Source organism: Dermacentor albipictus, chromosome 2 (assembly GCF_038994185.2).
Source record: "Dermacentor albipictus isolate Rhodes 1998 colony chromosome 2, USDA_Dalb.pri_finalv2, whole genome shotgun sequence".
NCBI classification, from domain to species: domain Eukaryota; kingdom Metazoa; phylum Arthropoda; class Arachnida; order Ixodida; family Ixodidae; genus Dermacentor; species Dermacentor albipictus.
This window is the reverse complement of record NC_091822.1, coordinates 103,307,182-103,451,360: the sequence shown is the minus strand read 5'-3', so window position 1 is coordinate 103,451,360 and position 144,179 is coordinate 103,307,182. Positions and strand designations below refer to the sequence as shown.

At 45.7% G+C, this 144,179-nt stretch overlaps 2 protein-coding genes and 2 pseudogenes across 4 annotated transcripts; 2 read left to right on the top strand and 2 right to left on the bottom strand.

The window, feature by feature from the left end:
* Positions 1-1,073: 1,073 nt before the first annotated feature.
* LOC135921069 (solute carrier family 2, facilitated glucose transporter member 8-like) lies at positions 1,074-16,105 on the bottom strand. The gene is made up of 6 exons (XM_065455386.1): positions 15,660-16,105; positions 12,165-12,426; positions 10,541-10,780; positions 9,311-9,493; positions 5,155-5,337; positions 1,074-2,101 (listed from the first exon to the last, which is right to left on the bottom strand). The coding sequence occupies exons 1-6, from the start codon at positions 16,100-16,102 to the stop codon at positions 1,406-1,408; spliced, it is 2,007 nt and encodes a 668-aa protein (XP_065311458.1). The 5' UTR covers positions 16,103-16,105; the 3' UTR covers positions 1,074-1,405.
* Positions 16,106-33,838: 17,733 nt separating this feature from the next.
* LOC135921074 (salivary anticoagulant protein P23-like) lies at positions 33,839-114,268 on the bottom strand. 3 transcript variants are annotated; one of them, XM_065455394.2, is made up of 4 exons: positions 114,200-114,253; positions 106,401-106,471; positions 88,898-89,299; positions 33,839-34,264 (listed from the first exon to the last, which is right to left on the bottom strand). In XM_065455394.2, the coding sequence occupies exons 2-4, from the start codon at positions 106,441-106,443 to the stop codon at positions 34,053-34,055; spliced, it is 657 nt and encodes a 218-aa protein (XP_065311466.1). In that variant the 5' UTR covers positions 106,444-106,471; positions 114,200-114,253; the 3' UTR covers positions 33,839-34,052. The 3 variants fall into 3 exon arrangements, 2 of the variants coding, with proteins under 2 accessions (XP_065311466.1, XP_065311465.1); XM_065455393.2 differs by lacking the exon at positions 33,839-34,264 and adding an exon at positions 66,296-66,631 and having other exon boundaries at positions 114,200-114,268; XR_010570434.2 differs by lacking the exons at positions 88,898-89,299; positions 106,401-106,471; positions 114,200-114,253 and adding exons at positions 40,604-40,674; positions 42,618-42,738 and having other exon boundaries at positions 34,126-34,264.
* LOC139055754 (uncharacterized) lies at positions 107,735-108,957 on the top strand (annotated as a pseudogene).
* LOC139055753 (uncharacterized) lies at positions 108,964-110,226 on the top strand (annotated as a pseudogene).
* Positions 114,269-144,179: the final 29,911 nt, after the last annotated feature.

Sequence of the window (144,179 nt, the reverse complement as noted above, 5' to 3'; positions counted from 1 at the left end):
CCCCCCAGAACCTGAATGAGTCTGCTCACGAGGCTGCGCGTGACCTCACCGACCGCGCTTCCTCTGCAAGAAGCACCGACTCCCCTCCTCCCTACGGCCACAGGGATGCTCCCGCTACTCATAACGAGATTATTAAATTCTTCTACATGTCTAGAAGGGTCTTTCCACCCCCTCACCCCAGGTTGAATAGGGCGCAAGCCGTTTCTCTTAGGCTTCTGCAGACTAGTACGTATCCGTGTCTGTCCGTTCTCCACGAGGCTTACCCGGACGTGTATCGCGACGACGCCTGCCCCTCCTGCGGGCAGACCTCTACTTTAGCGCACATGCTGTGGGAGTGCGGGTCAAGATACCCTAAGTTCATCAAGGAGGAGTGGGACTCGCTTCTGCGTAGCCCCGCTCTGGAACAGCAAATCCTGGCTGTCCGGCGTGCCCGCGACCGGGCCGGTGGGCTAGACCTGCCGGTCCCGACGTGGGACTAGCCGGGTGCGCGACGAGTTCGCGTCCTCGCCGGACCTACAATAAATGTTTCTTCACTCACTCACTCATGTCACGGAAGTATCGTGAAAAGCGATAGATGGACAAAACACACCAATGTATTTTGACACAGGCTGCTACACTGTCACAATGTAGATGGCACAATGTAGATGGCATAATGCCACAATGCGCGCGTGTACGCGTGCATTGCACAATTACTTACGTGTCACCGTGTCATTCCGCGTACCTTATGACAACATGCAATTATGTTTCATTCATTTATTTTCCAGCTTTTTCTAAATTTGTTTTAGGTAAAAGGCTCCTTATCAAATTTGCAAGTGCTCTATATGTCCCTCCCCGCTGCAGTGCTGTAAAGCCTTGAAGGTACAATAAATAAATAAATTAATAAGTAAATAAATACATAAATAAATAAATATGTGGCCAGGTAGAATGAACAAATCTATTAGGCAATATATATGTATATATATATATATATATATATATATATATATATATATATATATATATATATATATATATATATATATAAACACGGTGCCTTAGAGGCTCAAATCACTTGTAAGGAAGAAGACCAAAGATTCAGCACCTAAACACAATATATATTCCTAAATCAAGATTCACCAGAGGGAAGCGCGACCACAAACAGTAACGCCGTGCATTCGTGACGCTTAAGATTTGGCGTTACGCCATGAAATAAAGTTCAATAAAAATTGAAAACTAGCCAAACAGAGTCATTCAAAGCGGACGAATGAAATGTTGCACGGGAGTAGAAGGCATTAAGCAATATTGCGCCCCAATATGCGCCGCATCTCACTCGGTCCACCGTCCAGCGCGCAATTGTCTCGCGCCACTGGCCAACCGAGCCTGACACTTCGAGTGTCCGGCTCCACGCTGTGCGAGCGAGAGGCGCCTATGGTTGCTCTTCCTCGTCGGCGCCTGACATTTCCTCCTTATCCTGAGCAGCAGCTTCGTCCGGCGAAACGGCGGGCGTTTCAGCGCTCAGCATGCCGGACTTGCCCTCAGCTTCGCCCGATACAACCGCTTCCACAGCGCCACGTTTAGCCCTGGCCTCGGGCTCAGCACTAGGCTCTGCCCTTGCTTGTGGCTTGGCCGGAGGCTTAGCGTGAGCTTTGCCCTGTGGCTTGGCGGTGCTCGTAGCGGACGATCGGTGCTCGTCTTTCTGCTGGTGCCCTTTGTGTTCGCCTCGCAGTGCCTTGGGATCTTCGTGCTCTGCCCTGGTCATCTGCTGCAGCGCGCTGGGGGGCTTGAGCGCGTGCATAATGTCGGACGCCCTGCGGGTGGTCACGTCCGCCTGGCCTCGCAGCAGGATTACCTCGAGGCTGACGCATCGCGTGTCCGGCAGTAGCTTGAAGGCGGTCATGCCGCCCGCGAACGTGACGGCGCCGGACAAGATGACCAGCAGCGCGAGCGACGCGGTCGTGGTGCCGACGATGCTGAACATGCTCAGGATGGCAAGCGCCGAGGCCCAATGGAAAGCGCACACGCTTCCGAACTCGAACCCGCTGTTGCGTAGCGGTGCCAGTTCGATGGCGAGAGCCCAGGACGCCGGACCGAGACCGAGAGAGAAACCGATGGTGAAGATGACCTGCGATTGGTACGGTCGCACGCTTGCTTGAATTCAAGTAACGAACATCTTTTGAGCTATGCACACATTTTAACTGGCCACACCGAAGCCATCAAGAAACGTAGGAACGAGTAATACGAAGGGACATGCATGTGGGGCCACCTGGAGCGAAAGAAGCAATGTGTGCAGCTGTGAAAGCCATACAGAGAGCAAAATATTTCAGTTTTTCTCTTGGCGAGCCTGGAACTTTTGTTCGTGACAGTCACAACGGCATAAAAATAATAAGTTACGAAAAGCAACACGCACCAGTTCCTCATAGATACTTCCTTGCAAAACTTGACAGTCACTTCTCGGCCTTTTGGCTAAGATCAAAGTGTAGTGTTGACAGTCACTTTAACATGCGCTAAAGCGGGTGAAGGCGACAGCCTGCGTGTTCATGAGATATTAATTTAATTGACATCATCATTCGAACGCGTTATTAGTTCCTATTGTTTCTCGCACCAAAGGTCGTGGGTTCGAGTGGCTTAAATACGTTAATCTTAAGTAACTGTGCCATAACTATATTCGCCTTAATTAACACCGAAGGTCGTGGGTTCAACTCTCACGAAATAAACTATTTTAATTAAACCTGCCTTATGTTCCATAACGAACATGATACGGTTATCAACGACTGTTTAGGGTTGATAATGGATCATACTGGTCGGGATCAACTTCCACAACATCGATAATGACAACGGGCTTCGTGGAGATGAGTAAGTGGCACAATGCTTGCGTATTCTTAGACAACTACCAGATGAATTTCTGCGTGAATACTTTCCATTCGGTGCTGAGTAATTCCGATGGTTTCTTGTCTCTTCCGATGGTTCGGTCTCTTCTTAGGCAGTGTCGAGGTGCGGCCCCTGCAACTTCACAGGCGGCGCTTATGATTCCAGTGGTGGCGCGTGCGTATCTTCGCTATCGGTCCACTTTCCTATATATGGCACAGGCCTTCCAATCTCGCCGATGAGCATGGCAGCCTGCACGACGATTGTATGACGACGACTCACTAACGATGGAAGAATGGCGTCAATGGAACAAACAAGGCATGGCCAGTGCGAGAGGAAGATTCTGATATGATTACGATGGCATATGACGACAGCCTGACCACCACGTCATGGCAATACGACCGAGTGTTTGACGACGATTGCGTGGTGACGACGATATGATGACAACCGGATGACGAAGCTGCAACGACGATGATGGCAGGACCACGACGGCATGACGACAACCATGCTGTGACAGCGGATGCATGGCAGCGACTGTATGACGACACTGCGATAGGAGAATGGCATGACAACTGTGGCATATACATGATTGAATGACACCAGCACAAGAACAATAGAATGACGAAAAAGAAATCACTTTAAAGAAACAACGGTGACATGCAGACAATGGGTTGACGTTTCCGAAGGAATGGCGATGCAAAAAAAAAAAACAGCGTGGCGATGACAGCCTGATGAAAATGGCGTGCTAGTGATGTACCAAGATGGTAAAACGACGACGTGACGGCGATTGTATGGCGACCGTGGTATCACGAAGTTAAAGTGAAGATAATTGAACGACCATGACGGCATCCTGATGTCTGCATGACAATGAGTGGATGACGGCAAATGTATGACGACGACACAGTGACAATACTGGATTGATAAGTGTGTGAAGACAATGGGATGAAGACGAGGGCATGTCGTCGACTCTATCACGAAGACTGTGTGACGACGACGTCGTGAACAAAACAGCATGACGTTGCTCGGATGACGAAGCTAGAGTGCCGATGCCAGAGCGACCACGACAGCATCACAGCAATGATACAATGAATGCATGACGACTGTATGATGTCGAATCATGAAACTCGAACAACTACGATGCGACGAGGACGGCTGCTTCACGTCTACTGTCGCGTACCTATTCTTCCATGTAAAGCACATGTTGAGTCACTCGATCAGTCGGCGAATAGGGGACGTGACGACAATGCCATGATGGTAGTCGGATCAAGAAGCTCGAATGGCGATGATGGAGCGAGTACGACGGCATCACGGGCAACAGCACACACCTATGTTGGTCCGAGGTAGTAGACAACTTGGACACACACACACACACACACACACACACACACACACACACACACACACACACACACACACACACACACGCACACACACACGCACACGCACACGCACACAAACACACACACACACACACACACACACACACACACGCACACAGACACACGCACACGCACACACACACACGCCCGCGCACAGACAGACAGACAGACAGACAGACAGATAGATAGATAGATAGATAGATAGATAGATAGATAGATAGATAGATAGATAGATAGATAGATAGAAAGATAGATAGCTAGATAGATAGATAGATAGATAGGTTGAAAGTGTCTGAAGTAGCAAAGAATGCTAATCGGAATAAAACGACTTCTTTCAAATCTAACTGGACACTCGAAGGTGGCACAGCGCAGGTGTGAATCAATATGGTGCCTACGGATACCATGTTCCCATCCCGAAAGCTGTGCTTGGTATCTAGGTACTCTGATGATGAGCGTAGGAGAACACCGTCTTGTGGCATTAGAGGGAACCACGACCAAAATGTGCTCATTGGAAGCGCCCTCGTGGGCGCGCCCTTGGAGCACCTTTACGGACGTCAAAACCGACGACCATTGAAAAACGAGCTGAGCAAAGCTTATGCTTTAAAACAAAGCCTTACTTATCACCGCCGTCACCAGCATGGGGTCTCAAACCGTGCTTTTTTTTTCAGTGTATATTTGGAAACTCAACGTCACGAACAATGAGTCATAAGTCAACATCTGCTCTTGCTTATTTGTGCGCAGGCTGGTGCATCACGCCGAATTTCGTAGTGATGACCTCTTCGCGTGCACACTTTTGGATGCTATAGCGGACAGCGTTTTGCACATGGCAAAGAAGCTCCATATTTGAGAAGTTGGTGGTATCACCTATGAAAGCGCCTGCTGCTATGCGGAACTATGCTCTTTTTTTTTTTGCTTCGGTCGTATAGCTTACCTTGCAGACTACGGTGATGCGAGCGGCGAGGTAGTAGTCAAGCGACCGTTCATCATGCGAGACGCTGAAGTAAACGCCGCCCAAGGCCATCACGCTCCCGGTGCTTACGACCACGGACACCACCAGGGGCTTCACTCGGCCCACGGCGTCGAGCAGATGAGCAGCTACTGCGGTCGTCACGAACTGCAATCGAGGCCAAAGGCAAGTGTCAAGAACAATCTTGAGCACCGCTACATTACGAAGGGCACTATAACGTAAAACTATTCCAAACTTTTCTATTCCAATTCTGCTATCAGCCCCCACGATTGGTCAAAAACTTTTTTCGACCACGCCCACTTCACCTGTCTGTCACGCGACGTCACGAAAACCGCGATACCTCTCCATCTGATATGATGTGTACACACTAATTATGCAACAGTTGACAGAAAAAAGAAAAACAGTTATTTCTGATTCGACCCCTTTTCGCCATTAGCCCTTGGCTATTGGTAAAAAGATTTCGGGCTGCACCCACTTCACCTCCCTTTCGCGCGACGTCACAAAACCGCACAAACTCACCGCGTCAGAGTAACATGTACGCGATAAAGATGCATTAATATGCCGAACAAAACAGAATTTTTTTCAGAATAGCCGCAGGCTGCCCTTTTCGAAAGGAATAAAAGATGGCTGCCGCCGATCGCTGAGACGCTGGCTACTCGCACCTGCCGTAGAGCATAGGTGTATTTGCGTATAATAAAACTTCTTGCGTGGCCGTGTAACGTTTTCGAGCCCTTTCGGCACGCGCACCACCTCATTCTGCCAACTCTTCTATGCTGAGGGTCACTTTTAGCGTAATTCTTCAGCTTCCGTTGCATGCCGCCGTGGTTTTCGACTAGCCACCACAAGCCAAGTAAGGGAAAGCCGACCAATCGCACACATCGGCACCACCCTCTTCTTCCGGTTATCGATTTTCAGTGCACTGGCTCTGCCCCAGTGAATCCCTCTCCACTTGAGCGTTCTCCTCGCCTCTTGTAAGTCAATTAGATACGACAAGCCGCTCAGTTTAGGCAACGTTATTTGTTTTTCAAGCAAACAAAAATGACCTCCTATGAGCGAGGAGAGCGTTTGATTTGTCTGTTCAGACAACCCTGCGGGTGACCGCCCGGTGCTTGCGTCGGTGGTTACGCAACTTTGACATCAGGAGATTGGAATAGAAACATATTGGAATAGCTTTACGTTATAGGGCCCCAAGTTATTGTCTTGCTCTTTTCCCCGCTTCTGTCAAAATCACTAAAATGGCTCTCGATCCTACTGAAATAATGTAGATATTTAAGGACATTTTTACAATGGAAAAACAAAAACCAAAGCCGAAAGTTAATAGAAAAATTAAAGCCTATCGGAAACGCGTGTGTGAAATTACACCTTGCTATTAGTTCTTGCTGTGCGCTTTGTGTGTTGCTTACACGAAATATGCAAATACTTATATGCTTGCATACACGCTTACAATTCGCGTTCGGAGCAGTTCCGCAGCATGTTCTCTTTTCCTGGCTTTATAAATGCCCGCAAGCTTCGCGGAAACAATTTCACTACGCTTGCTGGAGCCTTGATTCAGGCTCTCTGAGATGTGCTCTCAACGAAAGATTTCGGCATGTTGACTGCATGAGAATGAGATATGACCTTTTGTTTCGGGTTTCACCACTGAAGTACAGTTTTAATTTATCGCATTTGACAATTTTAAGCTTCATGAGTAAGTGCTGACGCTGCTTTATAATTCAATCAGACTGATGTTAAGGAATACTACGGGGAAATTTGTTGTCAGTGTTCAAGCTTGCCTTCAATGGAGTGCTTTATCCAGCATGGGAATGATGGGAATTACAGGGATTTATCTCAGCTGCGTCCCTATTTCAAACACTCATATGGACCACGATTTTGTTGTAGCGATGCCATTGCCAATGCTATTTCTTTTCGCGTTCCTTTTTTTCCGTTTCGTCATTAGTAAAGGACGGTGCTCCGCTAGCGTTATCAATTGATCAGCCGGCCGTGAACGGTAGATGATAGTGGCATAGAATCGTGAAGGAAGGCATCGCTACAAAATCTCGGCCCTGTTTACTTCGTCTCTGATATTAAATTACTATAGGCATTTAAAGTTTGCCCTGTGATTTCTAAATTTCTGTTGACAAGTACAAATACACTTTCAGGCATCTAAAGTTTTACAAACGCATAAACGCATGTCGCGTGTCACCGTGCAGCAGCCATTCAAATCTAGCGACGCGCATAGTCAGAAGGCTCGACTTATTTACACCGCAACTTCATAGGCATGCGCGACCAGCACTTAGTGTAGCTGAAACACAAAAAAACGTTGAAAGAAGCTGCACTTTCCTTTCTCAATGAGGCAACGTTAAAGGATAAAAGTTTATGTCCTACCCCATACTTCCGATGTTGGCTAATCAAATCAAGACTTCAGCATCAGATTTTCTATAGCAGTGCCTAACAAACCTTTGTGTCCTGGCTTTATCGTTAAGGCCAAAGCCGTTAACATCATTGTGATCCGCATGCACGTTTCGTTCTTTGAGGAGGCGCCCGAGAGCGAGGGCTGCTGTCTCGTCGAGAATTTAGTTTCGCAAAGGCGTAGTGACGTCATTTTCTTGCCTACACCGTGACCTTTCCAATGTTCTGCGAAAGTACCAAGCATTGCGTCACCAGCATGCAACAACTAAATTTGTCGCTTGGGAACATGCTTTACGACTCTGTGAAATAAAACCAATGCCCTAATCTCAGATTTTGAATAGTTCACCCTAAATAACGAGCCAACTGACCGTACTAGAAGTTTTATGAATCACGAAAGGTGACTGCAAACCATTTCACCGTGGTCAGATCTGCATTGTTAATTTGAACACAGTCGTGTGGAAAACACATGGATTAGGGGGCGAAATAACATTTCAACCCCCCTCCCCCCCCCTCCCTCACCGCTCCACATCCGCTCGATTGCGCGGTTTCTAACCTGGGATATTTCGCGGACGTTCAATGACAAATGAAAGCCACCATAAAGCATATTCATTATTTATTAATATAATCGCTCAGCACACTTCTCAATTGTAATGCGCTCGGCTGTTTTGGAATGTGGATTTTCTTCGTAGCTCATTAAAGCTACCTGATACTGTAATATGAAAAAATAACGATATTATAGGCTTCGTTTTTTTATGAAACAAAATTTCCAAGGTAGTTATTGTTGCGCAGTCCTAAATGTGTCGGTTCCTCAGCACAAAGGCACTTAAAAAGGTTAAAGGTAAATAGAAGCAACCTTAGCAAAAAACTTGGTTAGGCGGTAGGCATGAACAACTCAGGATGCTGACAAACATGAATAATCTGTCTAAAGACAGCGCTTACACATCCTGTCTTCACCTAGTTAAAACAAAAGTTACACGCGTTCTTTTGACAAACGCCGAATGATCGGAGCATAGTAAGTAGATGCGCACTGCCCTTCTCGACAAGTGGCAAAAGCAAGCACTGAAGTAGCTCACAGGACGAAGAACTGAAAACTATGCACCCGATTTACAAACTGTGCGCCTATATGCTAGTACTAGGATCGGTCAGTCATTAGCGGTAGAATAAAAAAAAAAGAAGTATCCGGTAGATTAAAAGAATTCGTAACATTATACTGGTCGAACCTCCTTTACTGCAGTTAAGAAAAACGTAGAACTTATGCCACATAAGTAATCTGACTTGACATGTCAAGCTAAATAACTCTAAGCATAGATACGGGATTCAGCGAATGAGCTTCAGCGGTTAGAATGCACATTTGATGACGCACGTGGTGGATGTAACGCGCCGGCATAGGCACGTTTACTAAAGCAAGGGGAAACGCAAAATTTTACGACTTTCGGAAGAATTTCGTCGACAGTATCTATATATAACTGCGCCAATAATTTTCACTCTCAGTGGACAACATACTGGACGCAGACGTGCCAGGTTTAGGAATGCTGAAAGGTGCCCTCCTACAATTAAAAGGAAAGTCCGAGATTTCTCGCGTCGGGGTTTCATTCGTTTCGTATAATATTCTCCACTTCATACACAGCCGACAACGCTGCGGAAGCTAACGCATGTTGTGCGGTCGTATCTCGCATTGAAGTTGACATTAATTTGCGCTTTTGTCTGCGGAGCAGCTATTGTAGGCCAGTACCTGCAAGGATGACAGCACGATGAATGTGTCGTGCGAGGCGTATCCAAAGCCCGCGTGAAGGGGGCCGCAGGCAAAGAGCAGGATTGCGTTGACGCCGGAGAACTGCTGCACCAACATCACCAGCACGGCCAGCATGTAGTGCATGAGGGGCGTTGGCGTTTTCACGTAGATCGCCTCGATCTCCTGGGAACGCGGGGTTGCCGCATTATAATAGAACAGCGGGGTGCAGGAAAATAAGGTTAAAATAATGCAGAAACAAAAATTTTAGCAATGTGTGGAAAAAATGTATTTTTAGGTCTTTTAGATTTCAGAACCAAAGTGTTATGCTTCGTGTTCACCGCAGAAACTGAAGCGTGGTGCGTGCCAGAGGAAGGTCCAAAATAGCCACAGCCAGGCAACGTCCCGAATTGTCCAGAAACAACGTACATGCGATATTTTCCCCCAGGATTGAATCCGTTGTTTCCACAGCATTTATCACGGCAAAGTCGGTGAAACTTCGTCTTTTAGAGATTCGTAGGAACCGATGGCATACATTTGAGTTTCATGCGTGATTCAGAGTTATATTACACAGAAATTAAAATTTTGGGATTTTCTTGAGCCATAATCACGACCTGATTATGAGGCACACCGTATTGTGGTATTCTTGATTGATTTTGACTACCAGGGGTTCTTTAACGTGCACCTAGTTTCCGGTACAAGAGCGTTCTTGCAGTCCCCCTCCCCCTCCCCCAAAACTAAACGCGGTTGCCACGGCCTGGAGTCGACTCCGCGATCTCGTGTTTAGTCACGCGACGCCATAGCCAGTGACACACCGCGGTGGGTGACGCCGAAAATATGTGTGCTCACTGGCACGATTTCGTTGAAGTCAGTGGTGTAGATGCCGTTTTGCTGTGTCATGACTCGGTGATACGCCACGAACGGACGGCAAACCCAGGATAGTGAGTACCTGCATTTGTACCTGCAGTACATTTGTACCTGCATTTGTACTGCATTTGTACCTGCAGTACCTACAGTACATTTGTACCTGCAGTACCTACAGTACATTTGTACCTGCAGTACCTACAGTATCATTTACCTGCATGTACCTTTCACTGCAAAACTTTCCGCCTCCTTTCGTTAAACGATTTTCCGTTTCCTGACTCTGGCAATCTTTCGTTGAGCTCTGAATGGGACTCTGTTCTATCAGAACAATGACGCGTCATTGTTCGAGGGTGGTGTGCAAGCACTTGCCTCGTACTCGGCGTCCGCCTCGAGGGTGTTGTCTCGAAGGATCCGCAGCGCCTTATGCACGTCCTCGTGCTGCGCGTTCTCGTACAGCCAGCGAGGTGACTCGACGGCCTTCCAGAGCAGCAGGAGCGCCATCGCCGGCGGCATCGCGCACCACAGGGCCAGCTGCGACCAGTTGGCGAACTTGCCCAAGGCGCACATGATGAGCACTCCCGCAGCCACGCCCGTTTGGTAGGCGCCGCACTGCGGGGTTATTATGAAGAAGGCAGGCAGGGCCTTGCGGTTTCGCAGCCTTCACAATGTGCGTTCATATACAGAAAGTCACGCGTTTGCGAGTGTACAGGGCAAAGTTGAACAGAATAGCGAGCACACACAAAAACAAAAGAAAAAATGGCCAGGCTTAGCTTGGTTAAGCCAAGAATGCATTGCATATTGTGCGGTCTTTTTTTTTTTGAGGGCGAGGTATTGCTTGGCGGCACTCGATTTTCTCGGCAATACTTGGTTATACTTGGATTTACTCGGTACTACTTGGTTTAGCTATTTTAATTCTTGGTCATTCTGTGTGCAAGTACCAGTAGTGAGGCGAGAAGTGCTGTAACGGCAATATACGTGGTTGCCAGTGAAGCTAATGCAGAATGTACAAACCCAGCTCCAGCACCGGCTACAACGGCGTTCTTGGCACCCATGGAAAGTACATTGGAAACAGCGGGAGGTGCGGGAGTCAGGTGGTGGCTGCGGCCGCGCGCGACCGCGCCAATTGGGGCCCAGCTTTTCCTCCGTGACGTCACGCGCCGGCGCAGCGCCCCTAGCGGGAGGAGCGGGAGTCAGGTGGTGGCTGCGGCCGCGCGCGACCGCGCGAGTTGGGGCCCAGCTTTTCCTCTGTGACGTCACGCGCCGGCACAGCGCCCCTAGCGGGAGGAGCGGGAGTCAGGTGGTGGCTGCGGCCGCGCGCGACCGCGCGAGTTGGGGCCCAGCTTTCCCTCCGGTTGTCGTGACGTCACGTCACGTGGTAATGGTGGCTGCCCGGCCGCGCCCAAGGGCTGAACTGAGTGATTGCAATATGCAACGCATAAAATATATGCGGATCCCACGCATTGTGGGCACCGGGTGTACGCGAAGCGTTCGTGAGCCAGCTAGAGAAAATGGCGCAGTACGATCAGAGACGCGCTGTAGAATTTAGTGATGAGGTTTTTCTTGAACTTCAGGGATGAGTTCGTGGCGATTTCTGTTCAGTTGCAAAGAAGATTTTCGCGCTCGATGTCCGTCGCATATGTTCTAGGCATTAGAAAGTCAGTTCTTTGACTGAGCATGCGGATAGGATAGACAAAATATTAGCTCAATGGACGAGAACAATCACGAGAACCGAAGGGGATCAATTTCTTTAGTCCCTTAACAACAGGAAGTATATGCATTCACTGAAGCCAAGAAAATGATAGGCGAGGTCAGTGAGGGGTCTTTACTTGAAGTGTAGAGTTATTACCGAACAGGGAAATGAAATTGGGCTAATATACTACCTGCGCGGTTGGAAGCCGAACCCGTGAACAGATGGCACTTGCGCAAATGCTTTCGGAAGCCTATATAAGTGGCCCAATCAACAACTGCAGCGTCAAGTGTCCCAGCTGCTCACCGTCTTTCCGCGGTCTTTGGCGGGGGACGCCTCGGCGGTGTAGGCGGGAACGACGAGCGACACGACGCCGGTGCACAGTCCTCCGAGCACCCTGGCCGTGAGCAGGTGGAAGGATTCGGCAGAGACGGCGGCCATGACCAACCATGAGGCCAGCGAGCCGAGGCAGCCCACCGCCAGCATCCTGCGCCGGCCGAGCGAGCGTACCACGAAGCAGGCGCATAGCGATCCGAACACGGCGCCCAGCAGGAGAAGCGAGTCGAACCTGAGTGAGGGGTGAAGTTTAGCGACGCGCACAGTTAATAGGGGGGCTGTCCGCAGGAGCTCGTAGCCGACCCGCTACTCTACCGTCGGGGCAAAATGACTGTAGAGTTGCAGCAAAGAGACGAGATGAATGTGGCATGACGACATGACGACGCAGTACTGAGTGGCAGTGTATGCTAGTGATCAGTCCGATGTATAAAGGAACAAGCCATGCGCTTTTCTTGCAGACGCATGGCACGCGTTGCCGTCACTTTACGGCAGACCATTTGCCAACTTATGTGGCGTCAATGTGCGCGTACGTGAAGTGGCCCTACACAGTACTCGGGCAGATGAGTCCTTTACACATACTTTACTACGGCAACCGCGATCAGCAACACGAGCATATCACATAAAGGCGGGTGGTACACAGATTATCCAATACGAATTTGCTCGTTTTTACCCTTGTGAGACCTGACGTCCACCTCTCTAGGCATCTGCTAAATATTTTTTTTAGAAAACGAACGACGTTTCACGAACGCTCGTTCATATTGCTGTTTGGTGATTTGCACTGTCACCTGGCTGTGTTTGGACAAAACAGGGCGTAACTGAGAAGTCTCACATCATTCTGAAATGAAAGCGTGCAGCAGATACTCTACGTGATTATGCCCATTACTTTCGGCACGTGAGTCGCAGACTAACTAATCGCATTGCAAGGTGTTCTTGATGAAACTGTGGTAAATGGTAACAGTTTTTTTGGTAGACGGCGATTCTCTATCAACTCTTTTTGCTGAAGAGTAAACATCTGCGCGCACAACGGTAGTCGCTAGGACGCTGCAGTAGTGCTTCTGAACAGGATTTTGGTGCAGATGGCTTCAATTATGGCGCGTATTGCAGAGTGGCTGCTCAATTTGCCGAATGAGGTGCCCAAGGACAGCGATGAAGATGACGGTGGAAACGTCGTAAGAAACAAGAAAAATCCATACACAAGGACGCAAGCCCGAAAGTTGAAAGCAGTAAATTTTTGTTCTTCTAAAAGACGATATCTAGAACGCTGCGCGATGCCGTAACGTTCGCTGCTCCAAGAACATTCGACACCGGTATACATCTTGTGAAGTGCATCGCTCCATTCAGGCTGATCGCAGTTGTTTTCCCGAAATTTCACTCCACGTAAGCCCCATAATCTATTAGCTAAAAATCTTTTGATATAAAGCAACAACCGAGGATGCGAAGTGCATGAAACTACAAGGAAGGTAATGGGTGCACATTACTAACATCCATTTTGTTTCCTGTGCAGCTACTTCAGAGTACCAGTATCCATGTGTATGGACATTCAGTTCTGTTAAATTACAAAGAAGAAATATTGCTCCATAATTGGGCTACCTAAAGCCCTCTCATGAATTTAGAAACTTGAAATGCTTACTACTACTTCAGGGTTTTCTCGGGAAGCCGGAGGTTGTGTAACAGTAACCACCGGCTCAGGAACTTCAAATATTTCTACGACTGTCTCTGCGACAGCTAAGAATTGCGTGGGGCGAGGGTTGCTCTATACAGAGACGCCTTTGATTGTTGGTAATCTTCCGCTGAACACTCCGAACATACTCCAACTAATCTATGGTCGGGCAAGTTGGAAGACCATAAGGTGCTTATCCTTGTTCGCTCATTGTACCAGATGCTGCGTAAACATTAAGCGTCTAGTGCACGTGAACGTTATGGCTAAACCGCTGGCTCATTCATGCGCAAATTTCTAACAAATGCTGTTTCGCGATAGATGCAGTTTGATTCCACGCTTTCGGACATTGCTTTCCTGGATCGTTCATTGTAAGTCAGAAACATAAGCGCAGGCTGCGGCGATGCCAAAAAAAAAGAAAGATTTGCAGTTTGTGGGGACAGAAGAGAAAATGCGGAGTGCCTTATTTTGTTGTTTTATCACCAATAATACAGCTACCGCAGTAAAGCATGAAATTTCAGAACGAAAGTAATTTAGCATATTTTAGTTATTGATTACTACCCTATTGCAAAAAAATCATGTGCCGATTTGGTACAACGAAAGAATGCTACATGTCATATAGGCGGCATTGCGTTTCTCAGTGCCAAAGTGATCTGGGAAGACATTTATAAGCATAGGTTATTGCAATCGCTTTATGTGTCTTCGCCATTTGCTAAAAATTTATTTCCCTTTACTGGGTACCTTGAGCATCAATACCGAATGCACGCGAAGTCCGCAAATATGAAAAGTAGTGAACGTTGACACTTATTACAAACTACAGCCACCTGAGGCATAACATACCTACAATAATTAAATTAAAAAACAAAAACAGTACGTTTAAAGAGAAAACAGTAACATGACCAGTCGATGGCGCTGTTTTACACACTATTCTATTACGTGTACTTATTTGCAAGCATTGTTGTTTAGTGCAGTTGCTGTTTTTAGTTGATGTCTGATAATCTTGTTGCACAAGGGCAATGGATGTTGTAATTTGCTTAATGAACTCATTTGGCGATATTCATTTCTTATGTATGACATGTATTCATGTCTATAACCGAGTGATATGTAGCGTATTAGTTCCTGCTGTAGTGTTGCGAGCAATTATGTATCCTCTTCTTTTGTTTTCTTTTTTCCCCTCAACATGTGTTGCTGTTGTCTCCGTGAAGGCGAAAATTGTTATCCACCCTGCATGCTGTAGCTCGAAACTACAAAAGAAAGCCATACCGAATTCTCAGAACAAAACTTTCCAGTTGAAGAAAATTTGTCTTGATGCTTTATTTTTACGTTTAGCACATACCCCCAGCGAAAAAGACGGCATTACAGTTGAAGGAGAGGGGGGCGGGTGGTAGTTGAAACGCTGAGGTTACATCTCAAGATGGCAGCGACAAAAACGCATATACTTAATGCATTTTGGAACTGTATGTCCCGTAAACTAAGGTGCTTTTAAGTAACAAACTTCTTCGCTGCTTTATGCGTTCGCAAAGTGGTAGTGATACTTCTATTCAGCACCCGCTATTCTCCTGCAGCAGCGTAATTCGGAAGAGTACCCATTTGTGTCAGTCTCTCCCCCAATGATCCGACATATTCGAACAGAAACGAATATTGGACCACATCTAACAGTTAATTCTAGATTCAAACACAAGTCTAATATCATGAGAGGGCTATTCAATTCGCACTTGGACTATCGAACATTCGCACGGTCTTTAATTAAGATTTTCCTCACGTTCTCATGTTTATTTTGAGCGGCGCATACATAAGTCGCGCCTTACCAGAAGATTTCCTTGTTGCTGATGTGGAAGTACTCCGTCGCATTGTCCGTGGCGCGCAAGAGACTGCGGGCAGCCGGCATCGAGTAGCCCACGGAAGCGCCCACGCTCAGCGAACCGGCCCACGGGGCAGCGAACGAGGCGAGCCGCTTGGCGTCCGAGGACCCACGGCTCTGCTGCACCGTCGGCAACTGTCCGGCCCGCGTGCGCGACTGGAACCAACGCCACGTTGTCTCCGGGATGCGGTTCGTCGCGAGAGCTGGCGCCGAAGCTGCGGCCCATCTGCCGGAACCGGTGGTGAAAGCCGCCGACGCGGCACGCGTGTCGGTCGCCGCCCCGACCGTCGTCCACGGGCTCGTGGTCAGATAGGCTGCCGCACTTGTGGACTGCTGCGACGAGGGAGCGGTACTCGCGGAGGGCTGCGATGCGAAAGCCGTCCGCGTCATCTCTCTCGGCGTCTTCTTCTTCTTCTTCTTTGCGTGAAGCTCTTCGCGCGAGCCAGTGAAGCACGTTCGCCGTGGCACGAATTGATTGTTTGATTGAAAACTTTAATATTCCACCGAGCTGGGGTTCCTGCCTCTTAACCTACACGTAGGTAGGGGGGCGGGGGGTGGGGGAGGACGCAGCAGTCCCCGCGCGTTGAGGACGGTGTGTCTTCACGGCCTCCACGGCCAGGCGGATTGCTCGACGCTGGTCGTCTTCACCCTCTCTCTGGAGCAACGCCTCCCAGGCTTTCCTACTGTCAATGTTTTCCTTGGCCCCTGGGGAGCCAGCACACTCCCATATTATATGGTCATGCGTACCTTTTTGCTTACAAATTTTGCAGAGGGCGTCGTTATAGTCCCTCGTCTGGGTTAAGTAGATCCAATGTAGGGATGTATAATTGTTACCCTGGAGGAGCCGCCAAATGCGAACGAACTCCAGAGAGAGAGAGACCGATGCGGAGGCGGAAAGATTCTTATTTAGGCTTTGTAATGACCTACCATTTGCCTGTACGTGATGATGCTATCTTTGATCCCTGGAACTGGCTGCTCTAGAGTTGCCCGGTGGTAGAGTGCTCGGGCGAGCTCGTGAGCGGCTTCGTTGCCTGGTACTTCTTCATGGGCAGGAACCCAAATAAATGTTATGTGCATCCTGGGAGAGTTTTTGAGTACAATTTGGAGGGCTTCTTCCGAGATTCTCCCTTTGTTAAAATTTCGGATAGCTAATATTTTATCGCATAATATTACTCCCGCTTTTGTACCCGCACAAGTGAGCGCTACTGCAACCTCCTCGGCTGTACAGGCGTCCCTCGTGCACGTGGAACACGCTATCTTAACGCACCGGTCGCCATTAACCACCGTCGATACCGCAGCCCCGCCTCTGCCGCAAGCGGCGTCCACGTACGCTACTTTATGCACCAGTGCGGTGTGTTTTTAAGTTTATCTGCTAGAGCCTTAGCCCTGTGAGCTCTCCTCTCTTTGTTGTAGATAGGATGCATATTTTTAGGTGGGGGGCGATTCGGAAGCGTTTACGCACGTCCAGTAAAATGTCCTTCTTTTCAGTCGGGGCACACCTGTCGCAGTGGATTCCTATCCATTCCATGATTTTTCTCCCTGTTTTAGACTGGCCTAATCTTTCCAACTGAGACAGTCGTACTGGCCTAATTTTTCCAACTGATACAGTCGTACTGTCTCAGTTCACAACTAGCGTGCTGTGAACCCCCATTTTCTGGAGGAGGTCTGTCGAAGGCGAGTCTGGGAGCCCTAGGGCTCCCTTAACGAAATGACTGCGGTGGCGTCGCAATTAAAGTGCTTAATGTCGACACCTAGTGGATGCCGTCTGAAATGCGCAAGTTTAGCTCTGACAGGTGAAACGAGATGGCCGACAGGCGTCACATTTTAGCGTCGGACGCGGGCCAACTAAAAAAGAAAAGCTGTCAGTTTTCATCTAATTCACTGATTTCGAACTCTGTCGGGCTTTCCACTTAACATAACGTAACCAGCCATGGCACGCAGGTTTCCTCTTATAGCGGAGTAGATGCGTCGCAAGCTGCAATGCGCAAGATACAAAGGTTCTGCGTAATGTTTGGCACACGGCCAGAGAAAAATATGAGAGTTATATTTTAACGTGCCAAAGAAACACGCGTGCTCCAGTTTGAAAGAAGTGCAATAGCGGAGAATCGCATAGTTTTGACACCTCGGGGCACCGCATTTGCACCCGATGCTATGTGCGCGAGCGATTTTGTGTTTCAGCTCAATCGGAATGTAATCGCCAAGGATCGGGAATCCAGCCAAGGATTCGCGCTCTCCAACACAATGTTATGCACGTTGATCCTGAGCAGCGGTTTAAGGAAGAACGGCAACGATCATAATGACCTGAATGAAATGACAAAATAAAGTCCCGTGCTCTTATACTTGGCGTATATAGGTAATATTTCCCGGTGTAATCTACATACATAGAAATATATTACGGCCTTCAACGCCTCCACATAAAACTGGTGTATTGTAGGCAGTTGCATTTAAGGCATCGGCGTATCAACTTTCAGCACTGCCGTTACGCTGCGCTGTAGTTTACCAGGCCAGTAATAATGCCTAGGTCAACCCCCTATGCCTCTCTCTATCCATCTTTTCTCAAGCTCTCCGCTTTTATAGATGCCATTTTAGCTCAAGCAAGGCCGGCACAATTAAAGTATATGGGTGTTACACTAACAAATGATTTATTACATTCGCCTAGAAGAGCAGCAGAATGCGTAGAATAATAATGTTGGACTTTGTGTGGAAGACAGAGGTTCATAACCATGTGTAACATTTCCCTTTTGATGCCGTAGGGCATATTAGCACAATAACAAGAGAAAGTATCACATGCGCATAGATTCATTATGGCAAAAGAAAAGCGATAACATCCTACTCTCAATCACACCTCAATTATTGCTGACGCTATCCGTGCATCTTTTGCTGATATAACTTGTGAGTGTAGCGCCTGTGGTGTCCGATCTTGTGTTCGTTATTTATTTTCTTTGCACTACACTAGTTTCAGCAAGTATCATCAAACTATCCCAAAAACTAGTTGTTTCGAGTTTCTCCTCTGCCCCCCCCCCCCTACTCCATCAGCCTCACAGTTACCTAACTTCTGAAAGATTAAATGATCATCGCTCGTGAGTCACCACTGCCTTAGACAAGAGCTTTGATCATCTATACAAATGCAGTCCAAACACAGTGGCTTAACCAAACAACAAACATAACCATAAACAATAAACATTACGTTAAAATATCACATAAGTCTTAATTCTGTTGTGCAAATTGTACTCTGAAAATAAAAGAACGCTAATATCGGTTCTTACCATGGTATGGCCAGTGGCTGATGACGTTACTTCAAGTTAGCATGCCGTGTTTAAGTTTTCACAGTTCATGGTCCATCGAGGTTTAGTTGGTTTTTGTTTAAATGTTTCCATGCCATGCAAAAGCTTTGCCTGATTTTCTGTCGAGATCATTTCGTTCAATCTCCTCAACCTTGCTGCATGACCAATATTTCAAGAAACAGTTATTGAGGGGTTAAAAGATGTTAAATTAAACGACTCGGTAATGGAACAATGGGCCAATTTTAAACTGAGTAATAAAAGGAAAGCTGGTGAACGACGTAGTAGTCTAGCGAAGGAAAAAGAAGTGAAGAAATAAGGCTCAAAAGAAAAAGCTCGGAAAGTTGTCTGCGTTAGAATGCAAACAGCCGAGGGTTTCTGGTTCCCATGGTTACATTAGTGATTTGTCTTAATTTAACATTTTTTAACTCGTCAATAAAGATGTCTGGAAAAGTTGGGTCCTGACGCAAGGTTGAGTCCACTTCCCAAAGATCCCATGAGAAGGCGTCGTGCATTTTCTGGGGGTCTATATACGCGACCAGACGCTGGTCAGAAAAATGAACAGTAGTTATGCGTAACCGTCAACGTGAATACATCAGTTCAACAGACATGTTCAATATAAAGGGGCATGACTCTGCCCCTGAAGATGCCTAAATTTTGCCCTTCGTGACACGTGAAAACGTTGTCATACATCATCAAGTCCAAACTGTGATATGATTTGTGATAAGATATTATTGCTTCTGTCACAAGCTGCCCGACCAGAAACTGTGCATCTGGCTTTAAGCACACTATTAAAATACCCACGAAGAATAGTAATTTTTTCAGGCAAGAAAATTGTTTTGCACTCGATAAAAACTCGCCCCTCTGCACTATTTGGCGGTATACAGAAATGATACGCCAAACCACAGAGCGCAAGGTCACATACAACAAGACTTCCTAAACTACAACAAATCACCTTCTCACGAGTAAGATCCTCACTCCCTTCTAATGAACAAAACACACCCATCTGACTACTCGACAGCATGGCTCACTACAGCATAGTACCGGGTAGTGAGCCAAACACCATGCTCCCGGTCTGCTCCTAGCCTTCAACCTTAGTTTCCTGGACTCCCAAGACATCGATGTTATGCCACGGCCGCTGGATAAAGAAACATCTTTGTTTACCTGGCCACCGCGGTTATATTCGGCCAACAACCGATACATTCAAGTGGAGTTTTGCTTCCCGGCTTGATCTTCAGCGTTCAATGTACGGGTGCTAATTCACGGGGTCAACGACATTTTAGCCTGGCGCGTCTAGCTAACCGCTAGACGCGTCCGAGGCCGTCCAATGAACATCATTCAGAGTTCCGCGGTGGTGGCCTGTCAACAGGCTTCTTTTCAGGTGAGGTATGAGGCGTGGTCCTCAAGGGAGCACGCCTGCCTGAAGGCGCTTCTGCTGGCAGTTCTTCAAAATCCTTGACAGCGGTCCCGTCTCCCGTGCTTGCAGCGACACCGAGAGGCCGCTTCATCTGTACGGTGACGACGGCACCCCGAACGGCACCATCGCCAGGTGTGCCCTCGTTCGTGACCTCGGCCTTCGCAGCGATATCTGCTACTCGACAACTTTCGCTGTCTTCACTACCTCGTCCTGAAAAAGCTCCCTTCATTTGGTCCTCGGTTAGCTGGTTTTCTTGGTTTTCTAGAGAAGGCGCCATTCCCATCTTCACTCACGCCGTCCTGCCTCCAACGTCACGGACCACGTCACCCGACTCCTTGGCCTCCATGACCTACTGATCGGCGTCTCAGTAGACGCGCCGCCCGTCACCGTGGCGTGCGAGAGGATGCACTGGACGTCCGAATGCGTGAACCGCTGGTACTGGGAACATCGTGACATCGAACATCGTGACATGAACCAAGACTCACGGCAACGTTGGCACTGCATGGGCCGGCCAGGCGTGACGACTAAAACCAGCTCCCCGTCAACTCGAATCTCGTACGGGAAATCATCAACGCTTAGACCTGCTTTAGCTTCAGCAGTGTAGTCGTGTTGGTATACCCCCTGTCTCTGGCGCCTTCGACCCGCCAGCGCTTGCGTGTGACCTCGATGGGAAAAAGCAGCGAGCGCCGCGTGGACATCCTTGTCTGCCCTTCCGTGCAGCAGCCAATGCAGTCGAAGCTTCACATGCTACTCCTCCGGGTCATTGCCGCGGCAGCGGCGATCCTTCCCCTGTACTTCCTTCAGAGCAGTAGTGTCTTCGTCTCCTCCGGGATGCAGAGCGTCACCACCTGAGGTAGGTAATTTGATCTACCTCCAAGGCCACGACATCTGGGAGCGCACCAACCGATGTTAGCAAGCCTCGGAAGTCTCAAAGGAAAGGGCCTGCCATGCAGGTATCCGTGCAAGAAAATTGTGTAAAACAACACCATCTGTTGGAAGACGCGTCAAAATAACCTCAAAATCTTTATGTTCTACGTATACAGTCTTGTATACGGTCTCCACGGTTGCTGTGGAGGCGCTATAGATACTGAAAGATATCTATAGCGCCTCCACAGCCACCGTAGTCCTCCATAAAGCAAGCAACAAAATCCCAATAAAGAAAGGCGTCAGGCAGGGAGATACGATTTCTCCAATGCTATTCACAGCGTGTTTACAGGAGGTATTCAGAGACCTGGATTGGGAAGAATTGGGGATAAAAGTTAATGGAGAATACCTTAGTAATTTGCGATTTGCTGATGATATCGCCTTGCTTAGTAACTCAAGGTACCAATTGCAATGCATGCTCACTGACCTGGAGAGGCAAAGCAGAAGAGTGGGTCTAAAAATTATTCTGCAGAAAACTAAAGTAATGTTTAACAGTCTCGGAAGAGAGCAGCAATTTACAATAGGCAGTGAGGCACTGGAAGTCGTAAGGGAATACATCTACTTAGGGCAGGTAGTGACGGCGGATCCGGATCATGAGACGGAAATAATCAGAAGAATAAGAATGGGCTGGGGTGCGTTTGGCAGGCATTCTCAGATCATGAACAGCAGGTTGCCATTATCCCTGAAGAGAAAAGTATATAATAGCTGTGTCTTACCAGTACTCACCTACGGGGCGGAAACCTGGAGGCTTACGAAAGGGGTTCTACTCAAATTGAGGACAACGCAACGAGCTATAGAAAGAAGAATGATAGGTGTAACGATAAGGGATAAAAAAAGAGCAGATTGGCTGAGGGAACAAACGCAAGTTAATGACATCTTAGTTGAAATCAAGTAAAAGAAGTGGGCATGGGCAGGACATGTAATGAGGAGGGAAGATAACCGATGGTCATTAAGGGTTAGGGACTGGATCCCAAGGGAAGGGAAGCGTAGCAGTGGGCGGCAGAAAGTTAGGCGGGCGGATGAGATTAAGAAGTTTGCAGGGACGACATGGCCACAATTAGTACATGACCGGGGTTGTTGGAGAAGTATGGGAGAGGCCTTTGCCCTGCAGTGGGCGTAACTAGGCTGATGATGATGATGATGATGATGATGATGATGATGATGATGATGATACAGTCCTGTTTTCACTGCTAAAAGCCGCTGAATCTGCTCCAATGGAGCTCGCCATTCCGTGACCGTGCGCTTGCGTGACCGGGAGCAGAATGGCTGCGCGACGCTAGTGCTTGCTAGCTGTGGCGAAACCATGCCCTTTACAAGGGTTCTAATGCGTGAGAAGTCACACGATGTCAGATGAGCGTCGCGTAAGATCGATACGTGCACACTTTGCATTGCAGGTGCATATTATTGCACCATCTCTCACGACATGTAGCACTTGTATCGTATCGTGCCACGTTTCAAGAGTTGTGACATGTGCACCACGTAGCCTCGATACCTGTTTTCCCCTTCCGTATCCGTTACAGCGCCTCCTCACAAGATACGAACCACTGCCGAAGAAGCAACCCGGCGGGCAGTTCAGTTCGTTGTCGCTAAAAGTATGCAAAGGGGCTTTGCCACAAGGACTCTCAAGCGCGTGCTGCTGAAGCTAAGGCACGAAAGCTTCATCACGAACAACTTCACGTGCGTGCAACCAAAAATCAGACACGACAGCTTAGCCACGATCACCCTCACGTGCGTGCAGCCGAAAATGGTGCCCGGGACCTTCGTTTGTGCAGACCCTCAGGTTCGTGCAGCCTAAAATGAGTCCCGGCCGGTTACGTCAGCTTACGCCACTGCATCGAGAAACATACAAAATGATTTAAGCAAATTATCGTTCATACCATCAACAGACTTTTAGCATCTCGGGTTTTGCTGGAACAAACAGCGTTGTCTGTCTCGGTAATCGGAAATTACATACACCAGGTTACAGTGTCGCATCCCGCAGTTGAATTTTTAGTTACACAGAGCTTGTCTGACGATGTCCTCTCTGTGCCGCAATTATAAGGAAATTGAATCAATCGACCACAATTTTTTATCATGCAGACAATATTCACACCAATGAAACACATTACTCGAAGCTCCGCTCTGCAGAATTGGATTAGGGTTATGTGCACCAATATTATTATGATTTAGGGCTTAATACTAGGCTATAGTCACCGAGAGGTTTGTTCGGCAGTATTTGATTAGGTATAACTGAAAGAAAACAATTACCCTGGTAATTATTGTATCTTTATTCTTATGAGATTTCCATTCATTTCACATCAATCGGTTTCTGCAAATTATTTACTAACTATAATTATTTCCTTGATTGTAGCCTGTTTAAGCATTCACCTTTCAGTTAATCTGACTGCTCGCTCTCATACTAGTCTATTCATTGCAACATATTTTTGTGTTTTTGCTTTTTGTATTTCTTTTATTTTCATTCATCATTTTCAAAGAATTTCCTTTAGCTACCTCCTGCCGCCCGATTAATCGCCAATCCCCCTTAGTGGGTGCCCGTCATGACAGAGGTTCATCATCATTTCTGCTGGAAACAGTGTATTGGCCCTTGGCCGAGGATCTCTTGCACCCTCTAATGTTACTGGTAAATACAACACCGTTCTTCCTCGTTTGCCATCAGAAAAAACCGTTCTCAAATCCAAGTTTCTACACGCGGACCTCGCTGGTCGGCTGTACCGAGCCCCATATTTTCATGATGCCCGATTCTCCTGAGATTCTCGGTGCTTGTTACCAAGGATATTCTCGGAGCAGGCCAGTAACCGCTTTTCATCCTGGTTTTTATTGTCTGCTGGCATGTCGCGAAAGTGACAGGTATCCTTTAGAATTGAGATACCACGGTTATATGGCAAAAGCTTCATTTTCATTTATGTGGAAGAAGTGACCATCTCCTCGTGTTTGTTATGATAATAACTGCAGTTCATTGGTTAAAGAAAGAGGGGAGGACTGAACTACGTGTAATACATTACCGTGTTGCAGCTGCATCCTGGATTGTGACGCAGTCTCGAGGAAATGGAAGCACACATTAAGTTTGGTTGTGAGCCTCCGTGACGAGGCAGGGATCAAGATCGATGTAGTTTCAAATCTCTTGATTGGCAGAATATGAGTAAAACACTTTCGTACAATTCTCCATGCGCCAGACTTCATATCCAGGACGAATATTCTTGGTAAACGCTTCCCACTTAATTTTCAAAGTATATTGAACGCAATGTGCAATATATTGCACAGGGGGTCTTAGGAGGAGTTCAGCGCCAAAGCACTCAACCGCAGATGAATCTCTATTGCCATGAGAACTCGCTCTGAAGACGCTGGAGATCTTTCTTAGTGAGGCATATGCATAGCAAACTCACGCGTGTGTTACCTCTTATGACTATCTTTACTGTCTAAGCTATCTCGCGCGTGAAACGATCATGATGCCCACACGAAATAGCACACTCATCAAACAGTGTTGACCAACCGTGCGCTTTGTAGTAATTTAAGGTAATCCTTTACGCGTATGCGTTACATGATAATTATGCTCCTGAAACCTGTCGTTCACAAATCGGCCGTTCTGCCACACACATAATGCCTACTGCGTACAAGAGTAAACTGCACCTTCTACAGTTTGTGTAAAGAGTCCAAATATTATTGGAGGCCACTATTCCTCTTTGCGGATCTCGCATGTCTGAGCCATCCAATACGCCTTCGCAGGATCTTTTAACTAATGTTGGGGCACCAAACTTGTACTCCTGTGGTTTAGCCTGATTTCGTCGAGGGCCCCAATTTCTGCGAGAGGTTGTTCATTAAGTTATGCAGGTGCAATTTCTGAGGTGCATTATAAAAAACGTGGTAACAACGCTACGCTTCGTAATAGTAGAATGGGCAGAGCCGGATAGACGCAAGCGGTTTATTGTTGCGTCGTGGATACATCGAACAAATTCTTTAACCTTTTTATTTATTTATTTATTTATTTATTTATTTGCAGGTACTGTTGGCCGATTAGGCCGTTACAGGGGTGGGGTACAATATTGGCACAAAAAGCATCCTGGCTTACATAACGCAGCACTGTATAGCTAATGTATAGCTATGCCATTATACATAAATATAATACAAAATCTGACTTAACAACCGTTATGTGAAACAAATCAGCAATGTGTAGCCGAAAAATGCGTCACGTACTACATACTACAACTTACATGATACATATTACATCACATACATCGAAACATTATACATATAACAATACTAGATTCTACAACTTACACGGGAAATGTTAGATCATGAGGGTCCATTTAGAAAATATTTTGTAACTTCGGTTTCAAAATGTTCTACAGTTTGAGAATCACATATGGCGTTCGGTAAATCGTTCCAGTCTCTTATGGTTCTAGGGAAAAAAGAGTATGTGTATGTATTCACACGAGATTGACATACTAGAAAGTTGTTGTGGTGGTCACCTCGTAGGCTCCGGACTTGTCGCGGAATTAGGTACTGCGCTGCATCAAAGTTAAATAAATTTCGAGAAAGCAAAAACAAGAATTTAAGTCTGGCTATGCGACGGCGTTCCAAGAGGGGGGGTAAATTTAGTTCTTCCAACATCTCTGTCACAGAATCAGTACGGGAGTACCTTGAAAGAATGAATCTAGCCGCCCTTCTTTGCACTCGCTCAATTTTATGAATTAATCCTTTTTGGTAGGGGTCCCATATAATGCTTGCATATTCCAGTGTAGGCCTTACTATTGTTAAATACGCTTTTAGCTTTACGTGGGCTGGAGCGAGTTTTAATTTGCGACGTAAGAACCATAACTTTTTTTCAGCGGTAGAGCAAATATTAGTGATATGTTGAGTCCAGTTGAGGTCTTCAGATATTGTTACTCCTAAGTATTTACATTTGTTAACGGTAGTTAGCACAGTGGAACTTAGTTGATAATCAAAATTTAGGACGTGCTTAACCTTGTTTGTAACACGTAAAACAACAGTTTTTTCTTTATTTACTTGCATTTTCCATCTTTCACACCATTCTTCAACAGACGCCAGTGCCTCGCTGAGCATTTTTTGATCCTTGTGGTTACATATCTCTCGATAAATTAAACAGTCGTCGGCAAACAGTCGCACAGTTACGTTTTCATTAATATCTGAACAAATATCATTAATGTAAGCGAGAAATAATATCGGTCCAAGGACAGACCCTTGAGGAACGCCTGAAGTGACAGATAAACGATCGGACTGGTAGCCGTTTACGTCCACGTACTGCGTCCTACCTGATAAATATGACCTGACCCAATCCACTATATTGTTATTTATTCCAAGCTGTTTCAATTTGATAATTAATTCATTATGAGGGACCCTATCAAAAGCTTTCGAGAAAACAAGGCATATTGCGTCAACCTGTTTTCCGTTATCTATTGCTTTTGAAAAGTCGTGGATGGTTTCAACCAGCTGTGTGATAGTTGACAGTTTTTGCCGGAAGCCATGTTGGTTCGAATGTAGTGCTTTCTTATCTTCTAGGTACTTATATATTGCTTTCGATATTATATGTTCGAGGAGTTTGCAGCAGACGCAGGTTAAAGAAATTGGCCGATAATTTTCAATTTTCTGCTTGTCACCGGTTTTGTGTATCGGGATAACTTTCGCAACAAGCCAGTCGTCTGGGACCTGTTTTTGTTGCAAGGATGCATTAAAGATAACTTCTAGGTATCTAGCAACCCATTCAGCGTATCTTCGCAAAAAGGCATTCGGGATTCCATCCTAACCTACAGATTTATGTTCTCTGATATTTAGCAGCAGCGATAGCGATCCTTCATAGCTAATTCGTACATCTAGCATATCTGACACGTCTGAGAAATGTTACTGTAGTTGGAGCAGTAGAATTAGAAACATTTGAAAAGACAGATTGTGTGGTGGATACATCCAACAAATTCTTTAACCTTAAACCAAACACCATTATTTTAATATTTTCTGGGAAGTCTCGCGTCACATAAAGGGAAAAAAGATGCTCTCCCACAGTATCAAAAGCTCGGAGGCATTTGCCATCAATACGGCGACATATTTTAACGTCATCAAAGCACCTATTTTTTTCCACATGTTTGGAGTAATGAAGAAATACCTCATTGATTTTTCAAGGTTTGGAGAAATGGTGCCTCTAATTTTGCTTGCGATACATGAACCAATGCAGACGCGTTATTTCTGAAAATGTGATGGGTTGGCTCACTGGATGAAAGTTAATGTCAGATGAACCAAAAGTATTCGTTAAAAAATCATTGCTTACAACACGCACCAAGGTAGCGCTATGGCGGAAATGGAGATGCAGCCACGTCGAGATGACATAGTAGTTATGCTGAATAATCTTTGTGCATATCCACATTGGGTGTTCGGTCGAAAATCAGGTGGTTTACTAAAACGAGCCAGAGGGGAGTAAAAAAAAATGGATTTGCCAATACAGTAAGCGTACGGTTAAAAGGATCCCAATATTTCGAATGATAAGTTTACTGGGATAAAAAAAAATCGTCTTAATATGCTGCATTCCCATTCGAACAAATGAGAAGGTATAAAAAAGCTAGGAAGCTGTGGGTAACGCGAGAGGTGTATAAAAGAATGCCGAAACATGAAAAATTATTTAATAGATTTACTCGCTACAGGGGGGGGGGGGTGAGGATGCTCCTATATCAAGTGAATACGAGGAATAAGAAGCAAGTTGACGTCGTACCTCAACATCGGACCAGACGATCCAAAGAAATTATGAAACGCAGTTCGCAGCTTTAAAGGATATCAGCAAAACACAAACCCAAATACTCTAACGTTTGATGGTATCGAATACGGTGATACTTCTTCGGCAACAAGTTCAATGATCTATCTTTACTGGCTGTTGAGACATCCCGCGCTTGCAGTTCATTATTGGAATCTGAAAAATATGTAAGCAGCGGGAGCTCCAATTCCGTCTCCAAATTCCAACTGCTCTATGCTCAATGCTCAATTCCAACTCCAAACTAATCCAATATATTTTATTACAATCTCCTGACGTCAAACTTGCATAACCGCCTACGCGAGCATCACGCAGTGACCCGCAGCGTTGCCTCAACCACCCAATCAAACCCCCTCTTAGTTTACAGGAGGTCACTCTGCTTTCAAGCCGAATAACATTGCCTCCGTTGAGTGGTTTTTCCTTTGTAATTGGCTGCCAGGAGGCGGGTAGCACGCCTAAGTGGAGATGGTTTCGATGGGGCCGAGCCAGCACACTGAAAATAGATAACCGGGTGAAGAGGGTGGTACAGGCGCTTGCGATTGGTCCGCTTTGCCTAACTTAAGTTGCGATGACTGGTAGAAAATGGCGGCGGCATGCAACGGAAGGTTAAGAATGCCGCTAAAACGAATGCTCATCAAGAAGAGTTGGCAGAGTGAGGTCATAAACGTGCCGAAAGTGCTCGGAAACTTTACACGGTAAAGCGGAAAGCTTTAATATACGCAACTAAGCCCATGCTCTCTGCCAGTTGCGAGTAGCCAGTGCCTGAGCGATTGGCGGCATCCATCTTTTATTCATTTCGGAACGGGGTAACCTGCGGCTATTCAGAAAAAAAATTCAGTTTTTTTTCGGCATATTATTACATCTGTAACGCGTACACCTCATTGGACGCGGTCATTTCTCACTATTTTGTGAATACGCGTAACAGGCAGGTGAAGTGGGTGCAGCGCGAAAACGTTTGACCAATAGCCGAGGGCTAATGGCCAAAAGGCGTCAAATGAGAAATAAATATTTTTTCTTTTCTTTGGTCCATTCATGCATAATCACTGTGTGCACGTCGTATCAGATGGGGAGCTCTCGCAGTTTTTGTGACGTCGCGTGGCAGACAGGAGAAGTGCGGGTGGCCCAAAAGGTTTTTGACCAATCGTGAAGGACTCATTTCAGAATTGGAATAGAAAAATTTGGAATAGCTTTACGTTATAGCGCCCCATTATGCTATCACACTCGACTGAAATGGAAGCCTCATCCCTTCTTAAGGCATTGAAAAAGGATACTGCAACAGGAACAGATGACATAAAAGTAGGACCAATCATCGTTGTTGCTGATATTGTCTCGGCGTATTATGTCATATCTGTAACAGTGTTTAGCGTATGTCATCTTTGCCGATTCTATGAAAATAGCCGAAGGAATTGAATTGCATAAGGGAGGCGCCGTCGCTGATTTAATCAATTACATACCGATATCTATACTTCAGCTTTTCTCGAAAGTGCTGGAATGACTCTTAAAGTGCAGTCGAAGTGAATTCCTTGACGAAAAGCGTGCCTTTGTGGACCAATACTTAGGATCCCGTAAACATATATCTACTGAAATGGTACTTGATAAGAATAAAGAAACACTCCTCAGTAATTTCGAGACCAAATCATATGCGGTCGGCCTTTTCCTCGAGGTTGGAAATGCTTTCGACTACATTGAACATACCATCATATATGATATACTGTTATGCTATGAAATTTGCGGGTTGGCCCCTAAAACAGATTCAGAATTACTTCACTACCAAACTAAACGCACAGTTTATAATGAGTGTTTTTCAAAAAAGAAATAAACAGCACTCGGTGTCCCTCAAGGGTCAATGTTATGTCCACTATTCTTTATTCTATACGTAAACGATACCATAAACGTATAGCTTACAGCAGGTATAGTCTTGTGTGCTGACGACACAAGTTTATTTTTGTCAGGTAACAGCCTACTTGTGCTCGAAATTGCAGCCAATAATTGGTTAGACCAACATTCAGTTTGGTTAGCAGCGAACGAGCTACAGTTAAGTGTCAATTAATCAAAATAAATGGGCCCATATTCACAAAATCTTTTTACGCTAAAAGCTTTCTTGCTCGTCAATGGTGATGTAGGACATATTAGCAAGGGCAATCAGCCAATGAAAAACAGCAATTAGGAGAGAAAAGGTTTGCGAATTCGGCTCGTGGTTTTTGAGCAATGAAGTAAACCTGATGGCTGCGTTATTTGTATCAAGTTCAATACTTGTGTAATAGGGTGGACATCAGCTTTTAAATTTTTAGATGTATTTTTTTTTATAAAACCATGAGTTCTACGCCTCACGTAACGAAGATTCATTCTAGTGTTTGTAGGCTGAGACATACTTTTAAGGAGTAAGTACCTTTCTCCTATTTGGGTGAAACGCCATCTGTATTATTCGTTCAGTCCCATTTTAGTTGCAACCTGTTTATATGGGACTACATGCCAATCAGATTTGGATCGATTGATATATCTCCAAAGAAAAGCGGTTCGCTGTACTTTGGACCTCGCGATCACGGGGTATTTTTTTCTGTAAAGATGGCGTTGTAAAAGATCAATCAGCTATATGAATTTCAGCTCGCGGTACGCATACGAGGTCAACTCAAGAAAAATACACCTATTTTTTTATAAGAAATACCTTTCAAGTAACACACAATACAGTTTCAGTATGACGATCTTGGAGTGCCATTTAGCGGGACCAACTACGGTACAAAACAGCATCCTTAGTCCCATGCTTCATATCATTGAACCGCATTAAAAATGCTATGAAAATATATTTGCTTTCCTTTTCTGATTGAGGCTGTGCCAATTAATTTCTTGTGTGCTTTATCTAGAGTTATGTTTTTGTGAAGTCAGTTTCATATTACGCTTGCATATATATCAAGTTTTTTCTTCTACACGTTATACTCCATTGGACCTAAGCTGTTCCTACTCAGAAAGTTGTATTACGACATAAGTATTTCGTGCATGTATGTTTAAAAAATACGCTATTTATGTGTAATTCATGCTACTGATATTTCTGTATGCTATCTTTTATGCTATGCTACCTTACCGTTGAGCAATGTATGGTTAAGAAGGGCGTAGTCAGGCAGACAATGGTCTGCCTTTAGTCGTGTCATCCACTACCTTCAGTTTGTCTGAACAAATGCTATATATATATATATATATGTATATATATATATATATATATATATATATATATATATATATATATATATATATATATATATATATATATAATGTTTAGTGTGCGGGAAGAAGAAGAAAAAAGAACAAAATTGCTGCGGAGACCATCTCACGATGACTGTCGTTGGTAATACGTTAGCATTCAATCAATGTAGCCGCACATCGTATTGGAGCCGTAGAAACTGGTTACGTATAAGGCGTTTACGGCGGCCTCTTCTTTCGGGCTCCCCAACGAACACTCGGGTCCATCTAGCGCCGCCGCCGCCGCCGCCGCCGCCGCGAAGACGGTGCGTGGCCTCAGAAATGCATGGCACGCCGGCGCGTGCGAACGCTGAGATACGCGTCATGCGGTGACTTGGCTCCTCTTTCGCGCTTCTTTCTGGAAACGCTGCGCCGTCTGGTAGCACTGCCAAGAAGCCCGCGTGTGGTTTGCGAGCCGAGAAGCGTGGTGTGACGGAGCCTGCGGACGATGAAAATGGTTCCCCGCTTGCCGCACACTCTGTGACAAATACTCAGTGACTCAAGTTGCCTAGAGGTTCATTGAAGAGCATTGCATTCCTAGTACATGCATAGTGCAGTTCCCAGAGCGACGGCATGAAAGACGTTCTTTGGAAACGTGGCACATACCTAGTGCATTTGCAGCACAGCCTGCAAATACATTGGCCTCCTATCCTTCAGAAAGCCTAGTTACGTGCATTCGATTGCGCTGAGGGTCGCGATGCTCAGGAATTTAAGGCACCTTTTTCGTCATTGTTGAGTGATAACTTCCGAGTGGCGTACACCTAGTTACCAAAGTTGGCCCCAAAGACGGATATTGAAGAACAGCACGCACGTTCTCGCACATACCCACGGACCCATGTTGGCATTAAAGAAGCTTATTGAAGACCAGCACAGACCGAGTACCGCATAAGGAGTGCTCGAAGTCGGCGCCACAAGGTTTTTCCGAACAACGGTACCTACCCATACCCGCATCTTACAGTGACCCTTGTCAGCTTGAAAGGTTCGTTGAAGAGCAGCACGCATGTACCCAATGCTTAGTAAACAACGCTGTTCCAATGGTTGGTTTTGAACCCTGTTACATAAGCACAGTAACCCGATGCGCTACCCGTCTAATCATGGACTACAAAAAAAAACATACATAGATACAATAATGCAAATATAGAGAACTTCCGGAATGTGCGCGAAGTACCCTACGAGTGCTGACACATTAAATAGTAACACCAACGCAGAATTTAAAAACTAATATTCAGTTTAACAAGACAAACGATTAAATTTGGCAAGAAAATTCTCAGCTACAATCGGACATTTCCGTTGACGAAATCAAAGTAAAGGCTAACAAAAGACACAATTGCCTGCACGGACAAATTTAAACCAGCTCAGGCTAATGCAATTTTTAATCAGTAACCAACTGACTGTAATCGCGGTTTTCTCTTGCTCGCTTCACTCAGTCAGTCACTCAGTCATTCCGCGCGTATCGGCACATCGGAGGCGCCACAGACACAGTCTCCGGTCTGGCGCACTCTTTAAGCTTCAATATTGGTGGCTTGGGAAAATCTGAGAAGTGGAGGGTGGAGACTAGAAGCTTAAGGGGGGAAGAGTGTAGCATGGAAACTGGATCGGGTGTGACTGCAAGTCATCAGCGTTTGGTCACCACTGGAATCAACTCGAATTCACGTGGGCGGCTCCAGCATGTGCCATGGATGCATGGCGTGGAGTAATTAGATGTTCGGCAGCACTGTGTCGAAATGGCCTGATGAGCGTGAGATGCCGATTAAATCATGCCAGCCGGCGCGTCGACGTAGGCTCGCGCTGTCGGTCGGTAGCGGCTTCGTGTGCGCATGGCCATTCAGCTGGACAAGTCCATCATTGAAGGATGCCACTGACCGCCCTGTTTGAAGGCGTCGGCGCGATCTCGCGTGATTAGCACAACACCAGATGGAAACACCGAATGAAACACCATCGACAATGCTGTTCACATTGGATGGAGCCCAGTCTGGGCTTGTGAGGGACACAGCGTTGGTTTTAATGGCGTGGAGAACATGACGTTATGCACTAACAACAATGTAGTCAACGGTAGATGTGTAAGAGCCGTAGGGCCGAAAGCTGGATGAGCGGGAGTGCTTGACGTGGCTGGAAAACACGTAGACATTGGGATGGACGTGCGTGGGTAGCGGCCGGGTTGAACGGCAGCTGGAGAGTGTAGTGGCATTTGCTGTGCTGAAAGGCCTAACGCAAACGCGCGACAGGCGTAATGTGCTTGCGGTTCACAGCATCGAAAGCGCATATCTTTTATGCTAGTTCTTCTAAGATTGAAATATTAAAAGCACGACATGTAACAGGAGATCCACGCCAGCAAGAGGCCCTCGTTTCTACCAGAAAGCTTGCCTTCGAACATACCGTTCATCGCTAGTGCTTCTCGGTAAACGTTACATGAGCTGCAGTTGCCGGCAAGCATGAAAACCTTAAGCGTCCTCGAAGTTTTTGTTGAGAAAACAGTGTGTGATTGCTGGTAGCACTGTTCAAGAAAAAGAAGGCATTAGTCGAGGAAATTATTGTGGGCATTCTGTCAGGTCACGTAGTGTTTGTCTCAGAACCATAACACTGTAAAAAGGCAGACTCCATGTCCCCACCAGTTTATTTCAAGTTTCTATACACGTTATTCCATGCTTAATCCACAATCTTTTGGAACCTCTACAGGGACTCCGAAGAGGCAAATTTCCAAACCGCGGGGCATATTTTTCGCATAAGTGCCAATCAGGGGAATGGCGCGGTGACGGTAGCAAGGGCATTGTTGAGCGCGTCTCGGAAACTTCCGTACAGTAGGGCTGCCAGTTGTTCCTGGACGCGGGTCCTGATCGCGTCGTGGTACTTCTTACTGCGCCCCTTGTTCAGGCCCAGCTTGGTACTTTCGCTTATCTTGAGCTCCAGTGAATTCAGGCTGATGGTGTTCAAGGTGGCAGGAACCGCTGCATAAAAGGTAACCGGCACATATGCATCTAATTAATGTCACGCATAATAAACACACATTTCGTACTTTATTTATATATATATCTTGTGAGACGTGGTTTAGGCAGCCAGGCTCTTCTTTATTTTCTCGAGTGAGAGCCCCACCACCAGGCCCTAAAATGGTGCTAATGAGTAAGTACAGGGGACAATATGAAGCGTATGAATAATGCTCACACTAATTTCACCGCGCGCGCACATGCCCAGCCAGGCCGCGACTTAGCCAGCAGGGAAACGGCGTACAAATTGTTTCAGGCGTGAAAAGTGAACGATCACGGATCCACGATAACGATGGTCCGAAGAAACGTCTACGGGAGTAACACGATAGTTCACGAGGGATGTTTGTTCATTAATAATGTAAGGTCCAATAATATATGGGGTTTTACGTGCCAAAACCACTTTCTGATTATGAGGCACGCCGTAGTGGGGGACTCCGGAAATTTTGACCACCTGGGGTTCTTTAACGTGCACCTAAATCTAAGTACACGGGTGTTTTCGCATTTCGCCCCCATCGAAATGCGGCCGCCGTGGCCGGGATTCGATCCCGCGACCTCGTGCTCAGCAGCCTAACACCATAGCCACTGAGCAACCACGGCGGGTAATGTAAGGTCCAAGGAAGCGTCATTCAAACTTCTCACGCAAACCGGGTGTACGAATGGGCGTCCAAATGAGCACTTCCCCTCCAGGCGGAAAGGAGACGTCGCGACGACAAGCACACAGAGCAAGCACACAGAGTTTAATTTATACATTTTTCTCCGTATAAAAACACAAGTCAAAGACAGAAAACCATAACATGATTATAAAATTTACAAACCTACATGTACACCCTGTGACATTAAAAAAGAAAAAAAAAGAAAACTTTATCTATGACCGTGCGCACGCGTACATTTAGCGGCGTCATAAATGCCAACACGTGCATTGGTTCACGTCAAATTCAACGAATACAACCGTGAATACAAACTTGCACGTACATACAGTGGTGAAACAACGGGAGTACAAAGTTGCACGCACAAATGGTGGCAAATAAAAAAAGAAAAAAGTAATGCAACCCGGGCAGGCAGTTTGTGAATATTCCACACGTCAACAAGTGCGCATTCAGTCATGTCCACAAGGGAGGAAGGACGAAAGAAAAAGCCAATGGAATCTAGGGGAGAGGAGTGACAAGATAACGAAGAGCATGCCAGTGGTCTCAGCTGCCAGGAGAGTGTTTAGTTTGTTCTTTGTTTGAAATCGCTGCAACTTTGTGCAACTTTGAAGAAGGTCAGTCTGTCCCGCATGGCTACAGGACACGTGTATTGTGACCTCTGCTAACCTCTGAGTAGAACAAACCGTGTTCGATAGCAGTCTTGGCACAGGTGGTATCTTTTGTGTCTGCGGGCAAGCAGTTCTTTATGCCAAGTCTACCTATATGCGAACAATAAAATAAAATATTAGTGAAAAGCTACATCACAAGGGAAACTAATAAACGGGAACATAACAGCAGGGTGACAATAATTTCAAATAAATGATGCGGATACATATATATATATATATCACTTTAGAAACGTGAAACATAACATGTGTCATATACAACCCTTAGGAATTGTATAAGGCAACCAGGGACGCTATAACGTAGAACTATACCAAAATTTTCTATTCCAATTCTGCAACCAGCCCACCGCAATTGGACAAAAACTTTTTTTGGACCACGCCCACTTCACCTGTTTGTCACGGGACGTCACAAAAACCGCGACAGCTCCCCACCTGATATGACGTGTACACATTGATTATGCATTATTTGACCGAGCAAAACTAAAATAGTTATTTCTAATACGACGCCTCTTTGTGATTAGCCCTTGGCTGTTGGTCCAAAGTTTTCGGATGCACCCACTTCACCTGGCTTTTACGCGACGTCACAAGACCGTGAAAACTCACCGCGTCAATGTGACGTGTACGCGTTAAAGATGTATTAATATGCTGAACAACACTGAATTTTCTTCTGGATAGCCACAGGCTACCGCGTTTCGAAAGGAATAAAAGGTGGCTGCCACTGATCGCTCCGGCACTGGCTACTCGCCCCTGCCTGAGAGCGTGGGTTTATCTACGAGTAACAAAACCTTTTGCGTAGCCCTGTAACGTTTTCGAGAACTTTCGGCACGTTTACTACCTCGTTCTGCCAACTATTCTTTGCTGAGAACCCGTTTTAGCGTCATTCTTAAGCTTCCGTTTCATGCCGCCGCGATTGTTGACGAGCCACCGCAAGCTAAGTTAGAGAAAGCGGACCAATCGCAGACGCCGGTACATTCCTCTGCATCCGGTTATGGATATTCAGTGCAGTGGCTCGGCCCCATCGAATCCCACTCCACTTGAGCGTGCTCCTCGCCTCTTGTGAACCAATTAGATGAGACAAGCCGTCAGTGCAGGCAACGTTTTTCGTTTTTCAAGCAAACAAAAGTGACCTCCTATGAACAGAAGGAGTATTTCATTGGTTTGTTCAGACAACCCTGTGGGTGACCGCCCGATGCTTGCGTCGGCGGTTACTGAAATTTGACGTCAGGAGACTGGAATAAAAACACATTGGAATAGTTTTACGTAGTGGTTATGGCATTGCGCTGCTAAGCATGAGGTCGCGGGATTGAATCACGGCCATGGCGGTCGCATTTCGGTGGGGGCGAAATGGGAAAACACCCGTGCACTTTGATGTAGGTGCACGTTAAAGAACCCCAGGTGTACCATATTTTCTGGAGTCCCCCACTACGGCATTCCTCATAGTCCGATCGAGGTCTCGGCACGTAAAACTCCATATTAAAGGTAATCAGGAAAATTAGCTGACGTTAAGTTGTCATGCAGATTACTGGACAATCCGATAGACTACCCGCGGCGGTTTTGGAAATATTACTTTAATGTGATGGCTCTGTGCTAGTACGTTGAAATGTTTTTTTTTTTTTAAGGATCAACGAAAGGTTTGGAACCGATGGTGAGTGGGTTAGCACAGTGTTACTTTGCGTCTAAATGGGTGATCGCATTCTGGCGCGGAACAAATCCTTCCGATTAAGCGCATCGGCTCTTTTAATGGCATCATCAACAGTATGATGTGGGTAGTTTTGAGGGATCAAAGCTCCGCGAAGTTCACATTTTTCATAGAAGTGTAACTGTTCCGAGCAAAGCTTCTCAAGCGGAGCGCATGACTATATGGTACACTGTTTTTCCAGTGTTTTATGTGGGAACTATCAAAGTGAAGATAGGGATCTCTGTCCATTGGTTTTCTGTGCCGTTTAGTGGTGAGTTTGTTATTCGATATGAAAAGTGTAACGTCAATAATGTTAATGGTGTGACGAGAGTACTGATACGAAAACGATATGGATGTGTGGGAGCTATTAAAATCATTTATAAAAGATAACAGTCAATTTTCACCAGGAGGCCAGGTCAGAAAAATGTCCTCTATAAACCGCATATAATAATGAGTTTTTACTTCACGCTTGGTAACAAAGCCATTCTCCAGAAACGACGTAAATGTGCGAGCATACATTGGTACCGTACGAGTGCCCATTGGTGTGCCGCTTATATAAAGGCAATGCGAGTTATCAAATTGAAAATTATTGAGTTGGAATACTAATTTTTCTAATGTAGACAGTGTGTCACTACCAGCGGTTTTTTCATAAGACGATCTATAATATGCATGAACAACTGCCTAAATGCGTTCACTATGGGAGATGTTAGTACAGAGTGAAACCACATCTAACGACACGAGCTGAGAATTATCTGGTATCAGGAGGTCGATCATGTCCAACAAAAAATAGCTCGTATCTTTGAGATAGGATGACAAAATGCATGAAAGGCTGCTTATTATTACATCAACGTAAAGCGAAAATTGCTCTATGACAGTGCCAATGCCCGAAACAATAAGGCGTCCTGGAAAGTTTTCTTCATGTATTTTAGGCAGCAAATAGAACCTGGTCGGGATAGAATTGAATGGGACGAGTGAACCAACTGCGTTTTGGCTTAATCGCGTAATGTTGCGTGAAAGCTGTCCAAATGTTTAGCCAATCGAAAATCGGCATATTTGCCAATTGCAGGACTAAAGTCTAGACCCCGTGATAGGATGCGAAGTTCATCCCTAATTAGGCTTATAGGTAAGAGATATATATATATATATATATATATATATATATATATATATATATATATCTGTGTGTGTGTGTGTGTGCGTGTGTGTGTGTATAACGCGCAGAGGCAATACCATGAAGTAATGCATCGGATGCATTGCTTGATATACGCATAATATACACATAATAAAAAAAGATATAGAAACGGACGCAAAAGGAGGTCACTGTATACGTGCGACTCGAACCCATGTCTCCGGATTACGGGTCCGATGCCCTTATAGATTTACGTACCACGGCACAACTTTTATATCGACTTTCTTGAATATCATGTTTATGCTGGATACTCAAGAAATTGGATGGGAAAACAGTGCCGAAGAAGGCGAATAGGTAAGCTCAACGCGCGCGCAGTGCAAAGAGGTGAGTACGTATCCCACTTGCGGACAGTTGTGCTTTCGCTTATGTACATTTACCTTTGCATATCACTTCTACATTAGTTGCCAATTGAAAGAGGTAGCTCTGCTTGTGCTTTGCTTGGTTACTTGGTGCCATTTTTGTGTTTGCTAGATATGACTGTAAAATACGAAAATCGGGATCCGTGGTTCTGCTTTTCGCACTCACACACACACACACACACACACACACACACACACACACACACACACACACACACACACACACACACACACACACACACACACACACACACACATATATATATATATATATATATATATATATATATATATATATATATATATATATATATATGTATGTATATATATTGGGTGTTTCCGCGCACATTTTCAAAAATTCTTATACGTTGACAGCATAGCTATGGTTCATGAGCTGGTGTCTGTTGAACGAGGCGGAAATTAATTGAACAAAAAATTGACATGCATAAAGCGACGTTTTGTTAAGGAAGTGACCGGCAGAGGCTAGAGCCCTGAGTTCTAAGGCAGCAAACGTACAACATAGAGTCAAAACTTCGAGCATTCTCCGGCTTGAACATAGGTCGAATAAGAATCGACAAAAACAGAAAGAAAACTTGATAGATTTTGTTCACATCTTGGCCTTCATCCTGCAAATGCATACATTGTAAGCTGCTGCATGCAATATTAAAGCTGCAGTGTGTTTACAATTTGAATAGATCTTTGAATAAACCATTGACTGAATTCTCATTATTATAGTGTCCGAAAACTATTGTCGTCGCCAATCTCATGCTGAGCATATTTTTTTTTCTGAGATCATGTAAGCTAATAATCATTCGCTTGGGACAGTCATTGGAAGGCTGATCACATGGAAACGCTGGTCGCTCTAATCCCCTCTACCTTGGAGTAGTTGAACTCGTCGCCGAACACACAAGGGAAGAAATTGCCACTAAGCAATGTGCTGGCTTTACGCAAGACGTTATTTGGATTCCGTTTGGAGCGCTGATTTTTGGTGCATGAGGATGTCACTTTTTTTTTGCAATTTTGCAGAGCTTCAAGATTTCAACAAATTTCTATAATAATGGTACCGAATTGTGAAGGAACTGATATAGAAATGTCGAAATGATGGAATGATTGTCGGCACGTAGAAACAGAATCGCACGATTACCCATTGCCAGAACGAGGTCGAACTGCCAAATTATTATATTGCCTGCATCACGTCACAGTATACACATCGGGATATATTTAAGTGCGCTGGTACGGGAAAAAGGCTTAAGAGCACATGATTAACCAGCATGGCTATCCATGAAGTATATCATTTTGCATAATGGATCCTTACCAACTAGCTCAGCTTTCTGTCGTTCTATATATCATAAAGCTACACAACGATATCGACAGCCGGAATTTTTTTGTGAAATCCGGCTAACATGTGGCAAAGCCCACATAGGGAAAACGCGATGATTGACGAATGATCGTGTGCGGTAGAACCAGCTGGCACGAATAAAGAAAAAAGAACACTATTATGTTCTGACAAACTTGCCTGCCAATGCGAGGCACGCTTCTCTGCGAATCAGACTTTAGCAAAGAATTTCACATAACGACCCACCAGAGAATGCAGAGACTCATTAAAATTTGAAACCAGGATGTGCCTGCGTGAATGACACCTTGATAATGGTGTGTAGCTCTTAAATATCATTACAACTGTATAAGCAGCAACTAGCCCACCAAAAAGCTCTACTGAATTTTCGTATGGTGCTACCACTCGTCTTCGTAAATCTATTCCACTTACCAGCGCTGCAGAGGAGGAGGATGAGAGCAGATAAAGGTGTCATCGTTGATTTTCAAGAGTTTTAACTTCACCTGCGAAAATTTTCACAATGTTAATCACGACTAGTTTGCTGTGTCGCGCTACATTTAACGTAATGTGAAGCCTCGAAGACAGCTGCGGCATGTTGCGCATATTGGTCATACAGAATTTGGAGGCACCATAGCGAAGTTTTAGTTGAGGTTCTGTTTTTCGCATGGCTCATTAACGCGTTGATTAGTATAAGTATTGACGCATAAGAACACTGTGAGCACGAGAACGCGTTCTATGCTGTAGCTTTAAAATATCAAACTTTAAAACGAGGTGATAGCCGAATCGCGGTAATTGTCGCAATGAAACTTAAGTTATTACGAAGATTTCACAGGCCGCACAGATAGCCATATGATATTTATGGAGTTTTTTATGCTTAACAAGAAAATTTTATAAGTATTGGAAACATGCCTGCTAAAAATCTCTTGCGAGAGGTGCCTGAATTCTGTCATATCAGTTGAATTCCTAGGAGAGGTGGACACTACATGCAAAAGAAATGAATAGGTAATGCAAGCTTATAACAACATGTCGCTAAGAATTTTGTAATATAGTCCTAGAGTTTACGTTTGAATTTCGGAATTGAAGCCGAGCAGTGACATAGTAATAGTTCTTTAACAGAAACCCTGTATTTGATACCTATTTCAAGAGATACGTTGTTAAAGTTAGTCGCGAAAAAGATTGGTGTTCCAGGTAGCTTTCAGTTATAAACTTTCAAGTTATGATTCTGAAAAAGTGGCGCTGAGCTCATAATTTGTGGTAAATTGATATTAGTCACTACAGCTTGGCTTCATTTTTTCGTTGGAACATTCGCCGAATTGTAAACATATATATTTCATGACTTAACATTCCTATTAAATACTAACACATTGCGTCTTGACTAGCAAGTAATGTCCATCTCTTCACGTAAGTCACATGATCCGACACAGCTTTCACAACACATAGAGGAGAGCTTTTTAGGTCAACTTCAATTACACTGAATTACCCGGCATATTTAGTACACTTAAGCATGAGTTACACATTTAATGGATATTCGGGTTCAGCGTTCAAAAGCCTTGTGAAAAATTGGGCCAAGAAACTCTAAAATTTGGGAACACCTTTGTATAAAAATGCTACATAAATATCTTGCGCGATAAATATTGCCTCGAGAATGCTTTAGATGGTACAAGCTCGTCGTTTACGGAAGCGCATGTTCGTTGCATAATTGGGTGATGCGGTGGAGTGCGGTTGATTCAATCTGATTTTAATCAGCGACCTTGCAAGTGCTGAATTGTTGTTTGTTTTTTTATGACTGCATGTACGTTATCATGAAGTGCATATCGTTTCATTGCGTGTAAGCGTACGACATGAGCACCTAGCGCATGAAAACATAAGTACTAAAACTTGCATGGCAATAACTTTCTGGATAATTTATAACCAAGGGTCGACTAGGCATCCAATGGTTCATAGCTAGGTGTACAGGAAGTTTAGCGAGTCTTCATGTATTCATGATCACAGAATAACTCCAAGTAAAGAATCCAAAATTACCACAAGACAGAACGCTTTCAAGGCTATCGCCTCTTTTCTGTCCCCATGAAATCGTACGGCCATGAAACACGACGCCCGATATAAGGAAATCAATGCAGCTCAGCACTAAACTAATGGAGAACACTACATGGCGCTCACATACTTTTTGGTAAGTAGTGTGGTAACGGTGCAGACCATTTCGGCATTTTGATGGTTTGGTATTTATTAGTTATGGCTTGATCTTAATCCTCGTCGTTAGGGCACTTTTTTTTTCAAGCAATCGTACTCCTGTATAAAAATCAGACAACTCTAGCCGCACTGTATACGAACAATTTTTAACGCAAATCCTGCAGCGTCCCATAAATATACTTGCTGCCCTTTAGCTATGTGACCATCAAGCTTATTTTTTTAGCCAGTGGTAGCAAAAAAATATGTGAGCTCTCACCTTTGGAGATTTCCGCAGCTTGTGCTGTCGAGGCGACAACGCCACACTTATATAGGCAGCGGATCCGTCTGGATTTCCCGCGCACAGAACCATTCTTGTCGTCCACAGTAGATAAGATATTGACAGATAGCATAAGCGCTGACCCGTTGTGGCTGCAACAGTGATTGTTTGCTAAGAACCTGCGATGAGATATGGTTCTGTACTTTCCCATGCATTGTTCCTTCTGCCTACTGGCAAGCGCGAACCACGAGTGGGAACTCCATGACCCAGCTGACGCACATGTTATTGTCGCATAGTTATTAAGGGACCTAGGAGAGTTTGTCATCCGCGTTGAAACGTTTATTTGAAGTATTCGTTCGCGTAGGGTTCATATCCTGTTTCTCTCAAGTTATTTCTTTATAAAGCAACTGCCACGTCTAAACTTGAATACTGTCTACAATGTGAACCTTTCACTTTTCATCAGTCATTTATTGTCTTGAAGACATCCTATACTGCTCTGCACCATTCATAGTTGTCAAATACCCCGCTACTAGCTTTCAGTTTCTCTCAAGGTGTCATTTGGTCTACATGACATACGTCGAAGAAGAGTTGCCTAGTTATCTTTTTTTTTCATTACACTTACTGCAACGGTTATCGGGGACTCGCCTTTTGTATTGCAGCTTGAAGTTTTATATCACGTATTGAGCATACACTTTAAAGGCTGACAGCCCACCTGTAACACAAAAGCTCACGATATCCAGGGGTCCCAAGCCTTCAGCTTACCATAACCACTTTACTGTTTTTAACGCAAAGAACACAAATTCTTGTTCATGAAAACAGTTATTTGAACTATGATCGTATCTCTCAACTCTGCAGCGCCGAAAGAAGTGTTGCGAGTGTTTGCGATATATTACCCTACATCAAAGAATTTATATCTTTTGTGAGTCGCTCTTTGCAGACTGATGGTAGTATTGTGGTAATGTTCCGTGCTGGTCCCAGATTGAGTCATAGTAAAACAACCCACCATCAATGACAACATAAAAATTATAAACAAGCTCCACACACAAAACCGTAGCAAACCTAGTCGGTTACAAACTAAGAATTACAGAGAAGCTCAACTCTCAGGAACGCAGTGCACCAACTCTTCACCTCTCAAGGAGCGCCAAGCCTACTACAGCGCGCAGATACTTCCTAACATTGCTCTGTTAATGTGAGTGCTAGGCTAACTGGACTATAAAAGCTAGTTGCTTCAAGTTAGGATGTTAGCTATGGCTAAGCAGTGATGTGAAGATCACGCATAAAATTCGCCTAGTCATGCGATTGTCGTGACGCAACGGTAACGCACTGGTAACGCAACGAGCGATTTCTACGCAGGAAACATCTGTTTTAAGCACCTGAAACCGCTTGAGGTCAGTTATATTTGTGAGCCTAATTGGCTGGCACATCTATGAAAAGTGTGCTTAAATTGAACACCGTACATATAATCTTGTAGTTATTAGGTTCTGTGCGACTGTACTTTTATTTACAAATTATATAAAGAAACCTCAGGCTTGGCTTCTTTTCGTGACGCGGAGTGGTGTTCCATATTTAAAGAGCTGTTCTTTTTTCGTACAGATCTGTCTTCATGCCATCGGTTTCAGGAAGACACATAAATGTGTAGGGGAAATTTTATGGGTGAACCTAATATCACGAATAATATTTCTGCTTGAACCAAAGAGCTATTACTTGCCAGTTAGAACAGCATTTACATCGGCAGGGCAAATTCATTAAGCTGTGAACGGACTCCTGCTGGCTCGACTTTCTTTTAGAGTTGAACGGCCGGTGCAGTCGAAACCTCAGCAGTCATGGAGGCATTACGGAATCAGGGTGTAGACGAGCCGTATGTAAAAATACTGAAAGATGTCTATAGCGGCTCCGCAGCCACTGTAGTTCTCCATAAAGAAAGCAACAAAATTCCAATAAAGAAAGGCGTCAGGCAGGGAGATACGATATCTCCAATGCTACTCACACGTGTTTACAGGAGGCATTCAGAGACCTGGATTTGGAAGAATTGGCGATAAGTGTTAATGGAGAATACCTTAGTAACTAGAGATTTGCTGATGATATTGCCTTGCTAAGTAACTCAGGGGACCGATTGCAAGGCATGCTCACTGACCTGGAGAGGCAAAGCACAAGGGCGGGTCTAAAAATTAATCTGCAGAAAACTAAAATAATGTTTAACAGTCTCGGAAGAGAGCAACAGTTTACGATAGATAGCGAGGCACTGAAAGTGGTAAAGGAACACATCTACTTAGGGCAGGTAGTGACCGCGGATCCGGATCATGAGAGTGGAATGATCAGAAGAATAAGAATGGGCTGGGGTGCATTTGGCAGGCATTCTCAGATCATGAACAGAAGGTTGCCATTATCCCTCACGAGAAAAGTGTATAACAGCTGTGTCTTACCAGTACTCACGTACGGGGCAGAAACCTGGAGGCCTACGAAAAGGGTTCTACTTAAATTGAGAACGACGCAACGAGCTATGGAAAGAAGAATGATTGGTGTAACGTTAAGGGATAAGAAAAGAGCAGATTGGGTGAGGGAACAAACGCGAGTTAATGACATCTTAGTTAAAATCAAGAAATAGAAATGGGCATGGGCAGGACTTCTAATGAGGAGGGAAGATAACCGATGGTCATTAAGGGTTACGGACTGGATTCCAAGGGAAGGGAAGCGTAGCAGGGGGCGGCAGAAAGTTAGGTAGGCGGATGAGATTAAAAAGTTTGCAGGGACGACATAGTCGCAATTAGTACATGACCGGGGTAGTTGGAGAAGTATGGGAGAGGCCTTTGCCCTGCAGTGTGCTTAACCAGGCTGATGATGATGATGATGATGATGATGATGATGATGATGGCCGGCGCATAGCGTTTGTGTGGGGTAAGCTTGCTTGTAATTTTCAGGTTGTTACAGAATATTGTCACGTAGTAGTGTCGGTGCAGAAGGTAGCAAAACTGTGATTATAGAAACCAGCGTGTTATTGGGCAAACTTGTGGCCCTCAAAAGCAGGCTACACTCAAAAGAACAGCGATAGTGGCGAACACACTCGGCGATCGCCGAAAACCTGAGCGGGTCAAGCGCGTCGGCTTTTATAAATCAGTCGTTCAATGTTCCAGAGTAATCGCAGGGACCCACGTGCCTTCCACAATATTCAACATTATTCGCGTCGTGCACACATGCGATCAGATTACACAAGGTTCGGTCACAGGCAGCGGATGGAAGCATCGATAATATTCCAGAAACTTCCGATACATGCAGGCGCGTCCTTCGCTGTGCGATAACATTTGTTAGGCGGTGAAACGTGTCGCCCGATAAAGACAAACAAGTAAACGTGTCAATACCCCCCTCTTAAAAAGCATCGAACGGATGCTGCAAGCGAAAGTAATAAAGAAAAACACCCGTAGCAAAGAAAACAACAAAATAAGGAAGTTCGTCAGCGTCCGTAAAACGGTTTAGGACTCACCACGTGGACCACTTCAGATCGTGCGCGGCGCCGCTGTCAATGCGAAATGCCGCCTGGCGCGACCTCATAGTCCAGTGCGCCAATACGTCGAATGACCTTGTAGGGCCCGAAATAGCGTCGCAATAGTTTCTCACTCAGTCCTCGTCAGCGTATCGGGGTCCAAACCTAAACACGGTCGCCGGGCTGGTACTCGACGAAGCGTCGTCGGAGGTTGTAGTGTCGGATGTCGGTCCTCTGCTGGTTCTTGATCTGCAGGCGGGCGAGCTGTCGGGCTTCTTCGGTGCACTGGAGATAGCTAGCGACGTCAAGATTCTCTGCGTCGGTGACGTGCGGCAGCATGGCGTCGAGCGTCGTCGTCGGGTTCCTGCCGTAAACCAGCTTAAACGGTGTTATCTGTGTTGTTTCTTGCACCGCCGTGTTATAAGTGAATGTAGGGACAGTTAATGGACAATCAGGTAACAAGCATATAATGCATTACGCGTAGACCGTATGACTTGTGGTATTGGTGTTAAAAGGCATTAGCCGTGTTATTTCGCATATTCTAAGTCGTTGCACCTCCATGAACATATAAAGCGAGGAGAAACTACCTTTTCAAAGTGCAACGGGCTTTCACAAGGACAAGGGAGTTGACCGCGTTAGCATGATAGTAATAATCAGTGCAGCGAATGTGCGCTGGAGTTTATTGAGATGCTCACTAGATACAAGGGAACCATGGACTACAGCTATGGTACACGCACAAACATGTCAATAATTCCAAAGGCTTACTTAATTACAGGGACTGTTCATTTGTTTGTTGGATCCTGTTGATAGCGTTATAATACGCCCCCCCCCCAATATATCTGTACATAAAAACAATTTAAACCAGTACATTTAAACAATTTAAATATAAACCAGTAGTCACCTACGGGGCAGAAACCTGGAGGCTTACGAAAAGGGTTCTACTCAAATTGAGGACGACGCAACGAGCTATGGAAAGAAGAGTGATAGGTGTAACGTTAAGGGATAAGAAAAGAGCAGATTGGGTGAGGGAACAAACGCGAGTTAATGACATCTTAGTTGAAATCAAGAAAAAGAAATGGGCATGGGCAGGACATGTAATGAGGAGGGAAGATAACCGATGGTCATTAAGGGTTACGGACTGGATCCCAAGGGAAGGGAAGCGTAGCAGGGGGCGGCAGAAAGTTAGGTGGGCGGATGAGATTAAGATGTTTGCAGGGACGGCATGGCCACAATTAGTACATGACCGGGGTTGTTGGAGAAGTATGGGAGAGGCCTTTGCCCTGCAGTGGGCGTAACCAGGCTGATGATGATGATGATGATGATGATAAACAATTTCAGTGCTGTTCAGCCATTATGAGTTGATATATATGAAAGTTGGCTCAATCAATGCAAGTTTATTGAAATTGGCTGGCTTTAAGGTCGAGTACGTGCGGACTACTAGTAAGAAAACAATCAGTGAATTTTTTATACCCTACAGTTGTAACATGCAAAAACACTGTTACCAGGTTTGGGGCAAAATAACTAAAGGAAAAGAAAAACCCGTGTCGACCATAGACAACGCGAAAGAAGATAAGGTCAACGTGCCTAATATGTGTACTTATATGTACTCGAATTAAGGGAAGGGCACTAAAGTTGGAGGAAATTTCTATGTTTCTATGTTGAAATGTTGCTTTCCTTGTATTGTTGTGTCTGTTCCGTTGTCGGGCCTAACATTTTTTCCGGACAGTCCATTTCTTTCCTTTTTTTCCTTTCCTTTCTTTTTATTTGTTGTAGGGAGAGTAAAGGTTAAAAAACACTGATAGATATTGCACAGCGTTACTCACAAATTCATTTTTGCGCAATTGACAATCAATTAAATAATGTAGAAGTAACAACACAGCAACAATACACAATGGAAATCTACAAAACAACATGGTCATAGTATAACTCCCAATACGCCATTTCGAATGCACGTATAAAATGCATGTTCAAAATGGGCAACTTTTTCGTTCGTTACAACAGCGTTAGGAACATTATTCAACATTTCTATATTATCGCCAGAAGACAGCGAAATGAAAAGCTTTGTTACGTGCTAAGTGAGGTTGAATAGTTATGCTGCGATATATACTGGGAAATATTCTTCCTAGGAGTGTAATTAGAATTTTTTAATTAGTCCAGTTTGCCTTTTCACGTTCTTGAAAATAAACTTTAGCCCATAATCACGTATTAGCTCATCGAATTCCTTTAGTTTACAAAATTATAAACCTGCCCGTTACAGAGCCCATGGGTAGGTATCGAAAGCGCATGAAGCGAGCCAGCAGTCGTCATTTTCTCTAACTCAGCCTTCACAGCGTTCTCATGGGAAGTCCACACCACACATTAAACTGGGCATGCAAGCGTTTTAAGGCAATAAACGTCAGGACCCATTTAGCAGATTGCAGCTTTTTACTGCGAAGCCATATTTGGCTGATTGCAGGAGGTCTCGCCTTACTTTGAGAGAAATTAAATGCCGGACCGATGCCAGAATCGAACATCTGCCATTGATCAGTGGAGAGCGAGTGTTCTAATCATTAGGCCACGATCTCACGCCTGTTTCTCGCGTTACAAAGAGAGTCATTTAGCTCTGTAAACACTGTACACGTGCACCCCCATGCCACTTTGTCGTCTGTCTAGGGACAGCTGCCGCTTTGAGGCACCGTTTTGACTGCAATATCGACGGGATCGGCCACTTTGCCCAGTAATTTTCTTGTTGCATTTTACGTTACATAGAAACTACGCAACGTTGTGTGGACTTCGTTCTCGCCCAAGGTAATCAATTTTAAATATTTTTCTCTGAAGTACTGATGCTATCGTCGTTCTAACTTGTTCCACATGGAACAGCTTTATTAAAAATGAAATTACGGGTTTTTACGTGCCAAAACCACTTTCTCATTATGAGGCATGCCGTAGTGGGAGACTCCGGAAATTTGGACCCCCTGGGTTCTTAAATGTGCATCCAAATCTAAGTACCCTGGTGTTTTCGCATTTCGCCCCGATCGCGATGCGGCCGCCGTGGCTGGGATTCGATCTCGCGATCTAGCTTTAAATACATACGGTTGTGTAACACGTAGTCGCTGATGAGTCACAATCGCTGTTTCTCTCTCTTACGTTCGTAGACAACATGTGTACGACCAAACAATCGCGATATCGTCGGCTGGCGTAAAAGTCATGCCATCGCTGTCACACGATCGTCTTCGACAGGGTTGCCCTAGTGCCGCTGTTATCAAGCGCGTCTATATTCATTACCCACACGCACAACTACTCAATTTGCCGGAACACGCTGGTCTGCTTGGCACCGTTGGTCGGAACGCCAGACAACGCTAGGTAGTCAGGTACCTGCAATATGCTTCGCGTAACATGGATTTCGACAGTACGTGGGGTTGGCGCACTTTAATTGTGAAAGTATATTTTTTTAGGCTTGTAGGTCAAAAGCGTGGCAGTTTGGGCGACTTGGTATGTGATGACTGTTTTAGCCTTGTAGTGCAGCTCAGAAAGAGCAAATAAGGAAGGAGGTAGGGGTCATCAAAGGGAACAGAAAACAGAGTGAGCGCTAGTATACCTTTTCATTCGATTTAGATCACACATCACCAAGTTGTGATTGTCATTGCAGTGAATAACGACTATTAGTTATTTGAAACAATGTGCATTCAGAAAACATGATCTTCCATGTGGTGCACAAAGGAAAGTTAATTTATGATACCACATTATGTACCTGTCTACATTATAGTTTTGTAGCGTATTGTGCCCAAAGTAAATACAAATTATAGAGGTTGGTGAACAAAGCCATGGGGCGCCTGGTAGATTTCAAGCGATATTTGTTGCCTGGTAGCCTGTGCCTATAGATAAAATTGACCAATCCATATATAGAACTGCTGAAATTGTTAATACTTGTCGAATTTTTTTTATTCGGTATCTGTTACCACGTACGAGACTTTCACATCTATAGCCTCATTTAGAAATTCGATGCATTATGCAGTCGTCTTTCTGAAACGTAAAATCAATTCATTCAATTCAAAATTGGCATGAGGTTCTGACATTGCTGTAAAACAACGTGCCGAGAAACATTCGAATCGTCACGGATACTTAAACTGTCCATTCTTTGGATTTATTTCTGAAATACATTTAGTATAGAAATGGCAAACTCTACAGCTACTTTGATGTCGGGATCCATTTAGCACTGACAAGGAAAACAGTGAGCGCTGCTAGTTGGTTTCCGCATTTTTGTTTTGTTTTTTCCTTCGTGCAACGTTGAGCTAGAGCTAATACGATGAAGTAAGGATTATGCAAGTCAGAAGCCTGCTGTAACAGTGCATGACGACTATGCTCAGAAGGGCTTGTTTTGGCAAAGCAGTAAAATATGAAAAATGTGTTCCTATTTTCGTTAACAGCGATGGTGGGGGTGGTGCAACATTGTCATTAAGCGCTATTAGTATGGTCATTCCGCGCTTAGTGTCCCAGACGTGCCGGGCGAATTTTGTCTTGCAGTAGTGAAGGTGAAGAAAGCAGCAAGACTGTGAATAAGGAAAATGATCTCCAGCGCTGACTTGCCGATTATATTGAAGCCTGCCGTTGTTGAGTTGAGTGGTTGTAGGCTTACTGGTGGGATTAGCCTTGCAGTTGCTGCTGGCAATTGCTCCACCGTAGCGACACTTAAAATACCTAAATCATATTAATCAGACGCAGACCTCACAACTATACATAGTCACTCCTAAAGTCACCATGTGGAGGCCAAATCCGTGTCCTGCAGGTAATTTAAAAGAAGGCGAGAAACCTCCTACGTACACAACTGGTTCCCGCGCGGGAAAACACTGTGCCTAAGAGAACTGTGAGGAATTCTTGTCTTCTTGAGAGACCCGAATGACACACTCATTTCCGCGTTATACAGAGTACAGCACGTAAGGTAATGTTCTATGTCACCGCCAACATCACACGTTGAACATAGTGGAGACAACGCCCGGCCAGTCTTGTACATCCACGCAGGGGTACGAGCAGAGGCCGTGCGAATGCGGAGAAGTAACGTAGCTTGGCTTCTTTTGAGACCTTTGGTCACACATGGCTTGTGAGCTGAGCTCCACAAAGAACTGAAGTGGCAAAACACCGCTTCTCTGAAGAGTATCTTGTCCTCGTGAGGCACTTTTCTCAATGGATTCCCAGACAGAGCTCTATGGGCGAGGCTGTCCGCCATCTCGTTGCCTGTGATAACTATGTGCGAGGACACCCATCGGAAGCGTATGGAGAAGCCTTTGATATGAAGATTGTGCACCGAGCGTCGGGAGCTAAGACATAAGGCATCAGCAGGGGACCCGTGATCTAACCTTAGAAGGGCGGATTTTGAGTCCGTAAGAATGACAACAGGTTGGGGCGTACAAAACCATAGCTTCTTTAGAGCTACCTGAATGGCAACGCTTTCGGCCGTTGTGGAGTACATGACTCGAGTGAAGCGAACCGACCAATCATACTTAAAAGAGGGAATGCGAAAAGCAGCTGCACTAGATCCTCTGACCTTGTCCACCGAGCCGTCATTAAAAATTTGAAGATGACTTGCATATTCAGTCTCAAGATGTTCCAGTATAAGCGAACGCGGTGCCCCCAAAGAAGAACTCCGTTTGGCGCGAACGTGAGGAATTGTTAACGAACAATCGCGGCTCGCGAATGTCCAAGCTGGTTTCAACCTCTGAGTTAGGCCTCTAGCGTGAAGACCAAGGTAACCAAGAATATTAAGGGCCAAGTATGCTCGGGACTCAGATCTCTTTCGAGGGCTCTGTAGAAGGGCTCGCCCGGCTATCGTCTGTGTGAGGCGGCCAATTTGCATCAATAACCTTTGTAAAGCGACTAGGCTAAGATGTCTCGATAGAGACTCATAAAAGGCTGCATTGTTAGGAGCATTCTGCGGAACGCCAAGAGCCCTCCTTAGGCCCTTTCTGTGCAGAACCTGAAGTCGTTCCAGCTGTGATAGCAAGGGGTCAAATAAAGGGAGCTGGTAAATTATTCGACTTGTCACTAGTGCATCGTGCAGCCTGATCATTGAAGAAGGGTGATTTCCCCCTTGTTCACTTGCAACTCTACGGATCTCATTGAGACGCGGAGACAGTGATGTCACAATACAGTCCACCGCACGTCACCACTGTAGACGGTAGTCAATAATGACGCCAAAAACGCGCTTGTGCTTCAACTGACGAAGGCAAGATTGATTAAGGTCTTTCTTCAGCCGCGCATACCGTCTTCCTCTACATGGAAACTTGATGAAGCCAGATTTTTTCACCGAGAGGGTCAACCGAACACCTTGAAGGTAATTTTGAACATAAAGTAATGCCTGTCGAGCTATCAGAGCTAAATGCTTGTGTTGATATCCGCTTAACCAAATACAAATGTCGTCCGCATATATCGACAACCAAATACAAATGTCGTCCGCATATATCGACATATGGATATGCCTGCAATGTTTTGTCACTTCAGCGGGAAGAGCAGCTATTACAACATTAAACAGTGTTGGGGAAAGAACACTTCCCTGAGGTACACCTCACGATACCACCCTTTCTGTGCTTATGGTACTTCCTAACCGCACTTGAATTTTACGGTCACCGATAAATGAGTGAATGAATCGCAGAAGATAGCCCTGTACGCCTATGGCCTGCAAACTGTTTAGTATTGAGCTATGAATGACGCTATCATAAGCCTTTGACACGTCTAGAAAAATAGCTAGTGTTGAGAGGTCGAAAGCTCTTTGATGTTGAATGTGGCTTATCAAGTCCAACACGCTATCTTCTGCGCTTAAACCTGTGCGGAATCCAGTCATGCATGTTGGCAGAACCCTTCTATCTTCGAGCCACCAAGATAAACGCTTACTTGCCAGCTGCTCCATGAGCTTAGCCACACACGACGTCAGTGATACAGGACGATACGAGGCCAAGTCTGTCATTTCTTTGCCGGGATTGAGCATTGGGACAACACAAGCCACCTTCCATGAAGGAGGAACGTCGCCAGTCTGCCACACTCGATTGAGATACCTTAGGAGCATCTTCCGGTGTTCCAGAGGTAGGTTCTGCATGAACTGGTTGGTAATGCTGCCCGGACCTGGTGCACATCAACGCCGCAGGCTGCTAAGTGCTGTCTGCAGCTCTCGGAGTGTGAACGGGGCGTCCATAACAGACGTAGATGTTTAAGGTAGAGCACATGGATGAATTCCTGAACTTCCACGTACAAATGCATCTGCAAATTCCTCTGCCAAGCACGCGAGAGGTTTCTGCTTGCGCGGTGCAAGCGCTTCGAAAGGCTTACTAGGACGAGAATCACCAGCAAGGCTACCAATGAATCGCCAAATTTTCCTCATCGGTGAGAAAACAGTCAAGCTAGCGCAGAAGGACGCCCACTGCGACCTACATAACTTGTTCGTATGGCATCGAATGGCAGAGTTATGCCTGTTGAAGTTCGTCTTCAAGGATCTGTCGTCATTTTTCCGCATCAGTTGTCCTTCCGCCCTTCTGCGCGCTGCGCAAAGGTTCCTGAGTTTTAAATCCGGAGTCACAAAACGATTAGGCAACTTGATCGGCGGGGTAGCAGCCATCTTACCATGAATCATTTTGTCTATCACATGGCCAGAAACACTTGCAAGTTGCTCCCTGTTGCGTCGCCATAACACATGTGTATCCCCTCGGCACATCCCACTGTGTGAAAATTATATTCAAGAACGAGACTCTCCCTTTGCACGTCAAGGTGAGCCACTTTAGACACCCTGTGGGACCATTCATCCCAAGGCTATTGCAATGCCGCAATTGTATAAGGCTGACACACGTGCGCGCCATGTGCGAGAACACGAGAGTTTGCTCCCGCTGCAGCGAGCCCCCCGCTTCAGACTCTTGTGCAGCCACGGGAGAGAGAGGAGTGAAGAAGGAAAGGCAGGGAGGTTAACCAGACAGAGTCTAGTTTGCTACCCTACATGTGAGTAGGGGAACGGGGAGTGAAAGAGAGAGAAAGAAAACTTAGGTGCAGGATGTCTGCAGTCGGGCACTCGAGTCTGTTGCCTTCAGGTAGTGAAAAAACGCTCGAACTGCTTTCTGCGCTAATGAACTGTGTCAGGCTCCCAAGATCTTCGCTTCCGTAAATGGCCTGTCGTCCAGTCTATTCAAGGCACACTGGAGAGACTCACGTTGATTATCGATGCGAGAACATTGGCGCAGAAGATGACTGATGATCTCTTCACACTTGCACTTAGCGCACATTGGTGAATCCGCCATTCCAATACGATAGCTGCAGGAGTTGGTGAGTGAAGCCACGGTTCTCAAATGCACCAATCGCCTTCGATCCCATGATGCTTCCTTGAAGGGAGGCCCAAAAAGAAGAAGGAAAAGGCGATCGTGAAGAAGATGGCGAGAGACCATTGGTTTCGTCGGGAAGCTATTGCGGCCGTTAGAAAGTGACGCTCCCGACGCCGTCAGACTTCAAAGAACGCTGATGCCTCTGTAAAGAGTACGCGAAGTACGCCCCATCCGGCAACACCTTCCCCTCTGCCCCCTAGGCCTGGGGCAATTCAATCTAAATCTGACAAGTTCATGGCGGAGATCAATACAACTTGGGCCTCACTACTAAAGCAACAGCCAAAGCCAGAACAACAGGGGAAGTCACAACTGAAGCCACAGCTGATGCCACAGCTGATGCCATAGCCGATGCCACAGCCGATGCCATAGCCGGAGCCGACGCCGCAGCCGATGCCATAGCCGATGCCGCTGCGCACGGCTGTAGAGCGCACAGCGCGGGTTCCTGACAGATTGCTCGAAGAAGACCGGCAAGTGGTTATGATGCTCCGGCCAACGCGAAGTGCAGTGCAAATGCTGGATGCTCTCAATTAAGTACCTGCAACTCTTGAGTAAGCATCATGGCACATCCGCATCATTATATTCGCACTGAAGTCAGAGCGGCTGGGGTTTACCTTAAAAATGCACTGCCGGGCATTGCAACGTACTGCTGACGCCCAGGGACTCCTTTGTCTTCACTGGTGACTTCCACGTGCATCACCAGCTATGACGCATCAAGATCAGCTTCAGAGAGCGCAATGACGGCAGCCTAACGTATCGACGGAGCACTTGCTTTGACCTGACTGATTTCCAGGCGCTTTGCTGCGTGCACAGTGTTCCCTCTATCCCGCTTTCCTCTTTCTGTTTTCGCTTTCCTTTCCCCCAGTGTAGGGTAGCAAACCGAATGCTCTTCTGGTTGACCCCCTGCCTTTCCTCTCTTTGCTATCTCTCTCTCTCTCTCTCTTTGTTAGACGGTGAAACGTGATCACCCGATAAAGATAAACAAATACACTTGTCACTTTCTTCGGAAAATAATAGCTATTCAGTACATTGCTCAGAATTAATGAATGTCTTCCTAAAATGTTTACTAACAAAAAGATATTATATAATAGGTAGCGAGACTGGCCAACATGGTCGAGCCCTTACGTGCTGAGGAATGTCGCTTTACACAAAAAAGTGCAATCCCTCATTGTCTGAATCAATACAGCTAGCACTGCACTTAGTAGTGAAGTGGTAATGTCCTGCTCAAAAGAAGAAGGGGAAGGGAAGATAGAACAGAAGAAGATCGAACGTAAACTGTAAGCAGTTGATCAGTCTTGGATCCCTTATTTTACATTTGATGCAGCCCGACAGAATGTGCACTGAAGCACGACATGGTACTACTACAGTGAGACAACTGTACATTTCGTCATACCAAGCCGAAGATGAAGAACAAGCCGAATTCCAGAAGACGGCAATGTCACTGACCCTGCGCCAGTCTATCGCAGTCATACAGGCTGATCTCGTCAACTGAGGTATGTGGAATATAAATATCGAGTGTCTGACTGAAAATCACTTCAGACAATTATCAAGTTATAAGCCCTTTCGAAATGACAATAGCAGTGATATTGCTGTGCTTATTGAGGAGATGTTGAAAGCGCAGGCGTCACAAATTCAGAAACATGGGCCACTGCTTGCTGTGCTAACGGAAACTAAGCGCGCTATTAGTGGTCCGAAAGCTTAATTAAGGAAAGCGGACATGTTTCTTGGGACGTTCGCTTTGGCAACCACTTTGCTGGAGTTCTTTGAATACGCTGGCGAAAAGAACTCCTGGGTGCCGTCACAGGATAAGCTTTAAAATATGATGTTGTTCCTTCTACACGATGCCAAGAAATTGTATGAGCTCCGCATAAAAGACTATCAGGATGACGCCTGGGATCACGGGAGAGCAAATTTTATATCGGCTTCTAAAGAAAACACGGTCAATCGATGGGAAACACTATATTTTTCTACAAGGCTTAAGTTCATTAACTGGGTATTTCTACGAGAAGAGACAGCTGGTACTATTAGCAGATCCCACTTTACCTGTGTGGTTCATTGTGGCGTTAATAATCCACAGTATGACAAAGGACTGCCAAAGGCTAGTGCAAATAAGGTCGTCTAAGACAATTGAAGACCTACTGGGGTGCCTTAAGGGCGTGCGCCATGCAACCCCTGGGCCCACTGCGCAACATAATTGGACCCACTCAGCCAGAATTCATCCGGATAATACAGCCACATCGATGACAGCATCCACCAGAAGCGCAGCTTCTGACTATTCCCTTAGCAACAGAAACAAGAAGACAAAAAAAAAGGAAACCAGTAAACCTGGGTGCACAACTACACCCGAGTAACCAGAATGAGGCTGTCTACTTGATTCGATCGAACCTTTTACAAACTGAAGCCCTTATTAACGGGAAAAAATAAGTGCTATAGTCGACACAGGAGCTTCAGCGAGTGATTCATGAAACCATGGTAATGGCCGGTAACATGCGACAAGGTTAAGTGGTAACGGCTAAGAGCTATGATGTATCATCTCGATGACATCACACCTGGACGAAAGTCAATATACATTGGGATGGGGAGGACTTCACAATAGAAGCGCTTATTATGTGTGATGTTGAATACTTGTTTATACTGTCAAGACAGGATATGAAGAAGCTAAGAGTGAACATTTCTTGGAAAGATGAAGTGACTCTAGACTCCCGGGTTTCAAGTGTCCAGATACCGACAATGATGAGGGCTGCGAAATTCGCTAATGATAAATGAACAATTTTTCTCGAACTTACCTGCTTCAATACATATCCACCTGCAGCTTCTATGCTTGAAGTACCTTTCGAACTTCGTAACACGAGCATTCTATGGAAGAGAGCCCACGCGATTTCTCATAAAAAGAAAACAAGACTGAAACAACAGCTGCAACAAATGATGAGTGCTGGAATAATAAGGGCCTCAACATATACATCTTGCGCCTCCTATATATATTGCCCCTAAATCAAATAAACACCCGAACGGAACTGCATCCACTCCCGATGCATTTGACTGACGACAGCACTAATGATACTCAGTGTGCCAATGGTTCCCGCGAGTCGATTTGTGCAAAGATTACTGGCAGGTACCCCTCAAAGAAAATTCAAAGATGTACCCGGCATTTTTAATGCCATTTGATATTATGAATTGAACCGTCTGCCATTTGGCTGCAACGACTGGGGCTCTTGGTTTCAGAGCATAATGAACGGTATATTTCATGATTTCATAGAAGAGTTCTCCAATGTTTATGTCGATGACATCATCATTAATCTCGTACCGAGAAAGAGCACTGTTCTGACCAATCTCATCTACTAGAAACATTGAGCAAATAACAGTTAGAGACAAACAAGAAGAAAAGTGAATTCTTTCAGCTAAAGGTGGTGTTCCTTCGCAGATTCTTGACGGCTTCATGAAGACGACAAAGCAACAGTCCGACTAACGAATAAACGAACTGCATAAGCCCTGCAATGTTCACTCACTGCGAGTGTAATTAGACTGGCAAAACACCCTACGGCGTTCATTAAGCACTTTGCGGCGTTACCCAGGTGTCTTACAAGACTCACTCAAAAGGAAGGTCCATTTGTGGGGAGCGACGAGTGCGGACATGCGTACGAAGGATTGGTGCGCTCAATATCTTCAGATCCAATCTTGATATTACGCGAATTCGCGAAACCCTTGGAGGTCGGGTCTGATGCGTCCAGTTAGGGTGCAAGAGCACTGTTATACCAACGAAATTCAAACGAAGACCTAAGCCACAAGTTAACGTCATTGGCTATTACTCCTACACCTTTTCAAAAGCGGTAGTAATCTACACGACCACGGAAAAGGAGAACTTAACAGTAGCGCTGGCGTGACGATACTTCAGGAGTTATCTGGAGGGCCGTCAGTTCAAAATTGTCACGGACAATCAGGCTTTGACGTACCTTTTGAGCCTTACACTACAGAAGCAAAAAAATTAAATTATGGGGTTTTACGTGCCAAAACCACTTTCTGATTATGAGGCACGCCGTAGTGGAGGACTCCGGAAATTTTGACCGCCTGGGGTTCTTTAACGTCCACCTAAATCTAAGTACACGGGTGTTTTCGCCCCCATCGAAATGCGGCCGCCGTGGCCGGGATTCGATCCCGCGACCACGTAGTCAACAGCCTAACACCATAGCCACTGAGCAACCACGACGGGTTACACTACAGAAGAGGAGAGTGGCAAGATGCATTAGCGAAATTCAGCAGTTCACTTTATGTAGTTCAGTTCATGTTTGCCAAAGACCTCACGAATAGAGCTACCTGATGCGGACGCGTTATCAATATTGCACATACTGCCAATAAACAACTATCAAAGGGCACACGTCGCAAATGTATGGGAAGACACTCAAGAGATAAAATTATACGACGGAAAATTTGTTGTACTATCATGAGCAATATGAAAGGCAACACAGGTACCCGTTGCAAACAGCCTCGAAACAGACTCGGAGCGATACGCGGATGGCGCAGTGAAGAACAAAGGGGGAAAGGAGGGCGCTCTTCCACTCGCTGTTGGCACTCCCACCACGCAGCAACCACGTGCACATCTATACCGATCGATCGACTACGTCGAGCAGTTCTTCTGGTGACATGGTTATACTGGTTATACCAACGCGAGGAATGACAGTGCGGTTCAAGACATCGCATGTCACGACCTCAACGACGGCAGAACTAACGGCCCTGCGTCGAGCACTGGAATTCATTGATTCTGAATGACCTTGAAAATGGGCTGTGTTCTGCGATTCAAAACCAGCTTTATAGTGCACGCAGTCAGTTCTCCGACACGGATGTCATGACCAATTGACATACGAAGTCGTGGAACTTTACCATGATGTCCAACAACAACAAAAAAAAGGTCACGAGGTCGTTTTATAATGGGTACGTGGTCACTGTGGCATCAATGGCAATGATTCTGCCGTATAGGTGCATGCCGATATTTGTAATCCGCAGCATCAATCACAGACAAATTGTGGAAATACGATGCACATATGGCTATTTAATTGAAACCAACCTTTATCGAAGTGGTTAGTTAAATGTTATAAATCATAACTGCGCCTGTACAAGAGGCTTCGTTGGGATATCATGCAACTTCCAATCGTATTCCATATGTATGTTTATGCAGTGCACAGGTCTCATGTACTAACCCAAATTAAAAAGAAAGTCCCATTGCCCGTAACTACCGTAGCTAATCACATCATATAACATAAAGAAAAAAAAACGGGTCGTGATTTACGGTCCTATACGTTTCATATTGGTTTACTCGAAATGTGAGTTGTGGGGTTAGTTTCTTCAATAGGAACCTTACGCAATGTTTATGCACTAGACTGTTCACAAGGTAATGAGAAATGCAAATGGCAGTTCACGCGACTGCGAATGATGCGACGACAAAGCAATTGGTGTGTCGAGAACACGACGGTGACGTTTCTTGAGGAACTTGATGAGGAGAAGATGCGCAGAGAGCTGCACGATGCAAAAGACAGTGATAAGTTGGCTATTATTCATCCGCTTCTTTTCTGCGTCTCTAGACCAAGTGCAGCTGGCGCCCGCGCGCAATCGTTGGCAGGCGATATACATCAGGTAATGCTCGCGCGAATCGTCTCCAAGAGATTGGTGGAGTGGGCGTTCGAGATGTGTGGGTGCGGCTGTGGCCTAATGGTTAGAAAATCGGGCGGTTGCACTTGCAGATGGAGATTCAATCGCGCCATCGTACTTATCTGTAGGGAAACTATTCCGCAACAGAGCAGCGAACAGCTATCAGGTCGAGCAAAGCGTATGAGAAAAGCCTCTTATACTCCTCGCAGCTCATTCCGGCTCCGCAAATGGGGCTGCGTTTCTCTGCATCGTGTCCCTCGTTATGTTCGTTTTCCGCTTATTTAAGGGACCTGTATTAAGACGAAAGCCTGTGATGACGTATGGGTCGAAAAATTGACCGTTCGGCGTTATGGCACCCAAATTCAAGCGCATGTGCCCGCATTTCTTTAGCATTATTAATAACAAAAAAAGAAAGAGCTCGATTAACTCTATTCGCGTTGAACGGAAGCTTCCAAATAATCAGTGCGACCAAAAAAGCGCCTGCCTGTGGTTGCTCCGGTTTTCTTTGCTGCCCAATGTACACGTGTCTTGCATAGTTTTGAGGAGGATAAGTACGGCTGCGAGAACTGGAAATATATGTGTCGTTGATAGTTAGGGCTGTGTGTTTATCTAATTTGCCTTTCCTAGTCCCTCTCTTTCTGCGTGCTCTACAAGACAGTAGAAGCAGCCCTATGTACCAGTCCGTGTAGCTACCCTCGTCGAATAAAGTGACAAAATAAAAAAAAATCGCTCAGCGAACTTACATATGTGTCTTATTGGTCTTAATAGACTCCCCACTATCACTCTAACGTGCCTTAACCACGCAGAAACAGTGGCGATGTCTCAGGCACAGAAAAAGAGACCAAGAGTAAAACAACTAAAGTGAAAACGAGTAAGAGGAAATAACCACGAAGTCGCATGTTTCATGAGCGTGCAGGCGATCGCCTGCATCCTCTTTAGCGTAAGCTAAAGGCACTGTCGATATTTTGGATTACCACTTCACTTTTGGCTTATCGCACAGGAAGGCATATGTCTATAGGTCTTAGGAACCATTACCCCAAAATGTATTCCTGAAATTGCCACTTTGTAGTAGCAGGCACTGGATACCTACAGCCGCCGCTGTCTTTAGAAGGCTGGTCTGTTCTTTCTGCAGGTTTTGCTTAATACGATTTCTCTGCGCAGTGATTGTCACGTGCATTAGGGCCCTACCATATGCGAGGTGATGTCTTCATGTATCCTACAGCTGCCAGCTTGTGCATGAATTGCTGATTTGCCATGAAGGGGAAATGAGTTGTAGTCACTTACAGACAGGTGTTTCGGCATTTAAGAGAAAGCTGAGCAAGCGTAAGATTTTACAGCATATTGTAAATATCGCAAGTGCGAAGCTCCTAATCAACAACAGATTGAATTTGATAAATTATGGATTTGATTATATATATAGTATATATATATATATAAGTGAGCGCTCTGAAACGAGAGAACTTCCCACTCGATAGGGTAAAGGTGCTATACAGAGCTACGCCTCTGCGAACGCCGCGCGCGAGGCCTAATTTGGCTCCGATTACGTCATGCGCGGTGGGACAACGGCGTCATTCGCACTCGCGAAATATGCATAGTCGAGTAATGACTTATTTCCTCTACACGACTATGCGAAAGTAGGAAGGAAAAAGTGGAGAAGGAAGGCAGGGAGGTTAACCAGTTTAGCCTAACCGGTTTGCTACCCTACACATGGGAGCGGGATGGGGGGGATGAAAGATGAATGGAGAGAGATAGAGAGCACATAACACAGCAAACACATCGTCAGTTACAGTCCGTCACTCTTGCGCGGTACGCGACATCACTGTCACAGCCGCTTGTCCAAGCCCGTATCCTTCATAAACCGAAATGGTCCCTTCGTCGCCTTCAGGTGCGATGTCTTCTGTCGGCGATACGTGAAAATGGTTGCAACTGACAATGGTCTATTGTCCAGGTGCGTTAGAACGGACGCCATGGACTGTCTTTGAACATTATATTCAGAACAGTCGCACAGAATGTGTTCCAGCGTCTCCTCGCAAAGACAGGCATTGCAGAGAGCGTTGTCGGTCATTCCAATGCGAAACGAGTAGGATTTCGTGAAGGCCACTCCTAGCCATATGCGATAAAGCAGGGTGGCCTCACTTCGGCGGAGTCCAGTTGGCATACAGAGATGCATCAATGAGGGCAGGTCGTGTTGATGATTGCTGCGGTTGGTCTGACTGCTTGGTGTGCACCATAGAGAGAGCGTGATCTCCCGTGCAAGCACTTGAAGTCTGCTGGCTGCGTCGGACCGTGAAAGTGGTATGGCCTCTTCCTGTGTGTCTTCAAGAGCTGTCCGGGCGGCTTTATCGGCGTCTTCATTTTCTATGACGACGCAGTGACTTGGCAGCCACTGAAACGTCATGTGATGTCCTTTCTCATGTGATTTATGAAGTAGGCATCTAATATCGAGCACGACCTGTTCGAATGGCCCGCGACGCAGAGCTGATAGCACAGATTGTAGGGCTGCCTTTGAGTCACTGAAAATTGACCATTGTCGAGGTGGTTCCCGATTGACGAAACAAAGTGCAGTGCGAAGAGCAGCTAGTTCCGCAGATATAGATGTCGTTGGGTGGTCAGTCCTAAAGCTGATGGTAATACCTCTTGCTGGGACGACCACAGCACCGGACGAACGCTGGATGTTTGTGGAACCATCTGTATAAATATGTGCACTGTCCGCGTACCTCTCGCGCAGAAGAAGCAGATACACTTGTTTCAGCACAGGTGACGACAGCTCAGACTTTTTCCCGATTCTTGGTACGCTGAGATGGACTGTGGGGCTGACAAGGCACCAAGGGGGTATCGATGGTTTAGATGCAGCGGTGAAGCCCGAGGGAAGTTTGTCGTTGTACTTGACGCTAGTTTTAGAGAATGATGCTTGGTTCCTGTCTGAAGGTAGCGTTGTAAGGTGGTGATAGGGGGCACGTGCCAAATGTCTGATATGCGTTCTCAGGGCTTCCACCGTGATGTGAGTTCGCATTGGATGGTCCAGAGCAATCGCAATAGTTTCATTAGTTGACGTGCATCTGGGCAAACCAAGACAAACTCTGAGTGCTTGAGCTTGTGCTGCCTACAGAACACGAATATTTGTCTTGCAAGTGTTGTTCAGTGCAGGTAGACTGTATCTTAATAAACAGAGAAAGAGAGCTCTGTAGAGTCTCAGCATTGCGTCTACTGACATCCCCCACGTCTTTTCCGTCAAGTACTTGAACAACTGGGAGGTTGTTGTCAGGCGCCGTTTCATGTAGGCCACGTGCGGGCTCCAACTGAGGTCTCGGTCGATAATTACGCCAAGAAATCTGTGGGTTCTGACATAGGAAATGGTCCGCCCATTGATTGAGATGACATAAGGCGTCATTGGTTTTCGAGTAAATGCCACTAGCGCGCATTTTTCTGGCGATATGCTCAGACCTTGTTCACACAAGTAGCTCGCTGTCAAAGTAGCCGCTCTTTGAAGCCGTGCACGTATCTGAGGACATGTGACTGCCGAAGTGCAGACACAGATGTCGTCTGCGTACATTGAAATTTTGGTGGTAGTTGGCAAGTGTTCAGCAAGCCCAATAAGAGCGAGGTAGAATAGCGTCGGGCTGAGAGCACCGCCTTGAGGAACGCCCCTGCTTGTATAGCGTCGCGTAGTTGGGCCATCGTCAGTTAACACATAGAATGATCTTGCAGAAAGGTAACTTGCAATCCACAAAAATACTCGACCACCTAGGCCAGCCGTCACAACAGCGTCGGAAATCGCCTCATGTAATACGTTATCGTATGTCCCTTTCACATCTAAGAATAAAGCTGCAGATAAACGTCTACGGGACCTTTCGTGCTGGACATATGAAACGAGATCAACTACATTGTCGATGGAAGAGCGGTCACGTCGGAAACCAGCCATGGAATTCGGATAAAGCTTGTAGTATTCAAGGTACCATTCCAAGCGGCCAAGGATCATCCCTTCCATTATCTTTCCTACACTGCTGGCCAACGCTATTGGGCGGTAAGAGGTGAGCTCTAGCGGGGATTTGCCCTGCTTCAAGATTGGCACCAGGCGGCTCACTTTCCATTCGTCAGGAACATTTTCCTCCTGTCATGAGGTGTTGTAGAGACTCAATAGTGCTATCCGTGCGGATTCTCCGAGATAGCACAAGGCTCGGTATGATATACCATCTCGGCCCGGAGATGATGAGCGCCTGCAGAGAGCTAGTGCCACCTCGAGCTCCTCTATTGAAAAAGGAAGGTCCATGCGGCAATCACGGGAATGGGGGACGTCATCTCGGGCTGGAGGGTCTGGACGTGTCGCTTGCTCTGCCATCCACGCACAAAAGTCTTCTACGACATCGATGTCTTGCCGCCCTTGGAAAAACGCGAGCGCCTTGAATGGAAAACGCTGTTCCGGAAGGCAACGCAGACCTTGCACCGTTTTCCAAATGTGAGACAGCGGCTTGCGGGGGTCGAGTGTCTGGCAAAACGTTGCCCAACGTTCAGACGCTAATCTATCCATTCGACGCTGAATCTTCTTTTGTATCCTCCTGGCTGCCCAAAGGTCATGCATTAATTTTGTGCGCCGATATCGACGTTCCGCCCGGCGACGAAGTGCGCAAAGCCGCTCTAATTCTATGTCGAAGTCGTTTCGCGTGTAAGAGACCGTCAGCATGCGAGTGACGTTTCGCAACGTATGTTTAATTGTTTGTTCTAAACCAGAGGGTAGGCCCTCGCTGCAGGCATCTTCCATTTCAGATATGAAGTTGGCCCATTGAATCGTCCGAATGGTATTCCGTGGGTGAGATCTAGACGACAAGCCTTTGATGTTCAGATAGGTGGGAATGTGATCACTCCCATGTGTCTCAATATCTGGAAACCGCTTCACACATCTGGCGAGAGAGTTGGAGACGAAAGCAAGGTCGAGGCAGCTGCCGTATGTCACGCCTCGAAGAAAGGTGGGGCTACCATCGTTCAAGAGAGTAAGGCCATAGTTGTAGGCGATGCTTGATAATCTTCGTCCTCTTGCATTTGTCTTAGTACTTCCCCATGCTGGATGGTGTGCATTGAAATCTCCTATGATGACCCATGGGGCGGGGCAAACACTCAAGATATCCACTGATCGTTTTGTGCCGAAATTATGCCGACCTTATCTAGAAAGCAATATGCGTCGGGGGCTGTCTCTAGCAGCGACGGCGGCTCTTATCGTCGTGCTTGCAGGATTCTCGCCGCTCAGTTTGCGTTGAAGGGATAGAAGGTCACTTCGCTCGGTGCTGTGGCCACGCTCCCTCACGCAAGCGTTTTGACAGCGAGTGTTCGCGGTGATGGAGTGTGGTGTGTTTACATTCGTCTGTGCGCTTTGACACCATAACTTAGTTAGTAAGCGAATGTTTGGAAGTTCTATTATCCTTACTTCGTATATACGTATATATATATATATATATATATATATATATATATATATATATATATATATATATATATATATATATATATCTGTCTGAGCGTTTGCTATCACAATCAATGGTTTGCCTTCCAGGGAAAACTGATATTTGTTTTTAGTGACCAATTTCAAGTGCCTATTTCATGCTAAATTGTGACGTTGTTGCCAGATATTTACGCTAAAGCGTTAAGGGCCCCGCGTCGTAGAAAATCTGGCATCGGCTACCGACGGCCCACGTCTAGTGTCCAGCGTCGAACGTCGCTTCGGCAGAAAGAATTTCAAAACCCCCGAACCACGCATACCAAACGATTCTTCTACAACCATAGTTGGCCCTACCTTGTGATTCATTCCTTACAAAGTTATTCCTTGGAATATTGAGAACAGCAGCCCACAAACAAATTTCATGAAAAAAAGCATCGAAAGCGCATATTTTTTATGCTAGCTCTTCTCGAATTGAAATAATAAAAGAACGAAAAGTAAGAGCAGATCCACTCAAGCTAGAGGCCCTCGTTTCTACCAGAAAGCTTGCCTTCGAACATGCCGTTCATCGCTAGTGTTTCCCGGTAAGCGTTACATGAGATGCAGTTGCCGGCAAGCATGAAAAGTTTAATTAAGCGTCCTCCAGGTTTTGGTTGAGAAAACTGTGTGATTGCTGGTAGCATTGTTCAAGAAAAAAAAGGGCATTAGTCGAGGCAATTTTTGTGGGCAATCTGTCAGGTCACGAAGTGTTGGCCTGACAACCATAAACTTGTAAAACAGGCAGACTCCATGTCCCCACCAGTTTATTTCAAGGCTCTATACACGTTATTCCATGCTCAATCCACAATCTTTTGGAACTTGTACAGTGACTCCGAAGAGGCAAATTTGCAAGTCGTGGGGCATATTTTTCGCACAAGTGTCAATTAGGGGAATGGCGCGGGGACGGTAACAAAGGCATTGTTCATCGCCTCTCGCAAACTTCCGTACAGTAGTGCCGCCAGTTGGTCCTTGATGTTGGCCTTTATCGCGTCGTGGAACTGCTGCTTACGGCGCTCCTGGTTCAGGCCCTGCCAGGTACTTTCGTATATCAAGAGCTCCAGTGAATTGAGGCTGATCGCCTTCAAGGTGGCAGGAACATCTGCGTGTAATGCCACCGGCCCATGTGCATCGAAGTAATGCCAGGCATAATCAACACACGTGTATATATATATATATATATATATATATATATATATATATATATATATATATATATATATATATATATATATATGTATATATATATATATATATATATATATATATATATATATATATATATTTAAAAAAACAGGAGCGCGTAGGAAAGAGGGCGAATGCAAGCACACACAGTTTCATTTATACAGTTTCTTTTTTCTGTAGAAACAGACAGAAGTGATAGACAGACAACCAAAACGTGAATACAAACTTTACGAACTTGCGTGTACATCCTGTGACATTAAAAAGAAAAAAATGGCAATCTATGACCGCGAGCACGTGTACATTTAGCGGCGTCATGAATGCCAACACGTGTGTTGGTTCATGTGAAAGTAAACGAATACAACAGTGAATACAAACTTGCACATACATACAGTGGTGCTACAACGGGAGTACAAAGTTGTGCGCACACAGAGTGGCAGTATAAAAAAAAGCAGAAGCAATGCAAACGAAGTAGGAAATTTGTGAATAACCCACACGTCAACAAGTGCACATTCAGTCGTGTCCACAGGGGAGGAAGGACGAAAGGCATAGCCAATGGAATCTAGGGGAGAGGAGTGGCATGTTAAAAAACAGCATGGCTCGGGTCGCAGCTACCAGGTGAGTGTTTCTTTTGTTCTCAGTGTGATGTTGCTGCAACGTTTGCGCGACATTGAAGTCAGTCAATACATCCCACCTAGCTATAGGACACCTATGCTGTGACCTATACTGACCTCTGAGTAGAACTAACTGTGTTCACTTGCAGTCTTTGCACAAGTGGTATCTTTTCTGTCTGCGGGCAAGCTGTTTATCGCAAGTCCACGTATACGCGAAAAATAAACTAAAATACAAATGACAAGTTATATCATAAGGTGAAATAATAAACTTGATATATATATATATATATATATATATATATATATATATATATATATATATATATATATATATATATATATATATATATATATATATATATATATTGCAAGGAAGTTGACGAACGTGCGCGCAGTCAGCAGCATTGGCAGCATCAACCGCGCAGCAGAAGCTCGAGCTCGGGGATTGTGCTCGGTGCATCGTAGAACCGGCGGTCGCGGCGAACCCGAATAAACCTCCTTTATAAGTGGTGGAGCCGTGCGGGGTAACGTTCCACTCTACCATCCTGGAACTCCGTTCTCGGACGCTACCCTCTGCCATGCCGGACACCGACCAGCAGACTGTTCCATCGCCACCCGTCCCTTGCGCTGGCACCGTTCGCCAGCGGGAGCCTCCCATCTTCAGCGGAACCGACGACAACGACGTTGAAGAGTGGCTGTCGTCCTACGAACGGGTGAGCGTTCACAACAAATGGAATGACTCGGAAAAGCTGGCCTACGTCTCATTCTACCTCGCGGGCGTGGCCAGTCTCTGGTTCAGAAATCATGAAAGCGATATCTGAACGTGGTCGGCGCTCAAGACGTCCATTACAGAAGTATTTGACCGACCCGCCGTCAGGAAACTCCGAGCCGAGCAGCTTTTGCGTACACGCGCACAGGAGACGGGTGAGACATTCACCAGCTATATAGAAGACGTTCTCGATTTGTGCAGGCGCGTGAACGCTGCCATGACGGAAGCGGAAAAGATCAAGCACGTCATGAAGGGAATGGACGATGACGCGTTCCAAATGCTTCTGGCCAAGGACCCGCGCACTGTTGGCGACGTCATCAGCTTGGGCCAGAGCTATGATGAATTGCGTAAGCAGCGACTTCTGACAAGGCGACATTCCACACCAAATGCGGCATCACTCTGCCGCATTTCCTTACCTGCCGCATTACCAGCCTTACCACCGGCCCAGAACAAGCCTCCCTGATAACGCAAATCAAGGATTTTGTCCGCGAAGAAGTCGAACGACAGCTATCTCTGGCGCCCGTCACTCAGGAGTCTGCCAGCGCTTTGCCGTCTCATATCCGTAACGTGATCCATGAAGAGGTCGTGGAAGCGCTGCCGGCTGTTCACCAGCTGGATGTCGTGACTACACCAGTCACTTATGCTACGGTTGCTGCAATGACCCCTCGCAGTAGGCCCGTGTGTCGCTTCCCGCAGCCTGTACACCGCCCTCCCCCTACCGTCCCCCGGACCACCACTGCCGTCGCTAACCCGTGGCGTACGCCGGACAATCGCCCTATATTCTTCGCATGTAGGTATCCCGGTCATGTCGCAAGGTTCTGCCGCCGCCGATCTCAGGCGTTTGACGACGATCGCCGAGTGCCCTATGTGCCGCCTGATGCAAATGCGCCTTACGAACCCTTCGGCCCATGACCAGCTCGCTCCCCGACTGATCCCTGCCCTCGCTTCGAACGCCTAAGGTCCCCCTCCCCACGTCGTCGTTTGCTTTCCCCTATGCGTCGACGACCCGTCTCTAACGAAAAGGGAAACTAGACGACGCAGTTCCTGAGGCAAGAACTGCGCAAGTGTCGACATGCCGAAGTCCTCCTCCTTTACCTGCCAATGTCATTGATGTGTTTATCGAAGATGTCGCTACAGTCGCCTTAGTCGATACCGGTGCCGCTATTTCAGTTATGGATGCCAGGTTTTGCCGTTCGCTTCGCAAAGTGACGACGTCTCTGTCTGGATTGTCGCTCCGAACGGCGAGTGCTCAACCCATTCGCCCTACCGCTGCTTGTACTGCCCGCGTGATCATACAGGACGTTTTGTACACCATTGAATTCACAGTTCTTTCATCGTACTCCCACGCCGTTATTCTAGGATGGGATTTTCTCTCACGCCACAATGCCATCAATTGCGCTCGGGCTGAGATTGAACTTTTCCCCCTTGGTGACCTGGCCTCGGTCGATGCTCATCCTGCCGCTAAACTTGTCGCGACAGAAGGCAACTGTATCCCCCCGTGCTCGTCAGCATTCGTACCAGTCTTCTGTAGTACCATATCCGATGGGACGGTCTTCTTCATGCCCTCTCATCACTTTGTTACCCGAAAAGCGCTTCCTGTGCCCTTTGCAGCTCTTGACCTTGCCGCCGGAGTGAGGCACGATGCCCGTTTACCATCATCTTTCATCGCCGCTATCACTGCTCCGCCGCGAATGCCTTGGTTACGTCGAGTAGGTCGATTCAACACGAATTGTCTCCGTCCTCGACGAAGTGCCTTCTACTGCCGTCCATGACCTGAGTGCCCTCTCCGTACCCGACTCAGCATGGACTGGTGTGTTCAGCCCATTCATCGCCGAAGACCTGACGCATTCGCAGCGATCTCAACTTCTCGCACTCCTTTAGCAGTTCCGCCGTTCATTCGACGTTGCGCAACCATCTCTTGGCCGTGCATCGATGGTCGAGCATTACATCGACGCTGGCTCTCACTCACCGCTGCGACAAAGACCATATCGCATGTCCGCTACGGAACGTCGCGTCATTGCAGATCAGGTCGATGACATGCTCCGAGGCGTCATTCAACCTTCCCAAAGCCCTTGGGCCTCTCCCATGGTCCTCGTCACAAAGAAAGACGGTTCCATCCGCTTCTGTGTTGACTTTCGACGGTTGAACAAGATCACGCTGAAGGACGTCTACCCATTACCACGCATCGATGGTGGTCTGGACTGTTTGCAAGGAGCAGAGTTCTTTTCTTCGCTGGATTTGCGGTCAGGCTACTGGCAGGTTCTGATGGCAGAGGCCGATCGCCCGAAAACTGCCTTTGTTACACCAGGCGGCTTGTATGAATTCACCGTCATGCCTTTCGGACTTTGCAACGCGCCTGCTACGTTCGAAAGAATGATGGATAATGTTCTGCGTGGCCTCAAATGGAAAATATGTCTTTGCTATCTTGACGACATTGTAGTGCTCGCCCCCGATTTCCCAGCCCACCTGCTCCGCCTCCAGCACGTACTCACTTGCTTGACCAACGCCGGGTGGCAACTTAACTTGAAGAAGTGTCGATTTGCTGTTCGTCAGCTCACAATTTTAGGCCATGTCGTGTCAACGGAGGGCATTCGCCCGGATTCCGAGAAGCTACGTGCTGTTACTGCGTTCGCAAAACCTCCTATTATGAAAGAGCTACGCAGTCTTATCGGCCTCTGCTCTTACTTCCGGAGATTCGTTCGAAACTTTGCGTCAATTATATCGCCTCTCACGCAGCTCCTTGGTGCCGCCCGAGATATCTCATCATGGTCTCCAGAGTGTGACGACGCCTTCACAACCTTGCGCCGTCTTCTCATGACGCTACCCATTCTTCGCCATTTTGACCCACAAGCGCCAACCGAAATCCATACCGATGCAAGCGGTGTAGGCCTCGGCGCTGTGTTGGCACAGCGTCAACCTGGCCACCCAGAATACGTCGTCGCATACGCGAGTCACACGTTAACCAAGGCGGAGACCAATTACAGCGTTACCGAAAAGGAGTGTGGCCATTGTGTGGGCGCTTGGCAAGTATCGCCCATATTTATACGGCCGATCTTTTGACGTAGTGACAGACCACCACACACTATGTTGGCTGTCGACGCTCAAAGATCCATCGGGCCGCCTTGCCCGCTGGGCATTGCGAATCCAAGAATACGACATACGCATGGTGTACCGTTCCGGGCGAAACCACTCCGACGCTGACGCGCTCTTCCCGATCACCGCTTCCCCCGAAGGCCAGTCACGACTCCCCCTGCGAGTGCACATTATCCTCTCCGGACGTTGACACTATCGCTGCTGCACAGCGTAATGATCCCTGGATTGCATCTCTGCTCGACCTTCTCTCGGATACGTAGAAAGCTCCAGCGTCACGCGCGCTTCGGCGCCAAGTGCCTCATTTTGCGATCCGCGACCAGCTACTATATCGCCGCAACTATGCCCCAGAGGGACGCACCTGGTTACTCGTCATTCCGCGAATCTTGCGATCAGAGCTCTGCTCCTCGTTCCACGTCGACCCTCAGTGTGGCCATGCGTGAGTCTTCAAGACTTACGAATGACTTCGACACTGCTATTACTGGTGCGGAATGTATAATTTCGTTCGAAAGTTCGTCCGTTCTTGTCATGAGTGCCAACGCCGGAAAGCGACACCGCACAACTCTGCCGGTGAACTCCAACCTTTACAATGCCCATCCCGACCCTTTGATCGCGTGGGCATAGATCTCTACGGGCATGGATTTCTTCAGCAAGAGCCTTGATGATACAAATGAAAAATTGATGGCAACTCTAAGTAAAAATAATGAGCTGAAGAAAGAAAACGAACTACTACAACATAAAGTTTCTACGCTGGAGAAGGACTTGGCAGATTGCCAGTCGGGCCTCTTGCAGTCCGAGCAGTACTCGCGTAACCGAAATCTTGAAATTAAAGGAATAGTCGAGAAACCAAACGAAAATCTGGTTGAAGTGCTAAAAAAAATTGGTGAGGTGGTTGGTGAACCTATAGCACGCGAGGACATCGATGTTTGTCACAGAATTCATACAAAGAAGGAAAATCAGACAAACATAATTGTTCAGTTTCAACGCCGTGACAAACGCGACGAAGTGCTTCAGAAGTCACGCAAGAAAAGGCTAACAAATGCATCCCTCGGCTTGCCCACTGAATCTCCTGTGTTTGTAAATGAACACCTTTGTCCCGAAGTGAAGAAAATGTTAGGGATGGCAATAGCACGCAAACGTGAACACAGCTGGAAATTTGTGTGGACGAAGAATGGCGTTATTCTTGCACGTCGCACAGAGACTTCACCTGTCATTCGCATCAGGCGTGAAAGCGACCTGAGCAAAATCACAAGCGTTTAACAAACATAAGCTTTGACACATTCGTACCTCCAGTAGAGATGGCGTCCTCAGACTGTGTGATTCCCGAGGAAATCGTTAAGAGGCACAAAATTAGCAGCGAAGCAAAGATGCTAACATTCATGCATCTAAACGTAAGGTCACTGCTGAACAAAAAAGATGAAGTCACTGTACTAATCGAATCATGTAAGGTAAAATTTGACGTACTGATGTTTACCGAAACTTGGTACAATGATGACTCGGAACATTATATACCTCAAGGATACGAGCATTTCTTCGTGAACCGCAGGGGAAGCAGAGGTGGCGGCGTTGCAATGCTAGTTTCTCTAACAGGGTATGACATTCTTAGAGAATATAGCACAGCTACAGAACATTATGAAGCCTTATGCATAAAGAAAGAAAAGACAGTATTTGCGGTTTTGTATCGACCCCCTAATGCCAGCCACTCTGCTTTTTTTGAGTTTTTAGATAACCTTCTGTCATACGTAAATGAAAGCGGCTATCTGCTTATACTGGGCGGGGATTTCAACATTGACATGCTGACTAATTCAGCAACTACTGTGCAATTTTTATCTATCCTAGAGTGCAATGACTTCTGCAGCATCATCAGATCCCCGACACGTGTAACCGTCACTACATCATCATTACTAGACACTTTCATAATAAATTCGACTATCGATAGCACGACATCGGGAGTCACAAGTTATGATATCAGCGATCATATGCCTATATTCCTTTTTCTAGAACGTAAAGGCACCGTTAAAAGCACGTGCACTGAAAAGACAACGTACCGCAAGATATCGGCGCAAACACTAGATAAATTCAGAGAAGCAGTGCGCGAAATGAACTGGAGCGATATTTTTGCTATTGAAGGTGCCAACGAGTCATATGATAAGTTTATGAGCAAACTCAAAACGCTGTACTTCAAATCATTCCCGCTTGAAAACTATCGGAGTCGAAGAAAGTCGCGCAAGCCATGGATTTCGAAAGAAATCATTAGGCAAATCAACCAAAAAAATAAGCTTTATCAGTCTTTCATCAAGTCGAAGGACTTGTCAAAATGGAAAGAATATAAACAGTTTCGGAATAAACTGAACAAAGAAAAAGAAAAGGCGAAAAATGACTACTACAGCCGTATATTTAATAATGATTGCATGCGCAGAAGTGATAAAGTATGGAAAAAAATAAACGAAACACTAAATCGGAAGTCAGTCGATACACGAACAGATACGTTGAACATTGATGGCACTTATGTAGGTGGTACAGAACTTGCGAACCATTTCAACAATTTTTTTCTTAAAGTAGGGTGCGTAGATCACGACATTCAAGATACAACGCATGCAGAGTCATTAAGAGAATCTTTATTCCTAAGGCCTACTAGCATCCCTGAGGTGATTACAACATTTTCATCCCTGAAAAATAGCCACAGTCGAGACGTAGATGATTTAGAAAGTAGGCCAATTAAGTACGTCATGGACTTACTTGCACCTGCAATAACGCACATTTTTAATATTTCGCTGTCAACCGGAGTTTTCCCGCGTAATATGCAGGTAGCGAGAGTAATCGTTGTTCACAAAGGAGGTGACAAAAATAATATTGGCATTTATCGGCCTGTATCTATACTTCCTGTGCTATCAAAGGGACTCGAAAAAATTGTCAACTTTCGTATTGATAGTTTTTCGCGAAAACATAGCCTGCTCACCGACTGTCAGCACGGGTTTAAGAAACAGCGGTCTACGGAAACTGCTTTAAGCATACAGAAGGAGCTAATTCTAGAGAACATCGAAAAAAAATTTCTGACTTTAGGGTTATACTTAGACTTCAGCAAAGCCTTTGATAGGGTCAACCACAAATTGCTGCTGATAAAGCTGGAAAAATATGGCTTCCGAGGAATCACACTTGAACTTATCCGGTCTTATTTAGAAAGCCGACATCAGTTTGTTGAAATTAATGAGTACAGGTCGCAGACGAAACCTTTGACAGCGGGTGTGCCCCAAGGTAGCATCCTTGGCCCAATACTTTTCCTATATTACATTAATGATATTGTACAAGTGAGCGATATGTGTAAATTTGTCGTGTATGCAGATGATTGTTCTGTTTTCTTTACCGGTAAAGATTTAAAAGAAATAACGCCTATAGCAAGCTCCGTTTGTTATGGACTTCAAGCCTGGTCTAAGGCAAATGGCCTCATCCTCAATGAAACCAAAACAAAATGTGTTATTTTTCATGCTCCGGGAAGTTCCACTACATTGCCAGATAGTATTGTGTTGGGTCCGTATAAAATTAACATTTCGTCATCCATAAAAACCCTAGGTGTAATATTCACAGCGCATATGTCCTGGAATGAACACGTCAGTCATGTTTGCTCAAAGGTACGAAAAGTTGTTGGTGTGTTAAATCGGAATCGAAGTGCACTACCCTTTAAAGTTAAACGCCTTATTTATCATGCTCTTTTCCATTCACACGTCAGTTACTGTTCACTTATATGGGGTAACACTACAGCGCAAAATACTCAAATGCTCGAAATACTTCAAAAGAAAGCAATTCGGGCGATAGCGAACGTTTCTTTTTTCGAGCATACGCAAGAGCTTTTCCAACAAAACAGAATCATCAGAGCCCGTGACATATATAAATTCAAAACGTTACTAAGCTATAGAAATGCTGTGCTGGGAAAACTGGACTCATTCCTACCCCTGGCAACTCTACAACAAAATAGAAGTACATATTCATATCGTCACCAGGCACTATGGCACATTCCTTTCTCACGTACTAATTATGGCTGCCAACGCCTTAAACACACACTACCTTCCCTACTTAACTATTTCAACCAACAAAATGTTGATGTGCTATCTCTAAACAAAACTAAAATATTGGATTTGTTCTTATAGATGTGTATTGTTAACAGCTCTAACAGTTCCGCAAAACTTACCATGTACTTTCGTTGCGTTTATACGTTCACACTTGTAACTATTATTCCTACAATCCAGGTTTTCCGCGGTAGTGATTGCGCCCGGACCTCGTGGCAGGGTTTGGGTTGTAAACTGGATGCTGTAAAGAATGTCTTCGCGGAAAAAAAAAAAGAATCGAGGATGTGACGACGCCCTGGGCTACATTGCCGTGGTGTCTGTCACGAAAGCAGCAGTCTATATGCAGATTATCTTTTTTTTTCTGTTTTTTAACCTGGACGCACATATGTATTTGCAAGTATGTAAACTAATTTCGAAAAAAGAAAGAACATTTCCTGATGGTAACTTGTGTTTGTTGTACACTGCTGTGAAATTTGTTATATTTATTTATGTATGTGTATGTAATTATGTATATATATATGTATACATTGTTTTTGCCTTCTTATGATATATGCGACGGAGTCTGTGTTAAGTAATAAAACGCAAGATAACAGATTGTAATTGTATACTAGGAGTTATCTGACACTACTGTATTATAACTAGTTTCTATGTAATAACACGAAAATGTCTATGTATTTCTGTGTAAAAATAGTCTTGTATCTACACTTCATGAGTGATTGTATTGCTACACGAGCCGCTACCGTGCCTATCTGGGAGACCGGAGCTTTGTCAAGCCGAAGAATTTTCGGCTTTTATTCCGGCTCTCCCTTTTTTCACCTTGTATCGAGTGGTGAAAATAAAAATGATGATGATGATGATGATGACTCCTGCCGGCAACAGGTGGATAATCGTTGCGGTAGACCACTTAACCCGTTATTCGGAGACTGCTGCTCTACCAAATGCTACAGCGCAGAAGGTAGCCAAGTTCCTACTTCGCCGATTTCTCCTTCGTCATGGAGGTCCACGTGAACTTTTAAGCGATAGAGGCCGCGCCTTCTTATCTGAAGCCATCGAACAACTGCTTGCTGAATGCGCTATCGTTCATCGTAAATGCACTGCTTATCACCCACAGACTAACGGTACAACGGAACGCTTTAATCGAACTCTTGGTGACATGCTCGCCATGTATGTCTCACCTGATCACTCTAATTGGGACCTAGTTCTTCCGTTTGTCACCTACGCCTACAACACCGCGACTCAGGCCACTACCGGATTTTCACCCTTTTGCATTCTTTACGGCCGTCATCCTTCGCACACCATCGAAACCATTCTGTCCTACCGGCCGGACCCATCCGAATGCCTGCCGATCTCGGAAGCCGCCAGACAAGCAGAGGAATGTCGTCAGCTTGCCCGCCGATTCACCTCGGACGACCAGCACCGCCAAAAAGCCGTTCACGATGCCGAGAACTCGACTGCCACTTTTCTCCCGGGCGCTCTCGTCTGGTTGTCAGTGCCACACCGCACGCCTGGGCTCGCTTCAAAGCTCCTTCCGCAGTACAACGGTCCATACCGCGTTCTCGAAAGAACATCAACCGTTCATTACCTGGTTGAGCCGCTAACGCCGCCGTCTGACATGCGACGTCGTAACCGCGAAGTCGTTCACGTTCAGCGTCTCAAGCCGTATCACAATTCTACCGTCCTTCCCGAAAACTAAGTCGCCAGGCTGGCTCCTTTATTTCCGTGGGGCCATTGTAAGGAAGATGACGAACGTGCGCGCAGTCAGCAGCGTCGGCAGCATCAAGCGCGCAGCAGAAGCTCGAGCTCGGGGACTGTGCTCGGTGCATCGTAGAACCGGCGGTCGCGGCAAACCCGACTAAACCTCCTATATATATATATATATATATATATATATATATATATATATATATATATATATATATATATATATATCTTGTCACAGTCGGTAATGTAAAAAGACGCTGATGGTGGTCTTAGAGACGACGAAGAAGTGTTTAACAGTATCGATGCTCTACGCTTGTTGGCTCAGCCATTAAAAGCCACTTGTATATAGACGAACGCTTCTTCCTTCCCGTAACATCATTGGTGAAGGTGCGGGGTAATCACTTGAGCAAGACGGAGCTCCGCAGCGGACGTAACCTGGCCGCCATGTCATCCGAAGGAGAGAGTTCAACCGCGGCCCCGGCGTCGCCACCGACGGTCATCCTGGCCCAGCCTCGCGACCCAGGCATGTTTTCCGGGATTGACAACGTTGAAGTTGACGACTGGTTACAGAATTATGAACGGGTCAGCGCACACAACCGGTGGGATCACACGCTTATGCTGGCTAATATAATATTCTACCTCAAGAAAACAGCACGGGTCTGGATCGAAACACATGAAGAAGAGATTACGAGTTGGGACCAGTGTAAACAGAAGCTTAGAGATTTGTTCGGCAAACCCGTCGGCCGCCAACGTGCTGCGAAGAAGGACCTTGGGACCCGTGCACAGACGTCCACTGAATCTTACGTGGCGTATATCCAGGATGTCCTCGCTCTTTGCCGCAAAGTAGATAACAATATGGTAGAGGCAGACAAGGTCAGCCATGTCTTAAAGGGCATCGCGGACGACGCGTTTAACCTGCTTGTTTATAAGAACATCACAACGGTCAATGAGATAATTCACGAATGTCGCCGCTTTAAAGACGCGAAGAGTCGCCGCATAGTTCGACAGTTTACTCGTCTACCTAATACCGCAGCTTCGTCGACGTGCGAAGAAATTTGTCCACCGCGTGAGTCCACCTCCAGCGAGAACGTCGTACGGCGAGAACGTCGTTCGGCGAGAAATCGAAGCAGCGTCTCCTTCCACGCCAGTCACGCAGTGCTTTGACGAGTCCCGGCCGCTTGTGTCCCTCATTCAGTCGGTCATTCGCCAAGAACGTGCCAATGTAGGTCTTCCATCCATCTGCTCCCCCAGCCGTCCTGACTTTGCTTCGTCTGCGGCCTCTGCCCCTGTTCACCGGAGCCACTACGGTCCATATCCGAGCTATCGCAACCCGGCCGAATGGCGCACACATGACGATAGACCCATCTGCTTTTACTGTGGACGTGTGGGCCACATCTCTCGCCACTGTCGAAGTTCCTGGCCAGCCCACTCACGACCAAGCTTTCCCGCCTACCGCCGCTCCCCACTGAATCCTCGCCCGCCATCACTCTCGACCGAGGTTGAAGACGCACCTGACAACGCTCGAGCCACCGCGACCAGCCGATCGCCATCACCACATAGTCACCGCTCTCGTTCGCCCCAGCTGCGTCGCTCTCCATCCCCAGCTTACCGTCGCCGCTCTCCGGGGGGAAACTAGAGCAGCTCCTGGAGGTGACGCTGCTCTAGAACTCCGGCCTGAAATTCCTCTGCTGACCCTGCCTACTAATCGGAACCTTCTGGACGTGCACGTGGATGGTTTGCCCATTACAGCACTCATCGACACTGGAGCCCAAATTTCCATCATGAATGCGGAGCTTCGAACGCGCTTGAAAAACGTACTTACCCCTGCTCCGACTCGACTGCTCCAGGTCGCCGATGGTGGAACTCCGGCTGTGCTTGGAATGTGTACTGCTCGTGTCAGTGTCGCCGGTCGCCACACGTTCGTTTTGTTTAGTGTGCTTGAACATTGCCCTCATAATGGGATCCTCGGACTCGACTTTTTGTCTGCCCATTCTGCTCTGATTGACTGCTCCGCCGGTGTTGTACAACTTGACCTACCCCTATTTGTTCCCATTGACCTTCCGGCTCAAGCTCCAGCTCAACTTTGTTCCGCGGATTTTATACGCCTGCCATCTCTTGCAGCAACCTTCATCCCTGTTTTAGCCAGCCCACCTGTACCTGACGGAGACTATGTCTTTACTCCCTCGACGTCAGTCCTGCTTTCTTACAATGTCTCCTTCCCACACGCCATCGTTTCTGTTGCGGACAATCAGACTTGTCTTCCCATCCTAAATTTCGGACAGTGCCCACAAGTAGTTCCTCGAGGCATGTCTCTTGCCACGTTGTCACCAACCCACGAGTGCCACATTTCTGCTCTATCTGTTGCGCCGTCTTCGACCACTGCTCATTCTGCGCCTTCTGCATCAGTACCGACCGACGACTTTACAAAGATGATTGCACCGGACCTCTCAAACCAAGAAGCCGCACAACTCCGTGGCCTCCCCGAGTCCTACTCCGACATTTTGGATCTGAACGATCGCCCTTTGTGTCAAACTACGGTCGTGACACATCGGATAAATACCGGCGATGTAGCACCTGTTCGCAGATGCCCATACCGGGTGTCGCCCTCTGAGCGACAAGTTATCCAGAGCGAGGTTGACAAGATGCTTGCCAAAGGGATTATTGAAAACTCTTCCAGCCCGTGGGCATCCCTTGTTGTTCTCGTCAAAAAGAAGGATAACAGCTGGCGATTCTGCGTTGACTATCATCATCTAAACTCGATGACCAAGAAAGATGTAAATCCACTTCCCCGCATTGACGATGCTCTGGATTGTCTCCATGGTGCCACTTATTTTTCATCTATACACCTTCGCTCTGGATATTGGCAAATTACCGTGGACGAAATGGACCGTGAAAAAACCGCATTCGTCACACCAGACGGCCTATATCAGTTCCGGGTAATGCCTTTTGGCTTGTGCAATGCCCCGGTGACCTTTGAACGGATGATGGACATGCTCTTGCGTGGTTTGAAATGGTCCATCTGTTTGTGCTACTTTGTTGACGTCATCGTATTCTCTACAACTTTTGCGACTCATCTTGAAAGACTTTCATCTGTTCTTTCTGTTTTTCGCACCGCTGGCTTGCAGCTCAACTCGTCCATGCCACTTCGGTCACCGCCAAATAACTATGCTCGGACAACTCGTCGATTCATCAGGCATTCGCCCCGACCCCGCTAAAGTTCACGCTGTGCAGAATTTCCCCGTACCAACTTGTGCCAAAGATGTTCGCAGCTTTATTGGCCTATGCTCGTACTTCCGCAGGTTTGTGGAAAATTTCACCCATGTTGCCCGTCCACTGACTGACCTCCTGAAGAAAGACGTTCCTTTCTCTTGGGGCTTTGAACAAGCGTCTGCTTTCTCGCAGCTCATCACGCTGCTCACCACACCTCCTGTTCTCGCCCATTTTGACGCCTCCGCTCCGACAGAAATCCGCACTGACGCTAGTGGCTACGGCATCGGCGCAGCTTTAGCTCAACGCCAATGTGGGCACGACCGCGTCATCGCCTACGCCAGCCACCTCCTCTCTCCCGCCGAGCGCAATTACTCGATTACTGAGCTCGAGTGTCTCGCCCTCATTTGGGCGGTGGGCAAGTTCAGACCCTGTATATATGGTCGGCCATTTACAGTTACAACCAACCACCATGCCCTTTGTTGGCTTTCCTCAGGATCCTACCGGACGCCTCGGTCGCTGGGCCCTACGGCTGCAGGAATACACATACACTGTGGTCTACAAGTCGGGTCGTCTACATCAGGACGCCGACTGTCTGTCTCGAAATCCCGTCGATGTACCGGACGGCTTAGTGGATGTCGCACCGATCTGCGTTCTTTCGCTCTCTGCCTTGCAAGACATTGGCGCTGAACAACGACGCGATGAGTCGTTACACCCAATTATCGAACGCCTGCTCGATGATCCGTCTGACCCATCCCTTCACATGTTCATGCTACAAAATGGCATCCTGTATCGCGGCAAAATGCACCTCGGCGGGCCCGAGCTCCTGACCGTCATTCCGTCTCATCTGCGACAGACTGTACTGCAGCAGCTGCACGACGTTCCCACCGCTGGACACATTGGCGTTACGCGGACCTATGACCGAATTCGGCGACGGTTCTTCTGGCCCCGTCTCAACCGCTCCGTTCGCCGCTATGTTGCCGCGTGTGAGTCGTGTCAACGCCGAAAAAGACCAGCTGTGCCTCCTGCCGGACTGCTGCAGCCTTTGGATATACCGGCCGACCCTTTTTTTCGCGTTGGCGTTGATCTTCTCGGACCATTGCCTATGTCGAATGACGGAAATAGGTGGATTGCCGTCGCTATGGACTATACAACTCGCTATGCCATTACTAGAGCCCTACCGACCAGCTGCACTACAGATGTCGCTGATTTCTTGCTTCATGACGTTATCTTGCACCACGGTGCACCTCGTCAACTTCTCACCGATAGCGGCAGATACTTTCTTTTCAAAGTCATAGACGAGCTACTTCGATCATGTGCTACTAAACACAAACTTACTACCGCTTACCATCCTCAAACTAACGGTCTTACCGAACGCCTGAACCGCACATTAACTGACATGCTCGCAATGTATGTTTCCTCCGATCATCGTGACTAGGACATTGCTCTACCATTTGTCACGTTCGCCTACAATTCCTCGCGCCACGACACAGCTGCCTATTCCCCCTTCTATCTCCTCTTCGGCCGTGAGCCAACTTTGCCTTTCGAGACACTCCTCTCGACCACGCTCGATTCGCCGACAGAGTACACTCGGAATGTCATAACCACAGCGACCCAAGCACGCCAGATTGCCCGCATTCGTCTTTCTGCTTCACAGACACGCCAGAAGTGCCGTTACGACCAGCGCCATCACGACGTGCATTATGAACCAGGTGCTCTTGTGCTAGTCTGGTATCCAACTGGGCTTGTTGGTCTTTCGGAGAAATTCCTCTCGCGATACTATGGCCCTTACCGCATCCTTCGCCAGGTGACCCCTGTCACGTATGAAGTGTCTCCGCTGGATGCCACGGTGCCTTCACCTCTCTCTGACATCATCCACGTCAGCCGTCTCAAACCTTACCTTGCTCGGACAGATGAGCCGCACCAATCAGGTGCTTTTTCCGACGGGGGTGATGTCACAGTCGGTAATGTAAAAAGAAGACGACGCTGATGGTGGTCTTAGAGACGACTAAGAAGTGTTTAACGGTATCGATGCTCTACGCTTGTTGGCTCAGCCATTAAAAGCCACTTGTAAATAGACGAACGCTTCTTCCTTCCCGTAACATTATATATACCGTTAACATTACGAGAAAGCATTTGATTCAGTCGAAACCTCAGCAGTCTCGGAGGCATTACGGAATCGGGGTGTAGACGAGCCATGTGTAAAAATACTGAAAGATATCTATAGTGGCTCCACAGCCAATGTAGTCCTTCAAAAAGAAAGCAACAAAATTCCAATAAAGAATGGCGTCAGGTAGGGAGAGCCTCTTTACAGACAGTATTCAGAGACCTAGATTGGGAAGAATTGGGGATAAGAGTTAATGAAGAATACTTTAGTAACTTGCGATTCGCTGATGATATTGCCTTGCTTAGTAATTCAGGGGACCAATTGCAATGCATGCTCACTAACTTGGAAAGGTAAAGTAGAAAGGTGGGTCTTAAAATTAATCTGCAGAAAATGTTTAACAGTCTCGGAAGAGAAAAGGAGTTTACGATAGGTAGCGAGGCACTGGAAGTGGTAAGAGAGAGAGAGATGCAAATGAGAGAAAAGCAGGGAGCGGAAGTGGTAAGGGAATGGAATCATCTACTTAGGGCAAGTAGTGAAAGCCGATCCGGATCGCGTGGCTGAAATAATCAGAAGGATAACAATAGGCTGGAGTGCATTTGGCAGACGTTCTCAGATCATGAACAGCAGGTTGCCATTATCCCTCAAGGGAAAACTGTATAACAGCTGTGTCTTGCCAGCACTCGCGTACGGGGCAGAAACCTGTAGGCTTACGAAAAGGGTTCTACTTAAACTGAGGATGACGCGACGAGCTATGGAACGAAGAATGATGGGTGTAACGTTAATGGATAACAAAAGAGCGGATTGGGTGAGGGATCAAACGCGACTTAATGACATCTTATTTGAAATCAAGAAAAAGAAATGGGCATGGGCAGGACATGTAATGAGGAGGGAAGGTAACCGATGGTCATTAAGAATTACGGACTTTGTTGCAAGGGAAGGGAAGCGTAGCAGGGCGGGGCAGAAAGTTAGGTAAACGGATGAGATAAAGAAGTCTGCAGGGACGACATGGCCACAATTAGTACATGACCGGGTTTGTTGGAGAAGTATGGGAGGGGCCTTTGCCCTGAAGTGGGCGTAACTAGGCTAATCACACACACACACACATATATATATATATATATATATATATATATATATATATATATATATATATATCACTTCATAAACGTGCACTATAATATGTGTCAGATATAACACTCAGGATTTGTATAGGGCAACCAGGAGCCGCTGTGGTTAACGTCGTCGTTATTGTATTGGCCGGCTAAGCACGAGGTCGCGGAATTGAATCGCGGCCATGGCGGCCGCTTTTCGATGGGGGCGAAATGCGAGTACACACGTGTAGTTAGATTTAGTTGCACGTTAAACAACCCCAGGTGGTTCAATGTTTGAGGAGTCTCCCACAACGGCATTCCTCATAGTCAGATCGTGATGTTGGCACGTAAAACTCCATATTTAAGGCAACCAGGAAAATTAATCAATGGTGCACCGAACAGGCGTTTCGGCCGCACAATCAATTGCCACAATAAAAGAGAGATGTAATGACCCATGACAGCTAAAAATGCACGTGCACCCATATTGACATTATGTCGACCAATGGTGATAGGGATTAATGAATATGTTATCTAGCAAGGGGCCACGAAACCTGTGAGGAGTTAGCAAACGGAACGAGTAAAAAGGAAAGTTTGCCACCACTTTCAATAATTTCACGAGTTACCCCTTTAAATTCGGTAAATAGATACGGTTATCGGAGCTCTCTTTTTGGTGCGAACGATACCCAGACTGAAGGATTGTTGCGGTTATTCTATCAGTTGAGTGGCCCGGAATACGCACGTTTTTTGATAGCAGAAGATTAGGGAGAGTAGCAGCGTGACAATTATGGTTGTTAAAGCGGCATCTAAATGACGTTTCTGGTTGTTCAACGCAGTGTAATTTACAAACATATCATCCGAGCAAATAGATGCCGTTGTTACTGTCGCACGTGAAATTACCTTTGATGTTGATGCGGAAATCGGAGGCAGTGATCCTTGAAATACAGGATGTCGTCATTTGTGCTGAAGCCCTGCACTATGTTTTCTTGCAAGGTCGGCAATCCGGAGTCTCAGGAATCCTCTTTTTAAATGATGGTAAGTTGTCATGCAGATTACTAGACAGTCTGATAACCTACCCGCGGCGGTTCTGGAAATATAACTTTAATGTGATCGCTCTGTGCATACTAGCACAGAGCGATCTCATTAAAGTAATATTTCCAGAGCCGCCGTGGGTAGGTTGAAATTTTTTTTATGGATTTGGAATCGATGTTGAGTAGGAGAGCACAAGGTTGCTTTTTGTCTAAACGGACGATCGCATACTCGCGCGGAACAAACCCTTTCGATTAAGCGCATCGGCTCTTTTAACGGTACCATCCACACTATGATGTGGGTCGTTCCGCTCTATTAACGCTTCGCGAAGTTCAAATTTTTCATAGAAGTCTAACTATTACGAGCAAAACTTCTTAAGCGGAGCACGTGAATATTTGGTATACTGGTTTTCCAGTGTTTTGTGTGTGAACTTTCAAAGTGAAGTTAGTGATGTCTGTCCTATGGTTGTCTGTACCGCTTAATGGTTAGTTACTTATTAGATATGTAAACCGTAACGCCAATAATGCTAACCGTATAACGAGAGTACTCATGAACATATGGATGTGTGGGCGGTATTAAAATCAGTTATAAATGATAACAGTTCATTTTCCCCAGGAGGCCAGATAAGAAAAATGTAATCTATAGACAACTTATAATAAAGAGGTTTTAGTTCACGCTTGGAAAGAAAGTCGTTCTCCAGAAATGAGGTAAATATGCGAGCATAATTAGGACCAATGCCACTGCCCATTGATGTGCCGCTTGTTTGAAGGTAATGCGAGCCATCAAATTCAGGATTATTGAAGTTGTAACAATAATTTTACTAATGTATACAGTGTGTCACGACCAACTGTTCTTTTTCCCAAGACAATCTATAACATGCATTAACTATACCTCAATGCCTTCCTTATGGGGGATGTTTGCTTAGAGTGAAACTGCATCTAACGTCACGCGTAGAGAATTATCTGGTATACGGAGGTCACTGATTTCCAACAAAAAATGACTCGTATCTTTAAGACAGGATGAGAAAGTACATGGAAGGCTGGTGATTATTACATCAACGTAACGCGAAAATTGCTCCATGATAGTGCCAATGCCCGAAACAATGAAGCATCCGGGTCAAATTGTTTTGTGTATTTTAGGCAGAAAATAGATGCTGCCCGGGGTGGGATTGAATTGGACGAGTGAACCCACTGTGTTATCGCTTAATTGCCTAGTTTTTCTGTGGCCTTTTATGGTATTTTCGACAACTGCTTTAAATTGCGTGGTAGAATCAAAGTCTAGGCGATTATAGAAAGTGTGATCATTTAGCTGCCTATGGGCTTCGATTATATAATCCGTTTTGCTCATGATTCTTGACCAATTTTGCTGTTTCTCTCTCCAAATGGTGATGAATCCAAGCCCTCCCTAACCTATGATCACAGCACTTTACCCTGCTTATCACTTCTACATCCTGCACTATGCTGGGATCGGCAAAAAAGTATGAAGTCAATTTCATTTTTTGTTTCACCATTAGGGCTTTTCCAAATCCACTTTCTGTCGCTACGCTTCTTGAAAAAGATGTTCATTATTCGAAGCTTGTTCTTTTCTGCGAAATCTACCAGCATCTCTCCTCTAGTGACTGGTGTTGGAGCGTAGGCTCCAACACCAGTCACGACAATGAGGAAGGCACTATGTGGACAAAGGCACTGCCTTTGTCCACTGGTTTTATCACGATGTCACTGCGTTTAGACCATGGCGTGATAGTTTTCCTTTCTTGTTATGAAATATTTGGTTTAAATTAATTTTGCTTTTCATAAGCATTTTGCGCTGGGCTGGACGGGTCTGATGGTTGCTACAAGGCATAACCAGCGGCGTTTCAGAAGTTGATGGACGGTCGTCGAAACATTCCCTTAGGCGCATGTTGCTTGGAAAGTTGTCCAAATCTTTAGCCAATTGAAAATCCTCATATCCGCCAGTTGCAGGACAAAAAGATAGACCCCGTTATAAACAAGAAGAAAGGGGGTTAACCGAGGGGGCCCGAGTTTCATTAGTCGTATCTTAATAAACCAACAAAACACTAACCCGTTATAAACAAGAAGAAAGGGGGTTAACCGAGGGGGCCCGAGTTTCATTAGTCGTATCTTAATAAACCAACAAACACTAACACCATTGACAACATTAGGATAATTACTTGAGCTTAATAAATGAAATAAAGAAACGGTAACTTATCGGAAATGAAAGTGGACGCAAAAAGAAAGAAAACTTGCCGCATGTGGGGAACGACCCCACAACCTTCGCATTTTGCGTGCGCTGCTCTACCAATTGAGCTACCGCGGCGCCGTCTCCCCATCCAATTTCTTGGGTATTTATGGTATTTGTTAGCAGGACCCCTGGAGTGTTAGCCTGCGCCACTACTCGCAGACCTTGGCGGCGGACGTGGAACGTCTTTTCTGCCGCAGGCGTCAAGACTACATGATATTTTTTTTGGGGGGGGGGGGGCGGGGGGGGGTGAAGGCAACTGGTCAATAAACCCACACACGCTACTTGAATACATCAATGTTGCCGAATTCGAGACCCTCGTTATGTAACAAACGAGAAGAAAGGGCTTGTAGGAAACGGGTTTATATATATATATATATATATATATATATATATATATATATATATATATATATATATATATATATATATATATATATATATATATATTTGGTTTAAATGAATTTTGCTCTTCATAAGCATTTTGCGCTGGGCTGGACGGGTCTGATGGTTGCTAGAAGGCATAACCAGCGGCGTTTCAGAAGTTGATGGACGGTCTTCGAAACATTCCCTTAGGCGCATATATATATATATATATATATATATATATATATATATATATATATATATATATATATATATATATATGCACATATGTATCACATAATGTCAACAGGCAATAGCGTGAATCACAGCATCAGATGGATTGCTTGATTCATAGCAAATGTTTAAAGAAAAAAAACAAAAAAATAGAAATGGACGAAAAAAAAGCTTACTGTGAGTGGGATACGAATCCATGTCTCCTGATTACGCGTTCGATGCTCTTATCAAGTGAGCTACCACGGCACAACTTTCATATCTACGTTCTTGCGTATTATATTTGTGCTAGATATTCAAGAAAGTGGATGGGAAAACAGTGCCGAAGAAGCTGAATGGGTAAGTTGATCGCATGCGTAGTGCAAAGATGTGGGTTCGTATCCCACCTGCGGACAGTTGGGCTTTCGTCCATGTACATTTCCCTATGGCATATCACTTCTAGATTAATTTCTGATTGAAATAAGTAGTTCCCCGTTTGCTTTACTTTGTTACATGGTGTCATTTTTGTGCTGGCTTGATGTGATTGTAATTTATGAAAATCGGACTCCGCGCACGCACGCACGCACGCACGCACGCACGCACGCACGCACGCACGCACGCACGCACGCACGCACACACACACACACACACATACACACACACACACACACACACGCACGCGCACACACACGCGCATGCACGCCCCCCCCACACACGCACGCACGCACATACACAAAGGGTGTTTCAGTAAACACTTTCAAAACTATTAAAGGTTGCCTGCGGCATGTATCATGACTCTACTTCATGAGCTAGTCTACTCGAAGAGGCGGAAATTATTTGTAAAAAAAAATTGAAATGCATAGTCACCTTATTACCAAAAGTCACTAATTCAGTTTCTAGCTAATTATTTATGGCTCATACTGCAATTTTTCATTCTATTCATGGAGTTGGCAAGCCGGATCCACTTGGAACGAATTCTGAGGATGACACCAGTTTCGACATAATAACTGCGGAACATTGCGGAGAAATGCATTGGCGTTCCAGCTGGTTTTATGATTGAATGCATAAAACGATGTTTTCTTAAGAAAGTAACTGGCAGAAGCAAGAGACGTGAGTTCTAAGGTAGCAAGGGTGCTACGCAGAGTAAAAACTTCGAGCATTCTCCGGCTTGACCATCGCTCCAATAAGAATCGACAAAACAAAAAAGGAGATATTTTGGTGCGGCTTTCATCTTGCAAATGCATAAATAGTCAGCTGCTGCATGAAATATTAAACCTGCCGCGCATTTACAACTTTGAGCAAATCTTTGAATAAGCCGTCGACTGAATTTTCATTCTTACAGTGTTCCAAAACTATTGGTGTCGGCAATCTCACGTTGAGCATATCGGTTTTCGTGAGATCAGGTAATGAGCATTCGCCTCGAACAGTCATTAGAATAGAGACCTTAGAATAGTTTAACTGGTCGCCGTACACACAAGAGAAGAAATTGTCACTAAGCAATGTGTTTGCGTTACACAAGCAGTTATTTATATTTCATGCCGCACTCTCTCATAGCGGTAATTTTTGGCACCTGAAGATATCACTTTTTTAACAATTTCGCAGAGCATCAAGATTATTACGTTGCATCTAAAAGAGTGAACCGATTTTTTTTTTCGTTTTCAAGCAGGGCTTTTGCGTGCGAAGTAATTGGTTTCTCGACTTACATTGGGCGCTTGTGACCTGGACGAAGAAGTTCGTGTTGTGAACGAACATGTAGACGCTGAAGTTGCTTGAGCCAAGGATTTCGCCACCCTTTGCCTCGACCTTATAGGAGACTTGAACGCGATCGAGCGACAAGTGGCAACCGAAAGTCGTGTTCGTCGCCTCCCAAGCCGGCGCACTACAGTCGCCTCGACGTTTGACTTTAGACAGGCCGTAAAAATTGCCGAAAGTAAACTTAGCCTTGAAGTCTTGGCGGAAGCGAAATATTCTACGAAAAAACTTGACCTGGAAATTCGCCCCCTGTGCCGGATCGAGGTTGCGCTTTCCAACTTCATAGGGCAGTCGATTGGTGAGCACCGTGTCGATGAAGTTGTTTGAGTCTTGTGCGAGCGCGCAGAGGGCTCCTGAAAAGACGTTCGGTTGATGCGGTTAAGTGTTGCCGGCTGTGCTGCCCACTTAGCTCAGTTCTCTTTAAAATTGCATCTAACACACCTGATGAACAGGTAAGCAATATTCGGCAGGTAGGATTTAGATCTGTTTGCCACGTAGCTAAAGGAAGGATATTAAATAGAAGCATTAATAGACTTGTAGCTGAGTATTTGAGGATTGTCCATGAATTTCACCCGCAGGATAGTGTGTTAATATTTTCATCTAAAAAAAATCCACGACAGGACAGAAGGCACACATGGCACAGCACTGTGTCCTGTGTGCCTTCTCTCGTATTGTGCGTTTCTTTGCGCTAAAAATAATAATATGCAATACTAACTAGCTCCCCAGTGTGTTTTGTTGAGGAAAGGTTTGCATATGGAGTGCTAAAACTAAATGAGAATTCTATTTTGAATTTCTTTTCAGAACACCAAGGATCATGGTTGCGTGAGATCACAGATTGCATGTTCTCTTCACGTAGTCTGTCCTATCCTCTACACACCACAAGCCCAAAAATATTTTAGAGAAGTTTCGCCTTTTGTATTGTCCTTTGTAATTCTGTGTTATTAAACGGGTTCCTGTCCTGCACCTGTCCTGTTTACTCATACGTTCCTGAATAGAAACATATCACATAATCAGCGTGTTGTAGCACTTATCGGGCCACTATGTCGTACCAACTATGGAATGCAGTCAATAAACAATCAAACTATTGCACTGTACAATCAACAGCTTGAAATCATAGAGTACGCAAAAGAAACCGCTTATACACTGCGATTAAAAAAAAAAATTACCACGTGTAAGAAAATTACCTACGTGCACGTACATAGAACAAACACTACAATACTTTGCTCATAATATATATGCATCAAATTAGGTGCGAATCAATATTGTCACATTTTTGAATATTTCGTTGTATTTTGCTAATTGCTTGCTTTTATGTAAATTTGTTATATGTTAGACACAGATCGTTGTATAACTGACACATGCATTGTGCATGCATATGGTTGATGATTTGTGCGCTTGATTATTTATTTTGCTGATGATGATATACCTAATTTTCTCTGTACACAGTGTATTGTTTGTGTTTGTGTTCTGCTTTGCTGTACTTGATGGAAGTGCTGCCCTGCGGACAGTTGCACCAGGCCCAGTCAGGAGACGGATTGTCTCTTCTTGCCTCTCTTCGCTGGCATTTCTTGAAATGTCCGAATAAAAACGTAAACGAAAAAAAAACTAATTTCTATGATAGTGGCACCGAAGTGCGAAGGAACTAATATGCAAATTTCGAAGTGATAGAATGATTGTCGGCGCCTAGAAAAGCAACTGCACAATTACACATTGACAGAACGAGCTCAAACTGCGCAATTAACATATTGCCTCCATCGCGTGTCAGCATACTCATCGGCACATATTTCAGTGCACTTCTAGAAGTAAAAATGCTAAAGAACACATATTTACCCAGCACGGTGATCTGTTAAGTATATTGCAAAGCTGCGCGGCGATATTGATAGCAGAAGTGTTTTATCAAATCCGGCCAACATGTGGGAAAGCCCACATAGGGAAAACGCGATGATTGACGAATGATCGTGCGCCGTAGAAGCAGCTGCGCGAATAAAAAAAAAAACACTGTTATGTTGTGATAAACTTTCCTGCCAATGTGAGGCACATCTTCCCTGCGAATGAAACTTTAGCAAAAAATTTAAATAACGACGCACTCGAGTATACAGAGCCTTATTATAATATGAAACCAGGATCTCCCGTACAAAAATGAGTCTTGATTAAGCATTGATATATTGTTGGGGAATTGTTGAAACAACGGACTTCAACAAATTTTCAGGAGCAATTGAGTTCACTCAATTTTTGCACAACAATATTGAGTGGGCTCAATAAACAATTTATTGGGTAATTTGTGTTGATTTTTCTAGTTGTTCTTTTGTTGTGTAGCAGTTGAGTCCAGTATACAATAATTAGGACTCGCATATGAAGACATCCGAAACATGTTTTGCGATGCGTTCCAACCTCATTCCTGTCACTCTGCGGCAGGTAGGTTCTTCTTTCACCTCGCTTTCATTAAAAGAAAACTATGTTTGACCGATGGGGTTGAATAGAACCTCGGCAGTCGAGTCCGGTACTCTAACCAATAGGCCACGAGCGCGCGCATACTCCTCTCATTCGAAAGCCAGTAAGCTCTGCAATGCTTGGCGTGTGCGCCGCGTGCCACTTCCTGGTGCGGTCGCTACAGCTGGCGCTTTGAAGCGCCTATCTCCGGGACCGCCCCACTTTCGTAGCCATTTTCGCTACGTAAAAACTGCAACGTTAGGCTAGATTCATGACCGCCCAAGTTCATAACGATTTATTTCTTCGCCGGTGTACAAATGCCATCGTCTTTTTAACATACACTAGATGACATAACCATTGGTACGATCCGGAATGAGCACGTTTCGGGGAGCAGAAGAATGTGAAATTCGCTTGCAAACACGGTGACTACGCGCATGTGGAGTTCCCCAAAAGTAGACACGGCGGCAGCGCGGCCGGCGATAAGACAGGCGCCGACAAGCGACGACGCTACCTTCGAGGATTGGACGCACTGTGGGAACCGTAGGATGCAAGCGCGCACACGCTAGAAACATACACGGGTGAGGTCTTTGAATTTCCTGCGACGTACCCTCTGTCCGTAAAGCAAATATAGTTTTTTATCCAATGTCCGTGGTACTAGAGATCAAAGAATGAACGCGCTTTGGGATCGCAGCGCGCAGCCGCTATAACCATTGACTTCAAAGAGCTTCAGATTCAGCGACAGCCGCAACGGTATCACAGCTAATCGCTGAATCTGCGGCTGCTCCCATTTCTCTCCTTGCAAGAAGCACGCGATTTATTTGAGCTTCGCCGAACTGTCGTCATTCTCATGTCCCAAGCCTGCAGGTCTCGTATGTTCAGTGAAGAACACCAAAGGGAAATGAAAGAAATACAGATAACGGACTCTTATTGTACTTTACTTGTCACCTCGTCATCTGCAAAGACGCTACAAACTATTTTAGAAGCTTTATTTTTGAAAAGATAGCAAAACTAGTAGCAATCTTTATTTCTAGATGGCGTGACAAACGTTAAGATAGCGTTCGGGTGTGATAGCGTTCGGGCTTCGTTTTGCGCCCACTTTTGCAACAGTACACACGGTTACTGCTAGTTTCGTAGTCGCTTTTTTTGGTCGTAGTATTTGTTGTTTACGCTATAAATTAGGTAGTTCTTAAAAAAATTATGAAGGTTAGTTGATGAAAAATTATTGCTAATTAATTAGTGGTTCTTAAGTGCCCTTATTTTGTGTTTGAAAGGTTTTTATACCTGAATACGATAGTGAAGCCATGTGAAGCTGTGAACGGCTTTCGGACTCAGTTCATCGGTTGCAGTTGTGCGGTGGTTCACACCTCGGGCTTTTTGATGAAAGTATTTTCTTTTCGGACATCATGACGCACATTTTAGTGAAGTGCTTTAACGACGATAAGTGGGACGTTTATCCGTTGAAGTGGTTGGCTCACCCAGCTACTAGACTTCTACTGATGCGCGAGCCTGACGGTTTTGATGAGTTGCGCGGCATAGGTCATGATGCCTGTTGGAGAGAAGGCACACCGGAACAGTCGCAGCCGCACTTGTGAAGATAGGTAAGTAATCTCGTTTTCTTGGGCACGTACCCTTCTTTTCTATTTTGACATTGACGAGCGTGACATGTTAAGCACACCGTTCACTTTCTTCAAGCAAACTGCATGCCCCGGAGCAAATGCGCGCGATACTAACTCTCGCTGCCACCGTCACTTCGTTTGAAACAATGGTAGGCGAAGAGGCAGTGCCGCCCCATGTGCGTAAAATTTCATTGCTTCATTTGTTCCTGTCTAATAACGTTTGCTTCATTTGTATAAGAGAACACAATTGGAACATAAGGATCGGCTTCTCTGCGCAGTGATAATTTTGTACAGTGGCCACGTCATCTTTCATGGGGGCTCACGTATGCCGTCTAAGCGCTTGTTATCGCGTTCCGATACGTGAGAGGCGCGCTGCCTTTCAAGGTATTTAGGCAGGCACTACGGGCTTAGGAGAACCGCGACAAATAATCGTGCAGCAGGTGTGCAGCTGTGCTACGCTTGTACCACACTCGTACCGGAAGGCATTGTTGCACTTCACGCTTACGAATTTCGTAACTATGGCGGCCTCCGTGGCAATTTGGGACTCGAGGTCGTGGATACGATCCCTGCAGCGGCCGCATTCCAAAGGAGCGGAATGCAAAAACGCTCGTGCATTGTGCATTGTATGCACGTAAAAATTTCCAGGAAGTCAAAATTAATACGGAGTCCCCAACTACGACGTGCCTCATAATCAGATCGTTAATTTGGCACGTGGAAGATCAGACTTATTTTTTTTTCCGTAGTTGCTCATCGTATACTATACGGTTAGTGTGATCACCTTTTGTGCCATAGCGGTTAAGCGCGCCTCGATTTACGTTGCTGCTAATGATGCGGCACACCGCGCAATATATTTCGCCTCTCTGGGATTTGCTGAGAACAGCCAACCGATTAGTCACAGCTTAGCGGTGGCTGTATACATGGATACACAGCGCAAATGAACAGAGGTGTGGTGACGTGGTCAAAGAACACAGCCGCCGACGGGCTCACCTTATCGACTATCAGCGCCAAAACTACCGCAGTAAGTATCTTTATCTAGCGCGGCGGGTTGTCGTTGAAGGCGTACTGTACAATTTTAATAAGCGATAATCTAAACATGCCACCTTTCTCTGCTGCCTCTTTGAGCTGGACCGATCCGAATGTGCGTTGTTTTCAGAAGCGAAAGGAGCGCCAATCGGCGCGTTGCCGCCTCGAGCTAAGCGTCGCACTCGAGCACCGTTTGCTCGGTGAAGAATGACGCGTGCATGAAGGTCTGACGCGTGCATGAAGGTTTTGCGCGGTAGCGCGGACGCTACCGCGCAAAACGCGCAAAGGCGTGTACGCGACGTTCTGCACACAAATCGCCCGGGGTGATCGGAGCCACGCCGGAGCGGCTAGCTTCAAAGAAGCGGTACATGTTCTCACTCGTACAGGCACGCTCACGCTCGCATCCCTCTCGGCGTATGTTTATGTCACTCCTTCTACTGGATGTGATAGATCCGACAGGAACACGGACCACCGCAAACAGAACACTGAAATTAATTGAAAATGAATACGATGGCACGGCCGATGCCCTCATTGAGGACCTTAAGAGCGTCTACATAGGAGTACCGGACACAACATCAGTGCAATACAACTATGAGGGACCAGACAACGCGGAGCTGGACGAACCCATAACAACGGCAGAGCTCTATGCAGCCGCACAATCTTTCCGTAAGAACACCGCACCGGGTCCGGACCACATTACAAATGCGATGCTGCGCAACCTCAGTCAGGAATCACTGCGGCAGCTTGCGACCTATTTCAACGATAATGTATGGTCCGACGACGGGGAACTGCCAGAAGAATGGAAAGAGGCTACTGTAATACTCATACCGAAACCGGCTAAACCCAGAGATCTGCAAAACTTGAGACCAATATCGCTCACGTCGTGTGCAGGGAAGTTTTTTGAGAAGGTGATCCAAAATGACTGAGCAACTACATCGAGCGGAATGAACTTTTTCCCCACTCTATGCTTGACTTTAGGCCACACGTCTCGGCACAGGACGCCTTTCTTATGCTTCGCGACGAAGATTTTGGAGCAAGGAAGCCAGGATAGTTGTGGCGCTCGTTGTCAAAAAAGCGTTTGACATGATCTCTCACGAAGCAATCGTCGAAGGTCTGGAAGACATAGGTTGCGGAAGAAGGGTGTTTCGGTACGTCCTTACCTTCCTTCGCGACAGGAAGGCAACGATTGGGTTGGGCAGTACGCGCTCTGACGTCTTCGCGATGCCCAACCGAGGAACTCCACAGGGCTCAATCTTGTCGCCTCTTCTTTTCAATGTCGTGAAGAGGCAACTGGCCCTAGAACTCGAGCAAGCACGGGACCTCGGATGTACGATCTATGCCGATGACATAACGTTGTGGGCACACCGGGGTTCCTACGGAGAAAAACAAGACCTATTACAGGAGGCCATTAACAAGGTAGTGAACTTCAAGCACGCGGGTATGACGTGCGCACCCGAAAAATCAGAGTTCATGTGCGTACGCAGCAAGCGTCATAAGAAAACTACCACACCAAGGATAGACTTGCATCTCGACGGCGAGGCCATTCGTGAAGTCGCCCAAATGAGAGTGCTTCGCCTGCTTATCCAAGAGAATGGCAACGTCGATGCCACAATTCGGAGCTTAACACCAACCGTTAAGAGTGTGGCACGTATGATATGGCGAGTTGGACGCAGCCGCAACGGGCTCGCGGAAGAAGAAACTACTAGGCTGGTGCAAGCATTTGCGATTAGCCGCATTACTTACGGTCTGCCGTTCCAAAAACTTAACCAAACTGAAACGAAGAAGGTGGACACCCTTATCAGAACGGCATGCAAATCTGCTCTGGGACTCCCGAAAACAGTCAGCATGGAGCGCCTGGAGCGATTGGGTATTTACAACAAATATGAAGAACATGCCTCTGCAGTTCTGATATCGCAAAGAGAAAGGCTGAGCTCTACGCCCCAGGGCCGCTCTATTCTCCAAAGACTGGGATACAACGCTCGACCCTCGTTCTGCGGAGACGAAACAGACTTGTTGTCACGAGATTTGAGGGAGCACGTCCATGTCTCACCTATACCACGAAATATGAGTGCCAGGTACCACGCAGGCCGCACACAGGCCAGGACGAGGACTCTGCAGAAGCGATTCGGCAAGGATCCGGCCGTCTACTACACGGACGCGAGTGCAACCACTCGCAGGGACTTCTACGCGATTGCCGCAACTAATAGAGTCACCACGATAACCGCTACGGTTAAGACTACCTCGGTATGCACAGCAGAGGCAGCGGCAATAGCGCTGGCGATACGAGACGCCGACTTTGAGGGTCAGTCGTCTCACGTGCTTACAGACTCGCAGGCAGCGTGTCGACTCTTTATGCGGGGAATGCTACCGCGCAGCGCCCAAAGAATACTCGGCTCACGGCTGGACCTGGACCACGGCATTACATGGTGCCCCGCGCACAACGGACTCGACGGGAACGAAAGGGCAGACCGCATAGCTCGAGGAAGCAACGACCGAGCAGCGGCCAGAACCCTAGAGGAACCACTGCCCGCAGTGCGCGACATATTAGAGAATCAGAGGAGGGAGAGACGGACCTACGGCCCTCCTCACTGCAAACTAAATAGAAGACAAGCCCAAGACTGGCGTCGCATACAAACCAATTCATACCCGCACCTAAACCTCTTACACAAGCAGCACCCGGCATATTACACCGACACCTGCCCGTGGTGCGGCGCGAAACCCACGCTGGCCCACATAACGTGGGAATGTACGGCTCGGCCAAGCAACGTCAATTCACCTTTTCTAAGCGTCACAGACTTCGTACGGCAGTGGGAGGCACTACTCGCAAGCGAGGATCAGGGGAGCCAGTTGGCCCTCCTGGACCAAGCTCAGCGAGCCGCAAGAGCCAGTGGAGCCCTGGACTGAGGGCCCCACCCAGACCTGCCATAACTCCAATTAACTGAGCAATAAAGTTTTTTTCTCTCTCTCTATTCTACTGGACTTCTACCCAAAGATTCTATATCTGTTTGGTATCGGCTATGCACTGTCGCATGCTCTTTGGTTCTGCGAGAAAGCTGGCAATATTTTCCCCGCTCTCTCGCAGTGCGTGTTTCAGCTAACATTTACCGTAGCAACCCATTTCTTCCTCTTCTCGACGGGACTCGTAAAGTGAGTGAGTGAGTGAGAGAACTTTATTTGGAATCCGGCGATTGGGAGGCCCGGGCCTGGGGCCGCCTAGATGGCCACTGGGAGCTGCTGCTCCCGTACGGCTTCCTTGGCTCGCTGGACGGCCCAAAGTTGGTCTTGGAGTTCTGAGCTGAGCAGCACGGCCGACCACCGCGCCCGTAGATTTTCTGGGGAGACTGCCATTTTATTTTGGTATATTTCACATCCCCACAACATGTGTTGAAGGGTGGCCCTAACAGACTTGCATAGCTTGCACATATCGCTCTCGTATATATCGGGGTAGAAAGTTTTTAGTTGCACGGGACTCGTATAAGTTTCTGTTTGTAGTCGCCTCCAAGTAACGGACTCAGCTCTGTTCAGTTTAGTGTGAGGCGGTGGTAATACACGCCTCCGATTTTGATAGAATTTGGTAATATCACTAAATCTTGTTAATATATCTTTTTCTCTCCAGATTTCATCCTCCGCGTTCTCCTGACCGATGGAAGTCACTCTTTGCTCAGCTCGGCGAGTAAGACCTCGAGCTTCGCGGTGTGCTACCTCGTTGAGGTTGACTGCGGGTATGTCTGGAGTCGTATGCGCTGGGAACCAGATCAATTGCCTGCCGTTCTTCTCTGCATTGGAGAACTTTGCTTCATTAACTCTGATGATGTGCCATGCCTCAGGAGAGATCCTACCTTTTGCATAATTTCTAATGGCCGCTTGAGAATCGCTAACGATGTACTGAGCATACGTGGAGACCAATGCTAGTGCAATGGCTACCTCCTCTGCGGTCTCGGAATGTTTGGTATTAACTGATACGCTTGTAAGGGGTTTTTGGGTGTGATCTACGATTACTGCTACATAGCTATTTCTGTCTGGGTATTCAGCCGCGTCTACGAAGATTGCTCTGTCGTCTGACCCAAAGCTTCGGATAATTTTCTCTGCTCTACTCTTGCGTCTGCCATCGTTGTAACCTGGATGCATGTTCTTGGGTATATTTGGTACTAGGAGTTTGTCACGAATTTCTCTCGTTATCGTCCTCTTCTCCCCGTATAGATTGTGATAATTCATTCCTAGTTTGCTTAGTATATGCCGTCCCATTTTGGTTTTGGTTAGTCGCTCTGCTTGAGATGTTTGTTGTGCTTCTATGAGTTCGTCCAGTGTGTTGTGGAGTCCTAACTTTAGCAAGAGATCCGTGCTCGTACTGATGGGAACCCCTAGCGCTAGTTTGTATGCTTTTTTATCATGTTGTTAATTTTACGCTTTTCAGCTGCAAACCAATTGTGGAAGGCTGCTATGTATGTGATCTGACTGATTACGAATGATTGTATCAGCCGTATGATACTTTCTTCCTTCATACCTTGGTGCTTGTTAGTAATTCGTTTGATTAATCTCATGGTGTTTGTTACCTTTGTGTCTAACTTCTTTACGGTTTCCCTATTTGTGCCTTTGTTCTCGATTACCAGACCCAGCACTTTGAGCTGGTTGACTATTGGGATATTCCGCCCGTTCTTGGTGTGTAGCTTGATTTCCTCATGAGCCTTGTTTCTGTCGTATCCTTTGGGAGGCCTGCTTCTAAGTGTGGGGCGGTACAATAGAAGTTCAGATTTCTCTGCAGAGCATGTGAGGCCTGTTCCTTTGAGGTGTTCCTCTACTGTGTTAATTGCTGTCTGGAGTCGTTGTTCTATTGATCCGTCGCTGCCATCACAGGTCCAGATAGTAATATCATCCGCGTAGATTGTGTGATTCAGGGACTCTATGTGATTTAATTTTTCGGGGAGTCCCATCAAGACGAGATTAAACAGCATCGGCGAGATGACAGCGCCTTGCGGCGTGCCGGCCCCCCCTATGTCGATCTCGGGCGACTTGAGCCCTCCGACGGAGATGACTGCTTTCCTATCTGATAGGAAGCTCTCGATGTAGTTATACGTCCGTTGCCCTAGTCCTAGTCGTTCGATGTTTTCGAATATGGTTGCGTGGTTGGCATTATCGAAAGCTTTTTTAAGATCAAGGCCCAAGATGGCCCTTGTCGAGCGCGTGTTATAATCGATTATCTGATGCTTAAGTTGGAGCATCGCATCTTGTGTCGAAAGATTTTTGCGAAATCCTATCATTGTATGTGGGTATATGTTATTATCCTCTAAGAAGTTGTCTACTCTGTTTAAAATTACATGTTCCATTAATTTTCCGACGCAGGATGTTAGGGAGATTGGTCTGAGGTTGTCTATCTCAAGCTTCCTACCAGGTTTTGGAATAAGCGTTATCGTCGCTTTCTTCCATTGAGCTGGCACTTCTCCCTTTACCCAACACTCGTTTATGTATTCTGTTAGTTTGGCTATCGATTCATCATCCAGGTTCCTGAGAGTCTTGTTGGTTATACCTTCCGGGCCAGGGGCGGATTTGGTATTTAACTTTTGTAGGGCCGCGCGGATTTCGGCCTTCGTGAGTTCCTCGTCTAATTTTGCGTTTGTAATCCCGTTGTAGCTAGGATAGATGCAAGGGGGTGCCTGTTTTAAGTATTTCTGCTGTAATTCATTGAGAAATTCCTCTTCTGTACCCTCATATGCGTGTATCAACTTATTAATCGCTTGCATGTGATTTTTCTTGTTATTGTCATGGTCAAGCAGGAACCTGAGCATGTGCCAGGTTTTGCCGGTGCTTAATTGTCCGTCCATGGAATTACATATCTCGTCCCATTGTTGTTTGGTCAATTGCTTAGCATGTTCTTCTATTTCTTTGTTGAGGAGTGCTATGCGCTTTCTTAACTTTCTGTTATGCTTCTGACCGCTAAGTCTATTCTGAAGCGACTGCTTAGCTTCCAACATGTGGAGAAGTCTGCTGTCGCATTTATCCAAGTTAGATTCAGGTGGTGCTATTTTTGTGGCAGCTTTGACGTCATCACTGAGCTTCTTAGTCCATTATTCTATGTCTGCGATTGATCGTTGATGTGTCTTCTCTCGCGTCCTACGAAATAGTTCCCAGTCTACTAATTTGATCTGTCGTTCCTTGGGTCTATTCGGCCCTTCTCTGACGTGTAACTCCAATATGCGGTGGTCACTACCCAAATCTTCCAGTGTGTTGTGCCACGTCGCCTTTTCAATATTCTTGGTAAAGGTTAGGTCTGGGGTTGTGTCCCTGTTTAGCGCCGTGCCTACTCTGGTTGGAGTGGCGGGGTCTGTGACAAGCGTGAGGCCTAATTCTTGCGAGTCGTTCCATAAGTCCCTTCCTTTTGCTCTGGTATATAAGTATCCCCACGTGGTGTGTGGGGCATTAAAGTCTCCTCCTATAACTACCGGATTTTCTCCAGCAAGTCTGAGTGTTTTCTGGAATAGGTTCTTGAATTTGTGTTTATGTAGCATGGGGTTACTATAAATATTGAGAATAAATAAGATACGTCCTGTCTTTTTTTGTGGGATGAGTTCCAATAGAATATTGTCAATGTGCGTTATGCCTGTGTTGTGCTGCATGCAAGTTATGTTTCTTTTTACCAGCGTAGTTAATGCCCTGGTGTCCCCTTCGGCATAGCCAAAAGATCTGTATCCTGCTAGCTTTGCAATCCCGTGTGTTTCCTGCAGAATTATGACGTCCGGTGTATCCTTGTCTTTCAAATACTGCTGCAAAACTGACTTTTTGTTTTCGTAACTTCTACAATTCCACTGCCATATCCTGAACCCTTCTTTAGCGCGCCTCATTTCGGGTGCGACCATGGGAGGGAGACGGGAGGTTGGAGAGAAGCTGATCTTAAATAATTATGTGGTTGTGAAGTGGGTAAGGATTGTGGTGCTTCTGACGCAACAGAGGGGAGTCCATTACCTGGTGACTGGTTTGCCTCTAGGATGTCTATTCTACTCATAATTGCTGCTATTGCCTTAGCCATTTCATTCATAATTTCGTCCCGTTTTTCATTTGACTTCTGTATTTCTGCTAGGCTCTTTTGAATATCGGCTAATGCTTTATCTACCACTGCGTTATCTTGTTTATCACTGATGGCTTGGGCCTTGCGTTTGAGTGGAGGGGGCTCATCCCCTTCGTCCATCTTATTGTCCGGGATTTCAAATGGCTCTTTCGTGCTCGCGTGTGGAGTGGAAGTTACCGGATTTATTTGGTTTTTTCCTTCCTTGAGAATTTTGATTTCATCGCTCATACGTGCTAGCAAAATCCTCAACTGCGCGTTCTCGTGTTTTAGTTGCTTGATCTCGTTATTAATGGCAGTCTCCCCACCAGCCCCCGGGCGCACGCCGTCGACCACGTCTGCCCAGCTCACCGTGTTAGTCTGGTTTGCTGAAGAGGATGGCCTAGTTCCGGACCTGGATCTGGATCGTGTCCCCGGTGTCCTGGAGCCGGACCGGGATAAGGATCTGGTGGTGGATGGAGACCTTGTTCTCGATCTGGAGCGTCGTTCCCTGGCGTTTAGGAGGCCAGGCGTTCCGCGAGACTCTGCTCTGTCTTCTCTTGAGATAGCGTCTTCATGTTCTTGTCGTTCTCGTTGCAGTCTGTGCCATTGTCTCTGTTTAACGATGAAGGGCTTTTTGAATTTGGCTTTGCACGCCTTGTCTGCTGTCGGATGGTCCTCGCCGCATAACTGACATTTAGGTTGGCACCTGTGGTCTTTATCTGGGTTTGATGTTCCACATCCCGCACAAATCTTGTCGTCAGGGTTGGGACATACATCTCCTCTGTGTCCAAGTCTGTTGCATTGGTGACAGAAGTCCACTTGTTTCCTGTACAGGGAGCAAGGGAGTAGCGCTGCCCTGTATCGGACGTACGTGGGCACTTTGTGTCCTTCAAAGAGCACAATCACTGTGGTAGTATTACTGAGTCTCTTTGCTGCTATCGCCGTTGGGTTTTTACTCGTAACCACCGCTGCTGTGATGTCTCTTGGGCCCTCGTCGAGTGGGATTCCTCTGATGACTCCTTTGGCCGTCATGTCAGGCGCTGTCTCGTAAGCATTGGTCTCGTAAAACTTGTCTTGAATCTTGATACGTGCTACTTCCTGATATTTGTTTGCGCGATCTTGATCCGAGGTACTGACGATGAGTATATTTTGATAATTGTTGGGGCAGACAATGTCCTCCTCCCTTTCGTCTCGAGGAATACCTGCCGCATCTTGTACCGCAGCTGTGAGGGGAACTATACCATGCTCGGATAATTTGAGTCCTCCACGCGGTCTGATCACAATCTTGTAATCCCCTCTTGGCAAATGTGGCATTCTGCTTGCCTTGCGTATGTGCTCTAGCCTGCCTTTCCATGGGTTATTGTTGCGCTTGTCGAGCCGCGTCGGCGACAAGGTGCCCTCGCGATGTTGGGAGGTTCGCCGGTCTGATCTTCTGTGTCTGACCTCCTTCCATACCTTGCTTGTATCCATTTCTTCCTGGGATATGCTGCGCCCCTCTACGCTGACTTCCATCATTGAGAAAATGATCGGCAATTGTTGAGGAAGCCGGCTCCGGCGCGTGGCCACGCGGCTCTCCCGCCACGAGGTCCGGCCAAAATACTGTCGTAGAGGCTTGAAAAATGGGAATCCCACCTGGTTTTCGGTATCCACTTGTTCCTGGGAACGAGCTGAGTCCGTTGGCGTGCAATAGCGGTTGGCTTTTTGGCGATTTACGCTAGAAGAACATTTGTGGAACATGGAGCCGACGTGATGTGCAGCCGCTCCCTCCGGCTTTTTACTTGCCAGTATAGTGTGTACTTCTATTTCGTGCGTAGTTATGTGCAGTGTGTGGCAGATTCTTAATCCGCGCAATCTCATTTTCTGTCCACATTCCTTTCTCACAGGTTACGTATGCAGCAAATTCCCAGGTGCTAAAGTGTTCTACGCCAAAAGCACCTTGGTGTCGTGCAAGAGACACCCGTTGATATGTGGCTGATTCACTAGCAAGCTCGCATCTCTGTTGCCACTCTCCATCAAGTGGGATTTTCAACTATTTTTTGTGCTGCTCTGTGGTGTACTAGCTGCCGCATGGACGCTGTGAAGGCTTACTTTCGATTTGCTCTGGCGTTTAGTAGTAAAGGATGGGCTACCTTTTGAGGGGAGGCATTTACTTTTGTTTGTGAGAATGTTTACCAGCCTAACCAAGTGATACGTGCGTACTGTAAACAGCAGCACGAACAGAGGCGGACGACGGACGACGAAATAGGTAGGAGCACACACAAGCGCAAGCTCTACTTAAAGTTTGCTTTTGATGACAAAGGTATCAAACACACTGGTCAACTTGGCAAAGGTAAAAATACGTGCATGCGTGGCAGAAACAGCCACGTGTGACAAGAAAAAAAATATGAAAAAGCCATGTCATGTAGAATAAACGTGCGTGAAAAACGAGAACTATCGGTCAAAGCTTTCGAAAAAGCGAAAGATTTGTCCGATAAGTGATACTACCGAACGAGAAATACAATTTTGAGAACTGCAACTTTTTCCCACTAAGGGCAACAGATAACTTGGTTATGCATTTGTTTCGTTTGTGATGAATAAATATTGCTTCTGGAACTCCTCTGGTGTTGAGGTATAAAGCAGAAAGAACGATTGTTTCATCACAAAGACCAGAACACAAGAGGACTTATGGGAGCATTACTTATTGATCACGAAGAAATATTCATAAGCAAGACTTCTGTGACCATTAGTGGGAAAGAGTTGCTGCAGTACTACTCGTTAATATCACTTACAGGAGAAACCTTTCAGTTTTCATGTTTTTGTTAGTTTTTGACGCACATGTTTATTCTACAGGACGTATTTCGGTCCTTTCTTGTTGTGGCGGGCTGTTTATGCTGCGCATCCATGGCTTTTTCTTTGTGAAGTTGGCCAGTGTGTTTAAAATCTTCGTCTTCACGAATAAATTTCTAGTTGAGTCAGCGTTCATGCGTGTTACCTTAATTCATCCTTCTCGTCTCTATTTGGATGGTTGTCAAATATAAATGTACACCGAATTGGCGAAGTGTCCATAGAATTGATACACCAAGTTATCTGCGCTGTTTATTTCAGGAAGAACGCTATAGGGTCTTCTCTTTGTTTTTGACACTGAGTACATTTTTCTAGTTCAACTTCAAGGAGTCCCCTGAGGAAGCCAATAAGAGTGATGGTAACTTCCTTTGTGTGTAAGATTTATGAATTTCATCCATTCAAGGCATGACATGGCACATGCCTGATTGTAGGTTGCAAGCATTCGTAGTAAGATCTACTTGTCGGTTCTCATGACGCTTCTTTGTACTGCGCTGCATTCTCCAGGCACATGAACATTTTTATGCTCTAAGTGCATGCGTGTATTTTTATATGTTGGAGCGAAAATTGTGAGCTCTAATATGCATATATATCATTTTTCTTGTTATCTTTTTCAACATGCGTGCTGTAGCTGCCTCTGTCTTTCAGTTACTGCTTTGTCCCAATTTTTATGCAACCTTTATGTATTTTATGCAGCAAAATTCTGGTGCTATTTTAGTAAAATTTATCTGCGAAATTGAGGTAATTGGTGTTTCGTATATGCATTTATTTGCATTTTTCACTGTCTCAGCAATCTGGCTGTCGAGTCATTGGAACCTTTTCTCATCCTTTACGACTATTTCTGGGGTGCTTGATACTGAAAGTGCAGGTGACCATTTATTTGGCTGTTTGGAATTGTGTTAGCCATGTGTTACTACCAATTTTCTGTGCTAAATAATTATTTTTTCTCTTATCGTTCAAAGTTTTAGCCTTTCCTTATCCCTTTATTGACTGAGATACCACTTAGTTGCTGGGTATACGGAAAAAGGCCCCAAAAAGTGCTTTAATTATTGTGCAAGTCCAGAAAAATTACCTGAAAATGAGCTCACTAAATTGAGGAAATGCCACTAACAAACTCTTCTGTACCCCAAATTAACATAATGAAATGGTGTACTGTTCGTTCTTGACTTGTGCCAGGATGATAAGCTGCTTTCATTACACAAAAGCTTTACAAGTTTATTTCTGAAGAAAGCAATCCCGGCTTGTCAGAAGCACGATTCAGGTGTTCACCATGCCCGACAACTTTCTAAATGATGTCTCGTCAAATAATAGCTAAGTTGAGTGATGTTATTTTATAATATAATTGGGCAACATGAAAATATATATATATCGAAGACAAAGCTCAGGCAAGTCTACTTTGGTACTTCATTAAATTTTAATCCCGGTGAAAGGCGTGTGCTAAAGGTTGTATATATTTACGTGAAGTCATTTGTTTCAAGTTTGTTATTTTGCCTTCTCACATTCAGCCGTAGCTCTTCCTGTGATGTGTTAGTATGCGCAACATTTTAATGTAACATATTGAGATGTATTTTGTGTATTCACATGCAAGCAGCTTCAAGTGTTCATGTGTTCACAGTTGGTTGGTACAAGGGTATGCTTAAGCCCTGCCTTTTGAGTCGCTTTGCCTTCTAGTCGTAAACTTAAGTCGAAACTGAAGAGCACAATGATCGTCTTGATTGGATTCATATGTATAGGTTTTTCCAGACGCAGTTACACTGCTAGAGTGCTGTAGGTACTAGCCCATGTCTCCAGGTTCGATGTAGTGGTGCCTTATATACTGTAATGTTTCACGCGCACGCATCTTTAGTGTAAATAAAGGTACTTCATGTTGACCAGTCTTTCCTTTTATTTTGTTTGTGTTTGGGAAAGTTATGAGCAGGCACCGGGGCATGCAAGTGTGAACAGCGAAGCAATGTCAATATATGAATAAAAATACACCAGCCCAACGAAACGTCAATCATATTTCAATGGCGACTTCTAAAATCTCAATGGCATCTCAATTGTGCCACAATATGCTTTTCAATGCTGTGGCAATAATAACTCAACAACAAGTCAACAGAACTACCCCAACGTCAGTTCAACACAGTATCAATGGTAACTGAACAACCATTCAACAAAACGAACACAACGGGCCGTTTAAGCACAATGGACTTTCAATGGTAACTTAACAATTATTCAACATTGAGGTACCCAATGGTGTTTCAATTAAATTTCAGTGGCCAATATTCAAGAGTCCTCAACACTTAACGCAACAATTCTCCAACAAACTCTCAATAATTCCTTAAAAAACTCAACAGTGACCAACAATATTGCAATGCCTTCTCAACAATTTTTTTGTATGGGCTGCTTGCACGAATGATACCTTGATAATGATGTCTAGCTCTTAAATATTATTACAACTGTATAAGCAGCAAGTAGCCCACCAAAAAGCTCTACAGATATTTCATATGGTGGTGCCACTCGTCTTCTTAAATCTATCCCACTTACCAGCGCTGCAGAGGAGGAGGATGAGAGCAGTTAAAGGCGTCATCGTTGATTTTCAAGAGTTGTAACTTCGCCTGCAAAAATTTTCACAATGGTAATCAAGACTAGCGTGCTTTGTCGCGCTACATTTAACGTAATGTGAAGCCTCGAAGGCAGCTGCAACATCTTGCGCATATTGGTCGTACATAATTTGGAGGCACCATGCCGAAATTTTAGTTTAGGTTGGTCCTTCGTATGGCTCTTTAAAATGCTCGTTAGCATAAGTATCGGCGCATAGCAACACTGTGAGCACGCCAACGCGTTCTACGCTGTAGCTTTAAAATATTAAACTTTGAAAATAGATAGCGGAATCGCGATACGTATCGCAATAAGACATGTGTTATAACGAATATTTCACATACCGCACAGAAAGCCATATGATCGTTATGGAGTTCTTATGTTTAACGAGAAAACCTATTATGTATTGGAAACATGTCTGCTGAAAATCTATTGTGAGAGATGCCTGAATTCTCTCACATCAGCTGGATGGCACTATGTGCAAAAGAAATGAATAGGTAATGTAAGTTGATAGCAACATATCGCTAAGAATATTGTAATGCAGTCCTAGAGTTCATGTTCGAATTGTGGAATTGAAACCGACCAGGGATAAAGTAATAGGCCTTTAGCAGAAATCCTGTGCTTGATGCCTGTTTCAAGAGATACGTATTTAAAAGTAGTGTCGAGCTAGATAGATGTTTCCGGTAGCTTTTAGTTATAAACTTTCAAGTTATAACTCTGAAAGAGCGGTGCTGAGCATAAAAGTTGTAGTATACTAAGATTATCCACTACAGCTTGACTACATTTTCACATTGGAACATATGCTGAATCAGAAACATTTACTTTTATTACTTAAAATTCTTATTAAATATCATCACGCTGCAACTTGTCTTGCACGTAATGTCCATCTCTTTAGGGGAGAGTCGGGAGGTTTGGAACGGTTGGAGGAATGGGACATCTGGTGCACCTCTCTAGCAACTGGTTCAAAAACGTTCTCTAATTACTCACGAGATAGCACTAGCATATAGATAGCCTGGTTGTAATGGCGGAAGTCTTTGTCGGGTGCAAGTTGCTTTGCAAAAAAATTGTCTGATTCACGTGTAAAATGTAGATATCTGCTATCTCAATTACAGCTTTCTAATGTATAAAGTACTCGGAGGTCGCTGATACAAATTTTTCTCCCGGAAGGCGCATCAGCGTCTTATCTCATGCAGTAAAACATTGGGTCTACGGCGACAGCTTTCGCTATTGAAGGTTTCTTTGTTTGGGTGATGTAGCTTGGGACGAATGGGACAGTTAAGATGAGGGTGGAACGGGACACTGTCCCATTCCTCCCGGCAATAAGAGTAGTGCTGCCACTAGGGACTCTTCTGCAAGGCTGAGCCCCATTAGCGCCGAAAGCAGTTATTTTCATTTATTTCCCAATGTGAGCTTATAAATATTCGGCGCCATGAAAATGGCATGAGATAAAAGACAGGCTGGCTAGATAAAAACTGACAGTAGTACATTCTAAATGGGGAACTAAAGATGCATGATGAAACGATCATATTGCTTCATTCGCCAGCTCTGATTACTGCAGTGTTCCTGTGAACATTCCGGGAGAAGGGCATAAATAGTAGGCTACAGCTACGGTGCCGTTTAATGCATGCAACGAATTAAGCGAAGCCAACTTATTAGGGCTTTGGGAGGGTGCTTGTTTACATTTGCCTGACATTGCTCCATTTGAATTTTAAGAAAGATGGCAAGGGTATAGAAGAAAAACATCCCGAGAGGGCTCGGACATAGAACAGTTTGATGCTGGATGCTGTTAGATTAGTGTGCGAAGAAAAGTATAAGGGCTGTGGCAGAAGCTCTTAAAATATCAAAATCTTCCTTTGGTTGAGCAGTAAAGAAGTACAATGGTTGCAGGCAGAGAGACAGTATCAGCTCTAACTTGATCTACGGTACGGTCTTCACAGCAGAAGATGAAGTACTCTTGAAGGAATATTTGCTTAGGGCAAGCAGGATACATTATGGGCTTACAAGAATGGAGGTTTGTTTGTTGGCATACCAATTTGCAACAGCATTAAGTCGCAAGTGCCCATCATCATGGCAAGTGAACCAGTTAGCTGGAAGAGACAGGTTTTTCGGCTTTATAAACCGTCATTCTGAGCTATCGCTTCGATCGCCGGAAGCGACCGGTCTCGGCGGGGCAACGAGCTTCAACAAGCACACCGTCAATTTTTTCCCTTCAAATCTGAAACGCGTCTATGACCGACACAAGTTAACTACACACCGCATCTCCAACTGTGACAAAACAGGCTTCACAACTTCCCACAATTCGCCGAAGGTTGTTGCAGCACGTGGAGAGAAGCAAATTGGTCAGGTCACATCGGCAGAACGTGGCGAATTGGTGACCGTCTTGTGCACTGTCTATGCCATAGTAAACGCTGTTCCACGGGTATTAATTTTTCCACGGGTGAGATTTAAAGATTTTTTCCTGAAGAGCACCCCAGCCGGAAGTCTTGTATTGGCAAGCCGGTAGGGATAGATGTCCGGCGAACTATTTTCTTTGGCATTACAGCATATTGTGAAACATACAAAGTGCTCGAAGGAACAACCAATTCTTTTTATTCTCGACAATCATGAAAGCCATATCAACATCAGCACCATCAACAAGGCAAAAGAAAGTGGCATCATTCTGCTGACCTTTCCTCCACAGTGTCGCCACCATTTGCAGCCACTTGATGTATCCGTATAAGAACCATTCAAACCTCGTTACAACGCTGCTTGCAATGACTGGCTTATAAATAACTCAGGGAAGACCATCTCCATCTACAACGTTGGGGAACTAGTGTGATCCGCCTACGTATCAACAGTAACACAAAAGAATATAATCCCGGGGTTCCAGAAAACGGGTATTTGGACTTTTAATAGCGAGCCCTTCACTGTGGACGACTACATGATGTCAGTCATTGACAGATCCGAAGCTTCCCCAACGAACACATCTCACCACAGGCAGCCACCGCAGTGCGTAAAATGGATGGTTCAACCCTTCTGGGAAACGTTTTGAACTCAGAGACAGACACTAACGCTGCTCGAAACATCCTAAGAGATGTCGTCATGCCCGCAGTCAGTGAAGCTGCATCGACGTCAACTGTTTCTCCCAGCAGTCGCATTGCTCCAAGCGATCTTAGGCCCTATCTAAGGGTACGTCGCGTAACACAGGGCAAAAAGGAAGGAAGAAAGGTAGCACTAAAGTGCTTCCAGATACCCCAGTGAAACGTGCGGTCGAGCAAGCAACTGCAGAAAGGTTTGCACGGCAAAGTCTGAAAGAAAGAGCCCTAAGACAGCTAAGACTGCCACGACTACCCGTCTGAAAAGGAAACGGCATCTTCAAAAGGCCCACAGCTCCTCGAGTGAAAAAGAAACTGTCGCTGTTACTTTCGATGATTCCGACAGTGACATTTCAAGAGTCGGCGATGAGAGTTGCGAAATTTCTGAGGTCGAATTGCCAAATGAAGTTTTTAAAGCGACAAAAGGTGATTTTGTCCTTGTCAGGTTTTGTAAAACAATCTTTCATCTATTACGCGGGTAGAGTCGAGAACAGCGAGAACTTGGACGTCAGCGTCCGGTTCCTTCGAAAGTAAGACGAGAGCTCCCAGTTTTACTTTCCTCTTCAGGAAGGCAGAGCAACTGTACCAATGACCGACATCGTTATGAAGCTGCAGCACCGAATACTCTCGGGGGAACAAAGCGCCTGCAGTCCTGATTCAAGTTTGACGTGGAACTACCAGCTTATAATGTTCACTGAGCAAGTTGTCACTATAACATTACACACGTCCCATTCCTCCCAAGTTATGTCCCACTCCACCCTGAGGGAGGGGTAGAATGGGACATATTTTGGTTGTTGTACACTATTTTTTTTACACCTGCCCCAGAAATGGCTGCAAAGATTGCTTCTCAGAATTTGCGCAGTGTGTTTTGATTTATATTATAAGCCATCAAACATCTGTTTCTGTTCAAAATAAAAAAATCAAATATATTTGTGAGAAATGTCCCATTCCTCCCGACTCTCCCTACGTATGTCACATGATCCGACACCACATAAATATCCCATAGAAGCGAGCTTTTTTAGGTCAACTTCAATTACATTCGATAACCTGGCATAATTACTTCACTCAAGCATGAGTTGTATATTTAGTACATATTCGGGTACACACGGCACCACGTTTAAAAGCCTTGTGCCACAGATTACGTTCATTCTAAAATTTAGGAAGAAGTTTGTATAAAAACGCAATATAGAGATCTTGCAATATATATACTGCCGCGAAAACGTTTTAGAGGGCAGAAGTTTGTCGTTTACAGAAGCGCATGCTCGTTGCATTTCTGGCTGATGCGGCGGAGTGCGAGTGATTCACTCTGATCTTAATCGGCGACGCTGCAAGTGCTGAAAAGTTTTTTGGTTTTTCTTTTATGACTGCATGTACCTTATTACGAAGTGCATATCGTTTCACTGCTTGTACGCGTACGACATGAACGCCTAGCGCATGAAAATAGAAGTACTAAAACTCCCCTAGAAAAAAAAAAACATTCTGTGTTTATTTAGGTCCTGAGGGGAAAGAAAATCAATCCGGCTGCTCCACCCAGGTCGGGGCCGGTAGACAGAGTCCTTCGGAGACGGCCCTGGGCCTCTGGACAACCTTGAGCTGAGCGATGAGCTCTGTGCTTCTGAGCGCTTAGTCCCAGGAAGACTGGTCGGGAAAGTCCGCGCTCGCCTTCGCAGGGCACAGCCAGAGCATGTGTTCGAAGTTGTATTCGTGGCCGCAGTGTGGGCATTCAGTAGGAAGGTCAGGATTGATCCTGCTTAGTGTTGTTCGTGTGATGTATGGCCTAGTTTGCAACTGTCTGTAAGTGACGGCCTGTGCTTTTTTGAGCTTTGGGTGAGGAGGAGGAAAAATTCTGGATAACCTATGATTTGTAGTGATTTCATGGTATGATACGAGTGGGTCTTTGTTGTCTAGGTCCCTCAAGGCTGGGTTGAAGCGAGAGGGCGGACCGTAGACGCGGAATGTTAGCTCTCGCGCCAGTTGGTGTGCCCGCTCGTTCGGATTACAGTCAGGAGGTCCGGAAATATTGCCCATGTGGACCGGGAACCATGTGATGTGCGGGGACGTGAGTTTGTCTCCTCCCGTTTCTTGGAAGAAGATGGTGTTGATAACCGTAGCTGCTTTCCTTGATACGAGGGCCGACGAGATGGTTCTAATAGCTGTTCTTGAGTCCAAGTAAATGACTGACGCTCCTTTATAGCCTCGAAGGGCCACCGGGATGGCCATTTCTTCTGCTTCGTGAGTGAAGTTCGTAACTACCGTGGTTGCGTTGACGAGTGAGCCATGGGCGTCCACCACAGATACCACGTAGGCGCCTCGATTCCAATATCTGGCCGCGTCAACGAAGAGGACTTGCGTTTCGTTATGTTTGATGTTGTCAAGGATTGCCTCCGCTCTCGCTTCTCTCCGCCTTTCGTTGAGGGTGTATGTTTCGTGGGATGGGATCAACGGTTATTGATCTCCCTGCGTATGTGCATAGTTGCGACTTCTCTAGTGGCATGAAGAGGGGCTGTATGCCTCCTTTTAGTAAGATCTTGACTTCCGCCCATGTGAGTGAGAGCCGACTAATTTGGGAGTTTGGCTGTTCCTCAAAGAGTTCGGTTACCGTGTTGTGCAGCTCCGATTGGAGGAGTCGTTCCGTGCTAGTGTTTATAGGGAAGTTAGGAACTTTTTCAATCCCGTTCTGATTAGTGTATCAATTTTATTCAGCTCCGTCTTCTTCCAGTTGAGGAAGGGGGCGGCGTAGGTTACGTGGCTGATGAGGAAGACGTGAAATGCTTTCATGAGGTCGTCCTCTTTCAGACCGTCCCTTCTGCTGGCGACCCGTGATATTACCCTGGTGAAATTGAGGGTGCCCTTTATGATGCGTTTTAGTGCCTCCGCGTTGTCATTGCTGTAAGCCCCAATGATCATGCCCAGGACCTTGATTGTGTTACACCTCGGGATGTTTCCTCCGTCCCTGGTGTGTAGGTGAACGGGGAGGGAGCTAAGGGGCTGTCTCAGCCTGGGGCCTTGTTTGCACAGAAGGAGCTCCGATTTCCTGGGGGAGAGCTTCAGTCCCTTGTTTGCAAAAAAAGCTTCCGTGGTGTTTAGGGCTTGCTGTAGGTTCTGCTCCAGAGTGCCTAGCGGGCCGCTCGTGGACGAAATGGTGATGTCGTCGGCGTAAATCGCGTGCCCTACCTCCGGGACTTTCGAGAGTTTGTTTGCGAGATGATGAATAGGTAATGTAAGTTGATAACAACATATCGCTAAGAATTTTGTAATATTCTCGTAGAGTTCATGTTCGAATTGTGGAATTGAAACCGAGCAGTGATAAAGTAATAGGCCTTTAGCAGAAATCCTGTACTTATTACGTATCTGTTGAAAGACCTATTTAAACAGATACGTATTTAGAAATACTCGCGAACTAGATTGATGTTTCAGGTAGCTTTTAGTTATAAAAATTCAAATTATAACTCCGAAAGAGTGGCGCTGAGCATAAAATTTGTGTTAAATTAAGATTAGTCGCTACAGCCTGGCTTCGTTTTACATTCGACCATATGCTGAATTGCAATAATATAAATGTTATTACTTAACATTCCTACTAAATACCAACACATTGCGACTTGTCTTGCAAGTAATGTCCCTCTGTTCACGTAAATCACATGATCCGACACAGCTTTCATGACACATAGAGGAGAGCATTTTTAAGGCAACTTCAATTACATTCCACAACCGGCACATTTACTACACTTAAGCCTGAGTTGCACATTTAGTAGATATTCAAAAGACGTTCAAAAGCCTTGTGCTACAGCTTACGTTCATTCTAAAATTTGAAAATAAGTTTGTATAAGATAGCTATCTGAACATCTTGCGCGATGAATATTGCCGTGAAAAACTTTTAGAGGGCAGAAGTTTGTCGTTTATGGAAGCGCATGTTCGTTGCATATTTGGCTGATGCAGTCGAGTGCGAGTGATTCACTTTATAGAAATCAGCGACTGTGCAAGTGCTGACTAGTGATTTGGTGCTTTTTATGGCTGCATCTACCTTATTATGAAGTACTGTACGCACTTCAACTGCTTGTACGCGTAGGACATGAACGCCTAGCGCACGAAAACAGAAGTACTGAAACTTGCTTGGCAATACCATTCTGGGTAATTTATATCCAAGACTCGACTAGGCATCCAACGGATCATAGCTAGGTGTATAGGAAGTTTAGCGTTTCTTCATGTATTCATAATCACAGAATAACGCCAAGTAAAGGATCCAGGATTACCAGAACACAGAACGCTTTCAAGGCTATCGACACAGTTACTGTCACCATGAAATCGTATGGCCATGAAACACGACGCCCGCCATAAGGAAATCATTGTAGCTCAGCATTAGGCTAATGGACATCAATATATGGCGCTGACATACTTTTTGGTTAGTAGTGTGGTGACGCTGCAGATTCTTTCGGCATTTTAATGGTTTGGTACTTATAAGTTTTGGCTTACTCTTAATCCTCCTCATTAAGACACTTTCTTTCAAGCAATCGTACTCCTGTATAAAAATCAGACAAGTCTAGCTGCACTGAATACAAACTCATTTTAACGCAAATCCTGGCGCGTCCCATAAAAATACTTGCTGCCCATTTGCTATGTGACCATCAAGCTTATTTTTCAGCCAGTAGTAGCAAAAAATGTGTGAGCTCTCACCTTTGAAGATTTCCGCAGCGTGTGCTGTCGAGACGATGACATCACACTTATATAGGCAGCGGATATGTCTAGATTTCCCGCGCACAGAACCATTCTTGTTGTCCATGGTAGATAAGCTATTGACAGATAACATCAGCGCTGACCCGTTGTGCCTGCAATGGACATTGTTTGCTAAGAACCTGCGATGAGATATGGTTTTCTATTTTCCCATGCATTGTTCTTTCTGACAACTGGCAAGCGCGAATCACGAGAGCGAACTGCATGACCCAGCTGACGCAAATGTTATTGTCGCGCTAGTATTGAGGAACTCTGGAGAGTTTGTCATCCGCGTTGAAACGTTTATTTGAAGTATTCGTTCACGTAAGGTTTATATCCTCTTTCTCTCAAGCTATTTCTTTGTAAAAGAATTGCCACGTCTAAACTTGAGTACTGTCTACAATTTGAACTTTTAACTTTTCATCAGCCACGTATTGTCTTGAAGACATCCAGTACTGCTCTGCACCATTCATAGTTGCCAAATACCCCACTGCAAGCTTTCAGTTTCTCTCAAGGTGTCATTTGGTCTACATGACTTATACGTCGAAGAAGAGTTGCCTGGTTCTCTTTTTTCCATTACCCTTACACCAACCGGTATCTGAGACTCGCCTTATTTATTGCAACTTGATGTTGTATATCACGTATTGAGCATAAGCTTTAAAGGCTGACAGCCCATTGTAACACAAAAGCCCACGACATCCCGTGGGCCAAACCTTCAGCTTATCATAACCACTTTACTGCTTTTAACGCAAAGAACAGAGACTCTTTTTCGTGAAAACGGTTATTTGTACTATGATCGTATCTCTCCACTATGCAGCACCGAAAGAAGTGTTGCGAGTGTTTGAGATATATCAGCCCACATAAAAGAATTCTATCTTGTGTGAGTTGCTCTTTGCAGACTGATGGCAGTATTGCGGTAATGTTCCGTGCTGGTCCCAGATTGAGTCATAGTAAAACAACCCACAATCATTGACAACATAAAAGTATAAACAAGCTCCACCCACAAAAAAGTAGCAGACCTAGTCGGTTACAAACTAAGAATTACAAAGAACCTCTACTCTCAGAAACGCAGTGCACCAGCTCTTCACCTCTCAAGGAGGGCCAAGACTGCTAGAGTGCGCAGATACTTCATAACATTGCTCTGTTAATGTGAATGCTAGGCTAACTGGACTATAAAAGCTAGTTGCTTTAAATTAAGATGTTAGCTATGGCTGAGCAGTACTGTTAAGATCACGAATAAATTTGCCTAGTCGGGCGAGTGTAGTAACGCAACGGTAACGCACTGGTAACGCAACGAGCGATTTCTACGCTGGTATCATTTGTTTTAAACACCTGAAATCGCTTGACGTCAGTTAAAGAGGTGAGCGTAATTATCTGGCACATATATGCAAATTGTGCTCATATTGAACAGCGTACATATAATCTTGTAGTTATTAGGTTTTCCGCGACTGTATCTTTATGCCCGCATTATATAAAAAACCTCAGAGTTCTTTCCGTGACGCGCAGCGGTGTTCCGTGTTTAAACAGCTGTTCTTTTTCTGTACAGATCTGTCTTCATGCCACTGGTTTTAGGAAGAACCATAGATGTTAAGGGAAATATTATGGGTGAACCTAATATCACGGCTGAGGCACAAGTAATGCTTCTGCTCGAAACAAAGAGCTCTTACTTCCCAAGTAAAACAGCATTTACATCAGCAGGGCAAAGTCATTAAGCTGTAAACAGACTCCAGCTGGCTCGGCTCTCTTTTAGAGTTGAATGGCCGGTGGCCGGTGTTGGCTGGTGAATGGCCGGTGTTGTGTGGGGCGATCTTGCTTGTAATTCCCGGGTTGTCACAGAATATAGTATATCTGTGTGGAGTGGAAGAGAGGATAGAGAAGTAGGCCCGATGAAACATCAACGCAGACAAAAACTTCTGAAGAAGCAAAAACCAATTTCCACATATTCATCAGTAAAAACTACCATTTCCAGCCACATTCAGCTATATTTTTTTCTTTCGTTCGCCTCTGAAGCCGTTTGCAGCAATGGTGAAAATCTAGGGACATATAATGGAAAATAAGGTAAGAAGTATATAGCGCATTACGCGTAGACCATATGACTTGTGGTATTGACGTTAAAAGACATTAGCTGTGTTATTTCGTATATTCTAAGACGTTGCACCTGCACGGAAATATAGAACGAGGAGAAGGTGGTGGTGACAACTATATTGAGATTCTGCTCACTTATGATCTGGCAGGCCTGAGTCCTAGGATGGCGCCTCACGAGAAGCGACCCCTTCGGCACAGGCAAGGAGGGCTTTTTGTAGTTTTTGATCCGCCGTTCATAGCAGCTCCTCCCACGTCTGTTGTGAGAGAGCTGGCAAGAGCGATTTGGGAGGGGGTAGGCCCTCGCACCCCCAAAGAATGCGATTGTGGGTATAGAGCGAGGAGAAACTGCCTTTTCAAAGTGCAACGGGCTTTCACAAGGACCAGTGAATTGACCGCGTTAGAATGATAGTAATAATCAGTGCAGCGAATGTGCGCTCGAATGAATTGGCATGCTCAATAAATACACAGAAAGTACGGTCTGCAGCAATAGTACACACCCAACTATGTCAATAATTCCAAAGGCTTACTTAAATACAGGGGATGTTCATTTGGTTGTTCATCATCATCATCATCAGCCTGGTTACGCCCACTGCAGGGTAAATGCCTCTCCCATAGTTCTCCAACTACCCCGGTCATGTAGTAATTGTGGCCATGTTGTCCCTGCAAACTTGTTAATCTCATCCGCCCACCTAACTTTCTGCCGCCCTCTGCTACGCGTCCCCTCCCTTGGAATCCAGTCAGTAACCCTTAATGACCATCGGTTATCGTCCCTCCTCATTACACGTCCAACCCATCCCCATTTCTTTTTCTTGATTTCAACTAAGATGTCATTAACTCGCGTTTGTTCCCTCACCCAATCTGCACTTTATTATCCGCTATAATTCTTCTTTCCACATATCGTTGCGTCGTCCTCAGTTTAAGTAGAACCCTTTTGTAAGCTTCCAGGTTTCTGCCCCGAAGGTGAGTACTGGTAAGACAAGCTATGATACAGTTTTCTCTTGAGGGATAATGGCAACCTGCTGTTCATGATATGATAATGCCTGCCAAACTCACCCCAGACCATTTTTATTCTTCTGATTATTTCCGTCTCATGATCCGGATCAGCCGTCAACACCTGCCTTAAGCAGATGTATTCCCTTAGCACTTCCAGTGCTTCGCTGCCTATTGTAAATTGCTGTTCTCTTCAGAGACTGTTAAAAATTACTTTAATTTTCTGCAGACTAATTTTTAGGCCCACTCTCCTGCTTTTGCATTTCAGGTCAGTGAGCATATATTGCAGTTGGTCTCCTGAGTTACTAAGCAAGGTAATATAATCAGCGAGTCGCAAGTTGCTAAGGTATTATCCATCAACTTTTATCCCCAATTCTTCCCACTCCAGGTCTCTGAATAGCTTCTTAAACATGCTGTGAATAGCATTGGAGAGACCGTATCTCCCTGCCTGACGCCTTTCTTTATAGGGATTTCGTTGCTTTCTTTATGGAGGACTACGGTGGCTGTGGAGCCGCCATAGTTATCTTTCAGTATTTTTACATACGGCTCGTCTACACCCTGATTCCATATGCCTCCACGACTGCTGAGGTTTCCACAGAAACAAACGCTTTCTCGTAATCAATGAAAGCTATATATAAGGGTTGGTTATATTCTGCACATTTCTCTATCACCTCATTGATAGTGTGGATATGATCTATTGTTGAGCAGCCTATACGGAATTCTGCCTGGTCCTTTGCTTGACAGAAGTCTAAGGTGTTCCTGATCCTATTTTCGACTACCTTAGTAAATAGTTTGTAGGCAACTGGCAGTAAGCTGATCCTTCTATTATTTTTTCAAGTCTTTCGCTTCCCCTTTCTTATAGATTAGGATTATGTTAGCGTTCTTCCAAGATACCTTTACGCTCGAGGTCATAAGGCAGTGCGTGTACAGGGTGGCCAGCTTCTCTAGAACAATCTGCCCACTATCCTTCAAGAAATCTGCGGTTACGTGATCCTCCCCAGCTGCCTTCCCTCTTTGCATAGCTCCCAAGGCTTTCTTTACTTCTTCCGGCGTTACCTGTGGGATTTCGCATTCCTCTAGACTATTCTCTCTTCCATTATCGTCGCGGGTGCCACTGGTACTGTATAAATCTCTATAGAACTCCTCAGCCACTTGAACTATCTCATCCATATTAGTAATGATATTGCTGGTTTTCTCTCTTAACGCATACATCTGATTCTTGCCAATTCCCAGGTTTTCTCCACTGCTTTTAGATTTCCTCCGTTCCATAGGGCATGATTAATTTTATCCATATTATACTTCCTTATGTCAGCTGTCTTACGGTTGTTGCTTAACTTCGAAATTTCTGCCAGTTCTATTCTAGCTGTAGGGTAAGAGGCTTTCGTACATTGGCGTTTCTTGATCAGATCTTTCGTCTCCTGCGAAAGCTTACTGGTACCCTGTCTAACGGAGTTACCACCGACTTCTATTGCACACTCCTTAATGATGCCCACAAGATTGTCGTTCATTGCTTCAACACTAAGCTCCTCTTCCTGAGTTGAAGCCGAATACCTGTTCTGTAGCTTGATCTGTAATTCCTCTATTTTCCCTCTTACCGCTAACTCATTGATCGGCTTCTTATGTACCAGTTTCTTCCGTTTTCTCCTCAGGTCTCGGCTAATTCTAGTTCTTACCATCCTATGGTCACTGCAGCACACCTTGCTGAGCACGTCCACATCTTGTATGATGCCATTGTTAGCGCAGAGTATGAAGTCTATTTCATTTCTAGTCTCGCTGTTCGGGCTCCTCCACGTCCACTTTCGGCTATTCCGCTTGCGGAAGAAGGTATTCATTATCAGCATATTATTCTGTGCCGCAAATTGTGCTAATAACTCTCCCCTGCTACTCCTAGTGCCTATGACATATTCCCCCACTGCCTTGTCTCCAGCCAGCTTCTCGCCTACCTTGCCATTGAATTCGCCCATCAGTATAGTGTATTTTGTTTTCACTCTACCCATCGCTGATTCCGCCTCTTCATAGAAGCTTTCGACTTCCTGTTCATGACTGGATGTAAGGGCGATGACCTGTGCAACCTTCATTTTGTACCTCTTATTAAGTTTCACAACAAGACCTGCCACCCTCTCGTTAATGCTATAGAATTCCTGTATGTTACCAGCTATATTCTTATTAATCAGGAATACGACTCCTAGTTCTCGTCCCTCCGCTAAGCCCCGGTAGCACAGTACGTGCCCGCTTTTTAGCACTGTATATGCTTATTTTGTCCTCCTAACCTCACTGAGCCCTATTATATCCCATTTACTGCCCTCTCAGTCCTCCAATAGCACTGCTAGACTCGCCTCACTAGGTAACAATAGCAGTGATATTGCTGTGGTTATTGAGCAGACGTTGAAAGTGCAGGAGTCACAAATTGAGAAACATGGGCCACTGCTTGCTGTGCTAACCGAAACTGAGCGCGCTATCAGTGGTCTCAAAGCTTAATTAGGGAAGCCGGACATGTTTCATGGGACGTTTGCTCTGGCAACCACTTTGCTGGAGTTCTTTGAATACGGTTGCAAAAAGAACTCCTCGGTGACGTCACAGGATAAACTTCAAAACATGAGGTTGTTCCTTCTACACGATGCCAAGAAATGGTATGAGCTCCGCATAAAAGACCATCAGGATGACGCCTGGGATCACGGGAGAGCAAATTTATATCGGCTTCTGAAGAAAACCCGGTCGACCGATGGGAAAAACTATATTTTTCAAACAACGGTCAAGTTCATTAATTGACTATTTCTATGAAAAGAGACAGCTGTTCCTATTAGCAGATCCCATTTTACCTGAGTGGTTGATCGTGGCGTTAGTCAACCACGGTATGGCAATGGACTGCCAAGGGAAAGTGCAAATAAGGTCACCCAAGACAATTGAAATCCTACTGCGGTACCTTAAGGGCGTGTGCCATGAAATACCTGGACCCGCTGCACAGCATAATTGGACCCATTCAGCCAGAGTTCATCCGGATAATGCAGCCACAGCGATTACAGCATCCACAAGAAACGCAGATTCTATTTGCTTAGCAACAGAGACAGCAAGGAGACAAAAAAAGAAAAAGAATAGACGTGGGTGCACCGCCCCACCCGTGAAACCAGAACGAGGTTGTCTACTTGATTCGATCAAGCCTTTCGCAAAGTGAAGTGCTTACTAACTAAAAACGAAGTGCTGTAGTCGACACAAGAGATTGAGTGACTCATTCATGAAACCATGGTGATGGGCGGTAAAATGCGACAAGGTAAAGTGGTAACGGATAAGAGCTATGATGTATCATCTCGAGCACATCACACCTGGACGAAAGTCAATATACATTGCGATGGGGAGGACTTCACAACAGAAGCACTTCTTATGTGTGATGTTGAATTCTTGCTTTACTGTCAAGACCCGATATGAAGAAGCTAAGAGTGAACATTTATTGGAAAGATGAAGTGACTCTAGACTCCCTTGTTTCAAGTGTCCAGATACCGACACAGATGAGGACTTCCAAATGCGCTAATAATATATGGACAATTTTTCTGGAACATACCTGCTTCAATACATATCCACCTGCAGCTTCTGTGCTTGGAGTACATTTCGAACTTCGTAACACGACCATTGTACTGAAGAGAGCCTTCAGGATTTCTCATGAAAAGAAAACATGACTGAAACAAGAGCTGCACCAAATGATGAATGCTGGAAAAATGAGGCCCTCAACATATGCACCTTGCGTCTGCTATACATATTGTCCCTAAATCAAATAAACACTCAAACGGAACTGCATCCACTGTCTATGCCTTTGATTGACCACAGCACTAATGATACTGGCGTGTGCCAATGGTTCCCGCGAATTGATTTGTGCAAAGATTACTGGCTGTTACCCCTCAAAGTAAATTCAAAGGCGTACCCGGCATTTGTAACGCCATTTGATATTATGAAGTGAACCGTCTGCTATTTGGCTTGAACGATTGGGGATCTTAGTTTCAGAGCATAATGAACGGTGTACTTAAAGAAGCACTGAGCAAATAAAAGTTAAAGATAAACAAGAAGAAAAGTGAATTCTTTTAGAGAAAGGTGGCGTTCCTTGGCAGATTCTTGACGGCTTCACGAAGACGACAAAGGAACACTCCGAGTAACGAATAAATGAACTGCATACGCCCGGCAATGTTAACTCACTCGGGTGTACTTAGAATGGCAAAACACCCTATGGCGTTCATTAAAGACTTTGCGGCGTTATCCAGGTATCTTAGAAGACTCACTCAAAAGGAAGCTACATTTGTGTGGAGCGACGAGTGCGGACATGCGTACGAAGAATTGGTGCGCTCAATATCTTCATATCCAATCTTAATATTACGCGAATTCGCGAAAACCTTGGAGGTCTTCTCTGATGCGTCCAGTTATGGTGCAAGAGCCTTGTTATACCAACGAAATTCAAATGCAGCCCCAAGCCACATGTTAAAAGTCGTTGGCTATTACTCCTACTACTTTTCAAAAGCGGAAGTAAACTACACGACCACGGAAGAGGAGACCTTAACAGTAGTACTTGTGTGACGATACTTCAGGAGTTATTTTGAGGACCGTCAGTTCAAGATTTTCACGGACAATCAGGCTTTGACATACCTTCTGAGCCTTACACTACAGAAGAGTGGCAAGATGCATTAGCAAAATTCAGCAGTTCACTTTATGTTGTTCAGTTCATGTTTGCCAGAGACCTCGCGAATAGCTACTTGATGCGGACGCGTTATCAATATTGCACATACTGCCAATAAACAACTATCAAAGGACACACGTCCTAAGTGTATGGGAAGACACTCAAGAGATAAAATTGTTCGACGGAAAATTTGCTGTACTATCATGAGCAATATAAAAGGGAACACAGGAACGCGTTGCAAACAGCCTCGACACAGACTCGGAGCGATACGCGGATGGCACTGTGAAAAACAAAGGGGGAAAGGAGGGCGCTCTTCCACTCATTGTTGGCACTCCCACCACGCAGGCATTCCTACAAAGGAGCAGCTTACGTCATGGATCGTCCGACAGCCGATAAGACGGTAATGGTAGCCAATGAGTTACACCGATTCATTTTCTTTTTTTTTCATTTCTTTTTTTTTCACGCAACCAGTTGATAGTACTCTTAGACCAAGGTTGCCCTGCATTTCAAACCGATCCATTATTTGAATCGACGCACCCGGTCGACAGTGGCACCTCGAACAGCGGAGGCGCTTGAACCAATGACAGAGGAATAGAAACAATAAAAAAATAAAACAAAAACAAAGAACATCGATAAAGTGTCTCTCGTGCGACTTCGTTGCACGATGTTCGTTCAGAAAAAATCACATAGCACACTGCAATGGCCCATGCACAGCAGTCAACTCTGATTTTGTAGCCTCAAGATGCCTCGAGTGCCTCTTTAACAGCGGGAAGATATAATACAAACGTCTAAAAGAAGTTATAAGTAGCGCAATATTGCTCTCGTGATGGGCCGCCGATTGAAAACGGTGAACCGGCTTACCGAGACGGCTTACCGAGACGAAGGACGCTTACCGAGACGAAGGACGCATAAACGATGCGCCGCACCGCAGACGACCCCGATCAACAATGAACGACCAAGACCTTTGCACCATGGCTGCCGTCAGCGAAAAACCATTTCAAAGTGCAGAGGACGTTCGAGCTGCTCTTGGCTTGGACAACTTGAGCGACAGCATGGTATGACGAAGGCTTAGAGAAGCAGGACTGCGAGGTCGCATCACCACATAGAAACCTCAGTTCACCGCAGCCAACAAAGCAGCTCGTCTGAGGTTCGCTACTGAACATCGCAGCTGGAGCGAGAGCGAGTGGAAGTATGTAGTTTTCTCTGATGAGTCCACGTTCTCGAGCTGCTGGGACCAACGAAACAGAGTGTGGCAGACCGCAAACACACGCTTTAGTCTGCAGAATATGAAGGAGGTGGCCGCCAGCGGACGCGTGTCTGTGAACGTCTGGGGGGCGATTTCCCACGAAGGCCTAGGCCCACTGGTGAGAATTGATGGGAGGTTCACCAGTGCTGCGTATTGCACTCTGCTCGAGCACCAGGTGATCCCCTATGTCTTAAACTGGCAGCAGCCGGATGGGTGTTATTTTATTCAGCAGGACTTGTCTCCCGTTCACATATCGAAGGACGTGGTGCGCCTTTTGGAAGACCTAGGGGTAAAGGAACTTCAGTGGTGCGCGAAGGGTGCCGAGATGAATATTCAGAGGTCACTAGAATTGGCCTGCTCCGACCAACTATGGGAAGCAATAGAACATGAGTGGAAGCCCCTTCATCGTGATACTGCATTCATCGAGGCTCTCTACGCATCTCTGCCCCAAAGAATGGAGGCTGTCGTTCATGTCGACGGTGGCATAATGCGTTATTAGACCACCAACGAACAAAACAAAGGACGAGCATAAGCTGCGACGACGCTATTTCCTTATTTCATTTGCTTCAATCTCTTTTTAATATTCGGCAAGCGCCAATAAACTTATCTTGAACGCACCCTTAAAGAAAATTTTTTCCCGATTTACAAGATCTACCATAAATCAATATCGAAGTCAGGAACAGTGCTAACTTTTGTAACGATTCGGCGCGAAAAATTTACCAGTGACGCAATATCGAGCGGTGTTATCACCGTCTGCTGGCGATGCGAAGTTCCGCACTTTGCAGGCCCACGGCGGGAGTGCGAACAGTTCTTAGAACAGCATCCCCCTTTCCACTTTTTTTCCGATGGCGGACGCTGCGTATTATCCATAAAGCTGGGTCTGAGGTTGTTTTCTACGCGTTCCTGTTTTCCCTATCATATTACTCATAATAGTACCTGAAAGCTGCATGTGTAATAAATTGCGGCTCTATCACTACAGTCCACAGCATTGGCAGATTCAGAAATGTTTTACGTGGAAGAACATGAAAACCGATGTAGAGGATTACGTGTCGACCTGCCAACAATGTCCGTCTATCAAAGCCAAGTTCTGCCCAAAAGGAAACCACATGGTCATTCCTTTGCATTCAGATGTCCCCTTTGAAGTCGCTCATCTCAATTTTGCTGAAATCAAAAAGCGTAGGGTATGCGCCGGACTCGAGTCTATTATAGTGGCTGTGTAGCAGTGCACACGCATGTTGGCAGTCAAACCCGAAAGAGGAAATGCAAACAGTGTGATTGTAATGATGTAAAAAGAGGCATTTAGACACACCAAGGTGATTGTCTCTGATAATGGACCTGCATTCCGCAGCGACGGGCTCTGTCGGTGGGCAGCAGAAAAAGGTATCATTTTGAGATTTACAGCCCTATACCACCCTAAAGGTAGTGGCCTAGCGGAACGCCTCTTGCGTGACTTCAAGACCTTCATTTCTATGTACGCTGAATTTCCTGGAGGATGGAACTGTGCTGTTGAGGCAGCGGTTAGGCGTCGCAATTGATCACACACAGCTGGACTTGGCTGCAACCCTCAGTATCCTGCCTTTCAGAAGACGACGTCATTACCAGTAGATTATGAACTTGGCATAGCAGGGAACACGCATATTCCAGAACGTAGGAACACGTCAGAGGCATATAATAGGTGCAAACGTACTACGAAGAAATACTACGACTCGCGCCATGCAACTCACATGCACAATATACAACCTGGAGACATGGTGCTAGTACGAAAAGGTCTTGATCGGTCGAAAAATGCTTTCACGGGCCCTTATGTTGTCCTCAACACGGTCAAGCAGCAAGGTATACTGAAGTCGGAGCACTTTAACAGACCAGCAGTCAAGTCAGAAAAAAAAAAACTACAGTGGAAAACCTAGTGCCTTACCATCCACGGAAGGGTGGCATTAAGAGCGCCGGAGGATGTAATATCCCGGCCAAAAAAAAGTAGAAGAGGAAGGGAGGAGAGAGGAGAGGAAGAAGATTGTAATGTAAACAGTAAACAGTTGACTAGTCTTGGTTCCTTTATTTTACAACAGTGTAGCCCTTACGTGTAGTGGAATATCGCGTTACACAACAAAGTGCAATCGCCCATTGTCTGAATCAAGGCCGGCACTGCGCTTAAAAGCCGTGTATAGTCCGACGTAACGCGCGCGCGCGCGCGCGCTCGCGCACGCTACGTTACGTTGGCGAAAACAACTCCTTCTATAGTCCGACGCACTGCAGCGTCGACGTAACCGGCGACTGCCAGCGCGTCCCGACGGGCCCGGCGCAGATTTGGCTCCTGCTCCATTCGCACGCCGGCGCCGCCGACTGCGTCGACCCACAATGCATTGCGCGCGAAGAAAAAGGCGCCAACACAATTCCGCAGACGGCTTTTGCGGACGGCGCTCGACTTGGCGAAAGTTCTGCGCATGCTCCGAAGATAGCAGCAGACGGCGCGCGCGTTGAAGTATAGAGGGGATGGCCTCCCGGCTGGAGCAGCGCAACCGAAGTAGCGTGACTGACCGCGAACGACGCTCGCCCGCGCGCCGATAACGTCGGACTATAAACGGGCTTTTAGAGGTGAAGCGGTAGCATGGAACTTTGCGCAGCGTCGCGGAGGAGCCATTTGTAGAATTTTTATCTTACCCAAAATAATATCAAGGTGAAATAACGAAGGAAATCGAACGCCACTAAGCGGCCCTGTCTCATACGCTTTGTGTCATAATTTTACGAGGAGTAGCTGATTGCAAAAATAGTGGACCAAGTTAGACCGAAATAGACATTTTTGAATTTTACATATTGTTTCATGAAATTCATACGGTGTATTGGGGCCTAAATAAATTGAATGTAATATACAGCTCTGGCAGAATACAGTAAAGCATTTACAGTAAAGAAATCAATAGTAGTTGTAGGATTATGCTTCAGGAGCGATGGAGAAAGACAGCTGGCCCAAATCGACCCCGGAAGAGAACCGCGAGCCGTGGCTTCATGGGCCACGACTAGGCGCCGTCTTTATTTTGTTTTCATGCGGGCGCGTGCTATCCGGGTTCTAGGCGCCGTCCAGGACCGGGCGCTGCAAGGCCCACCCCCTAGACTGGGAGTCGAAACCGGACTGAGGGCTGGCTATGGCGCTGTAGAACGCAACACAGAGATGGACCTGGAGATAAAGCGGTAGGGCGTAGAAGGAAGCACCTGGTACTTGAACTCTTGGAGCCAGATGTTCAGCTCCAGGGCCACCTCGAACAAAGTGGCTTAGCCTCGAACTGCGCCAGCAGTGCGCCGACGTAGCTCGACGGGAGCCGTGGTAGTGCTGGGCCGAAATGGGGCTACGGCGAGTGAGCCATGGCAGCATGTTGCTCGCTGCAAGGCGCGTTCTCCCGGATCACCGCTGTAGGAGTACTTGAGGCTGGCCAACGAGCTGTGTCGTCACCCCTACACTTAATTCGGGAGAAGAGAGAAGGTGGCAGGCGAAGTGGCTCCTGCGGAGACCAGCGTGGCCAGCTTCTAGAACGACACTGCGCGTGCCGAGCTTGCGCCTCGAGCACGTGCCGCCCAACTTTGTTGTGCTCCGAGCGCCGGCCAAAGTGCTCCGCGTTGCGGCGTCTGTGGGCGCTACATGGTATTGCCGGAAAACAATGATCAGTTTGGTAGGTTGTAGTCTGAATTCGGGACTCTTAAGCTGTGTTCGATAACAAAAGTTCCGAACAAGCGCTACTACATGCTGACGACAAATCAATTTAGGTTCAGTAGGCGAGGCTGTAATGCGGTAGTCGCTAGATTGACATTTACGCTAATTTTCTTGCAGAACCACGTTTTTGCATGCTTGAGTAAACTTTGAGTGCGCACGACGTGACAGAAAACTTTTTCATCGAAAATACTTTGAGAAATCCCTTTCAATGAAATCACTCACAGTAACAGCCATAATTTTCATAATTTTGCAAAGCAACATCTTAGATGTTTGAGCAACACGTCTGGGACTCTTGACGTGGAATTTACGAGGTCTTTCACATTGAGAGGCATGACTGTTGAATTTTGACGGCGAGGTGAGTGGTAACGCCACATTTTCAATTAGAGGACAAAGAAAGACTTGACAAGACTGAGCTTATCGCTACATCAAATTAAATTCCGTGCTTTTAAGTGCAATAACCACGATCTGATTGCGAGGCACGCTGTAGTTGGAGACTCCGGAATAACTTTTGACCACCGTGGGTTCTTCAAGGTGCACGTAAATCTATGTACACAGGCTTTTCTTTATTTTCTCCCATCAAAATCTGGCAGCCGCCGCTGGGATCGGTCTTACTTAGCAGCACAGCACCACCGCCACAGAAGTAATGTGATTTGTACACGATATGTTTCGCGTTGTCTTCAACAATCCTTTGTTCGCTTTAACAATACCTTCCGTTCGCTTCGGCAAACTATGGGGTGTCTCACATCCATATCAGAAGAAAGCAGCAGTCGCAGCGAAAGAGCGACGCTTTCGTCTAGTTAATATCACGCCCTTTACAACACAAACGGGAATACCATTGCACGCCCAGAAAAGTTAGAACAAACTTTTCACGTTAACTTCAGGCCATGCAGTAAAATTTTTTACAATAAGAAAAACAATGAGCTAGATAAATGTAGTGCTTTCATACACTTCAGCTCGATAAATTTAGTGCATTAAACAATATTTAATAGATTCCTGAACCGTACCTAAGCAAACTTCGATTCAGCGTGTCAAGGACGGTAGCATAATTATTGCCGAGGTTAACAAAGCTTCAAGCCACAAATCACATCATACGAAAATATTTGGGACGGATTTCGAGGTGTAAATTAGTGCAAACGATTTACCATCTTTGAAAAGAAATATATCGCTCGTATAACGTTTCTATAGGCCCGCCCTTAACAGTATACGAGTTCTTGTGTGCATGCGGGTTAACTGAAAGTAACAACTCGGTCTATGATACCCAACCTTCTTAGGCTCTTTTTTAAACAGCGAAGCTGTTTACCTGGATCCTGCATTATCGGCATGCGTCCCCCGCATGCAGTCCCAGTGGGCGTACACAGGGAGACTTGCGTTCCCATCGGGGACAAAGCGCATGGCCAGGAATGCACGTGCTGTCGACAGTTTCGGGGAGAGGGGGAAAGAGTGGTGGTGGTGGTGGTGGTGAAAAACTTTTATTGCTTTCAGAAGAGAAGCACATTGAGGTACGCATATGGGCCGGTCCTTAAGGGCCCGGCCCTTAAAATACTAGGTGAAATCCCTAGTACGGGACCCCAGTGGCGTCGGCCGCTGCCCGGGCGCGCTCGACCACGGCCCTTTGGGCCTGCAGGTCATAGCAGCCGAGCAGGGTCACCTCCCAGTCCTCCCGAGTGGGTTTGGGGTGAGGGGTAATAGCTGGGTTAGATGGGTAGGCCTACAACATGTGGCAGATGTCCGAAGACATCCCCGCACAGTGCGGAGAACTGCCCGTGAAAGAACGAGGAAAAAATTTTGAGTGCTGCCGGGCACAGTAGAGTGTTCGTATAGAGTGTGTCGACGGCACTGCGGCAATGCAGACGGGTAGGGGGAGAAGGGGCCAGAGAGAAAGTTTGACGATGCCGCATGGCCGTGGCCTGCGCTTATGTGGATATAACGTCACATGCGTCGGAGGTGCCGGCGCGACGTAGGGTGGTGCAGTATGAAAAAAAAAATGAAAATGACATCATAATGTATGCAGCCTAAACAACTTCGCTGGTAATCCGTCTCCGTATGAATCTTGCCGCCCCACGAATTTTATAGAGAGAAAGCATTATGTGTCCCATTATGCGAAAATTCGTCGGCGTAGGCGTGACCAGGAGATGGTATGAAAAAATTTGGAGGACGCTTAAGAGGAAGCTTTAGCTCGGGTGTTCCTATCTAAATGCGTGTAAAAGGAGAATTCATTTTTCTCTCAACCACTGCACAAAACTTGAGAGGTTTACTGCATTTAAAAGAAAAACTTAAAATGTAGCGACTGCTGGTTTCAAATTGTTGAGTTAGGTTGTCAATTTCTTGTTAAGAATTGGCAAAAATCGAAAATTTTCAAAAACGAACCTATCCAGTTTACAACTCTGTAACTAAGAACGAAAAGTGATAATACAATTCTGTGAACTGCATCTAACAGTGCATCTAAAGGGGGCAGAACTGGTGTGTTAGGCACGAATATAAAAAAAGTTTAGTAATAAGTAAATATAGCTTTTGCAGAACCCTTGTAACCAACGTAACAAACTCACGTAAGATAAAAATGGCATATCGAATTTGTTCACTTTGAATGATCTAATGGATGCCGTTTACAAAACCGCGATATCATCTTTTGATGCAGAGCTATGAATTTGTAAACTTCGTGCTTCTATTTTTTTCAGACGGTCGAATATTTGAAAATCGTTTTAACAATATTCAAGCCCTAAATCGAAATTTCGCTTCAAACACTCACTAGAATTTAACTTTCTTTCTCAAATGCAACAAACTTAATTAAAATCGGTCCAGGGGTGATCTCAGAAAAACGTCTTTGTGTTTTACATGCATTTGAATAAGCCGCGTTGGAGCTAAATCTTCCTCTTAAGCTTGGCCTTTAAGACTGGAACGAACATCGCTGACTTTCTCACACTTCTCTGCAACTGTAGCGTATGCAACCGTAATCTTTACCGGGAAGCCCTGGCGGCGGACGCTATGCACGAAGGCGGACTTTCTGGTAGAAACGCGGGCTCTGCCTGGCAAGCGATGCGGCGGAGGCGAGTGCCATCTGGAACGTTTCGAGGAAACGAGTGCGCCGCTCCATGGCCTTCGAGATATTCACTGGCCGGTGCGCGCAAATGGCGGACGTCGTGGCTGGTCTGTCTATGGTATAAACGCTCGACAAGGGGTTTGTTTGAGTTCTTGCGTAACCGAATTGTTTTCTCGAATATTCAAATTATAATACGGCGTTGTGATGTCTGTAGGTTACGTGTAAGTCTTGCTTTACGATTTGTCTACCTACTTTAGTTTGACAACTTCTGCTAGTTCAATAAGTTCCTTGCTCCAGATGGAGGGCCTGTGTTTAGGTGGTTCGAAAACGGTATTGCCGAAACGACATCCGACCTTGGACGCCGACGTGGGACGCCGACGCCGAATTATCTGCGACACCGGGCAATTTACGCTATCGCGTTAAAATTGGCGACAGTGTTGGAAAGAATGAACCCACGTGAAAATTGCTAGTATTGCGTCAAATGTTTCCGCGAGGTTCCTGTAAGAAAAGGAACAAAACGACTTTGTAAAGAAAATTTGGTACATTTACGCCTGAGTGGGAATCGAACCTGCGCCTCCTGGGTGCGACACGAGCACGCGTCCCAACATCATGGTGGCTTCACGGTTCCAGCTGAATGAAGGTCTGCGTACTGCATGCGTCATTGGGCACGTGATAGCTAAGCCAATGTGGAAAAGATGGCACCACGTGATGAGTGTAAAAATGAGCGCGTACGTGACGTCCCGAGGTCTAAAATTGCCAGAATGCTTTCGTATTTCCACATGTACGTAGCCTTAAGTGTCTCTGCTTAGGTCTTTTAGGTATGGCTTCGAGTTCATTTTCGGCTTGTGTGTATAATGAATAACAATAACATTAGAGCAATGACAAGCCTCGATTACGTGCCTCGGATTAGAAAATGTCGTAATTTTGGTAACTATAGCTTAGCGCTAACAAGCGGGATGCCACGGGTGAACACTCATTACTCTGCTTCTTTATGTGGGGTCCCTTTATAAATGATTTGGAAGGGGCTCAACCACTGAAAGAATGCGCTTATTAGTGAGTTCCTTCGGGGTCTCGGCGTCAGCGGGAGACGCACCCGTGGGAATGTGCGGCGAGTCCAGTCATGCGACGGCTCTTAGGAGAATACAAGGGCTCAGAACAAGAACTACTCGAGCACCTAAAACGCACCTACACCGGCGCTGCTCAGACATCTTCACACGTTATGAGAGAATACCAAGGACAGGATAACTCGAGCTTGGACGCCCCCATCGCCTTCGCAGAGCTCTACGCAGCGGCACAAACCTTCAAGAAGAACACAGCTCCTGGACCCGACCAAATCACCGACGCAATGCGGCGCAACCTTAGTGATGTAGCCCTACAGCACTTAGTCGACTTCTTCAATGAACAGGTCTGGCAACCAGACGGAAGACTACCGCGAGAATGGAAGGAGGCAGACATCGTGCTTATACCAAAACCGGCCAAGCCGCGCGAGCTAAACCATCTTAGGCCCATATCGCTCACGTCTTGCATGAGCAAGCTCTTTGAACGAGTAATTCTAACCCGACTCGAAGCCCACATCGAAGGAAACTCACTCTTCCCTGAATCCATGTTCGGTTTCCGCAGGAGAATCTGTGCACAGGACGTCTTTCGTCTTTTAAGAGATGAGGCGCTCGATCCTCCTCCGGGCAGTATGGACAGAATCCTGCTAGCACTCGACGTCCATAAGGCATTTGATAACATCTCACACACTACAATACTAGACGGACTACGAGATGTCGGGTGTGGTGAAAGAGTATTTCATTACGTTCAAGACTTCCTGAGCAGCCGCTCCGCGAAAATAGGACTGGGTTCAGCACGTTCTGCCCTGTATCGCCTACCAGATAAGGGCACTCCTCAAGGATCCATATTGTCACCACTTCTTTTTAACATCGGCTTGCGTAGAATGGCCCTGGACTTACAGAAGAACCGGGACCTTGGCTGCGCCATATATGCAGACGACATTACACTCTGGGCCTGCAAAGGGTCTTGCGGAAACCGACAGGACACGCTTCAACAGGCCATCAACACCATTGAAAGCTATAAGAGGCGAGCAGTCATGAGGTGCGCTCCAGCGAAATGGGAGTATATTCATATTAGACTTAGACATACCCTAGCGACCAGGGCTCAGGATATGCAACTCACCTTGGAGGGAGAGCTCATCAAGAGGGCATCCCACCTGCGCGTACTGGGAATGTGCATTCAAGAAACGGGCAGCGTTAGCATAGCGCTCTCCAATCTCAGACGCACTGTTCGGTGCGTAACTGGGCTTATTAGCAGAGTTGCACGCAGCCGAGAAGGCATGACCGAAGCAGACACCATGCAGCTAGTAAACGCCTTCGTCATTAGTCGTCTAACGTACGCTCTGCCTTTCCAAACCACGCGGCGTAACGACATCGAACATGCGGATAAGCTCATAAGAATCGCCTGTAAAGCAGCCCTCGGCCTGCCTGAAAGAACAAGTACGATCCGACTGAACGAATTAGGAATGATGAACACTTTCGAGGAATATGCAGCGGCCACCCTAATGGCGCAGCGTGAACGGCTAAACACGACACCTCAGGGACGCTCGGTTTTACAAAGACTTCACTATCCACTGACACCACAATATTGCGGTGACGAAACAATCCTACTGCCATCTGAAATCCGAAAGCGAATCCACGTGGCGCCAATCCCCCGTGATATGCACCCAGTCCATCAGTCCATCACGCGGCACGGAGACGCGCGCGGGCAGCCACCTTACTAAGGCGGCGAAGCGATCCGGATACTTACTTTAGAGACGCGAGTTCGTATCACAAGAATACCGCCACCCTCAATACATTTGCAGCAGTCGTGACTAGCCAAGGACGAACAACCGTAGCAGCATCCATACACACGACATCGGTTGCAACGGCCGAAGCTGTGGCCATAGCCCTGGCCATACGCGCCGCGGAAGCTAAGGGCCGATCGGCCTACGTGCTGACACACTCGCAGGACGCCTGCCGCCTCTTCCTTGGGGGGAGTTTACCGGGCTGCGTCTTCCGCATCCTAGGAACGGAACTCACCCTGGATCATTGCGTGACCTGGCGCCCGGCGCACACAGGGATAGCGGGGAACGAACGGGCGGACCGCTTGGCTCGAGGCATGACAGGCCGAGCTGCGGGCCACACCGCCCGAGAGAACGCCTCGACACCCGGTGCGCCAAGAGAAATCCTCGAATTACAACGGCTAAGTAGGCGAACCAAAGCCCTTCCTCACCCAGACCTAGACAGGAGGCAAGCACGGGACTGGCGCCGCCTGCAAACAAACACTTTCCCACATTTATGCAGGCTGCACAAAATGTACCCAGACAAATACAGCAACACATGCCCGTGGTGCGAAGGAACACCGACATTGGAACACATACCATTCCAGTGCGCGTTACGTCCGGCGGCTTCCACCTCGCCGCTGCTAGACAACACTCTACATAACTGATCGTGGGAGGCGCGACTCGCGGAAGTGGAATTGGGAAGCCAACTGGCGACCCTTGCCCAGGCCCGGCGAGCGGCTGTAACCAGTGGGGCCCTGGAGGAGGGGCTCCACCCACCATAACCAAACAACCTCTATACAATAAACGTTTACTCTCTCTCTCTCTTTGCTATCCGAAGGGTGCATTCCGTCGTTCAAATTTTTAAACAAGTTTCACACGATCACTTGCACAGTATTGCAGCCAAATGTGGATGTTCAAACTAGAAAGAAGCATTGGAATCATCTTTACTGTACGTTCGATGTAGCCACGGAAGTTCTAGGGCTTGGCATTGTTCACATAAACTGGTTACGCGATCTTTTCCATTTTTTTCCTTTCTTTCCTATTCCATGTCACAGTGGTAGAGGTAGCCAAATTCGACTTGTGCCCAGGGAAAGCCGTTTTATTGGGACCGCAGTTACACCAACAATGGAGCCGCGCTCGTGCTGTCTTAATGGTGCCCTTTATTTTGACGGCGTACTTTGCGGCCCGCATCTAAAGAGTTAGGTCTTCGGAACAACGAGATCCGTACGTTGCGTTTGGTTGCAACACTCCGACCTGCAGCTCGCGTCTGGCCGTGGTTACAGAAAACATGAAGTTAACGCACCCGTTCAATGGTCTAAACTTCGGAGCTGGGGCTGCGTTCTGTCCTCGGCTACCTGCGTGAGCGTTATCCGCGCACGAATGCTAGCGTTCCCACTGTGTAGTTGAACGCATCTCACACCGCGGTGCACACAATGGCTTGATAGAAATGGACAGTACACTCTAAACGCAGTAGCGGTCTTTATTAAGACGAAGCTTTAGCTCAGGCCCACCTCCGACGCGGGTGATTCAAATACGTGTAAAACGCAGAAACGCATTTTTGAGATAATCCCCGTACAAATTTTAATGAAATTTGTTACATTCCAGAGGAAAGGTTAAGTTCTAGTGGCTGTTACAAGCAGTATTTCGATTTAAGGTGTGAATCTTGTTAAAAGGATTTTCAAAAATTGGAAAGTTCGAAAACAAATGTAGAAGCACGAAGTTTACAAATTAATAGCTCTGCATCAAGAAGAGATATCGAAGTTCTGTGAACCGCATCCATTAGATCATTCAATGCCGACAAATTCGACATGTCAATTTTTATCTTACGTGAATTCGTTACGTTATGTAAGAGGATTCTGCAAAAACTGTTTTTGCATACTTGTTTGAGATTCATGTGCAACATGTCAATTTTGTACGCTTTAGATATACTGCTAGATTCAATTTACACAATTATGAGATCATTTTTCATTACCGAGCTACATAATTGTAAACTTGATTGTGTCGTTTTTGAAAATGTGATTTTTGCATATCCTTAATAAAATGTTTTAAATAAATCAAAAATTCAAAATCAACAGTAACTAGATTTTATGTTTCTTTTGAAATGCAATAAACCTCTTCAAATTTGGTGCGGTGGTTCCCGAGAAAAACGAATGCTCCTTTCATATGTACCTAAATAGGATCACCCGAGCTAAAGCTTCCTCTTAAGAGAAAGCTTTAGCTCGGGCCCAGCTGTGACGCGGTCTATTCAGATGCATGTAAAATGTAAAAAAAAGTTTTTCTGAGATAACCCCTGGGCCGATATTAAGGAAATTTGTTGCATTTGAGAGATAAAGACGAATTCTAGTGACTTTTGCAGCAGAATTTCGATTTGGGGCATGAAGTTTGTCATAAAGATTTTCAAAAATGCGAAGGTTTGAAAAAAATAGAAGCAAGCAGTTTACAAATTAATAGCTCTGCATCAAAACAGATATCGCGGTTCTGTAAATGGCATCCTTTAGATCTCACAAAGCGGTCAAATTTAGTATGTCAATTTATATTTTACGTTAATTTGTTACGTTGCGTAGAAGGGTTCTGCAAAAGCTGTATTTCCATATTGCAAAATTTTTGGAGAATTTAATGTAACATGCCAGTTTTTTCCGCTTTAGATGTGCTATGAGATGCAACTCACAGAATTGCGCTATCATTTTTCCTTGCTGAATTACAGGATTGTAAACTTAATAGTTTTGTTTTCTGAAATTTTTCAATTTTGGCCGATTTCTTATAAATAAATGAAGATATAAATCGAAAATTTGAAACCATCAATGGCTAGATTTGAAGTTTTTCGTTTAAATGCAACAAACTTTGTCAAATTTGGTGGAGTGGTTGCCGAGAAAAACGAATTCTCCTTTCATGTGTATTTAGATAGGAGCACCCGAGCTAAAGCTTCCTCTTAAGGCGAAAGCCTTATACGAGTCTCATTGCTCAGACGTCCTTGAAAGTCCTTGAGCGAAAGCGCGTCGACGACACGAGAGGTACAAAATGTATCGTCATCAATGTCTTATAACCCCGTAAGCAAAGAAAGATGGATGATAAAGCGAAATAAGGTGGATGATAAAGCGAGTTAAGAAGGATGAGAAATCGAATAAGTGGATGACTAAGTGAATTATGCGAATGACTCAGGCGAGGTAAAGGCAATATAATTAAAATTGATGACGGCAATTTAAGAAGGTGACTTAGCGAATTAAAAGGATGAGTAAGCGAATTAACAAGGATGACTAAGTGAACTAGACAAAGCGCATTATGGTGTATGTATACTTAATACGTCCGCCTTTAATGCATCGGCACTTGGGCTTTAACCTTCAAGTTGTCTTCGGCATAACGTGTGATACCCTGCCAATGTTTCTGTTTCACCTCTGTACAGCCCGAAAGTTCGACGCCTGCGCAGCGTCGGCATTGGCGATGCAGTGGCGGCCCTTCGGCCACGCTCTTTGTTAGGCTGAGGTTATGATACCGCCAATATCAGCCCAGACGCCTTCTCGACTGCACTGCAGAAGTTGCTTGTCAAGCTGTGTCACCAAGATTGTCAACAAGATGCCTACCCGCGTATTCTCAGGTAACCATCTGAAAAACTTCAGCACAGCGATAATCCTTGCTACGAGGATGCTTCTCTTTAAAAAAAAAATATGCCTATTTGCCTTGCTATAGCTATCCAGGCTTCAAGGCACGAGAGCCATGCGATGGATATTAAGGCTATCAAGGCTTAAAGCGGGAATTTTTGTCAGAAGTTTCTGACGTCCTTTAAGGTGGGCTCACCTTTGCTTCCCGAAGAGGTTTTGCCCAATTCTTATTGCAAAGCTAATCTAGTTGGCCAGAGGAATATACATCGTGTTTTCGGTTTCTGCTTTCTCCACTTAGAAATTTGCTTTTGACGCGTTTTCAGTTTAGGATATTCAAGGTATACTGAACGATGAGCCACACAAAGTATCCACCTAATAAATATGACGCTGTACTTTCAGAGGTACAATGGTAGCTGCGGATTTGCGGTATGTGTGCTCGTGTGATATGTGCAAGTGTGTTTCTTTGGATGTGTGCACTGCAGAAGGTTTCTAAGTCACTATTCTTGAAATTTTCACTTATCTCTGCTTTCTTCCCTCTCAAACTTTGCAACGAGTTTGCAGTTCCTTCTGCTTTTCAAAACATTGCACTTGACTCATTAACCTGGGTTTCACAAGGGCTTCCTTCAGAGCAAACTTTAAGGAAAGGGCTTTTGTAAAGGGGCTTTGTATTTCGCGAAGGAAATCACTGTTTTTTTGTCCTCACGAAAAGAAGTCTCGTCGAAATGTTGGCTTGTAATTATCGGTAATTGTAATGGAATTAGGATCATTTCGAGCCTACAGCTTTCCTCTTATGTTGGTCTTTTTTATAAATAATATTGGGGTTTCCCGCGTTTTACCTAAAGCTCGCATTTTCGCAGTCAGCAAAAGTCGCCTATGGTTCGACAGAAGTTCTTTACAGAGACAAGGAGACGCATCCAAATAAAGTTTATATAGTAAGCACAGCTTATAATCACAGTTTATATATTAACCACATACGAGGGTACTTTGCATATACAGTAAACTCTCAGTTGTACGAACGTCGGTTTATCGAATATTTCAGAATAACGAACTTTTCAAACATCCTCGGCAGTTTTCTTATAGATTCTATGTAAAAATGTTTCATTTAAACGAATTTCAGAACAGCCAATATTTCAGTTTAACGAACTCGCTCAGAGGACCAAGGCTTTTTTTAACGAAGTTTTGCGCCCTGCACTGCAGGCGCAACCGATGCCCGCCCACATCAAACCGCCGCTTCAGCGGCAATCTAACGTCGCTGGCGCTACAGCGCCCCTGGGGCAAAGCGGCGGCGCGGAAAACGAACGGCAAGGAGGCGTGGCCTCCGAGATTACCTGTACAAAACGAGCAAGCATGTAATCTCGGAGGCCATGAACAAAGTAACATCGCTGGCGCTTACAACGCCGCCAGAGCAAAGCGGTGATCTACCACACCACAAACCACGTGGTGTGTGGTTTTTTCCGACCGGCTAGTCGTGGCATGGTCGTCGTCTCTTTCTTTCCAGTCTCGTCGGTTCCGCGTGTGCACACAAAGGCAGCATTATAAGTGTTATGAACTTTGTCATTGTTCATATGTACGATTTCCATTTCACACATTTCTAACACTATGGATGCCATGTCTTTTGCTCCATGAATTGCACTTCAAACTTTTGACTCTGTATGCCATGTCTTATGTTGGTCAATTGAATAATCAGTTTAGTGAACTTTCAGTTAAGCGAACTATTTCCTTCGGTCCCTTGAAGTTGACGCAAGTGAGAGTTCACTGTACAGGGTTTTTCAACAAACTTGTGTCAAACCCTAAAAAAATCCCTAGAATATGAGAATGCAGCCAACTTAGTATGGTTCCCTGTCCCTTCAAGCAACTTAAACTATATTTTGTAGTTTTAGCCTGCATGGTAGTTTGAAAATAATAAGTTAACTGCATTTCAAAGCATCAATATAAAATCCAGAAGTTATAGAGGAACTAGAAAAATATCCAAATAAATGTTTTTGCGTAGTTATAGCTGCTGTGCTTTATAATATTTTGTGGACAGCTGCCATCACAGAAGGAAATAACTTGGAAACTTCTGGAGGACCTCCGCATCCAAAGTAATACTTTAAACAATAATTACTTAAGTATTTTAGTTAATGCTGTGAGCTAACTAAAAACATAATTATTTAAAAAATATTATTTGCTCAACAGGACCGTGCAGAATGCTAGATTTTGTCCCCCATCAGCCCTTCCAACATTAGGAATTAGAAGTGCCATTTTTTTTGTAAACAGGCTGCTACGAGTAATCGGAACGGTGCTCAGCAATTCTTTTGTATAGGCGTTTCCATGCTACCAATGGCAACTTATGGCAACATGGAAGCGCATGCACCAAAAAAAAGGACTCTCATCTTGCAAATCATATTCAGGTGATAGTACGTGTCAAACGTGCGCTTTGTCACCAGCCAAAGTACGCAACTTACAGAAATTTATTAGTCACCTAATCACAACAGTGTGGTACAACGACTGAAATCCTTATTTTTCTTCGTCTTATTCAATTGTCACCGACTGCATCTGTTGCCACCGTATCTCCTGAGTGTTTAGTATAACATACGCACATTTCATAGTACGCCGGTGACTGCTGACCACAGCAGGATGGACAAGGGGTGTAAAAAAAATGCGGAGGTAGTTGCATCTCATGACGTCTCAATATAGTGCCCTAGTTGGCATGTGCATGTCAGCTGCGCTAATCACACATCAGGTGGAAGAAATTAGGGGTATGAGTAGTGGAACGTATTTATAACAGCACAAGAACGATGCTAACTGCGCAAAGCTACACAGAAGCACCGTCGTCTGTGTATCGATTGATGCAAAGAAATATCAGTAGAATATGTTTTACGTAAGAACCCGATCAGTGCTTTGCCAATTATTGTAGATTTCAGGATGAACCAAATGATTAAAACTGCTCGTTCTTTCTCGAACGCTGACGATTTAATTCAAACTGTCATAGTCATAACCGGGCGCTTCACGCACCACGTACAATTGTCGCAGCTTTCACAAACACCCTCAGAACATTTGCCTAAAAGACATGATAAATTACTGAAGTCCTCGATTTCCGAGGCGTCTTCGCTTGCCATTTTCTGAAACAAAAGGACGAGTTACCACAGAAATTGTAAGAGAACATGCTTAGTACTATTTGGGCGTAGGAACTAAAGAACGACCTTCAAGTGGCAACAAATAGACCTTTTCAGTTCTCTTGACAAGCACACCATAGCTGTTTGTTCGTGGCTGAGGCTGAGTTGTTTTCTGGGTTTGTAGACTGCTCTACCGGAACAATTTATAACAGCAATTCTGTGTTAAGTGTGTAAATAAAGAGCTGTATATTACAAAAAAAAGAACAGCTACAGCATCCAGATAGGTCTACAGGGATAAGGATCAGCAACAAACAGCAATAACACAGCAACAGTTACAACAGTTAGGCGGAAATAAGGCTAGACATTCTAGTAGCGAATATTTCAACTGTTAAGCTGCATAGTGCGCAGTCAACGTTCTTACACTACTGTATAGCGTACGGAAAATCAGGAAATTTCGCGAAATCAGTGTCGTATCTGAACGATACAACTCTATCGGAATAGTTTGTGAAGTTTTCCGAGCAGAATCGCTGATCAGTAACTATGTGTTTACATATGTTATCTAAATGGTCAATATTCTATCGTTGCAAGTTAATCGTGCTGAGTATTGTAAACATCAATGAGAAGCACTGCGTACTATTATCGGATATAAACTAATGCACTGATAGGAATTCAAATGTTTTAAATTTCAGAGGTTGATACAGGCTACTACTATACTATAGAGGACTTACATAGAGGCGACAACCTTGGGCTGCGGTCAGGTTACCTTTGTTTAAGCAGGCACTATTCGCCCGTTGCCTGCATCCTCGTGCTTCATTGTCTTGTCCTGGTTCTCTAGCCTTCCTTCATTCGAATTTGACACGCAAACATACAGATTCGAGCCGTTATGCAAAAAGTGTGCCTAAGTGCACGGCTCCCGCCATACCGTATACATATGTGCGCCAACAGCAATATGGCCTCTAGAGCACCAGCTTCACCTGCGAACTTGGCCGCTCCGCAGTTTTGACGACTGTTTGTCCATACTTCGAAGTAATTGTAATGGATAGTTGCAGCAACAGCTTTTACTTGCCAGTTATACCCGGTATATGAAAAAAAATGTACACACCACGCGCATTGCTAGTCATTAGTTGTTTACACCACCGACCGCAACGAGCGGTATCACTCGCTTGAAACCATGTCGATGACAGCCGTAACACTTCTTGAGCCGATGATGATACGCAGGGCAATGGTGATGGCGACAAGCTGACTAATCCTCAGGCCGAATACTATAGCATTGGTGAGGTCTCTTCGGTCGTGCTATAGATTGCCACACGAGATTGTTACTCGAGTGGAAAAGGTGCCACAGCAAGCCGTGTTCCTTGGCATGCTTGCTCCTTTTTAAGGCATCCGGAATACCGTAAAACTCGATCAAAGTTGTAGGTCCTTTAGTCAAGACTTCTCATCGGCACCTTCGAGCTGCAAGTATGATAGCGTTCTAAGGTATTCCACTTATCTCATTGCACGGAATTAAACTTGCGATAGCAACCATGGTATGCGTCGAAGACCCTAAGTGTGTGTCAGGACACTGCAGCGAACTCAATGAGACCTGCCGCAGAGCACGCGCGGCCTTCAACCATTATGCGCGCGTCCTGCACAGGTCTGCATGTGTATCCTTCAAGGCGGTGTCCGGAACACATTGTAAGTGTGGGGTAGCCTGTGTTATGCAAAAGGTGTATAGCATGACAAGCGGATAACTAAAATACGTTATTATACCCACTAGATCAAGCGCCTTTTGTTTTACATTACTTTCAGAAATTCCATATTTACGAATTACGGGGTATATTACGGAGCGAATTACGGAGCATATTTTGTCCATTGGGCGTGCAGGTTCCTCTGGGATACGCTTTCGTCATGCAGTGGACATAAAATAGCCTGAAGATGATGGTTCAGTGATGCAATACTAAAGCTTGTTTTCAGTCCTACGTTCCCCAGGCATCTGTGGAATGGAACCGCCTTCCTCCCGATATAGCAGCCATTGAAGATAATCAACGATTTAGTGATGCACTAACAAGCTTCGCTTATTTTTCAGAATGTTGAAATTATGTTCTAACAATGTTCACTGTATTGTATTTATTGTCCTTGTAACCTATATTACCCACTCCCCTCTGTAATGCCTTTGGCTCTGACGGTATGACGGTATAATAAATAAAATAAATAAATAAATAAATAAATAAATAAATAAATAAATAAATAAATAAATAAATAAACGAATAAATATAGATGATGATGAAGCTTTACTGCATGAAGAAGGGTTTTAAAGGCCCCCGCGGTAATACAGAAATTTTAGACAGCAGACCCTGTGCGTCCACAACTTCGAAAATTGTACGGCTTGCTTTTGCCAAGGCAATCTTGTTTTATACGAAGCTTCATTTAGTGCTCCTTGCACTTCTCATGCAGCGAAATGTTTTAGTTCACAGAACACATCAAGGTGAGCGCCATAAGTGTTAATAAACTAAATTTCTACAGAGATCCGAAAGCACCAAGTACATTGTATATATTCCACCAAGTACCTCATGCACACGGAATAATTTATACCGGTCGCTTTGTAGGAAAGAAGCAAATGAACTCTGGGCTACTTACGATGCACAGCGTGCTATTTGGCAAAGATATATTTCCTTTCTCCATGCATAACTGGATGCACCCGATTGGAAGCTAAGCAAATAACAAGAGGAATAGAATGACTGAAAGCACATATTCACTGTAATAATAAACAATCACAGTATAATTATTGAAGGCGACACGTGAGGCCGTGACGCCGTAATGGTGAACTCGGAATTAATTTTCACACCGTGTTGTTCTTCCACGGTGCCCAAACATAAATGCGCGAGTGTTGTTTATTTTGCCCTCGTCGAAATGCGCCTGCCGCGGTAGGGATCAAGCCCGTGACCTTGAACAATGCCATACCCACAAAGCTACCGCGCCTGACACAGAAGTGTTGATCTGACGTGGGACAGCTTCTGTAGTGTCGTTTATATCACGGAGTGCGCTTTATCACGGCTCTACTTAAGCGCGCCCTGCGTATAGTTCTCCGCTTGACAAACGTGCACAGTGTTTATTTTTCAGGAATAGCAGGAACGTGCCGCACCATGTCTTGAAGTTTAATTTATGCCATTTGCCTGCTACCGCTGTCGTCTCTATAGCCCTATCGTTCCCTTCGCCTTCTCACGTCACCTCCCCCCCTCTCTCCACGTATGGGAACTGCAACCAAAGAGGGGCAAGGCTGTTATTTACTCGTTTCGCGAATGCGTCGGTTCTACACATTCTCTGCCTCCTCTCCCCTCTACCGTTCTATCTATGGTCCCTCTGGACTTGCACGTTAGCAGAAGATAAGCGCTACAATATCTGCAATACTTTGGGGGAGGTCATATATAATTACAGCTGTCGAGAGGTTCATGTGGCGACGCCCGGGGAGCTGCAGAGGTTATTTATTGCATGTGCACATTCGACGCGGTGCAAAGGTCTAAATAACTTTCTCACGTCGCCTTTCCTCTGTGCCGCGCTCGTCTCATGTATACATACGAGCAGTAGCAGCGGCAGCAACAATGGACAGGTCGAAGGAACGGGCCAAGAAAACTTTGTTAAAAAACAAAAAACTTCTTGTTCTAGAAACCTTTTTTTGCAGTGTCCGTTAGATCATACTAATGTGACGCCGGCTCTAAAGTATTGTGCGAAATCACTAAAAACAAAGCAAAATGACGTTACATGATAATTATTGCATAATACACTCGAACGCTGGGGCCTGTGAAATTATTCGTTATATGCTCTTGTTACTTCGGTGTAAAGGCCGCGCCGCGCACAGCTCGAAGCTGACAATAGAGCCGGAACCTAAGTAATCCTTCATTGTATTGACCACTTCGTGGTTGAAGCGTTTGTTTCAGAAGAACTGTAGTGTATATATTAGAGCGATAAACGAAAGCGATCTGCTTGTGCTAAACTATTTTTGGAACAACCCATTCTCACCCTATAATTTTGTAAAGCACAGGGAAAGCATGGTTATTTGCAGAAAAATTATAAAAAATAGCTGGTATAAGTTGCACAGAGTAAATCAATTAGCTACCTAATAAACGTGAGAATAGGATAAAAAAACGTTCCAGCAGGCAGAGGATGCCGCCATAGACCAAGGGCTTCTGGCCGCTATTTAGGTAGGGTTGGCTCCCGACCAACTGCCGGCAACCTAAATAAAGATTATTTTTCTCGCTTTCTCGGATAAGGCAAAAATAAGATAGTAGTAGGGGCTACCGACCAGGCCGCGGCCAGTTTCCAGGCCTTCAACTGTGCAGAGCTCTGGGTAATTGCCTGAAAAAAAAAATGACGTGTGAGAAATTGCTATGAAGAACAGTTTATTGAAATTCTGAAACTTGCGAAATATAGCCAATAAAAATTTCTTAGAATTGCTTTTTGGTGGTACTTGTTGTGCTCAACTAAATCACCTCTGGGGCTTCCTCTCTCTTCGATAATTCGCTGGTAGGTGCACAAGGTATCTCACTTTAAAAAAAGAAAAAAATGATCAAATTGGGGAATCAGAAAGGTGGCGGCGCGTCATGAAGGATAAAGGTAGCACAAAGCGCGCCCGTTGACCTTCTCTGCCAGTTGCTACGAATTGTGTGTGTCTGCGCTTTAGACGTACCGGGTTCGACTCGTGATCGAGAGACCCAGCGAGAATGACGGAGCAACCAGGCAA

What these genes read in the sequence shown, in the direction of transcription:
- LOC135921069 (XM_065455386.1), bottom strand. Translation starts at nt 16,102, where the DNA reads ATGACGCGGACGGCTTTCGCATCGCAGCCCTCCGCGAGTACCGCTCCC. An exon ending in AGCAACAAGGAAATCTTCTG is followed by an intron (nt 12,427 to 15,659) that starts GTAAGGCGCGAC and finishes CCCCTCACTCAG; the next exon opens with GTTCGACTCGCTTCTCCTGC. An exon ending in TCGTGCTGTCATCCTTGCAG is followed by an intron (nt 5,338 to 9,310) that starts GTACTGGCCTAC and finishes CCTCGATTGCAG; the next exon opens with TTCGTGACGACCGCAGTAGC.
- LOC135921074 (XM_065455393.2), bottom strand. Translation starts at nt 106,443, where the DNA reads ATGACGCCTTTAACTGCTCTCATCCTCCTCCTCTGCAGCGCTG. An exon ending in CCTCCTCCTCTGCAGCGCTG is followed by an intron (nt 89,300 to 106,400) that starts GTAAGTGGGATA and finishes ACGTCTTTTCAG; the next exon opens with GAGCCCTCTGCGCGCTCGCA. An exon ending in CCAGGTCACAAGCGCCCAAT is followed by an intron (nt 66,632 to 88,897) that starts GTAAGTCGAGAA and finishes CATTACACGCAG; the next exon opens with ATGTTCCTGCCACCTTGAAG.